The sequence below is a fragment of the Hemitrygon akajei genome, chromosome 7 (genome assembly GCF_048418815.1).
Source record: "Hemitrygon akajei chromosome 7, sHemAka1.3, whole genome shotgun sequence".
Taxonomy (NCBI): domain Eukaryota; kingdom Metazoa; phylum Chordata; class Chondrichthyes; order Myliobatiformes; family Dasyatidae; genus Hemitrygon; species Hemitrygon akajei.
Window position 1 is genome coordinate 48,594,397 of NC_133130.1, and position 144,179 is coordinate 48,738,575.

General features: G+C 39.0%; 2 protein-coding genes across 2 annotated transcripts; both read right to left on the reverse strand.

Annotated features, from left to right (window-relative positions):
- Positions 1–694: 694 nt before the first annotated feature.
- Positions 695–64,976, reverse strand: tgfb2 (transforming growth factor, beta 2). The gene is made up of 7 exons (XM_073050806.1): positions 63,959–64,976; positions 49,356–49,519; positions 16,177–16,309; positions 15,943–16,053; positions 11,320–11,494; positions 3,621–3,774; positions 695–2,282 (listed from the first exon to the last, which is right to left on the reverse strand). Exons 1-7 carry the CDS (start codon positions 64,302–64,304, stop codon positions 2,124–2,126), a joined length of 1,242 nt encoding a protein of 413 aa, XP_072906907.1. The 5' UTR covers positions 64,305–64,976; the 3' UTR covers positions 695–2,123.
- Positions 64,977–66,874: 1,898 nt separating this feature from the next.
- On the reverse strand, positions 66,875–102,770 carry rrp15 (ribosomal RNA processing 15 homolog). The gene is made up of 5 exons (XM_073050807.1): positions 102,702–102,770; positions 97,980–98,224; positions 95,243–95,340; positions 91,386–91,587; positions 66,875–67,126 (listed from the first exon to the last, which is right to left on the reverse strand). The coding sequence occupies exons 1-5, from the start codon at positions 102,754–102,756 to the stop codon at positions 66,998–67,000; spliced, it is 729 nt and encodes a 242-aa protein (XP_072906908.1). The 5' UTR covers positions 102,757–102,770; the 3' UTR covers positions 66,875–66,997.
- Between the last annotated feature and the right edge of the window lie 41,409 nt (positions 102,771–144,179).

Genomic DNA, 144,179 nt, shown 5'->3' on the forward strand with positions numbered 1-144,179 from the left:
TTATTGATGAAGATTAAAATAGCATTTGCCCAAGGAAGGCATTATCCAGCAGCCAGGGATACTGGGTTAACAAAGGTAGAAAGTTCAGAAATCCTAATTAAGAATGTAGCACTTTGTAAAGGAAGATTAAAACATGGATCTTCTATTCAAGAAGAAATGCTTTAATGTGATGGGCAGAGGAAATCTGAGATTTGCCACCTTTAAGCCTAAACAGGCATGCCTCATGGATCATTCACCAGCAAAGTAATATCAAAGGATTTAGCACTATTATTTTGCCTTCTGTGGTTATACAATGAAAGAAAGAAATGAAGCTCTCCTGGAAGGCAGACCCATCCCAGTGTTCAAAAGGCACATGAAAGAACTCTGTTAATGACAAAAAAAAGCATGGGGTTTAATGGATCAATGAACCCTAATGATTTTTATTCTGTTGAAAAAATACTTGGTCTCCACTTAAAATGAGAGCAACACCAATTGAAGAACTGCAGACACAGAACCATACTCTCTTATTCCATGTGGCACCATCTTTTAGCATCCCTAATATAACTTACATTGACACAGTCCTAGAATTTTGCTATCGACCTGATTCAAGCCCAAAACAGAATGGGTATTTGGTTAGAAAAGTGTTATAACTGCTCAGCTACTCTTGCAGATGAAGTGTTATAACCTTGGTGTAAACAGAAGCATCAATTTCACGTTGTAGTTCTAATTTCTTTATTTTTTTTAAACAATACTGTACACATTTCAGTTTTGTGTTTGCTAATTGTTCACTCATATGTAACTGGCAACAATAAAGCATCACACTAACAAATTTAAAAACAGAAATTATAGCAGAGTTAGAGTTGAAATTTTGTATACAAATTGATGATCAGTTTGGAGAAAGGAGAAAGCTAATGTTATTTAGCACTTTCTGTTTGATATGTGGGAGCAAGGGACATTTATTTAACTGCTTTAAAAGATGAAATCTAAGTATAGAGCCCAAAACCTGAGAGCGCAATGAAAATAAGCCCCCAATACTTTATTTTCTGCAAATACATTTGCCCTGGATTTGGAGGGATCTGCTCCTGCTGTGCTGACTTGCTCAACAGGAGGGCAGATTGAAGAGATGGTAGAAAGATCACTGCACCTGAGTTAATGCTTAGCCAGTTTTTTTCAGATATTAAAAATAGAGGCCATAATATTACAAGTCCCACTGATTGCGAATGCTGACCTCTGCATTTCTGACCTGCCCCCCCTGCACTGGAACAGGACCATCACAATTGCGCATGAAAATCTTTAAACCCAAGCCAAGTAGTAGATAGAACTTGCAATTATCGTATTCCATATCTGCTACCCGCTGATCACTGCAGCTAATTACCCAATCAGCACACAGACTATGTACCACTACATTTCTGAGGTTAACATGTTTACAGATGTTAAAACTAATGCAGAGGGGGAAAGGAAAGGTGCTATCTGACTTTTATTTTGAAAAGTTAACCCCCTTCTCACCAAATTATTCTAATCTTTATTTTGCCTGATATTCTTTACTATGAAGGCACTTCTCCGATAAAATATCCTAACATTTAGATTCTATGTGTTTCACTTAACATTTCCTTCTTTCTCCTGTCACTCTGATTTTTAGGCCCAAGTGCTTACTGTTAGCATTTCAAGCCAATATAATATTTGACCATTCACAATGATTTCAAATTTTCTTGCCATATTCTGCCATATTGACCCAATAACACATCCCTCGATGAACAGATCAGCAATATATTTTATTATACTTGTGCCCTTAGAAAGGATTTTATAGGATGCCAACTGCATAACAATACACAAGAGATCAAGTAAGGCACGGGACCTGTACAGCATTTCCACTAAGTGGGACTCCTTTTATTTCACATATTAACACTTACAATTCTTCCAGTGTTTTATTTTTTTAAAAAAATTAAAGGTTCTGTGTCTCATCTATCACACTAAAATAGTAAGTGAAGGATAGAATTAAAGCCTTCAATGTACATTTTTTGCTTCTTTTGTTTCTGTTGGTAGTTAAACAAGAAAATAGTTTCCGAATAGTTCAAACTAGTACCGTGTATTGTTCTTTTGTTTAACACTGATGAACCTGGGATTTTCAAGGGATGTATTCATTCTTAGCTGCATTTGCAAGACTTAACTATCATATTTGAAAGGTGTTCAATTTTGGGATTTTTGCCAATGAAATAGAGGATGGTGAGTGGCTCCAGGTCTTGAGAAACACAGCAAGGAGAGGCGGAAGCTTCAGGGTTTAGGTTGTTGTACAGGCCAAGTATCTGAAATAAAGAAAACATCCTTTAGTCTGCCAAGTAATCTTTTAGAAAAAAAACAGTCATATGGCCTGTGGTCATTCTAGTAGGAAGTTTATATATGACTGAAAGAATAAATAGTCACTTGAGAAATATCTTAAACAAACACAGCCTAACTGGGAGAAAGAAAGGTACAGTTGTTGAACACTGCTCCATTGAATAGGCAAAAGAGAATTGTTTTTGTGCTTTGTAACTTAATAAAGCATCATTGCAGTAACATTTCTTCCAAGAAAAATGTGGCATTTGATTTTTAATTGATATCCAGCCCAAACCAGATGGCCATGGTGTATTTAATATAACTCCATGGCAATGTGTAAAATGCTGCCGTTACACCAGTTTGCTCCCTTTAGGCATCTGTAAATATTTTGGATGTCTCCCAGAGATTAAACAAAACCCTGATATATCTCTCTTGATAGATTCTTCTCACAAGTAGATTTTCATCAAAAAAATTGCATAATGGGCTGACTGCACTTAAATGCTCAATCATTCGGGACTTCAACATGCTCAGATTGTTTCGCGAAACCTTGGTGACACGAAAGATTTAACTTTTACCATTCTACCCAGCAATGAGCTATCATGGGATATTGCTCAATTGCCCAGAATTTATATTTATTAGCATTAAAATGGTTTTATAAAAACTGGTCAGGTGGACTACCAGGGATGATATTGTGAACATCGAGTCCTTTCATCAAAAGAATTTGGAAACCCAGAGTAACTGGTGGAAGCAGCAACCCATTTCCAAAACTGCCCACAATCTAGCCCTGCCAGGGACACAGATTGCAGCTCCCACATCCTTCCTCCTCAGCCTTTTTGTGTTTTCTCACTCAGTTAATTAGCCATATCACGGTGTAGCTTGTCAGATAAATATGTAGTCCTATTTATTATAATTTACCAAAAGACATTTTGATTCAATAGTAATTTATGGAACAATGCATTAATAGATAATGATAAAATTCATAGCTATCAAATGGTTCCCAATTATGGAAACCTCATTAGAATCAGGCCAAGATGGCGCAGATCACAACCTTTTTATTAATCACATTTTTCACTAGTGAATGTGTAGACATTAGCGGATAAAAGAGCATTTACATTACATAATCTTTACTTGTATACTTCTGTTGACTAACTTTCCAATGGTTCGTATTTTCTTTGAAAACATATTTTTAAAAATGAATAACATACTGCTATTTTCCAGCATAATAAATAGATCAAACATGCAATTAACAATATTGTAAAAGATCTAAACATCAAAACTGTTTAATATAATGGTGTTAAAATGGTCATGTTGTCAAAGGTGGTATTTACCTGACTGTGTTGAGTGTCTGAACTCCAGAGGTAAGGACAGGCCCCAGCACAGAAGTTGGCATTGTAGCCCTTGGGTTCATGAATCCATTTCCACCCTAGATCTCTTCGGAAGTCAATGTACAGTGGGCGTAAACAGCAATTATCCTGTAAGTTTCTGTCCAAAGAATAAAAATTCTCAATTAAATGTCAGAAATCTGTAAAATTTTGCTCTCTTCTTTTCAATTTCTACTCTATTTTCCTGATAACAGCCAGAATTTTAAGCATGCAAGAGTATGGCTACAGCAGGATTCATTTTTCACTTGGGACGTGGGTGTGATCGAAGGTTGGCATTTGTTGCCCATCACAATCTGCCAGGAACTGATAATACTGAGTTGCTTGTAAAGCAACTTCAGAGGTGCTCTCAATTATTCAGCAGTAAATGTAAAATAAAATCAGTTTAAATACATATTTTACCTATATCTATTTAGACAAAATGGATAATTATCTACAGCTGTGGAAATTATGATATAACTATCAACCCAGTGCTTAGCTACAATTAAAAAGGGTCAAAGAAATTTGTGTTTTGCATTAACATAGAGTACAAACGAAAGGAGATGGTATCATTCCAATACAAGGTGTTGGCCGGAATCATCTTGATTACTTTAGTGTGACCTTGCTGGGTGCGTCTTGGCTCCCTTGTTTGTAACAGCTACCACATTCAGGCAGCTGATTTTCATCAATTCATTCAAGAGTGCAATTGAAGTTCAGGGGTTTACCACATCTCATATTAAATGTAGCACTTTATTAACTTAGGACATTCATATTCTAAGAATCCAGGCAGATCATACACAAACTCAACTGTTCGCATAGCTACTGGAAATTGAACCACATAACATCAAGTTTTAATGTACTGTATTATGTAATCTGTTTGAAAAATAAAAAGTAATTCACATTCATGGTAAGATGCACGCATGATGAAGTCTGTGACTTTTGTTCTGAATCTTTGAATCCTTATGTACTCCCAACTCTATCTGCAGACTGGGAGTGCAGAAACATGAATTCACAGCACCTATTATGGCCTACTCTGGAGTTAGGACATACAGCAAATATTTTCAACAGCAGCCATTTTTTCAGATTTGAATTGCAGCTTGAATTTAAAATTCAGCTCAGGACTGAAGGGTCTTGGCCCAGAACATTGACTGTTTACTATTTTTTCATAGATGCTGCCTGGCCTGCTGAGCTCCTCCAACATTTTGTGAGTGTTTCTGACTCTCCACGTAGACCTCAGATGCCTGCATATTCATGAATATGGCCTATGGTCAGTGAGAATTAACACTCCTTATGGATTCTGGGGTGTGGGTACAAAGAAGGTACTGTTTGAAAACTATATGTAATTCAAAGGAAGCATAAGATACTTAAGAACATAAGAAATAGGAGGAGTAAGCCATTTGGCCCATTGAGCCTGCTCTGCCATTCAATAAGATCATGGATGATCCAACCACGGACTCATCTCCACCTACCTTCCTTTCCCCATAACCCATAATTCCCCTACTATGCAAAAATCTATCCAAACTTGTCTTAAATATATTTACTGAGGTGGCCTCCATGGCTTCTTTGGGCAGAGAATTCCACAGATTCACCACTCACTGGGAAAAGCAGTTCCTCCTCATCTCCATCCTAAATCTACTTCTCTGAATCTTGAGGCTATGTCCCGATTATAATTATAGAATTGTCCTGCCGTTACCTTTGATCTTTAGCATATAAAAATGTCATGTAATATTGGGTTGAGCAGACCTCTTCTTCCAAGAGTGTCTCAATATTCCTGATTGGTCAAGGCACGGAAAATTATATTAACCATGATGAAATGGCAGAGCAGATTTGATGGGCCAAATGACCTAATGCTGCTCCTATATCTTACAGTCTAACTTGATGCCTGCTGCTCGTTTTTAGCTGAACAAAACGCTTCTATATACACTAGACTGGGTGGTGGCGCAGTGACATCAGCGCCGGACTCCGGAGCGAAGGTCTCAAGTTCGAATCCAGTCAGACTGCTCCCGGACATGCTTTCCATCTGTGCCGGGTTGAGTGTCAAGTGTCGCAACGCGGCCTCATAAAAAAAAATGCCGCACTGTGAGAAGGATGTGGGGGACCACTCACAGAATCTTTCCTCCAAGACAACCACTTGAATAAAAAAGTGGTTGCCGAGGCTCTGCCAGAGCATACACAAAAAAATAAATAAACATACACTAGCTTCAGTATTTCTCCAGTGACATTGTCACTGTGAACAACAAACTTCAAGGTGACCCAAGTGGTATCTCCCTGAGCAGGTGCCTTGTTGGAGTAGGGAACCTACCTGAACAAACCTTCTCTCAGTGATTCACTTAGCCGACACTCCCTCCAGGCCACAACATACAGATCATAACCTCTCTGAGCTCATACATTTTACCCGATTCACACACCCATCTGCCTACTTGTCTTCTAATCAAACACAGCTTACCCTCTACGTCCAACACTCTTCTGCCTGACCACTGACCCAACTACCTGAACATTGACGCCATCACTAACCATAAATGCCACATTCCTGACTTCCAATCATACCTTCTGACCACCTATCCTAACTAGAACAGAACCCTAGCCAATAGCCTGACCTCGTCCATTATCCCATTCCTGGAGCCATTTCTGGGCCATCCAACCCTGCCCTCTGGGTTACAGATGCCATCTCCAGGCAATGAAGCCATTCCCAGTCAACCAAACCCACCACAAAACCGCTACAAACACTACTGTTGCTGAACAAGTGGAATGAGAGTAGGTGAAATTGAAAGTGAAGATACAAGTTATAAAAAATGGGCTAAAATGGAATTTGCCTTTTGTAGGGAGAATTCATTCTGCACAAAAAGTTATTTGCTAATAAATTGAAAATTCCATGTGGAATTGTAGTCTTAGTATATAATATAGACACTATATTTACTGGGGAAGTCTAGGGTAGCAAGAAAAACATCAAACATTGGGACAAAGGGGTCCTACAAAATTTAATAACAGACCCTAGTTTGTCCTTTCACACCCAACGTAATACTATCTAAATTTATTAACTGAAAGAATAATGGGAGGTGGCCAATTTTATTTTATCTATTGTATTTTATTTGGAGATACAGCATGGTAACAGGACCTGCCAACCCAATTGAGCCTGCCCTGCACAATTACACCAACTAAGCGGTATATCGTTGGAATGTGGAAGGAAAGCAGACCATGCGGAGGAAATGCATGCAGTCGTAGGGAGATTGTAAATACTCTTTGCAGACAGCAGTGGAATTTAATGGATTTTTATTGTTTTATTTAGGGATATAGCAAAGTAACAGGCCCTCTAGCCCACGAGACTGTGTCGTTCAGTTACACCTATGTCACCAATTAACTTTCTAACCTGTACGTCTTTGGAATGTGGGAGAAATCTGGAACACCCTGAGCCAACCCCCGCAGTCATGGGGAGAATGTACTAATTTGCAATAGATAACAGCAGAAACTGAATCCGGTTGCTGCACTGTGATAGTGTTACACTAACCGCTATGTCACCATGTCACGCAAATAAAAATAAGTATAAAAAAATGAATGGATTTCCCCAGCATTGCCAAGACAGTATAGTAACACAGCTCAAAATCTCCCTCCTTATAAACTAACACCAGCACAATCTTCCTTTTTCAGGGCTTGATCGTCTGACGGGAGGATTAAGATTGAAGGCATTATATCAGCAGAGCTTTCGCCAGATACCATGCACTGAGTAAACAATATAAATTACTGAGGAGATCTAGAACAAATATCTGAAAGTGTGCATTCTCCAAAATGGAGAAGACTGAAAATATATTTGATATAGAGTTTCACAAAGGAAAATAAAATGAAAAGCAGAATAAACTACAGCTGGAACCATGGGCAATTGAGTTTTAGGTGAAACTTTTTTTTCCAGAGAATAGTGAGTACCTGGATCCACCTACCAGAGTAAGTGGTTGAGGCAGGCACAACTGCAAAAATTAAGGCATCTGGATAGGTACATGAAGGGATGGCTTGGATAGTTATAGACCAAATATGGGCAAGTGGAACCAGTAGGGAAGATGCTATGGCTGGCATCGACCAGTTGGGCTGAAGAGCCTGTTTCTGTGCTATATTCTCTCCATGACACTATCACTCTAAGGCCTGGCAGAGTCCTATGAAAATTAGACAATATGATTTTGTAAGGGGGTTCCTTCTTTCTTTATGTCACAGCATGTTAATCAAAATGGCTTCTTTGTTTGGTAAAGTAAAAATGCTTCTTTGTTATGCTAACTGGTGAGAGAGTGCTTTCTTTTGCAGCTTGTTTGGGTTATAATTACTGATAACGAGAATTGTATTCGTTTGTTAATCAGTTGGGATAGAGGTTATTCTTTCTTGTGGATCTGCAAGCTAGTGTTGGGCGGAATTTGAGAGAGATGGTGCGAGGGAGTTAGAGGGAGAAGACGCGATGTTGTAAGCTGGGCGACGGAACAGACCCTGAGCGGGGGTCCCAGGCCCAGGGCTTTTGGCGATGAGAGATTTGTGTGGAGCTTCTGGTCGACCACTGTTGGCGGCGGGTCGAGGGGGTCAGAGGGGATCGAATGGTGGCAAGAAGACTTCGTTAACTGAGCTCCAACAGTAGTGCACGAAGTGGTTGGACTTTGATAAGTTTGGTGCCTTTTACTTTTCCTTTTATATTGTATCTCTATTAAGTACATAGTTCCAGTAAGATCTATAAAGTGTAATAATTTAATCGCATACAGTGTACTGTCTGTTATCGGGCTTGGTGGGGACATCGCACAGTGGCTACACAAGCTGATTACCCAGTCTGGCGGGACCGAAGGCTGCTCTCCCTAGACGGAGGTGAGCTGAGCGAGCCTGAGGCTTACCAGGGAGCTACAATTTATAAAACCAGAGCACTCAATGTGCTGTAGATCCTCAAGGTTCTCTGTCGCAAATGGCAAATGATGTGGGGTCAATTCCTAATTTGAAATCTCATGTTCTAAACTATTAAAGTATACACGTCACACATCAACAGGAGATATGTGAACGGAAGAATAGACTCAAAGGATCAGCATCCAATATGTGCTTGATAACTGTCTCCACGATTTGATGTTGTACCAGATTTCATGTATCTGTGATCTCCTGCAACCCGCTAAAATGGGTGCCCCATTATCCTGAAACTATGGCCAATCATTAAACTCCAAGACTTCAGCATCAATGCCTCCCTGTGCAATTGGATCCTCAATTTCCTCACTTGCAGACCCCAGTCAGTTTGGATTGGCAACAACATCTCCTCCACGATCACCATCAGCACAGGTGCACCAGAAGGCTGTGTGCTTGACCCTCTGCTCTACTCATTTTATACTCATGATTGTGAGGCTAAGCACAGCTCCAAGGCCATATTTCAGTTTGCTGATGGCACTACTGTTGTTGGCCAAATCAAAGGTGGTGACAAATCAGCATATAGGAGGGAGATTGATAATCTGGCTGAGTGGTGCTACAACAACGACCTCTCACTCAATGTCAGCAAGACCAAGGAACTGGCCATTGACTTTAGGAGAAGGAAAGATCCATGAGCCAGTCCCCATTGGGGGATTAGAGGTGGAGAGGGTCAGCAACTTTAACTTTCTTGGTGTTAACATTTCAGAGAATCTGTCCCGGGCCCAACATGTAAGTGCGATTATGGAGAAAGCATTTCAGTGCCTCTAATTCCTTTTAAGTTTGTGTAGATTTGTCATGACATTGAAAACTTTGACAAACTTTTATAGATGAGTGGTGGAGAGTATACAGACTGGTTGCATCATGGCCTGGTATGGAAACACAAATGCCCTTGAATGGAAAATCCTACAAATAGTAGTAGATACAGCTCAGTCCACCATGGATAAAGCCCTTCCCACCAATGAGCACATCTACATGGAGTGCTGTACAGGAATGCAACATCCTTCATCAAGAGCCCCCACTACCCAGACCATGCTCTCTTCTCCCTGTAGATGCTGCCTGGCCTGCTGATTTCCACCAGCATTTTGTGTGTGTTGTTGTTGGAATTTCCAGCATCTGCAGATTTCCTCGTGCATGCTCTCTTCTTGTTGCTGTCATTAGGAAGAAGGTACAGAAGCCTCAGCACCCATATCACAAGGTTCAGGAACAGCCATTACCCTTCAACCATCAGGCTCTTGAATAACTACCCCATCACTGAACTGTAAACACAACTGTCCTCGATATGTATTTTTAAATTTTTTTCTTTTTAATTTTTGTTGTCTTTTGCTCATTGGTTGTTTGTCAATCCTGTTGGGTGTGATCTTTCATTGATTCTATTATGTTTTTTTGAAGTTACTGAGTATGCCCGCAAGAAAACTGATCTCAGTTTTGCATATAGTAACATATATGTGCTTTGATAATAAATTTTCCTTGAACTTAGAAAATCCACCCCACATCTCACCCAAAGGGAAACAAGAGAACAGATGGTGTTATAATGGTGTCAGAGTTGTGCTAAAGAGAATATGGATCTGTGATCAAGCAGATCACCAGAATTGGTCTGAAAAACGGCAGATGGAATTTGATGCAGACAAGTGTGAGGTGTTGCACTTTGGTTGGACCAGCTGTGTAGGTCTTACACAGTGAATGGTGGGGCACCGAGGGGTCTGGGAATACAGGTACATAATTCGTTGAAGGTAGTGTTACAGGTTGACAGGGTCATAAAGGAAACTTTTGGCACATTGGCCTTCACAAATCAATGTGTTGAGTAGAGGAGATGAGATGTTATATTGAAGTTGAAGAAGATGCCAGTAAGGCCTAATTTGGAATATTGTGTGCAGTTTTGGTCACCTACCTACAAGAAGCATGTAAATAAGGTTGAAAGAATACAGAGAAAGCTTACAAGGATGTTGCTGACTCTGGAGAACCTGAGTTTTACAGAAACTTTGAATAGGTTAAGACTTTATTCCTTAGAATATAGAAGATTGGGAGGAGATGTGTGAGGTACACAAAATTATGAGGGGCATAGATAGGGTAAACGCAAGCAGGCTTCTTCTGCTGAGGTTGGGTGGGACTACAACCAGAGGTCATGGCTTAAGGGTGAAAGGTGAAAAATTTAAGGGGAACACGAGGAGAAACTTCTTCACTCAGAGGGCAGTGAGAGTGTGAAATGATCTGCCAGCACAAGTGGTGCATGGGAGCTCGATTTCGAAGTGAAGTTTGGATAGGTACATGGATAGCAGGGGTCTGGGAAGGGCTGTGGCTCCTGTGCAGGTCGATGGGAGTGGGCAGTTTAAATGGTTTTGGGAAGGACTAGATGGGCTGAAGCGCCTGTTTCTATGCTGTACTTCTCTACGACTCATAAAAGAGTTGGGGACAAAGTGTGGTTCAGTGGTTGAGATGGAGAAAGGTGAGCTGTGGGTGCTTTGAGGTGTGGGTGATAGAGGGCACAGTATCAGTGACTAGAGAACAGAGTTTGTATTTTGTATCTAAGATGATAACTTTAATTTACCCGATGTCTGGATCATATTCATGAATGCAAAATATATCCTTATATCTTTGGAAAATAAACTTGCATGAAGGCTTAAAAGACTTAGCAACCTATCAGATCAGATTGAGAGGACAGTGTTATCTGTCTTTTAGATGTTATAAATGGTTTAAACCTTAAAGCATTTTTGTGCTTGCAAAGACACATGGAGCAAAGTACAATACATGTGCATATTACCTAAAGCAAAATGTGGCATCCAGTGCACGCTTCTTCCGTCCGCTAGATTGCTGTGACTCAAGCCTGTAGGTTGGTAATAGCATGAGGAGGAGATGTGCTGTCTTCCCAATATGGTCCTTACCCTTTTTTCCCTTATCCACGCCAGGATAATCTCCTGGGTAGTTGTCAGAAATTCCTTTAAAACAACAGCTCAAGTTAGAGAAGATATCAATGCAAGTTGGTAACTTCAGCACATTTCTAAAAGGCTTTCAAAAATATCTTCCATACACTGTATCCTAATTACTTGAAATAAATTTCACCTGTCTCTTGGATATAAATTAGACGTTACAGAATTCTGCACTCTCCAAACATTGAGCTTGATTTTAACACTGAGTGCATTCTGACTGGTTTCAGTACAGCTGAGGGAGAGAAATGAATGACTCTAGAGGTAGATGGGGATTGTCCATTTGTACAATTCAGCTTTCCTCAAGCAACACTCACAAAGTGCTGGAGGAACTCATCAGGCCAGGCAGCATCTATGGAAAAGTGTACAGTGGACGTTTTGGGCTGAGACCCTTCAGCAGGACTGGAGACAAAAAGATGAGGAGTCAGGGTTAGAAAGGAGGGGAAGAAGAAACACAAGAAATATGGTTGAAGGCAGTGCTGATGGTGGAGGAAGAGAAGCCCCTTTCTTTAAAGGAGGACACCTCCTTCATCCTGAAATGAAAAGCCTCTTCCTGAGAGCACTTCTGCCATCTTCAGTGGGATCGCACTACCAAGCACGTTTCCCTCGACCCCACTTTCTGCTTTCCGCAAGGATCTTTCCCTACACAACTCATTGGTCCTGTCGTCCCTCTCCACTGATCTCCCTCCTGGCACACATATCTTGCAAGCAGAACAAGTGCTACACCTGCCCCTACGCTTCCTCCCTCACTACCATTCAGAGCCCCAAACAGTCCTTCCAAATGAGGCAGCACTTCACCTGCCAGTCTGTTGTATTGTATCCGATGCTCCCAGTGTGGCTGCCTATATATCGGTGAGACCTGATATAGATTGGGAGACTGCTTCAATGAGCACCTACACTCTGCCAGCAAAATGAGATCTCCCAGTAGCCACCCATTTTAATTCCACTTCTCATTCCCATTCTGACATGTCCATCCATGGCCTCCTCTATGGTCGCAATGACGCCACATTCAGGTTGGAGGAGCAACATCTTATATCCATCTGGGTAGCCTCTATGGCATGAATGTTGATTTCTTGAACGTCCGGTAATGCCCCCCCACCCTTCTCTATTCCCCATCCCTTTTCTCCTTCCTCACCGCATCGCCTTGCCTGCCCATTGCCTCCCCCTTTTCCTTTCTTCCAAAGTCCTTTGTTCTTCCCTATTAGATTCCCGCTTCTCTTTCACCAATCAAATTCCCAGCTCTCTACTTCACTCACTGCCTCCTAACTTCACCTATCATCTTGCGTTTCCTCCTACCTCCCTTCTAACTCTGAACCCTCATCTTTTTTACTCCAGTCCTGCTGAAGGGTCTTAGCCGGAGACGTTGACTGTTTACTCTTTTGAATAGATACTGCCTGACCTGCTGAGTCCCTCCAGCATTTTGTGTGTATTCCTCGGATTTCCGGCATCAGCAGATTTTCTCTTGGTTGATCAAATTCAGTCTGTTAGCACTGTCATGTCCAGTCCAGAGGGTTTCTTGGTTGCACTGACTACCATCTTCTTGCTGACTTTAAAAGTTGAGCGATTGAGATAAATGTTTTGCTGTAAGTAGGAGGGAAAGTGGGATCTCATAATCTCTCTAGGCAAGTCAATATAGAAGTGTAAACACGAGGAAATCTACAGATGTTGGAAATTCAAGCAACGCACACAAAATGCTGGTGGAACACAGCAGGCCAGGCAACATCTATAGGAAGACGTACAGTTGACTTTTCGGGCCGAGACCTTTCATTCCTGACGAAGGGTCTGGACCCGAAATGTCGACTGTATTTCTTCCTCTAGATGTTGCCTGGTCTGCTGCGTTCCACCAGCATTTTGTGTGTGTTGCTTCAATATAGAAGTGAACTATATTTTAATTCATGGAAAATCTTTCATCAATGACGACAATATAAGACTGGCTATCATGGCTATGAATGAGATAATAGTTGTTCTAAAATTTAGTCCCCTATCAACCCATCCACCACTAGGCTTACAAACTAAACTTACAGAAATCAATGTGGATATGCCCGCGGTTGTATCAACCAGCTTCTCAGACTAAATGGTTCATGCTACTCTGTGTTTTCAGTTTCAGTATTTTCAGATCAGCATTATCCCAGGCCATGTCTACAACAGCCCTTTGGGAGCTGTAGATTTTCCACTGGTGATAACATTCTATTATTTGCATTGTTTTCATTGTAAATAAAAAAACATGGTTCAAAGGATATATCTGTTATTCTACTCCGACAGTGGTACATAGAACCACTCTTGAAAGGATTGAAATGGGAAGTTTTGTTAGGGAGCTGTTGAGCCCTTTGCTATGTATGTTCCATGCTTTTATTTAGCACCTGATTTCCAAAACAGTGGGCATTGACACCAGTGATAGCTGCAGGCTCAGCATGTACACAATAATGAGTTAGAAAAGTAGCTTAAGCCATTTGGTGACCTGTGCTTGCATTCCCAAGGCTCCATTTCTACTGGCACCCCAGGACATTGACAATAACTCTGAGGTACTAGACAACAAAAGATCAATAAAAGATAAGTGCCTACCTTTCACTGAATCGCCAATTTGGTTTTCAAGCCTAAATATCCTCTTAGCAGCTAGTTGCTAAAAAAGGGCCCCAAAGCCAGTCCAGCATTGGCATCATCGTCCTGTTTCTATCACCAGTTCCTACTGTACAGTGCTTTTGAAGTGATGCAAGCCACACACCAGGTACTCCACAGATTGCCATGTTCTGGAGTAGAGGCCAGCCATGAAAATTGGCCCCATTTTCGCTAAGTATAAGTGTTTCTTTTAAGAAAACCCATCATCTCAAACTTAGGAAGGCTTTAAATGGGTAAAATGCACCATTTATGAGGTAACACAAGCTGTAAAAGTTCTCAAAGGGATTGCCATAACAACTCCTGAAATAAAAGTAAATCAGAGCCTCTTCACCCCTAGGTTCTCAGCTCTCCTTTGGTGTCAAGGTTCTCACTACTTCAATTCTCATTTCACAAACTGATAATGCTAATGAAAGGCAGTGTAATGCCACAGATCACAGTGCTTAGATCTTTAGCTGGATTTTGGTGTCACAATAGTAACTAAAATACTTTGCTTTATTGTTAGAACTTAAAGATCTAATATAACATTACTGTGAAATTCCATAAATATGACCTAACCAGGGTCTGATAACTTAAGGAATCTCTGGAATGCTTACTGTTTCCAGTAGCAAGATCAATTTTTTCCAGCAACTGTAATGCACTTTACTGCGGTGGTGTACTAAGTGCAGTTACAGCTGCTCAAAGTCCTGAATTCCAGTGGTGGTCCTAACAATGATAGGGAGAGGTTAGGTCAATAAAATTAAGATTTAGGAAAGAACTAAGCTTCTAAACATTGTTTTAGTTGCAATTTGGGAATCAAACAAAGTGTTTTTTATTTTTTTAAATATGGCACTGGGTCCTCTTAAATGTAAGAATATTAAAGCTTTCATACACAGATATTATTTTGGCATTGAGCCACTTTTATTACCACTTGCTCATTATTATTAAGTGGCATAGTTGATTCATTAGTTTTGCTTAATTGAAATTGTTATGGTATGAAGTGTTAAATGAATACAATTTATCAAAGGAACAAAGAATAGTAATAAATTAACCAAACAGAAAAATATTTCCATTAGCATTCACCTTTGATCTTACAGTCCCAAAACCAAAAGCATTTTTAAACTAATTATCCATTTCTTTTTTAAGACGTTATAGTTGATGATATTGGAGAATGCATGTCCTTGCCCCAAAACAGTTACAAAATCAATATTTGGGGAATTTTATAAAAATTCTAAGCTGTGCAAATGATCTGTTTTTAAAATGTATGTAAAAGTCAAGACTATTTTGGTATCAAGAGAATTTCCTCTGTGGACTCAATCTGCCTGATCACTGTGATAAGGAACATTTTGAAGTCATTATTCATACATGTTGCTTTTTCTATAAGAAATTTGAAGTATTTTAATGAATGCCTACAAAGGGCAAGGTTTATGAGCATCTCACAGCATGGAGTTAGCTCATTTCACTTAAAAGTGACACCCAAGAAAGAAGTTTCATGATCTAGATTTTCTGTCATTACCCCTGATCCTCCATCACAAGTTAGATAGGAAATTTTAAAACACACATTTGTTTTCCACTCTCATTCCCAGCCCTATTGAGAAATACATTATGCCATTGTCTCCCAGTATATGCCATTGATATTTTTCACCTATTGTATATTGATTCAAAATACAGATTTTGCAATCTTGGCTTCAATAATACAACATCGTGATAAATGAAATAAATGAGGCAAAAGATGTGGATCAATTAACACATAGCTTATTTACAGACACTGAAACCATAGTTATCCAGCGTATTATCAAGAGGTGTGGACCGTGATAGGCCAAAATGTTATAAAAACTTCTTTTATAACATTATAAAATGTCATTTACCTGCAAATCGAACTTCCAGCTCTTCGCTCTTATTTGGTATAATATAATTACTTGAAGGCACAAATGTGCAACATGGGCAATGTAGACTTATTTTAAAGCCATTGTTTCTCTCTACAAAAGATAAAATATTAAACTAATATTACCACACACATATTACAGAATCAAAATTTTATTTAAAGAATAATTTTAGGCAACTTTATTATCTAAATGGAGATAAAAACCACAGGGCTTTACCTCGATGGAGTAACCATTCATTTACTGTCTCTGTAACATCAAAGGAAAGCCATTCGCCTTCAGTTCTCGTTCGTACAACTTTACTATCAATATACCGATGGCTGGGAGATGATATGTCTTTGTGCTTTAGAATCTGAGAATAAAAATGCAATGAAAATTAATCTGATCACTTTCTATGAATAAGAGTCAGCCAACCTCATGGATAGCAAGAGAGAGCAACAAGGGAACAAAATTCTCAGCCAGTGATTAAAATATTGTGCAAAATATAGCTATAATAAAATGTGCAATAGAATTCTGGAACTACCACTATCATACATTTTGTTGATGGGTTTGTGTGTTTTTTCTTTATGCACAGTATGGTAAAGGGTATGGGGAAAAGATAATGAATGGATTTGAAGTGCATAAACACAAGAAAATCTGCATTTGCTGGAAATCTGGCCTGCTGAGTTCCTTCAGCATTTTGTACGTGTTGCTTTGAGGTACAGGTTCATCAGTCTCGCTGAATACTCTTGATCCTCTGTCCTTCCTTTATGCCTACATTTTGCCTTTATAATTTGTAGGACAATAATTAGTGTGAGTGGATCTGAACTATTATTTTTCCTATTAAAGTGGCTCACATTCTGCAGGATGATTCATGCTTTTATATTCCAAAGCGTGGACTGATATGAATCACTTCATCCCTTTTGCCAGCTAGGAATGAGGAGATTCAAAAGGACTTCTGTCCTCAGCAATAGGTCAAATGTATCCTACATCTTTGGCTTTATATGCTCCCTCCTGTTTTTTATAAATGCTGAAGGCAAACTGATGGCAAGTCATATATAAAGAATATTCAGTGCTCTAGACATTATTCTACTATTCATCCCCCAGAGTTACTGTAACATGGCCTGGAAAACAAATAAATCTGAAGATGTTGCAACCTGAAACAAAAACAGAAATGCTGGAAGAAATCCAAATGTCTGGTTTTTATGGATAATACCTATATCTCTGCAGTCTTTACTATACCAAATAATGAATCCACTTGGTAGATCCATCAAGATGTTGTAACATCATAGGAGTTAGGAGTAGGACATCTGTAAATATTTCCCTGTTAGAGTTGTATTGCAGAATAGTATTTTAGATGAAGATGTTTTAACACATTCTGTTAAGTTTCTACTGTTTACCATTTGAACTTGATCATAAAACTATAAAAGATAGGAGCAGAATTACATCATCTGGCCCATTGAGTCTGCTTTGCTATTTCATCATGGCTGAAACAGTTCCCTCTCAAGCCCATTCCCCTACAAGACCATGAGAGATAGAAACCAGAGACGTTGGATAAATAAACATTCAAGGAAGGAATACATTTATTAAAGAGTAAATTCTGTCATTCTCTCTACATTAAGTAGATCATACATGATTTGAAGGACTCTCCACGAAGGAGGAAAAACCAGTGTTGCCTACAGCATTTGCTCTAAGATTATTTCAAGGTATCTTTTAACAGCGGTCTTTCCTTTCCTGGAGAACATTTGAGAAATTAGGTGGAGTTGCCAAATTAGTAAATTTCAACCATTCATCCTAACTGGATTGTATATATCAATTTTGTGCTGGGCTAAGAGTGATTCTGCTCTCTTCAGACACTGCTAATCTGAGACCCCAAACTGTGTGATAAATTCTTCATTGTGGTTTATATTTGCAGACAATATTTTAAAATATAGAACTTATTCTTCATCTAATTATGTAAAATTTATTATTACCTGCTATAGTTATTTATACAAAATGATATACTATTTTTCCTTAAGCAAATTAACTTCTACATTATGGATTTCAAGATTTCAAAAGAAAATAAAATAATCCTGGAAAGAAGAGCAATGTTAATTGTTCCATGATCAAGGACACATAAGTACGTTGAATGGTAGGATTCTTACTCTGCATATTCTGGAGAAGATTATAATTTCAGTGCAAGATTATTATTAGGTTTCTCTTTTGACATTGTGGGGATTGCCCAATGGTACAACCTGTATTAGTGGATAGTGAATTATAGTCACTTGCTTCAAAGCTAACTGTCAATTGTGTGTGTTGAGGTCCTGAGACCAACGACATGTGTCAATGGTAGAATTGTATTTCTTCATGAGTTTGAGCCAGTAAATTCTATATAGTGGATTCTGGTTAATTGGGACACATTGGGACCAGAAGTTTTTGGCCCAATAAAGCGGCTGCCCCAATTAGCTGAATTTTCATGGAAATAGTTAAAAAGATATAAAAAAGCAAACTACTGTTCAACAAATTATGTATTTAAATGAAATACAGAATTAATTAGAACACTTTCAATACAACTACAGTACGATAAAACTGTGGCAACACACACAAAATGCTGAAGGAACTTGGCAGTCAGGCATAATCCATGAAAAGAGCAAACAGTTGATGTTTCAGGCTGAGGCCCTTCATCAAGATTGATGAAGGGCCTTGACCTAAAATGTCAACTGTTTGCTCTTTTCCTTGGATGCTGCTTGGCCTGCTGAGTTCATCCAGCATTTTGTGTATGTTGCTTTGGATTTCCAGCAACAACAGACTTTCATGTGTTTGTGACTGTAAAACTGTATATTAGTTCCTAATAGTTATTGATGGAGGAATTCATCCATTGTATGCTACAGCATTCTTTTGATTGACTGTAAACAAAATCAGTGCAGATGCCTGGTGTAGATAATGGACTACCTTCATACAATGCCATCAATGATTGCAAACTTCAAATCTTCATTTTCATTGTAACATTCAAGATGATTGCTGATACCTTCAAATTCTTCATAGTTCTTGAAATCATTTCATTTTCACTCTCGGTCATTTGTGACATCTCTAAGCCTGAATGCTTCAAACAGCAGTGAGCAAAACAATTCTGAATTGTCTTACTGCTGATTTCTCGCCAACTATCAGTGACAAAATTCACTGTTTTCTGAACAGAAGCAGACATAACTGACACTATTTAAAAACTGTTCCTTCTAAGCATGGTGTAGTGTTCAATGGCCTCATACGTGCCCATGCCTGTTCCTAGATAGAAACCATCCAGCAACAGTTTCCTGCCCCAATTAAGTAGCACAATGTCCCAAATATACAAAAGGAATCCCATACATTTCATTGATTAGTTTTTGTTTAAGTGTTTTCCCAAATAAGTGGCAGCCCTGATTAACTGATAGCCCAATTAGACAGAATCCACTGCATTTCTATAATCCTAAAATTCTATCAGACAGTCGAGGTGGTATTGTCTTCATACCACTTCAAAGGGATATGAGCATAATCCAATGGAGAAGTGGCTGCATTTTGTCTCTGCTACTTCAGGGAATTTCTGGCAAAGCTTGCACCAAGTGGAAATTCCATCCGCATGTTACAAGGTAAAAGGTGTAGGGTTGTGGATAAACATAAAGTGACCCCTGAAACACATGTTTCAACTTTGCCAGTTCATTCAGTTTCTGGCTGTTTGCCTATAATGCTTCAGTTAGTGTGAATCTTCAGTCCATCACACTTCAGCTGTTGTGCCTTCTGGTACCTCCCAGCGTTAAGATTTTGAGAAAACATTGACAAGACTTTGGAGAAGGTAATGTTGTGAATAAACAGTTTTCAGGCTTGGCAAGCTTAGAGAGTGGGAAGTAATTGGACACAGGCAGGAAAGCAGCTGTAAGTATGAAGTAAAGCTGTAAGTATGAAGAAGGCGGCATTGAAGGACGATGTGAGATTGTCAATAAAATTGACACAGACTGTAGCACCATGATGGTTGTGAGAATAAAAAATAAAATCTGTCTCCTTAAATTCATTCAATGGTGATAAAACATAGTTAATTGTGCATCATGAGGATAAGTGCTGGCATCCTTAAAGTCTGTGATATACATTAACCACATAGATATTGATGTAGGGGAATGATAAGCAAGTTGTAAATGATGTGAAAATTTATGGTGTTGCAGGTAGTGAGGAGGATTGTGTTAGGCTATAACATGATGAGGATCAGTAGGAAATTTGGGCAGAGCCATGGCCAATGGAATTTAATCTTGACAAACGCATGGCAATGCATTTTGGAATGTCAAATAAGGGTTAGATGCACATAGTATATGGCAAGGCCATAGGAAGTGTTGATGTACAAAGGGACCTTGGGGTACAAAGCCTGTGATCCTGAAAGTAGCAGCACTGTTAGCTTGGGTGGTGAGAAAGGCATATAGGATGTTAGGTTCCATTAGCTGAGGAATAGAACATAATGGTTGGGATATCATGTTTCTTCTTTATAAAACATTGGCTAGATCACACCTGGAGTACTGTATGAATTTCTGAGCACAAGACTGCAGAGGGTTGTAATTTTGTTGGAGAACTTGCAGAGGAGATTTGCCAGTATGTTGCCTGGATTAGAATATTTCATTTATTTGGATAGATTGGGTTTGTTCTCTCTGGGGCAGAGGAGCCTGAGGGGAGATGTGATAGAAATTATGAAATCATGAGGGTGTTAGATAGGGTGGATAGTAAGAGGATTTCCCCCTTGGTGGGGAAAGGTTTGCGTTAAGCAAGAGGCCATAGGTATATAGTGAGGGATAGGAGGTTTAGAGGTGATCTGAGGTGGATTTTATTTCACTCAGAGGGTGACTAGAATTTGGAATGTGGTGTTTGAGGAATTGCCAGTAACAGGTACTCTCACAAAATTGAGGAATGATCTAAGCAAACACTTCATATAGCAAAGCAGAGAGAACCATGGATCAAATGTGGGATAATGGGGCTAGCACAGATAAACACAGTGATTAGTATGAACATGACAGACCAAAGGATCCGTTGCACAATTCTGTTTGAAGGCTGATGTGCATGATGGACCTCAGAGTTGAATTCAATAATGATCAAATGTCATTAAAGAAATGCTACATAATTATGATTGTGGTCTTCTGCAATTAGCAAGTCAAATAAAGTCATCTCAGAGTCCCACAAATGGGCATAGGACCAACACAATGAGCTGAAATTTGACTGGAAACAATGGCAGCTCCATAGATGCTACTTATTCCTATGGAATCATTGACATTCCAAACTTATTTGTTCTTTGGAGAATCTTCCCACAGAACCACCACCAGGATTCAGACAGAATGGAGACAGACTAGTTAGAAGCATCTTGGAATGTATAATTCAATTTACTGAGAATAACACATGGAGTATTATAGGTAAGGGTGATGAACATAGCATGAATCAATCCATGGAACTCTGATGTTGTGGCCATAACAGAGACTTGGCTGACAGAGGAACGGGAATGGAAGTTAAATATTCCTTGGTTTTGATGCTATAGAAAAAAATAGAGATGGAGGTAAAAGTCAAGGGGGAGGGGAGTTGAGCTGTTGATCAGAGACAATACTACAGCTGTACTTTGAGTGGATATAAGGGAGGGTTCATTCACTGGTATCTATGGGTGGAACTTAAAAATAAAAAAGGTGCAATCATTCTGATGGAATTATACCACCGAACTGGCCTTCTATACCCTAATAGCCCACAGGATATTGAGGAACACATCTGCAGGCATATTAAAGAAAAGTGTACAATCAACAGGATTTTGTAGTTGATGACTTCAGCTTCACTAATTTTGACTGGTTCATCCTTGGTGAAAGAGGTTTAGGTGGGGCAGAATTTGTTAGGTACACCTAAGAGGATTTCTTAAATCAATATGTAGCGAGTATAACAAGAGGCGAGGCTATATTGGACCTGGTGTTGGATAATAAGCCTGGCTAGGTAACTGACCTTACAGCGGAGGACAGTTAGGGAACAAAGATCACGATTCCACGATTAGGATGGCTAAACATAAGAATAAGTATCAACCTTGTGGGAGATAATTAAATTGGAGCAAGTGAATTACCAGAGTATTAGGCAGAGTATAAGGAGGGTTAATTGGGAACAGTTAGTTTTCGGAAACTCCACAGGTCAGATGTGAACTTGTCCAAAAACAACTGTTTAAAAATCAACTGCATGGACTACATGATGTTCCAGTAGGAAAGAAGGAGAAGGACGTCAAGGAAAGGCAACCCTGGATGTTGAGAGAACTGATGAATTTAGTTAAGAAGAAAAACTGCTATGCTACCGTAGTGGTGGCGTGGTAGTGTAGTGGTAAATGCAACAATATTATAGCGCCTTGGGTTCAATTCTGCCACTGTCTGTAAAGAGTATGCATATTCTCCCTGTGACCGTTTCCTCTGGGTGCTCCAGTTTCCTCCCACATTCCAAAGATAAATGAGTTAATAGATTAATAGCTGTGATTTGCCAGCTTGACCTCATTGGACCTGAAGGACTCATTGCCATATAATGTAGTATCTCTCACCAAAATGAAAAAAAGAAGCGTTTGTAAGGTTTAGGAAGCTAACATCAAACAGAGCCCCTGAGAATTATAAAGAAGCCAGAAAAGAACTGAGAAAAGGAATTAGGAAAGCCAGAAAATCTCATAAAGTGTCCTTGCCAAGTAGAATTAAAGAGAATCCCAAGGCATTTTAGACATACAGTACATTATAACCAAGAGGTTAACCAGAGAGCAACTAGGACTATTGAAGGATACTGGAGGAACAAATGCTTGGAGGTGAAGGATGTGGGTGAGGCCCTAAATGAGTACTTTGCATCAATATTTACCAAGGAGAAAGATCTGAAGGATAGGGACATCAGAGGGAGCAGCTTAATAAAATGCTAAGGCATTTTGAGATAAAGAATGAGGTAGTGTTGGGTCACTCAAAGAACATTAAGGTGGATAAGGTTCTAGCACTTGATGGGATATATCCCGGATTATAGAGAGATGCAAGAAAGAAGATTGTTGAGACCTTGACCAAAATTATAATGTCCTCTCTTGTCACTGGCAAGATTCCAGAGGACTGGAGAGTAGTTAACATTTGTTCCACTACTCAAGAAGAGAAATAGGGATAAATTTGGAAACTATAGACTGGTGAGTCTCATTTCAGTGGTAGTGAAGTTATCGGAGAAGAATCTTTGGGATAGGATTTGGTTTCAGAATTGGCTTGCCCATAGAACAAAAAGATTAGTTTATTTGTCACATGTATATCAAAGCATACAGTGAAATACATCATTTGTGTTAATGAGCAACACAGTCTGAGGGTGTACCCATCTAAAACACTATACATAAACACCATTGCACTGCAGTTGCTCAAAATCTGAACAAAAAAAGAGAAAATGCTGGAAACACTCAGCAAGTTAGGCAGCATCTGTGGAAAGAGCAACAAAGCTAGTAATTCAGGTCAAAATTCCTTTGTTAGAACTTGAAATAACCTGGGCTTTCTTAAATGTGTAAATATTTATTTAAACTCAGAAAGACTGCATAAGGCCCTTAAGTGGCCAGACAAAAACAAATATCACCAATGAAAGAGTTAATTCAGTGTACAGGATCTCTCAAGAGAACAAAAATGTGACTTCAATGTAAGCCTGGTTTCTATTTCAACAAGCATGGCATTTGCTATATATCGGTAAACACTGTAAGTGCTGGTGTAGCAAGATTTATGTTACCAGTACCTCCCAACGCCTGCCTCGCTTATCCCTGTTCTAAATGTTTCACCACCCAGAGCTATCTTCAGTTGACCAGGAGGAAAAAAAAACTTTCTATTTTAAGCTTTTTCATTTTTATCTCTCTCACTCACACACATACAGTCACTCTCACACACACAGATACACACTCTCTCTCTGAGCTAATGCCGTGCTCTACCTTTCTTTACACAAGACAAGAGAATCAGACTGAAGCACACTTAAAGTACGACTCAAATAACGAAATATCCAACCAACGACTGATTCGGCATTTCTTTTTGGAAATTAGGGAAAACATCTGGTAGGCAGACAGTGTCTGCAGCAGCAGCAGTCCAAGAAACGAAGGTTCATTTTCTTATTCAAGAATGGCAAATAGAATTTGTACATGCAGCTGACAACTAAAGCAAAAATTTTAAGGGAAGTGCAGAATTCTTTTCTGGTTCCAGCTTTTCCTCCAGTCATTTTTCTATTTTCCATTTCCTCTCCCACAGTCTGTTCCAGTTAAACAAAATGGGTAAGTCTACACATATGTACATGGTTAAATGTATTTTTTAAATGTCCCTCCCTATTTTTAAAATAGCATTGTTCAGAAGCTTATGAAGAGAGGAAAACAAACAGAAGAAATAAATACCTTAAAACTTTACAAACTCTGGAAGTTTTTGGAAAGAATAAAATAATGATGCTGGCACTGTGATTGGCTGGATTTTTTCAATCTATTTTTCCTATAAATATTGTACTTCCTATTGCTGAAATTGTTCTCTGATCTAGAAAATATTCAGCCTTTAGGAGACAAGGGAACAATGGACTGGCATCAATATTTTGAGAATGTACTTGTAAAAACAACCTTTGGTTTATCTTTGAGACACAGGTGTTTGGATTTCAAATTTGGCTTTAGCCCATATCCTGCTCACCTCTAGCCAATGGTTTCACTGAAAGCATTAGGTTGTCTCCTCCTTGTAGATTGAAATGTAGAAGTCAGAAATCAGCTACCAGCATATCATACTTCCTGTTTCACCAGTGAAACAGAAGGGCACTGGGTTTCTTTACCTCATCTTTACTCTGAGGTGGAGTACTCTATATGGAGATTCCTTTCATTTTCCTGGCACTGTTATACTTCAATGTAGAAAATGGTTTATTTATTTTTCATTATTTATGTCTTAAATTAAATTGTAAAGTTCAGAGTAAATTTATTATTGAAGTACATATAGTATATGCCACCATATACAACACTGAGATTCATTTTCTTGTGGGCATACTCAATAACTTCTTAATAGAATAATAACTATAATAGAATCAATTGCACTAACTTGGGCATCGAACAAGTATGCAAAAGACAGAACACTGGAAATAAAGAAAGAAATAATTTTAAAAACATAAACAAACAATAAATATCAAGAACATGAGATGAAAGTGACTACAGATTGTGGGATCGTTTCAATGATGAGACAAGTGAAGTTGAGTGAAGTTAATCCCTTTGGTTTAAGGGCCCAATAGAGGAGGGATAATAACTGTTACAGAAACATGATGGTGTGAGTCCTGAGGCTCCTCTCCTGATGGCAGCAGCAAAAAGAGAGCATGTCCTGGTGGTGGGGTCCCTGATGATGGATGCTGCTTTCCTGCAACAACACTTCATGTAGATGTGCTCAAAGGTGGGGAGGGCTTTACCGGTGATAAATTGGGCCATATCCACTACTCTTTGCAGGATTTTCCGTTCAAGGGCATTGGTGTTTCCATCCCAGGCCATGATGCAACCAATGAACATACTTTTCACTACCCATCTATAGAAGTTTTAGATGTCATGCTGAATCTTTGCAAACTCCTAACGAAGTAGAGGCACTGCTGTGCTTTCTTTATAATTGCACTTATGTACTGAGTCCAGGACAGATCCTCTGAAATGATAACACTGAGGAATTTAAAGTTGTTGACCCTCTCCAGCTCTGTTCCTCCGATGAGGATTGGCTCATGGAACTCCAGTTTCCTTCTCCTGAATTCCATAATCAGCTCCTTGGTCTTTCTAACGTTGAGTAAGAGTTTGTTGTTATGGCACCACTCACCTAGATTTTCAATCTCCCTCCTGCATGCTGATTCATCACCACCTTACTTTAAGGTCATGGAGTAATACACATAAACAAACCCTTCGATCCAACTGGTCTATGCTGACCAACTTGCCATTCAAAGCCACTCCCATTTGTCAGTGTTAGGCCCGTATGTTTCTAAAACCTTTCCTGTCCATGTACCTACCTAACTGTTGTTATTGTACCTGCCTAACAACATTTAAAAGACAGTTGGACAGGTGCATTGATGGATATTTTAATTACATATGCATTTTTTTCACTGTTTTCCCATTTGAACTATTTTTAAATATCCATAATTATCAAACATTCAAATTGGCAAAGACCTTTAATACGTTGTCAAAAGCACACTAAGGCTTAATGGTAGGACAACATGGGATCTCAATAGTTGCTGTTCATAGCCTTCAATGTTTTGTAGGATAACTTTCATATGTGGAAAGAGAACTAAGTCCACATTCACTTCAGTTTGGTGCACATGGATATTGAGGGTGGCAAGTTCAGTTACTAGGTTAGATCCATTATCATCCTGCCCTCTATGAGAAAACCTTGAAAACTTTGAGAATTCTCCCCTCAGCAAGGATAATGTAGCATAACAATTGGCTAAAAGAAATCAGTGAGTCAAGCAGCATCTTGTGGGGGTGGGGGTGATGGTAGGGGGAGGGGAATGAAAAGTAGAGGGAGGAACTGATGTCAATTTGGGTTGAAACAATGCCAAAACAAATCTTCAATTGGACTTTATAAAAGAGTAAAAGTATGTATAATATTATTGGGACTCATTACAACTGCCCAAAGACTTTGCATCACAGAAAAACCAGAGCAGTCTCCTTGAATGTGGAGAAAATAATCACCAGAAATGCTTTTCAGCTTTACACATACTAACTTTATCTCTCAGATTATGATAAAGTGCAGCAAAAAACAACAAATGGAAAACTGAAAATGGGAGCAAAGGAAGGGTAGAAATATTTTTAAAATTCTAAAACATGGGGGATGCTCCAATTAGACAAAATATAGTGGATTACTTATTAGTGATAAAGGGATAAAAAGGAGTTTAAGATGGAGCTTTAAACAAATACAAAAGAAAAATACTGTCTTGAATCTGTTTATAGAACAGAAATGTAGGTATTTAGAGATGAAGAAAGACAACACAAGTTATTACCTTAATTCATTACCACTGTATTTAATATTTTTCCTTTTAGTATTCATTTTTGCATTTAAAGGTCACATGTTTTTACATTTACTAACTGCAAAAATGTTATTATTGGCTTTCATAACTATTACTTTTGGCAATGATATAATATGGGAACAGGAAAGTGCTATTACAGTATTAGAAAGGCTCGATGGTTGGTATTAACATACAGCCTGTGCTGTGCTTTCCATTAAAGTCAATAGATCTCAGGAACTGCTCCAATAAAAAGACCAGCGCTCTAATTAAAAGACAAAACGGATCGAAAGTACTGGGATACACATCTGAAGTGGTACGACCTGCAGGGCAGCAACCTGATACTTGAAGGTGGGATTACTCTGGGAAGCTCTATTTTGACTCACACAAACACAGTAGGCTAAATGGCCTTCTTTGCATCATTATGATTCTTTGCAATCATGAAATGGCAATCACCATGTATAGAAAATATCTCAGAAGGTACTCTTGATGGCTAATCAAATCATGCAAGGACTTAAACTACCATATTGCTCCCTCACCTTACAAAATGACCCAGTGCAAATATGCTTCAGGCCTTCATCAACCAGTGATTTTTTAGTTAAACTCATAGTGTTACTGGACTTAGTGTGAAGAAGAGAAGAATCAGAGCAAACCCTGAACCGTCTAGAGATAGCTTCGATGGATATGCTCTTTTCAAATATGACTGCATGAACTTTCCTATGAAAGTACAACTCATTTAGGTTTACTTGTAGAAGTGGAATTTGGAGTATGGGAGGATTCCAGCTGTGATGCTAATTGATGTTTGTAGCAAAAAAGGGAGAGGAGACAAGGATGTGGAGCCAAGCTCCCGATGCTTACAAGAATGGCTCCAAGTCATCCAGCAGCCACACACTAGAAAACTGAAGACCACACACATAATCTAAACAGAACGTTATCTGTGCCTGAGTATGTCATTTGTTATAAGATAATAGATACCTATGGGTGAATTATTAGGCACTCCTTTTCTTCTTAAGTTGCATATAAAGCATCCAACACAATCTTTGTATTTTCTGTGCCTTGTGGTGTTGAAATCAACTCACCACATTTTCGCCCTGTCTGACTCATGTTTTTCAAGGCATCCACCTTGTCAAATGCCTTTCATCTCCCAATCCTTCATCCCTCTTTTACCTACAAGTATTTTTTTAAAATTTAACCTCTAAGACAATCTCCCACTTGAATTACTTCATGTCCTTAGCTACACAGCTCAATATTTGTGGCATCTTGTTCCTCAGGATTTTTAAATCTAGGAATTTGATTGGAATTATAAATTGCCTGAAAACACATTGGAATGTAGCTCTGTACCTCAGGATTTAACATCTGCCTTAAGTAATATTGGTTACTTTGACATACAACAGACAAGGGTTGTTCTGCTGGCTTTCTCTTCATGTCTCTCTAGTATTGATTCAATGGTATTAACAAGCATTCTTCATATCTGCATCAGGCAAGTGACTGTTGATAGGACTGACCAACTATTACATTTTTGACCATCTCACAGCTGAGTTCTGTCATATTCATACACATACACGTCCAGCAGGAATCTCTGAGAAACAGTGAATTTATTTTTCCCTTTCTTGGTCAAAGTTGCCGAAGTGTGCCTTATCTGTCCTTATTTGGTTAGTGTCTGCTAACTCAACACATCTGAGGATCTTAGGCCTATGGACAACCTAATCAGTTTGATTTGGTGTCATTACAAGCAATAAACTGAACTACTCAGCAATCAGAAAGTTACAATACTATCATTCAGTATTATAAGATATCCGTATTATAATTATTTCAAAAATCACTGTCCATCTAGATAAATGTCATTGTCTCACCTTGTGGCTTAATAGCCAATGTTTGCAGATCTGTATGTTATTAAATGAATGGTTCTGAAACACTCACCAACACCACTGTGGGAATATTTTCACTAGATAGGCTATGGAGATTTGAGAAGACAGCTTGACATCACCATCTTAAGGGCAATTAAGGCCAATAAATGCTGGCTTACTAAAGAAGTTTGACACTTCCCATTTAAGTAAAAAATAATTCCATTTCAACATAGGAATATATGAGGCAAATTATCATTCCGTGCTTTGGCACACAAGGATAATCACATATGGCTATAGTGTTTGACCTGTGCTAATAATATTTATCTATTTGTAAACAATGTTTTCATTGCAGGGTCGTAAGATATACATAGATTTCCTGATATATAATATCCAGAAAGAAAATAAATTCCATTTATTTCTAAGTGAGTGATTCCACTGAAGGCTAGGTCTAGGGAGCTGGAGAGGATTAATTATCTGTCTTCTCAAACAGTAATGATATAAGTCAAGAGATTCAGGCTTTGACAGTTTGCTCTCCCTTTTGTTGTGGCTGGGTATTTTCCTTTGCTAAGCTACACACTTGGAAATACGAATCAATTTCATTCACTGTCATTACAGCAACAATAAGTACATTTACTCGGAATTATCCCTGCAACCTTCTTGTGGAACACGCAAGATTTTCTGAGATTTGGATATTATTCTGGTGCCAAGATATAAAGAATGTCTCTATTTGTTTGATCAATGCTGTGAGCTAAGAATTTTCCAAAACTCTAAACGGTTTTTAAATTCTGCCATATCTAGCAATAGAAACTAATGATGTATATCCTTCCCTGTTTTCACACATTCACATATTATTACTGAATGTTACATAATTTAGTTCCACAATGGTTAAATCTTTTTGGCAAGTTCACTTAGACACTATAGCCACGTATGAATATTTGTGGCCGCCTGTGAATACAAAAGTTTTCCTTCCGAGAGCACAACAGAGCCGATTTCCAACCACCACCCACCGCCCCCCCCCCCCCCCCACCGATATGAATGGCGTTCCTGGCATTTCATTCTTACAACGCATAAGGACATGGTCTCACAAGAATTGGAATGCAGTTCAGAAAACAAACGTGGAGCTGTTGAGTTGAAACACACATTAAGAATGAATTTGTTTTTCCTTCATGAAAGCCTTCGTCTAATATTAGCACAGAATGAAATGTACAAGGTGTGTACATAGTTAAAAAGAATCCTTCTGCCTGATCTTCCATCTATTCTGTTCCAATAAAAGTGTCTCTCAATTGGAAATATGTAAGCCATCAAAACGTTTTAAACCTTGCACTTGAGTCTCTTCATGACAACACTTCCTTGGGAAGAGTTTCAAATTACTCCGTCCTTTTTAAGAGAGAATATTTTATGATTCTGGTGAAAATTGATGTTTATATTTTGATTATCAGTGTTTGGAATAGCAGTCAACTATCAGTTAAGTATGAACAGGATTAGTACTTAAATATATAACACTACCAGGGGGAAAAAAACAGCAGCTGCTGAATATCTTTGGCTCACATAATTGTAGTTCTCTTACTATATCTGATCGGTGTATAGGAGTGTCTTGTGTGCGCATGTATGTGTGTGTCTGTTTGTGTCTGTGTCTGTGTCTGGATGTACTTCAGCAAAAATCCAAGTTGATAGTTACTAAATAAAACTTGGAATCACTTACATTCTGATTATCACTGACCAATGTTACACATCCTGGTCTTAGTCCAGTGGATTGAAATTAAATCTGATTGCCTCATCAGGGAATCAGGTTAGTAGGGTACAAAAAAGAGAAATAGAGGTATAGACAAACAGATAGAACCAAATGAATACACATGGTGGAGCAGAGATGATACGAATATACAAAGTAGAACACAGAAACTGTAATTCTCACAATATATTTTACTTTACTTCTTGAATAGAAAAAGCATTCCAATAAGTGCTAAATATCTCCCCCCCCCCCCCCCTCCACCGGCACAATTTAGTGATCTAAATTTAAAAACTGCACGAGTCTGACTTCAATTTCATAGCAGCTCTTCTAACAGAGACATTACTAACCTGACACTTGCAAAAATTTGCACCTTAGTCTGACTGTACAAAAGCAAATATAATTTTTAATTGATTCATTTCGATGCTGCTTTCAATGAGCTCTCCAGTTATCTTCTGAAAGACTCCCTCTTTTCCTGAAACTCTCACACATTGGATTGAGGCTGCCTATTTTCCTACCATATTTCAAGAATGTAGCCCGTGGTCTGTATCTGGCAATTTATCTACATAGATGTTAGGCTAGTGTCACTGCAAAAGGAGGAGGAACTTGAATCCTTTCAGGCTAGGAAACTAACGAGGTATACACGGTGTATGTTAAGATCATAGAACATGATGACACAGAAAAAAGCAATTTTGTCCATCAAATTCATATCAGCCACATTTCAAAGGTTGATCCATAAACCTGCAGGTTAGGGCTTTTCAAGTTCCCATCCAAGTCGTTACTAAATAACCATATAACCATATAGCAATTACAGCACGGAAACAGGCCATCTCGGCCCCTCTAGTCCGTGCCGAACACTTACTCTCACCGTGTGTGATGTGTGATGATTTTGGCTGCTCCCTCCCTTCCCCCCACCTAACCCTATTTTCAAGCTCCAGATCCATACCGCACTCTTACAGTGATCTTTTCCAGTCTCTGTTTTTGTTTTAGGATCTTTGATAAGGGATTACATGTTCTTCCTAGGCATAGATGTAGAACTTCTAATACTTTAATTCATAATAATTAAATCACTCCTATGTCTCTCATCTCAAAGAAAATAACCTGTTTTCTTTCTCGTAATTTCACCTCTCCAATTCCAGCAACATGCCCCTGAATCTCCACTTCTCCCTCTCCTGAATTCACATGCTTACTGCATTTGTGGCCTAGATGATTTTTTTGTAGTTTCAGCATTATTTTCCTGTGCTTGTAATTATGCCTCAGCCAGTTGTAGCAAGTAACCCTTTTGTCTTCTTAAACATCTTATCTCCCTTTCCACCTGCTTTCAAGGAATTGTGAATGAGTATTCCAAGATTCCTTTTATTAAATCAAATAAATAAAATTGCCTTGTTCACTTCATAATATTGTGCCCTTCATTAAATATTCATGAACCTACCTAGAACAGTACAACATAGGAACAAGCCCATGGTGTCTTTGTCAATCATGATGACAATTTAAACAGCACACTGCTTGCACACAGTGTAAATCCCTCCATTCCTCGTCTGTTCATGTGTCTGGCTAAATGCATCTTAAACACTGACATTGCATCTGCTTCCACTAATTTCCCTGGCAGTACGTTCCAGGCACTGACTGCTCTATGTGTAAATAACATAAATAACCTTTAAACTTTTCTCCTCTCACCTTAAGGCTACGCTTTTAGTATTTGACACTTCCATCCTGGCAAAAATATTTTTCCTCTTATAATTTTTATTATTTATTTAGTATACAGCATGGAATAGGAAAATCAGGGCCTTCAAGCAACCCCTGGCAACCCCAATTTAAGCCTAACCCAATCACAAGACAATTTACAGTGACCAATTAACTTACCAGTATGTATTTGGACTGTGGGAGGAAACCAGATGATCCAGCGAAAACCCACATATTCCATGGTGACGTCATACATATTCCTTACAGAGAATGTCAGGGTTGAACTGCAAACTTGGACGCCCTAAGCTGAACTGGCATTACACTAACTGTTACGCTACCACGGCGCTTCCCCGTAAGTACTATATACTTATACGTATCAGGTTACCCACACTTTCCTCCTCCAGTCTCCAATAAACCAGACAAGTTTGTCAAACGTCTTCTTATTGCTCATATTCACTGAACCAGCCAATATTGCGGTGAAACTTTTTTGTACCCTCTCCAACGCCTCCACATCCTTTCCTTACTGCCGTGACCAGACATGCAATTTCTTTATCTCTTTGTGCTTCTCCAAACTAATTTCTCACACTTCACTGGAATTAATTCCATTTGCAAATCTCGTGCCATTTAATCAATTTATTTACAAACGTATATTTTTCTGTACACTAGAACTTTCTTCCTCAGCAGCAGACATACTGGCAGTTTTGATATCCCTGTCAAATTGCTCAACAATGCTGAGTTCAATTTGATATACTACACAAAGCAAGGGCCCAGACAAGTGATAAGTGATGAAATGAAATGCCAACTTCCATATATCCATATTTTCTAAATAAGAGGAGACCAGTCGTCAATACATGAGTCCATGCCAGCTCACGACACATTCCCATCAATCTACCTATTTTGCTTCTCCTCTCACACATGCCGATTCCCATCTGCTACTCAAAGGGTAATTTACAGTAGCCAATTAACATTACACACGTTTTAGGAATATCAAGGGAAGCTGGAGCACCACGGGGAATGCACGTGGTCACACACAGAATTGGAGATTAAAAGTGTTACCAGGAGCACTGGCAGTAACACTGTGCCACCCAATTTTATGCTTTGCTAAACCGCATCCTCTAAAATGAAGCACTCCTGTGTGTTAAATAGATTCAGTAGGGCAGTTGTTGTACTGTAACACAATGATACTCAGCAGCTGCTGGCCAAGTATGATATACGACGTGTAGAGTGAAGTTAAAGCAGTAAAGAATTGTGGCCCCAGGTCCAGATATGCAAAGATAATAATGGTTGGAAATAGAGAGTTTAGCACTTCAGTGCTATCTCCTAAGCTACACTATATTTATTTAGTATTTTAATGATATTTGCTTCCTTCCTAATAAGAAACTAATGGTCCAAAGAAGCAGACTTTCATTTTGCATTTTAGACAAATGAAACAGATTAGGACATCTCTTGCCAAGACCAAAACCAGACAGGGGGTGGAATTGGGGCAGGAGGGAGCGTGGGATCATAGCTTGAAAACTTAGACACAACGTGTTGCTGATGAAAACAGTCTTAATAAACTGAACAATTAATGGACCCACATTATAAGATGCAGAATGTATGGAAAGAATTGGTGCATACTTTAAAAAATCAGACTTTAGATGTCTGGTTTATGTCTTAGAACTTTCCGGACAGTCCTCTCAAAAACAGGATCGTCTAATCTAAAACTGCATGGGTGGCAACCCCAGCTTTAGAAACTGGAAAGCTCCACAAAAGGACAGCTGAGGGTGTTTGAGAAAAGAATGTTTTAATACTATTGTACATTCCACAGAGAAGACAGCTGGGACTATGAAAAAAGATCCTGACAAAAAGAGGAGTACACAGAATACAAACAATTAAATAGTCTGCAAAGAAGATGGTAATGGGCTTGCCGTGTAATATACATACTCCTGGTTCCTCTTCAGTTCAGGGACAACTGGCAGTCTGAAGAGTCAGGAGTCTGTTCTTGCAATCATTCAGCCAAGTGTCAGTGTGGCGAGACAGGACGCACATGCCTCCGTTATATTTCTCCTGAGCTGGAGTCAGTTCATGCCAATGTGGCGCACACATGTAATACCTTTTCCACTATGGGTTGGGTGTGTGAGCCAGAATGGACTGTCTGAGCCTTTCTTAATCTTGATAAATGGTTGGCAAATGACTGGAAAGGCCGAGAAAATTGAATGCAAGCAGATCTGTGTATATTCAGTGACAGAAATTGCCACATTCACTGCAAACATCTTCCTGCCTACATCCCAACATGAGTTTAAAAAGCTATTTAAAATTTGGAAGAACAATAAGCCAGTATAAACACCTCTAAAATATCTATGTCAGTGTGGCTGGAGCAGTAGCAACAAACATAAAAGGGAGGCAGTTTAATTTTATTAATTTCTCAGGATGTGGGTATTTCTGGCAAGCCCAGCATATATAGCCCATCTTTAATTTCCCTGGAGAAAGAGGTGGTGAGCTACATTCCTGAACTGCTGCACAGCAGTACTGTTGAGAGGGAGTTCCAAGATTTGTACCCACCATCGATGGGCTGCTGATGTATTTCCAAGAGAAAAGGATGTTTGACTTGGAAGGGAACCTGCAGGTTGTGGTGTTCTCATACACCTGAAATCCTTGGGACAGAGGTCATTGGATTGGGAGATTATCTAGACGAGTAACATTTTGTATAAGGTAAACCCTGCAGCTACTGTGTGCTAGTGGTGAAGGAGATGAATATTTAGGGTGGTGTCTGAGGAGGCTGCTTTGTTCTGGAAGTTGTTGATTTTCTTGAGTATTGTTGGAGCTACACTCATCCAGGGTCTTTTTGGCTCTTGTTGCAACTAGTCTCTGAGGATCACCACCTTGTTTTGGTGGAGAGGCTATGAGTTCCTGACTCCCAAGAGCGATGCTGACTGGAGTTTAGCCACCTGGCATTTAGTTCCTGTGGAGTTTCCAGATGAAGATCAATCCAACTAAGGACTCAACAATGGAGCTGGTGGAGATGATGACTGAAGGCTGAAGAATGCTGCAGCAGTGAAGGGTCCCCAGTCACCTGGCATTCAATGTCACTGGACCCTGACACTGATCTGGCAAGGTCTGTGTAGTTTATGCATCAGACTCCCCATGTTAAATGAAAGGAGAATGCACAGCATTCCCCGTTAATGGAATCCACCCTAACATTCCAGTTATCAGGATCCCAAATGGCCTCTACATCCACCTGAGGACACACTCAAAGACAACACTGTTGGGGAGCATCATACTCGACTCAAGTGATCGCACTACTACTGCTGCATGCAGCAACGTACCACTTCATCTGCTCTGGTATTGCAAATGGACATGAACATGGTGTAATCAACATCAAACATTCACACTTCTGATCTGATGACAGAAGGAAGAAACAGGTTAAAATGGCTAGGGCAAGGACACTGCTTGAATAATCTCCTACAGTGAAGCTTCGTGATTGTGAATGCTGACTCCTAACAATGATAAACTTTCTGTAAGGTTCACATGCTAGAGAGTTCTCCCCTTGAACCCCATTGGCAACAGTTTGACTTGAACTCCTTAATGTCACACCTGGGCAAATACTGCCAGGATTTCGAAATCAGTTACTCCAATCTCATCTCTGGAATTCAGTTCTTTAGTTCGTTTTTGGACCTAGGCTGTGATAAAATATGAACTGAGTATTTTATGCAGATCATTGGTAGGTAACCACCACAAGATGTCAATGTCAATGGATACTGTCCTTTGTTAATGATTAGGGATGCAGATATTCTTCAATTTATGACATAGATGTATTTGTGGAAACATGGGCAAATCAAAGACATGATAGCAGAAATTCCCAAGTAGAACAAATGTAAATGGAGGAACATCTTTAGACTGAATGTGGAGTAATCACCAGATTTGGTTTACCCTATTTATATTTTAAACTGCATTTGTGCTGCTTCATGTACCCATGCTGAGGTCATCAATTTCATCAACTTTGCCTCTAACTTCCACCCATAAGTATGATTTAGATTGCTAATTTAATTGTTTTGTTGCAACATTTTGGACAGAAGGGCCTGTTCCTATGCTGTACTATTCTATGTTCTATGATATGGAAATATGAGATCATGAAAAGGTTTTAGAATTTTTATATCAGGGCTTGATTTAATCAGGATGCATGGTGATGACAGGTGAACGAGGCTCCTTCTAACTTAAGATACTTGAATGGAGCTTTGGATGACCATATTTATGGCGGTTTGAATCAGAAAGGATGGTAATTCATTGGAATAATCAAGTCTAAAAGCTCAAGGCCATGAATGAGGGCTTTGCTCTAATCACTTTATATGTTTTCTTTTGTTACATTCATCAACACTAGAGTTACATAATGATTAGCTAGAGTCAAACACCCAGCCATAAGACTGTGGAATTGTTAGCATTATGCAGTCCATTAAATAATGTAGAACGCTTGCTATGAAATGAGGCTGCTTTAAAATACAACCCATATAAAGTCTCGTATATTTGGGATTTCGGCATGACTGCCGAAGAACACAACTGCTCTAATGATACTAAAGGTAATGGAAGGTCATTTGTATCAAAGTTCAGAGACAGAGGAAACAAGTATTGACAGAAAATGGGTAAAAAGGTTAATGAATCACATCATCTCTGGTGAATCCATTCACTCAAGTATACTGGAAACATAATGCACAAATTCTTCTTAATTTTCAACGAACAGATAATCTACCTTTAGTCAGTCTCTCAAACTGAAAAAAAAAACTTTTGTAATTTCTGTGAATAGAAACCAAATAAAGACCTTCATAAACAAATGGATTCCAAGACCCAACATGCCCTGTTTAAGCTGCAAAGGTGCATACCAGAGTTTGGAATCCAGAGGAAATCAGCTCAGCAGCTTTACCATTTAATTTTAGCTCTTCTGTGTTATAGGATTATGTCCAGAGCCTGTGTTGAAAGAGCCCATCTGGAACAGATGGGAATATTAGCAAGGCTTTCAATGAGACTGGTTAAGTCATGTCGTTTTGCCTGTAGATGTTCTAGGCAATATATCCTGAAGCCCTGTCAGGAGTTATATTTTCTCCTTCTCCTCTCAAACCCAACAATTATGGCAGTCAGTCATAATGTTCATCCTTAGTTTTGTAAGCTTTAGTGCAATCTCCCAATATCAATTATTAGTTGCAAACGGAATGTACACAGGGTTTGTTTCTGTGTTGTAGCTTACCACTAATCATGTGGGAAATTATATTAATCACATCCCTATCATACTGCTCTTGCAACTAGTCTGCTCAATTCTTTCAGTATTTTATACATTTGGAAGAAGTCTTGTCTCATTCATTAAAACATGAATGATAAGCCCAGTCATTCCAATCTCTCTTGATATGCCAGTGCTTCCATCCATTAGGAATCAGTCTGGTCAACCTTGCTATTCTCCCTACAATGTAGGAAGATCCTTCTTCAGATAAAACCAGAACTACACGCACAATACAAAGTGTGATCTCACCAAGGCTAGACATATTTGCAGTTATTAATTCCTATTCCTTCACTTGAATCCTGTTACTAGGGAGGCCCATAAGACAGTTGCCTTCATAACCACCTGCTCACGTGCATCCTTACTTTAATAAGGAGATCTAGTTCTTGTTGCAATTCTCCCTTTCCTAATCTAATATTACTCAGATAATAAGTTGCACTCCTGTTCTTGCCGCCAATGTGGACGTGTTTTACTGCAACTGCCATACATTTGGCCACTCATTCAAACCTACCCAAATGAGACTGGACCTATATGTATCTTCCTCATAGCTTACCTTCCCATCCGGATTTGTTTTATCTGCAAACTTTGGAGTATTACATGTAATTCTTTTGTTTAAATCATTTACTTATTGATTGTTCAGGGCATCAAAGGGTATGGTGAGAAAGCAGGTGTATGGGGTTGAGTGGGATCCGGGATCAGCCATGATGGAAAGGTAGGACAGACTCGGTGGGCTGAATGGCCTAATTCTGCTCCTACGTCTTACGGTATACTGTGAATACCTGTGCTGGAAGCAGTTAATTGTGCAGTACCCAATCTGTCACTGCCTGCCACTCCGAAATGCGGTGGAGGCATGTGTGTCCTGTCTTGCCACACTGACAATTGGCTGAATAACTTATTCCTGCTCTCCAGATCCCATCTATGAATAGACTGTCCATCCATGTCAGCACATTACCAGCAACCAAGTGCTTTAAATTTGTACACCAATCTCTTAAATAGGACATTGTCAAAAGCCTTCTGAGAGCCCTAATACACCATATCCATGCTACAGTTACATACTCAAAAACCTTCAGTAAGTCTGTCAAACGAGGTTCCCCTTTTGTAAACTATACTGATTCTGACCAATCCTGTCATAGTTCACCAAAAGCTCTGCTATTACATCTTTAATTATGGGCTCTAGTATTATCCCAGAACTGATGTTAGGTTACTTGAGTGGCAGTGTGTCTTAAATTAATTCAGTTAATGCCACTAAGCTGATCTGATTTTATTCCATAGATAACAAATGAACCTGTATTCCAGAATTTTATGACATAGTCATGAGAGGAAAGATACTGGCATGGATAGAGGAGTGGCTGACAGGCAGGAGGCAGCGACTGGGAACAAAGAGGACCTTTTCTGGTTGGCTGCCGGTGACTAGTGGTGTTCCTCAGGGGTCAGTATTGGGACAGCTACTTTTCACATTGTTTGCCAATGATTTAGATAATGGCATTGATGGCTTTGTGGCAACATTTGTGGATGACACAAAGATAGGTGGAGGGGTAGGTAGTGTTGAGGAAGCAATGTGTTTGCAGAAGTACTTAGACAAATTGGAAAATGGGCAAGAAAGTGGCATATGGAATACATTTTTGGGAAATGTATGATAATGCATTTTGGTAAAAGGAACAGTAGTGCGGACTATTATATAAATGGGGAGAAAATTCAAACATCAGAGGTGCAAGGCTCCCAGAAGTTAATTTACAGGCTGAATCTGTGGTAAAGAATGTAATGTTGGCATTCTTTTCAAGGGGAATAGAATATAAAAGCAAGAAGGTAATGCTGAGGTTTTATAAGACATTAGGCAGGTTGCACTTGGAGTACTGTCAGCAGTTTTGATCCCTAATATCTCAGAAAGGATGTGTTTTCATTGGCGAGAGTCCAGAGGAGGTTCATGATGATTATTCTGGGAATGAAGGGGTTAACATATGAGAAGCATTTGGCAGCTTTGTCGTGGACTCGCTGGAATATAGAAGAATGGGGATCTCATTAAAACCTACCGAATGTTGAAAGGCCTAGATGAGGTAGATGTGGAGAGGATGTCTCCTATGGTGGAAGTGTCCAGAACTAGAGAGCACAGCCTCAGAATTAAGGGGCCACATTTTAGAACAGAGGTAAGGAGGATTTTTAAGGTTTTTTTTTAGTAGTGAATCTGTGGCTTGTTCTGCCACAGACAGTTGTGGAGGCCAACAGCATGGGTATATTTAAATTGAAAGTTGATAATTTCCTGATTGGTCAGGTCATCAAAGGTCATGGCAAGAGGTCAGGTATATGGAGCTGAGTGGGATCTGGGATCGGCCATGATGGAATGGCAGAGCAGACTCAATGGGCTGAATGGCCTCGTTATGTCATTGAAAATAAATGTGATTCTGGTTCTGTTTCAAAAATTGAGGAATGTGAAGAGAAAGGCATGCGCTCTAACTATGGTGACACTACATATTGGAGATTGTTTGCACACATTTAGTAAATTCATCAGAGAGGCAAATGTTGCTTTTGAATTCTTTCACTCTTCTCTATGTTACATTTTCCTATCAGTTTATATATGTATTCTTATTCAATTCTAAAAACCTGTCATCTCTTTCATTAGCTCCACTGGGTTTCATAGACTTGGGGCAAATATGTGTTCATTTTAAGATTCGCTGTGATCTCCACTAGTGAGCAAGAACTGACCAGCAGTCTGTGAGATCACTCAGACAGCACTACAGCAGGATCACTGCTACAGTACACCAAAAGGCAGGAAGCACCACTGAATTATGTAAAAGGTCATGCAGCCCAGAATAACCCATATGAGATGCAAGGGTTTGAACAGGCAGATAGGAAACAAAACCTCTGTAGGCCTTGTCTGTCCTTTCAAGTTATTTAAGGCCCTCTCCAAAGCTAGCTCAGGTCTACTGATACCTTCCCATAACCACTTCACTGCCCTGTCTCCACATCCATTTACACATGGCGAGTGGGGAAGTTATTCAAGCTGGGTGTTGGAGTTAATAAAATCAATGGTGTGGCAGTATTATTGTCAAACTTACCACTCCACTTAGGTAGAAACCATGGATCACAGACCCTTTCCTGACAGTAAGGGCATACTAGTTCGTATTGCATGTCTTACTTAAGGGACCTTTCATTACCAGCAGAAGCAAAAAAAATGATTTACAAATGTGGATAATTTGGACATGCATCATAAAAGATAAATATTAATTTATTGTTTAATCCACTTTCAATATTTTCTCCTTCACCCCACAATCACACCCTCCTCACCCTATCTCCCCAAATCCCACAGTGAACATTCTCATTCACATTCTCCACTTCCACATTCTGTGATAGAACAGGGCTGGAATGATTTAGGCTGCAGACACTTCTTAACTGCTTTCAACAAAACGAACTGTCTAAGTATTTTCTACTTGGCTCTCATCACAATTGAACAGACTCACTTTTGTGTGGTACTTTTATCTAGCAATCCCACTGACAATGAACAATACTCTTCCAAAGAAATCAATCAGCTAAAAGGACTCAAAATATTTCAGCCTTTTGGTTGGGAGTCAAGAGCTTAGTTTCCTGTGATACTGGCTAGCTTCAGACATTCCATATTTCAAGAAACAGCAAGACTATCAGCTTTACTGCTTCAGCTTTGGGAAATTATTATTTATGGCAGAAATGCAAAGCATAGCCAGGCTAATCAAAAGCTATTGCTAGCAGCTCAGGTTAACTACGGAATATAGCAAGCTAATAACAATTTAAACTGTCCAACAAGTGCTATTCTGAATTATATTCCAGTTTTGTCTATATGATTAGTGACTCAAAATATTCCCACAGTTAAATGCTGCTCTCTCAGAAATTGCCCTCCTGGTATTAGTGGGCCATAAGATCAGATTTATGGTCTGATCTTATAAGGTCAAGGTCTGCCAGGGTCTTGTCTACTCTCTCAGGTAGATGTAAAAGATTCCACAACACTATTCCATAGCATTGTATCTGTTATTTTATTTTGAGATACAGCACAGAAAAGGCCTTTCCAACCCAATGAGCCCTGCTCCCAGCAATCCACTTACTTAACACTAGCTTGATCACAGGAAAATTTGCAATGACCAACTAACCTGCTAACCAGTACATCAGTACCACTTTGGACTGTGGGAGGAAACCCATGTAATCACAGGAAGAACATACAAGCTCCTTACAAACAGCACCAGAACTGAACTCCAAACTCCGACACACCGAGCTGTAATAGCGATGCGCTAACCTCTCACTCTACTGTGGCGCCGCATGCTTTGATTTATACTTCTGTAACAGATTACTGGGTTATTCTCACGATGAACGTTAGCAGTGACTACACCTCAAAAATACTTCATTGGCTGTAAAGCATTTAGGGATGGAAAGATGTCACAGAAACACAGTCCTTTCTTTCTTTATACAAAGCTGGATTCTTGTGACAATATTCTATTCTTGATCGAACTTCGGATCTAAAATTACCACCACCATTAACTCTAAAATATTATTTTCATTCCTTTGGTTTTATGAAATCACTTTGGAAAAACGGGAAAGGACTGCAGGTTCCGCAAGACAGTCCTCACACTTTTCGTATTATCAGATATAAATCGCTACTCTAAATGTTTCTTCAAGCCATAAAAATAATTATTTAAAAATCTTAGCATATTCAGGTTTAGTTGCCAGTAGGATTATTAACATAATTCAGCTTTGGTGCTCCTTCTAGTTGCCATGAATCCATCCTTCCTCCCAACGAAAAGGAAAAGGACACTGTCTAACTTTTATCTTGAACACTTAATAAGCTTCTTGAAATATATGTTAACAAAATCAACATACCATCATTTTTACACATTTATAATGAAGCAAGCCAGACGCCTGTGGTTGGTGGCTAACAGTGTAGATGAATTCAACCTTTTAGTACAACAGTTCTCACATAAAATCATGCCGATAAAAAGATAGTAATGAATGGCACTGTGTAAATAAGATTATACTATTTTTACTACTTGTTGCATTTACATGTGACAGTTTAAAATGATGTATTTACTGCTGAAGAAGCCCAAGTACCAAACAGAAATCATCTGCCTGATCAGGATCCATGGTGAGTTATGTTGCCCAAAAACTAAACAAGTCCAAACGTGATGCTAAACATGAGACCCGCCCCAGTCTGTCCCAATGCCATATGTACCCGATTTCACTACACACATTTCTTACAAAGAAGTATTTTCCCATTGACAGCAAGAAATTTCATGAGTGCCAAAATTCTACAAGAACCACTGACTGACACTGTGTCTTTATGTCTTAAAAAAAGATCAGTGCTCAATCCAAGCACTGCAAGAGGTCATTGGCCAGCTTAGGAAACATTGAAAAGAATGATGCCAGAACAGGCAAAGTATCGGAACCCCTGATCCATTAGTGCAGGTCTAAAAACGTTGATGGAAGCGACAGACACATAGAGAGGTTCTGTCTGTAACAGAAGGCTGAAAAGCAAAAGAGTCCTGCAGCTTGCATAGCTGCCATTGCAATTACATGCTTCTGCACGACTAGGTCTGTGGTGAGGAGCCAAGAGAGAAAGGGATACCCTTTGACCCACAAGAGTCATCCAATCCCGCTGGCCAGTTTTTATTACTGGAGTTTTCATGTCATCTGTGCATTCAGTGAGTGATAAACTCTGCAGTTCATGATGAGGGGCCAGCTCATCCAAAGAGCCTAAAATACCATACGCGTACAGTTAGAGTCATAGAGTAATACAGCATGGAAAGAGGCCTTTCAGCCCAACGCATTCAGGCAAACCAAGATGCTCTAAGTCCCATTTGCCCACATTCGGCCATAGCTCTCTAAACCAAAGGTCCCCAACCTAGGGTCCACGCAACCCTTGCTCAATATTACCAGTCCATGGCATAAAAAAGGTTGGCAACCCATGCTCTAATCCTTTAACTATTTACAAACCTGTCCAAATGTGTTTTAAATACAGTTATACCATCTGCCTCAACCACTCCTCTGGCAGCTTGCTCCATATACATTCCACCCACTACAATGAAGATGATGCTCCTCAGGTCCCTTTTAATTCTTTCCCCTCTCACTTTAAAACTTCTCCCTGTGTTCTTTTTTTTAAAACTCCTTTTCACTGGGAAAAAGATTGCGTGCATTCACCCCAAATCCCCGAACATTCAAGAAGCTTGGATCTGGGAAAATCGATGTGCCTGTAACATCTGCTACTCTTTAATCAAGAAAAACAATATTAATTCCTCTCTCCTTGAATAGGGAACATTTATCATATTGTATACTTTAGAGCCAAGAAATGTGAAATACATTAGCTACTGGTCCTGTAGTAGTAACTTCCCCTCTGATGAAATGGATGCTTGATGGGAGCACTGCCTAAAAAAATGTCAGATCTTCGTCACTGATACCTTAGCATGCTTCTCAGGAAACTCTTAAGGGATAGGAATTTCTAATCAAAGCCTTTTGTCCCTCATTCTTCAGCTTCAGGCAAGACATTCTTCCCATTGCTCTCTCCTCTCTTCTTCCTGATAATGCTGCAGAGCCAACAAAATCACCTCCGGAACACCCCTAACAAACAGTAAAACAAACTCAGACTCTGCACACAACTCCTGGTCTGCCGAAGACGCTATTACTAACTCCGCCACTGACTTGCAAGTGACTGATAATCTCTTTCTGTAGTGCAGGTGCGTTGCCTGCACCTGCAGCTTAGACTGCATCCCCTACACTGCGCATTAATCCTGTGGTGATATAGTTTCACAGGCGAGTGCCATTAGAGTATTGAATGTGCTCCATTCCCAGGTTTCTGAAAGAAGCTTGCATTTTATGCTATCAACATTATTGATTTGAAAATGTTTTTCACAATTGATCATACGCTCAACATTAATCATAGATCAATTTTAAAAACACGCACCACACAACAGAATTTCTCACTTCTAAATATGTAACTTTTTGCGGGTTGCTGATAGGGAGAGAGAATTGGTGGGAAAGCAAGTATAATTTCTTTAATAATGTGACAGGCAGAAAGAAACTATGAATGGGGAAGTATCAGATGAATATTTTCAGGTCAATATTCTACCTACAGAATTTTGCCAAAAGATCATTGACCCGAAACACAAATTCTCTTTCACTTCCCACAAATGCTGAGAGATTGGCTGAGTATTTCCAGCCATCTCTGCTCATATTTCAGCTCTCTACATTCAGCAAGGTATTGATTTTCATCTCCTATTTTGATTATTGGTAAGAATCTCCAACTGTTCATTTGGGGAGAGAAGAGCAGGAAACCTGCTCCAAGCAATCTGAAAAGGATTTGAGTTCAAATTCAAAATTACAAAACCGTTCACTCTGAGTGTCCAGTGGATTTTCCTGTTGTGAAATGTATGTGTGATGTCCTCTCTTTGATGTGTTCTGGAACTTGCTAAATGAGAATCTGAAGCAAATGATCTAATTCAATCCCAGAACAAGCCGGAGGGGCCTAATGGTCTGGTCCTGCCCTGTGCTTAAGTCATATCTTTCATTTTCTGATGTTGTATCCTGGGGCTTAAATGCACTGTAAAGTATCACCACTCTTCCACTGTGCCATTTTTGATTTTTTAAAGTATAAAGAGATGGATGGCATTGTGCCATCTGGCACTCAAACAATGATTAGATTATATTCTCAGCACCACATCAGGAGATTTTCCAATCTCCAAAATAAACATGGCGCTGATGTGCTTGGTTCTGGCATTATAGAAAGAGAGGATTTAATGCAGACTATTAAGCAGTAGCCTTAAGGAAATAAACAAATCCCATCCTATCCACAGTCAATTTGCTTTCTACTAAAACAAGATGTACACCCACAACAGAATTTTGGATAATCAAAACAAACCTTTGATGGTTTCACAAAAGCTTTCTATTGCAGATAAATTACTTGTAATAAAAATTGCTAAAACAGCACAGTCCAACAAATAGAAGTTCCTACAGAATAACGAGTGCGTATATGTAAAGCACTGCAAGATGCTATGCCGATTATTCCTTTAAATTGGGTGTATGATTTTTTTATGGTCGGTGCCAATCAGAATTTCTTCCATTAAGATGGTGTCCACCAAGCGAGAACAAATAGAGTGAAGGGCTAAAAATGTGCAAAAAAAAATTGGGAACAAAATCTTCATTAGTTTCCAGAAAGAAGGAAGTGAACTTTTTCCTATGGTATCAGCATGTTCCTAGAAAGTAGCTTCAACCTCCAAGACTCCCCAGGAACCAGGAAAAGTTGGGTAGGCAGGATCAATATCATAAGGAGCCCAGGTTCTCCCTTCTAGCCTTTCAGTTACATATAATGGGCACTGAAGAAACAAAACGCAGTGAAATGTTGATTGGAGCAATAAGAGGAGATTTTGTGTCAATTTGTTATTTTGGGTGGCAATCACAAGGGAGAAATTCCTTTCCCTGCCCCTAAGCTTTAGAATGTGCTGCAGAAATACGTTGTGGAATTGTAGAGTTGAGTCTATGGTGAATATTATTGGACACACCTCAGAGATAAACATTTACTAACTTTATACAGGGACATGCGAATGGCAGAGGTCTTTCACTCCCTTAAGTTCATTTTCTTGACCTTACCTGGCATCCTCAATGACAAAAAACTATTGAACTCATTCTCAACAGTTTCAATTAAAACCCAACCTATGGAATATCTTCCCTGGAAGAAAAGTACCTCAAGTCATGTTTGAATAACTTCTAATTTTAAGATCACATTTCCTTGCTCTAAACTCTCTAAGAAGAGGAAATAGATATATTTTAAAATAATTTCAATTAAATCTCACCTTATTCTTCAGTACTCAAGGAAATAGAAATTTATATATATATAAGCTACCAGCAAAATTTAAACCATTAAACAACAACAATTTCTGTTGAATTTGTATTGCATCAAGTTTAATATCTGCTTGTTGCTATGCAGAACACCCAGGACAGAAACAATACCCCAAATGAGGTCTGATCACAGGTCTGCAGAACAGAAGCACAAATACCTTCTTCTTGTATGAGGCTACTCAAAGTAAAAACAAGAGTTTCATAGTGTAATTATCAAGCATTAAAGCAGAAGCTGGGTAACTATGCGACAAAGTAGGGAATAGTGGGTTACACTTTAGGATTTATCCAAGGAAGGATGGAAGAAGCTCAACTGAAGCATTAAATGAGACAGTGGCATATCTGTGGAATTAGTTACCACAAATGGCTGTAGAGGCCAAGTCATTGGGTATATTTAAGGAAGCAGTTGATAGATTCTTGATTAGTCATGGCAGGAAAGGATATAGGAAGAAGGCCAGAGATTAGGGTTGAGAGGAAAAATGGATCACCATGATGAAATGGCACAGCAGACTTGATGGGCCAAATGGCCAAATCCTTCTCCTATATCTTATGGTCTTATTATCTAAATATCAGGATGGGCTGGTTGAATAATATGACCTGTTTCAGCTAATTATATTTCAGCTAATCCTAAATAATTATGTCTTTTTTTTTCCATTTTTGCAACTTGTGCTAACAATCAAATATTTTTGCTTCCCTTTGCAGTTTCAAGTTTCCCATATGCTTCCTGGCATTAAATCACCTCAGTCTCTAAGTAACTTCATTTCTCCCATCTGTGCTACTCAGAACCTTAATGCCAATTGACTAGGATATTTAACCCTGTCTATTCCCTCATCTGAATCACAGATGGATAAATGTGGCAAAATCAATATCCCAGTTTGGTCCATGGCTACATGTCTAGATCCAACCTACTAATCAGTCCCTATCCTTATCCATTGCCGATACCTGCGATCATCTTTCCCTTTTTGCTAATAAAAGAATCAAATGCCTAATTTTCCAATCAAATCAGCCTTCAAAGGTACAGATGGTTATTTCTGCAGTTCATCTTCCGATTCAACTATACTACTTGAATAACAATCCCCACTGAGAACAATTGCATTCAGATGTTGTGCTTTAGCTAGAAACCACGCAGGTAGGTTGGTATTTTCTGTGCATCTCTTGAAATTAAATATAACAACTGCATATTATCACACTGAAGATCCAAAATCAGAATACATATTCATATACTGCAGAATCATACAGTTTCAGGGCCAAAGAGAAAGACCCTTAGGCTGACATTGTTTACACCACTGTCAGATACCTCTCTGTATGAATCTGCTTCCCAGCACTCAGCCTGTAGCCTTCCAAGCGATGGCATTTCAAGTTCTCACCCTTATCATTTCCCAGTAAGAATAACCGCTCACACCTGCCCCTCAGTTTCAGGATTTCAACTGCACTCAAAAATTTTTTTTTCAAATTCCCTCTAAACCTGCTGTCCTTACTTTAAATCTGTGCCATCTGGTAAATGTCTCTGTCAGGGGGAAAAAAATAAAGTTTTGTACTATGTTCTTAATTAATTTTGTACAGTATGTTCCAATCAGATCCTTCACCAACCTGTCCAGTCTCCCCTCACAGCTGAAGCACTCCATCCTAGGCAACATCCTAGTGAACTTCCTTTGCACTTTCTCCAATGCGTTCACATCCTTCCTACAGTACGGTGACCAGAACTGTGTACAATACTCCAGCTTTGGCCTCACTAACTAATGTCTCATTTTTGTTTGTTGCCTTCTACCTTCTATTCTTGCAGAGAAAAATTCTGCCCCCATGCTCCTGTAAGAAACTGGTATTATTTCAAACCCAAAAGCAGCAGCCCACAACAAAATCCCTCAGTCTCATACACTTATAATTTAAGTAACATTCAATAACTCAAAAGGAAGCCTTGAAAACTGGTTTTGTATGAGAGCTACTGCTTTATGGTGATTACATTGTATGGGAAACCTTATTCCACTGAATATGATTCCAAGATTTTCAAGAATGTTTTGCAATCACATCAAAAAAATTCAGTTCCTTTTCCATCAGAAGCAAAATATGTTTTCCTATTGCATTAAAATTGATTATGCTAGAAGTACAGTGGGAGAGATTCTTGTTGTAACTACACTACTGATTTACGAAAAGCAGCCATGACTTTTCTTGTTGTGACAATCACAAAACAGAATTTTTTTTTTCATTGATGGAACTAAACATTTCTGTGCACTGAAAGTATAATGTTTTTAACTACAGAATCTGGGTACATAGCCTCTGTCTCACCCAAGATACGTGAGTTTTTGACCTATTATTGGTAACCTTTTTAACATTTTGAAGTGTGCCATTGTCAGTTTTTTAAAGTTTTTGAATATTAAATTTAACTACAGTTGTAAGTTACGACTGACTCTTCATTTCTGTGTACAATACAGAATGCAGAATGAGTTTACTAGCCAAATTTGCTCCAAAAAACCAGAAGCTTGAGATATGCCTGAAATGGTGAAGCTCTAGTCTCACCTCACAAGACTCGCCAGGTGAAATAATGTCAAGTGAACACTAATTCCACTCACTCATCACTGAACCATTTTGAGATCCATGCATTCTTTTAACCTCTGTATGTCCACATAGTCTTCTCACGTCTTTTGGGTATTCTAAACTGATTTATCAAAAAGTCCATTAACCAAAAAGAATGACTTTGCTACTCACTGTCAGAGTTTATCTCTAATGAAGAATCTGTAAAGGTAATAAACACACACCAGATTTGCTAATGCACCACAGGAAAGAAAAACTGCTCTCATTATTCATCTGGTCTATATGTAACATCAAACATGAAATAATACAGTTGACTTTTCAATATACTTTGACATGGCTTAGCAAGTCAAGCAGTTAAGAGGCGATCTGGAATGGGCAATAAATGCTAACCTCACAACGATGCCTACAGTAAACAAATGAATAATTAATTAGGATAAACTTTACCCATTTGTAGCCTTACTTGGCTCCTGGAGATGAAGAAACAGCGCATTCATTGGACTAAAGTAGCACAATTACTGAACATTTATATTAACATCTATTGAAATAAATGTTAAATGCAATAATATTTTATATCAAATGCTACCTGATACAGTTCTATTCGTTGTTCCTCTACTTTTGCCTTTGGATTCTGTAAACGAAACACTCTGAACTCTGCCTTCACCAGGTTGGAAACGTTTTTCTCCATTGAGCTGACGTCAAAAGGCACACGTCTAAAGTATCGGTTGTATTGTGGGGAGGAGATGACATCTACAAGGAAGTGTATGGAACAATTATCAACAAAGATCAGCAAACATTACTGTGGCTTCAAATGATGCAAATATACAAAGTATTAATTTCAATCAGTAATGTTAGATGTCCCTGTATAAAGAGTTCATAGTAAGTGTCCCCTAATCAAAAAATCTATTTGATTCTAAATTATTAATTTGTTCCAAGGCTGGTACAGTATTATTTAATAACAACCTGCTTCAAAAGCTTCTTAAAACTCTGGAGTGCTGGCACACTGGGCTTCAAATTGCATGTAATTTTGTCTTAGAATTTCAAGCCAACACCCATCATACTTTAGCCTTCTATGCTCTACAGAACATTGCAGTTTTGAAGATAATACATTATATAAGCTGTATGGGATATTTGTAAACTCTCTGAATTAATGTAGCTATAACATTAGTAGTTCAGCTTAGCCGAATCACTGCTACAGATATGCAGCAAATTTATTCACCTTATCCAAGATATCAGGCTTTAATATGGGTGATTTCAATAAAGTATTGAATAACAAATAACATTATTGTTGTGAATTTACAGGTTTTAATTTGATCACCAAAATTCCCTGGAGAATGTGAGTTGTCATCATGCTACTAATGATAGTGTCTGCATTTTACAGTTAACAACTTGTTGGTTTGTTCTTGCAACTTTGTTATTTGAGTTCCTTTAGGAAAAGTGAACACAGCTAGTAAGGAATGAGGTTAACATGAAAACAAGGGAATAGTAATTTTCCCACTGCAAGATTACATGACTTTAGGTGAGAAAGACTGTTTGGCCTATTTCAATTCACCCACTTCCAGCAACCTTAACCTCTCCTGATACCTGCATCTAGATCTTTCTGAAGAGATTCCAAACTTTTGCCCCTCTACTCTAACCAGAAACCAATTTCCAAAGCATTAGCTTTTATTAGATTGATTCTGTGTGTGTGTGTGTACATTAATCCCATGGTCTGATTTTCAACAGAACTGCAGAATAATCTTGGCATTGCTGGATGTTCACTTCTATACTTCCAAATTAAAATCTCTGAGACTTTGGTCTTCACAAACTATAAAGCCCTGTCTCGTTCAGCCTTTTCTTAAAATTTAAGTACCCATGTTGGGGATTGGCCTATGGTCTTTCCTTTCATAATTCTGGGAATTAAATATTTCCTTTATTTCTTAATGAGCAGAACTGGACATACTACTCAAGATGTGAGCTGTCCAAACAGTTACTTCCTCTAATGCCTATCAGCTTGATAATTGAACTCAAAGGTCTATTTCTATTCAGAAACAAACCCTTAGGTGCTGGAAATCAGAAAACAGAAAATAGTCTGCAGATCAAGCAGCATCTATGGAGTGGGAAACAGAGTTAACTTTTCAGTCAATGACATGTTCAATAAAACTAGATATCAAAACGTTCCAAGCTGCAGTGAAGGAATATATATGGAAAGAAGAAAGGGAATGTTTATGGTGGGGTAAAGACAAGAGAGATCACAAACATTCCCTCATTCCCTTTGTAGTCTCAACCCTTCCTCCTTCCTTGAAACTGAAAACATCATTAATTTCTAACTTTATCCATCCGTGATGAAAGGCCATCAGCCTCAAATACTAACATTGTTTCTCTTACCACTGATGCTGCTTGTTGTGCTAAATACCTTCAGTAATGTTAAATTTTACTTGTTTGGTTTTTTTTAATTTGCCCTACTTTGTTTTAGCTTAGTTTGAATGTTGCATCCATTTGGAATAAATTTCATCCAGTCACTCACATAATTTGACAATTCACATTCTGTACATCAATGATTTAATTGCATTTTTCAATATTGTATTTTATTAAAATTGAGCATTTTGTAGTCACTTCTAAAGCAGATGGATAGAAATTTGTCCTCTGTCATTAATATAGAGTAGCAACTGTGCACTCAAATCCATTTCAGAAATTCAGGTTCTACTGAAGTCAACAAGAATCATCTGCTATGATATGAGGTTAGTGCTGAACATGACATTTTACACTCAGGAGTTAGATCAGGCTGGATAAAGCTGTGTTCACTGTTGATTAACAGGTTAAAATTTGGAAGGTAATCCTCTAAATTACTCTGACATTCAGTTCTATTTATGCACAGAAGTCGCAGTGACTAATATGTGATCATTATTTGCACTTCATTCTTTTTGAACAGCAATGTTTTAAATTGCAGTTACCTTGAACTATCCAAAAATCTCTCATCAGTACCTCAGAGATCTCTTTATGATACTTCTACAAAATACTTTGGATTGGGCATGCTTTATCTATTTATTTCATTTATTTGTGCAGGTACTGAATTCTGGATCTGTGTTTTTTTAACTCTTTATCACAAATACATGATGGAAGTAGTCATACTTGGAATTTTCACTTCACATTTGCACCATTCAATATAAGTTTAATTTAGATTTCTTAGTACAGTTGCAGTTACAAGATGTTTTAGGTACTTTGGAGAGAATTTCTTGAGTAGATGGACAGATATTAGAACAGCGGTGCTATATCCAATGTAACGGCTAGAGATGAAGAAGTAACCCAGAAACCAGGCATGCTGGGAGATCACCCTTTGCACTCAGTGGAACAAACATAACCAGATCTCTGTGCATCACTTTGTACATCAGAATCCTTTACCATCTCCCATTTATGCATATGCAGTGATGTGCTACTCTCTAGAGGAAAACAGGGAACAGCAGACCAGCTTAATGCATCGCATATCCAAATTTAAAAAGATGAACAACATTGTATCTGAGTAGAAGGTGAAACATTACCAGGGAAGAGCAGAAAAATGTTTCCTTCTCCAACACTGATGTCACAAAATCCATCCTTCCAATGTGTGGAAGAGCTGATCTGTACATTTCAAACCTCGAATATTTTAGTTAGACTTAAAGGAAAATATGAAACCACAGTAATACTGTTTACTGAAGCCTCTGAGCGAAGCCCCATACAAGTTGGCACAGTCCAGCAGCGCACCGTCCAAGTAAACCCAGGGGATAATACAGAGCAACACAAAATAATAAATTACTGCTGTTTTCTATGAGGCTACACTCCTGGTAGGGGAACTGAAAACAAAAGAGGCACAACCTTAAAATTACAGCTAAGCTATTTAGGGACAAAGTCAAGAAGCATACCTTCACATAAGGATGGAACTCTGGCCAATTGAGAATGATAATACATACTAGGCAGGACTATTAAAGGATCTCAGATTGAGTGAGTAATGAAGCTCAAATACACTGTAGTCATGATCTAATTGAAAAGCAGAAAAGGCTTGAAGGGCCGAACGCCCTGGTCGTCTTCCAACATACTAGTTGTAGTCTGCACAGGGAAACCAAGGCTGTCATGAGTCATCATTTGGACTGATAGAATAAAGCTCCTTGACATTGCTGTCTACGCTATTTAGTAACCCAACAATGTGGTCACCGTCAACAGCAGTCCTCCAAATACGGGCTTTGAAATGTTTCCACAGAAATCTTGGCAATGACATTCTGGATTGTTTTCGACAATCTACAGGGTCCAGGTGCCCTCAAATAAGCTGGTCGGTATAAAGAGCTGTAAGTGGCCATGTTTATCCGACCCATATGAAATATGTTTTTGGATATAGAGGTCACCATGACAACAACATTAACTAACATATTTTAGTTTCTTTGCACAAAATTGCATATAAAATGATTTTTTCTTTCCACTTCATTGGGGCTCATGTTTAACTGTTTCATAACTGAACTTCAATTTTTCCTAGAAAATTTGTTTTATTTTACTTGAACTTACAATATAACGACCCAGGTGATGTCACTAAGGAAGCAATTACACTTCATACTAACCTCAAAGAAACATTTTACAGAGCAAGAAATACAGTCTTTCTAAAATTCAGGGGGCATAGTTTTAAGGAGCTTGGAAATAGATACAAGGGGGGTATCAGAGGCAAGTTTTTCAGAGAATGGTGGGTGTGTGGAATGCACTGCCGGCGGTGATGGTAGAGGCGGATACAATAGGGTCTTTTAAGAGACTCTTAGATAGTTACATGGAGCTTAGAAAGATAGAGGGCTATGTGGTAGGGAAATTCCAGGCATTTTGCAGTGTAGGGTGCATGGTAGGTGTGTGGGCTGAAGGGCCTGTAATGTGCTGAAGACTTCTGTTTCTACGTTTTTAAAAATTAAGACACAAGTTAAAATACCTTATATAAATTATAAAGAATTAATGTAATTATTAGAGAATATTCAAAATTTCATCTGCAGCATTTAAATTATATATAAGATTAGGATCAGAGAATTTTCTACACAGTAATTGTAGTTTAATAAAGCATTCAAAACTCACAGCTCTGATGCAATGTTTACAAAATCCATCTTTCTCATCAACCCATATATTTCATTTGATGATGCTGTGGAAGTCTCTAAAATAGTGAGGCCTATGGGGGAGTGTTGAATAACAGCCTACAATATTCATATCTCTACTTCAAATAAATTCAAGATGCACAGAAATCTTAAAGTTGCTGTCAGTTTCACAGAGCAATTATGGTAAACACTGAAAGATTCTTTCAACAAAACCATAGAAAGGTAATAATTTCACTTAAAGTATCGTGTTCAAGTATTAGGTTCAAAAGTAACAGTTATTTTCTTAATACAAAGGCGCAAAACTGACACGTCTCTCCACAACAGGTGTTCACAACCTGGGGTCCACAGACCCCTCAGTTAATGGTAGGAGTCTATGGCACAGAAAGGTTGGGAACCTCTGCTTTAGAGTTTTAAACATGGGTCCTGGAAAGTAGATGCTGATGTTTATAAACTCTGCAGTTGTATGCCTCTATGATACTTTTGCCCAGTGGGTAGGAGTGATTCAGCTCCTCCCCCATACAGGGAGTTCACTGACAATGTATGGAATCAGCACTTCAAGAACTGCAGTCAATAGGGTCAACTACAGCATTTGAAAAAAAAAATGCATGTGATAACCTGTCATAACTGATGGATTAAAAACCTATTAATTACTTCAGCAAATTCTCCATCTTGCAAATATGAAATTCAAAAATACTAAGGGCTTCCAGCCACATGTACAGTGACCAACTAAACCACAACATCAATAATATCGCCAAAGTCAAATTTAATCCTTTGCTATGCACCTTAAACTAATTACTATAGATATAGGGAGAATGTTAATCTTTCAGTACATCTGAATAACTAATTTGAGATTTATGTTTTCAGTTAAATTGGACATATTTTATCTAATTATATATTGGGGTAAAATAACACAACCACTGCTTGCAATTACCCTTCTCCCAAGCTGAAGTAATCCAAAAGAGGGACTATCTCACTGGTCCAAAGCAGTACAGAGTACAGAGACAGGGCCCACAAACCTATTGAAAAAGTCTAACCCTGAAAATTCTTTTTACAAAGTCAACAGCCAGAAAAGCGCCCCCACCCCACATAACTTAACCTGCTCTCAAACCTATCAAACTTTTAAATATTTCATCAATTTCAAGAAAACTATAAAATAAAGAAAGTCACAGATTTTTAACAAGTCAATTAAAATGATTTTTAAAGTAGAATAATAAAAAGAGAGTAAAACTGCTTTTTACTGAAACTAAAATGTTGAAAGAATACAGCCAGTCAAGCAGCATCTATGGAAAGAAAATTGGCCAACATTTTGAATCCGTGGCCCTTCTTCAGAATTGAGGAAAGATTTAGCTTCCATAACAGAGCTGAGAAGAGGACTGAGATACAAACAAAAGACCTTAAAAAAACTGAACAAGCTACAAATAATTTTCTTGAATACCTTAACTTCTCACCTTTCTTCTTTTCAGCCCCACAATCTCCATTGAACTCAATGAATTTGTGGACCATTCATCAGTTCTAATGCTAAAGAATTCAGTAAGATCCAGCTCCACCACTGGACTCCATGAGGGCACCAATGTTGAAGCATATTGAAAGCTAAGATGACAATTGTGTGAGAATAAGTTTAAAATTTATGCCATCAATTACACATGTGTGCAAGTTCCAGTCTTAAATCGATACACACAGACAATTTGGTAGTTAACAGAGCATACTTGGAAGGGCCAGTGGATTTTTGATCTATGGCTCCCAAAATTTTCCACCACTAAGGATTTTCCCCAATTCATGTCTGACTAAATGGCAGACATTGATAGAGATTAATTGTTACGTTTAGTTAACATCTGCGTCATTGTTATAACATGCGCTCAACTGGGTGATAGAATGAAAACATATTACTTAGCTGTTCTCCTCATAATCTGATTCAAATATCCACAAACATTACAGTTTTCTTTTCTATATGATCAGCAAGCATCTGGATCAAACATCCATTTCACTTGCAGGTGATTTTGTTAATGGAGAAATCTGACAGCCAAGGTTTTGAATTGCAGAAATTTAACAACCAGACTAATATTTTAGGCCAAGCTGTCTAGTTTCAAATTGTAGTGCAAAACCTGGCACTTTGTTTTGACTATTGTAGACATGAAAAAAACTGAAGCTGCAATTTGATGTTTCTAATGGATGTGGTTCAGAAAATATTACTTTATCCCTTTGAAAGTTGAGGTCTTGGTGGTGCAATGCTGTACAACATGTCCTGGTCCACTGACACTGTACCATGGCCCTAGATGCTAAATTCCAAATAAAGCCTGCCCTTAACAAAATGAACATTAAAGGCAAAGATATGTAAGAACATCAAGATCCCATTTTATGACTGCATCAGAAGGAAAGCAGAATAAATGAAGGAAAGAACACCAGATGCCAATGCAGACATCGTTAAACATATCTCAAGTGTCAGTATCTCTCTTGTGGCATTATCCTTTAAAATTAATCTCAACTACAATGGACATATAAATCAAATTATCAAATGTCAAGGTCATGGAACTTGTCAAGAATTTCTAGATCATTTCAATCAACAATTAAACTGGACAATGGAAAGTAAACTTGCAGCAGACAAGTGAAGACAACTGTTGCCTTTTTGACTGACTGGAAAATATTTCAGATGCCATTATTTGAGAACTGATGGGGCATGTGAAAGTTATGCTGCCTGCATTTATTTTGGAAACTTCACTTGATGATTTCAGTTTCTATACACTTTTTTCCATAAAACTGTATGAACTCTAAATATTCTTCAAGAGTCTATTAAAAAGATTGGGTTTATTTTATACTCACAACTGTTCAGAGAGTGAACGTTTTGGATTAACATTGGAATAAATTATTTGTGGTGCTGCTTAGGAACTATTGACCTGTTCTTAGCTACAGGAATGATTACCCTTAAATGTTAGAATCTGCACTCAAAGTTGGATGTTCTGGCTGAAATAAAATGGATTTTTGTTTTTATTTTTGGATAGCAAATAAGAAATGGTAGAGTGGACATCCGTTTCATGTTCCATTCAAACCTCTCTTTAGGCAATATGCAAAAGGGGAAAAAGTCTGTTTCACTTATTGCTCAAAGCTCAAATCTACTCCAATGCAACTTCCTTGAAAAATATTACTTATTAATGCTACTATAAAGCTCTGATTCATAATGTAGCTTTACAAAGAATAGGAGAGTTTTCCAACACAACACTCAGGTTTACTAACTCCTTATCAGAAAAATATCATTGGCAAAGCAAGCGCTAAGAAACTTCCTAGTCTATGAAATCATCTGTATGCCATTGCCTGTTATACATGTTCATATACTGTCAAAATCATTGGTTGAATCTAGTTCCTAATGCAAGGATAAATTGAAGATCTTGTCTCCAGTGCCTCCATGGCAATCATGGATAGCAAAGGCACAGTGTGCCTGCTGTGGGTGATTAGAAAGATGGCATACTGGTTCAATTCACATTGCTTAGGGTTGGTCTTAAGTGCATCATTAGGCATAGAAGGGAGAACGTTGTTCTTTGTCTGACCATGCTGCAACAGGCTTCACATCATTTGGTATTGATACAGAATGATTCCCAAGTAAAATGAACTGCTCTTTAATATTGACTTTCACTTCCTTGATAGGAACTACACTCATTCCAAAAGCAATCAGGCAAATGCATTATTGTGAGCCAATTAAACAGACCATTAATTATACAATTGTTACACATTAAATACTGTTTTGGTTAGAAAATTATACTATTCTGTGCTGGTGCTTAGAGTGTTGCAGACTATGCCTAAACACACTGCAAATCTCATTGCTACTTTTGGTTTTAATCAACAGCCACCTTTCCTCTTTTGGAATGGAAAATGAAAATTAAATCTCTTTTGAGGAAAAGATCATTAACAAGAACTATTGTATACTTACAAGTTGCTCATAGAATATAGAACAGTACAGCACAAGAGCAGGCGATTTGACCCACAATGTTGTGCCCAACCAGCTAAAAAGCAAAGCAAAAATCACCCAAACACTAATCCCTTCTGCCAACACAATGTCCATATCCATCTATCTTCCTTACATCCATGTGCTTACTGAACTTGCTGAGATAAAAGAGAAAAAAATAAGTAATGAAAAGAACTAAAAAGCCCAGCTGGTATATACTCTGAGGATCTTGATGGAAGGAAGGGAATACGATTCAAAGACAGTGCTCCTTTGATTTCATTTACGTTACCTCCATCTATCTTTTCAGTGGTTTGGAGCTAGTTAGAAGTTATGAATTGGAGGATGTATAACAACTTTTAGGAATACATCTACTACTAATGCCAAGATGTTTAGGCAATCAGAATTCCAAGCAATGCATGCAGGTAGCTCCAAAATCTTCTAAAAATGAGGTGTTTGGTCTCTGTCAGTCACCTGGTCAATACTGTCTATGTTCTTAATACAATACCCTTAATACACTGGGACTGTGTACAACTAGAAAGTTGTATAAATGTATTCCTGTTGACTCTCAGCCTGAATACAATGACCTTGTTCCACAGATAGATCTGTTAGTTCCTGTGAGACTAATAGATATTATTAGTGGTGCACTGAATTAAGGAAGTACTTGGCAGGGTATTAGATTTGGATGAGGGTAAGTTTGCCCAAAATTGCTTCCTCATTGCAAGAACTTGAAAATACCAGGAGGTCATTACACAGACTACAGTCACAATCCATTTCATCATCTGATAATCATTGAACAGTGCAGCCATTTGTCTTCCCAAAAGAACTTAGCTAAATATGTGCATTTGAAAAGATCTTAATAAAACCTCACACAGAAAGGCACAGACATAAACTAGCCGCTACTGTTCTTCTCAGTGAATCTTCAGTTGGGCTGTATTACTATCCACGGCCTGTAATTGTGGAGTGTGAAGTCCTGCCAGTTATGCTCAAAGTGTACATTACACACGACGGAAACTGTATTCTGCCTAACAGGAAAGAGTTAAGTGCATGTGTGCTTTTTGCACAGTCATGGTGCAGGGCAAGTGGACTGCTTCAAGCATTAGAATTGCTCACTCCTAAATTTACAAAGTGCACTGCTGTTCCAATGGACCACCTAAGCATTTTAATTTAACCCCCCCCCCAAAAAAATCTGCATCTTCTCAGAATATTTACTTTCCCGAACAAAAATTATTAGAGCTGTATCAATATTCCACTCATACGAAAAATTTAATTTGATAATCATTGGGGAAATATTCTGAAGAATTAGATTAACAATTAACTTAGTAGGATAATTAGAAAAACGTTTGCACATTTCCTACATTTAATCTAATTTTTTATATTCCACCGTGTTCAGTTTTTGGATTTCCTATTGTTTTAGATGATTTGTAAAATATAAAATGCTGATACAGTTTGTATACATTTTGATTAGCAACATCAGTTATCAGAAACATTATTTGTTGTCATACTCTCTGCACCAGAACAAAACAATGATTTGATAACGCTGCACTTGGAGATCAGGTTCAATAAGCTAGCCATGGTTTTCATTTCCCCCATAATTATGTCATACTGTTAACAAGACTCCATACCATAGTTAGATCTGCAACTTTGTGAATGGCATTTTAGCCCTTCTTTAATTTCTTTTTTTCTAATTTTGATTTGCTAATGTATTTATTTACAATGTCTTAATTAGCTCAAACTATTTGCTTCCATGGAATACACACAAAATGCTGGTGGAATGCAACAGGCCAGGCAGCATCTATAGGACAAAGTACAGTCGACATTTTCGGCCGAGACCCTTCGTCAGGACAGACTGAAAGAAGAGCCCCTCTCCCTCCCACTTTTATATCTCTTACTATCTTTTCTTTCAGTTAGTCCTGACGAAGGGTCTCAGCGCGAAACGTCGACTGTACTTCTTCCTATAGATGCTGCCTGGCCTGCTGCGGTCCACCAGCATTTTGTGTGTGCTGCCTGAATTTCCAGCATCTGCAGATTTCCTCGTGGAATGTTGTGATATTTTAGTTTTGAATTTGTGACCCAGATTTACATTCTCTATTTAGGATGAATGGTTTCCAAAGGCTGGAGACAAACTGTGTTTACATTAAAAGAGTTTCTGGGAACATCTATCAGAATTTCACAATTTTTTTTCTGAAAACCACAATGCAGTTAGTTAAAAATTTACATTAATATTACCTAAATGATCTCTTAATTAGGGAGCTCAATGGATGATCATTACGCTGTGGGAATTATTTTCCACGTTTTTGTTTAGAAAGTACGTTGTATGGCAGATCGTCGACTTTTAAAGCAATGTCCATTCTTCATCCCGTGCAAAATATACCACTAAACAGAAGCTGCCAGGTCCGACTACGGATTTAAAAAGTTTAAAAACTCCCTCCTGGGCCAAAAAAAGAGAGAAAATACTGCAGTGAAACAGGTTGGAAGTAGGCTCAGTCCTGATGAAGGGTCTAGGCCCGAAACGTCGACTGTTTACTCTTTTCCACAGATGCTGCCTGGCCTGCTGAGTTCCTCCAGCATTTTGTGTGTTTTGTTTGATTTCCAGCATTTGTAGACTTTCTCTCTCTTCAGATCTGTAGATTTGTAAAATGGCAAATAATTCCCACAACTTAATGATGAATGCGGGTCTGGAATTTCCTGACGATCCTCTGGAACTTTGGTATAGGAGTGAGATGCACCAGACTTTTCCGAAGATTTGCGCACCTGCATCACGTGTCATATCGCTATGTGCAAATAGCCTCAGCCTTTCACTCATCTTCAGATATATCTGTCCAGCCTCACTGCCGCTCACCTACACTGCTGTATCCACGCCTGATTTGTGATCATACAGCACAGGAAAAATTAGAATGCTTCGGGGCTAGATTTAGGTACAGCACTGCCATGTTGTAGCTTGGTGTTAACGAAACTGAGATTTCTGGAAGTTGATAATGGACTTTCTTCAATACAAATTTACTAAAGGCTGCACTTGTACGTCAGCAAGACTCAATGTAAGAACTAATGACCTCCGCATCAACAAAACCATGCTCTGATTCAAGAGATCAGGGGGATAACGAGCCAAATCCTGTGAGAATGGAGCGTCGCTGGCATTACTTATTGGTAACTCTGTATCTGCCCTTCCTTTATTCCAGTTATGCTCCGTAACTTTGCTCTAAATTCCAATGAAGTTCGGTAACTTCACTGAAATGCTGATTCAGGAGATTCCAATATTTCAGACATATGGCATTTCTCCCCGGTGGAACAAGTGCTTCTAAAACAACCCCGCCGGTTCCAGCCGCAATCCCGAGCTGGGTTGACGTGGATGCAAAATAAGATGCGGCCTTTAAGCATCGTTTTACTATGAATGGCGGAATCATCTCGTCTTGTTTTATTTTGGTTCTGCAATTTTTTTCCCCCAGAAACTTATCTCTTCCGAGTGCCTTCCTGAAATTACAACGGATTCGAGCAAGTCGGGCAGCGCTAACCTCACGCAGCCAAACGCATTGCAAGAACGTGGCCAATGGTTAGTCAGAACAAACTTGTGAGAATCTGTGATTCGCCGAGGTCCAACTCCACACGCCCCAATCTAGCATGTGCTTTCAGTTCGAGAGAAGTAAGCACAAAGTTCGCTGCTCTTAACGTTGGGAGGTCATTGCATTTCCTGTGGGCTTTATTACAGCACTGCCTATTGTGAGCGATCGGGTACTTTGCATACTTCTTCGTTCGCTTTATCTCCCAGAATTCTTTAAAGCGCCACTATCAATCCGTGAGCAGTATGTAGGATCCTCTGTGGAGAGTACTAGCTCCCATTCCTTGCTAATATAGATGCACTCCGGCTGTGCGGAAACTGCCCCGATAGCCGAGTTGTCTTTGTTTTCTTCCTGGCTTCCGATTGGTCGAATCTTGTTCTTAGATACACATGCAACTGCTTGGAAAACAAGCCTTTAGGGACGGAGCCTGGAGTTCAGTAAGGTCCAGTATACATGCACACAAGCAACAGCACGAAGTTGGAAGTTCAGGGGCACCGTATGCAAAGGGTTCAGACTCTTGACTGGAGACTCTAGGACCAGGAGTTCCGCACAGAACACGCATTTCAAAGCCAGATGTAATTAATATGGACACTGTATCAGGAAAACGGTGCATGCAGTTTGGAGCCAGGTTGCCCATTGTGCCAAATTAGGCAAATCGAAACAGGATACGTGTTTTAAAGTGGTCGAACGCGCCGGAGCCCGGAGGAATATCGTCCCTCCTCTCTCTTGGGTTATTTTACTTTCAATTATCCAGCAAAATTCTTGTTCACACATTTCATAACACGGTGCTTTCTTTTCCAGCAATCCTATTTCCTTGTCCTATATTCCGGGGTTGAAAACTCTCAAAATGAGAAAGACATGCCCACAACCGTAAAATTGCAATCTTTAACTTGGAAACTTGACACTAAGTGATTCAAAGTAAACGTTTTAGGGTTTGCATTACATAAGTCTGCAAAAAATCATGTGGAGGGTTTGGCAGTGCTTCCCGTTAAACAATACAGTACTCTCTCTCGACCCATCCTCCACTCACACTTGTGCCGGGTAAAAATTAAGAAAAACTCTTACTTTTTTCCAAGGCAGGTAAAGGCCACTGCAAGCTGAGTTGCCTTTTCCTGTTTCGTTATTTAAAAACTACACTTTAAAATAACTTTGATACTGGATTCGTGGTTTCTACATATTGGACAATACAATTGCCCCAAATCCGAATAACAAGATTTAAGTCAATTGAAGCAACCGACTAGACTGTTGAAACATATATTTTGTATGTATATACGGTTGATATCTCACAACTACCCTTTTGACCCGTTTATTGTGTAATGATTTTGGCACTCCGCCCAGGGGTAGGTCTGCATGTGAAAGTGCCCTCTGAGGGCTGCGGGGCCTGCCATTTTCCTCCGTTAACCTGGTACGAAGCAACCTAATAAGAACGAATCTCCTCCCTCCACTTGCGGTGAAAGGGATTGCAAAGAGCTATTAAAAACATTTTAACTAAAAGGCACTCACTTTGCACTCATTCGCATTTGTAGGCTATTATTAATAACTTGGGGTTTCGACTGACAGTTTTTTAGAATGGCATGTTATATTTTCGGCCTGTTGATAAATAACTGCTTGCTTAACACTTTATAAATCATTTCAACAAACATCTTAAACCTGCCTCTAAGCTGTGAGATATTGGGACAATCTTCTAAATCACTTTCTACGGCCTATTCCTCCCAGAAACAACTTGTTTGTTTACAACACTTACTAGATTTTTTTAGATATATTTTCTTTAACTGCCGCTTTCATCCAAAATCAAGATCGAGTTGTTAACTCTTTGAGCACCGGACCAGAGAAAATCATTTTAACTTTAAAAAAAAGCATTTGTTGAGCTTATCCCATTGAACCCATTTTACCTTCTGCACCATTGGGCGTTTAACTATACGCGCACGTGTCAGTTTTATTTACCCTGTCACATCGCCTAAAAGGCGTATTTGGAAACCGACAAAATATGGTTCAGCACCCAATGAGTTAAATGGTAGTCGACGATCGAATATTCAGCCCCATGCCTGACTGTCGTGTTTGTTTACAAAGCACCTGTCTTGGAATTTCTGCATTTCCACTGAAGATAGCAGGTTTTAGATTCTGCGCTGAACAGTTTAGATATGATTTTCACGAGTATTATCCCAAATCAGTTGGTGGGCGTGCGGCTGTGCACGCCGCTCAAAACTCAACTTTACCGCTACAAAAATAAACAGGACCAAAATATGTCATTATTATTTGTTCCAGTCACGTCAGTATGCTCTGTCCAAATAGGCGAATACCTCTCATGCTTTATATATCACAATATCTACATCATACAAAAAAAAACTGGCGAGGAACCAGGGTGTTTCTTTGGTCGCGTTGATTACCCGTGCAAAAAACGTTTAAGTAATTCTTAAGGAGGAATGACATCCCTTTTTGCTGGCACAGGGTGGGTATTACAACTATTAAATCCTCGCTTTAGACGAAGCATTGCCAATCATACATCTGGAGCCAAACTAATGGGCATTTGAAGTAAGCAGATTTATGTCGTCTTAATGCTTGGTAAAATACATACATAGGCTGACAAAAAGGGATGTGGTCTCTTTAAGCTACTTTTAAGGCTTACTTTCACGGGAGCTATATGGATTCGTATCAATCCTGTAAACTTCTTTTGCGTAATATTCCTCTTCACTCCTTTCTCGCTCACAAGTGGCAGCCCTCTCGTTTGCCTTCTCCTGAAGCAAATCCCTGGTGCTGTTGTAAATCGCGATTACCTCTGCCGGCACCTCTTCTGGCTCCGGGTAATGTTCCGGGGGCTTTGTAAGTTTCAGTTTGCTGAGGATTTGACCTCGGATGGCTTTGATCCTCTTATCCTTGAACTGGTTGATGTCGAGGGTGTTGCAGGTCGATAAGCAAGCGCCGATCATCGCCAAATCCAGCGTGAGAAACACAGTGAAAATGGAGTGGTGCATTTTCAAAGTTGGTAAGTTGGAAGTTGAAGGGAGGAGGGAGAGGAGAGGGGGAAGAAAAGCAGCTGCAGATCGTAATCTTCACGCGAAAAAAAGCAGATTAGATATTTACAATAAAAAAAGGCATAAAGGCACGTTCTAGTTGCTTATTCTTGATTCTCAAGCCTTGTGCAGTTCACAGACTTGTCAAGAGCTGCCTCCTCGCTGCAGCGCTAGTCCCGGCACCAACACTGCTACTGCCGAAGATAAACACACCTTCACTTCATTGCAATCCGCACCAAGTCTTTAAACTTCGCCCAACTTCTCTCTCTCTCTCTCTCTTTCTCTCTGACCCCTCTGCTTTTCTCCAGTGAAATGCCAATAAAATACCAGCTTTATTCCACCACGATGAGATTTTAGATCCACGGAGATTTAAAAAAAAACTACAATTTTGCCAAAAAAACTATTAATTTGTCAAATGCTACGTTAGGATTTTTGTAGAGGCAGAAAGATTATATTTTTTTCTTATTTGAAATTAACTTATTATACTTAAAAAAAATCTGAAGCAGTGAACCGTTATTTTCGCTGCCCCATGCTAGTAAAGGATCCCAGGCTGGAAGTGAGTGAGTGGGGGAAGAGAGAGAGAGAGAGAGTGAGAGTGTGTGTGTGCGTGTGAGGGAGAGAGTTGCCAGCAGATAACATCAGGCTCGCACACGGGAGGCATTTATAATGTCCTCTTAACCACGTGTTGCCTCCATCGAGTGACGTGGGGTCCGAGGTTTCCTCGCCGCTCGTTACCAGGCTGTCCACACACAGGCGTCTCTGGTATTCCGCGCTGTCTTAGCGCCTGCCGTCTACCTCCCGCCTCCCTTTTTCCGCAACTTACTTTCGCTTTTCGTCCAAATTTTAAGAAACAGGCCGATAACGACAGGGCGCGGGGCAAGAGATCTGCCATTTCAAAACGGGTCAGGGTTTTTCAGATTATGGACCGTCGTTCATTTATATACAATTTTAGGAGAATGTTTGCATTTCCATCCCGCCATCTTGCATGTTAACGAGTGCTGAGAATTAAAATACGAGAAAAAGCAATCCGACCTTTGTAACATATACAGGTTATATATGACAGTAACTAAGAAGAGCTGCTGCAACCACTTATGCTGTAAAGTGAGTTCCGTTGTACCGCCCACGTCCCCAAAACCAATATACATCGTAATTAAGTGTTCTGTCCTTTGAAAAGAATAGACCAGGGATACCTTGAGGCTTGTGAAAAAATTACAATCGTTGAGGCCACCTGGATCATAGTGATCTGAACTAAACGTACGCAAAGCCGAACGTGCAAACAGGCAGCCTTGCAAGATTACAAGGCACGGAGCGTGGGATCAAAGCACTTTGGAGAGAGCCTAAAAGTGGTGAACTTCAGTGCGTGAAACGTCATCAAGATCAAGCGCTTCCTCATCATCGGAAACCTTCCCACTTGGAGTCAGCGAGCACTCCGATACCGCTTACAGCTCAGGTGTAAATATTTCCGGGCATAATATCTGGCAAAACGGGAAGTTGGAGGTGGAGTGTTTGAGAGGGGAAACGGTCGTTTTTGGTTCTTTCTAAGCAAACACCATAGTTTAAATTGGATTGAATTACAAACAGTAAAACGATTGAGGAAATAAAGCGTTCTATAAACGAACTCTTAAACGAACAATATAAAGGAGCACTAGGAACTCGAATTCTGAGGCAGGAGGCATCCCCTCTATTGGGAGGGTCATTGTGTGCCCGATTACTTCACTATTCTCAGCATCCGAGTCTCCCTACGTGACTCCAAAAAAAAATCAGAGTAGGCAGTTAGACAAGGAACTTGGTTTTTAAACTAAAAGACAGACAGGCAAATCGTTCCACATCGCAGAGGAAAATTATGTGATTCAGACCGGCAGCACAATTGGAATTCTCCCGTCAAAAATGAGCAGTAAAGAACATAGGTCACACAGAGTTAATGCCTGTTGCTCTAGCAACTCCCCACCTCCCCCACCAGCATTATCTGGGCCGGAGTTTCTCCGTTCGCTAGTAACTTAGAAGATCTATGTTATCCGTCATGCACATATGCAGAAACATTCGAAACAGATACTGTTATTGGAGGTATAAAATAAAGCAAGCCCTACCAACACAAGGTAGATTTAAACCGTACACTGTCCGGTCTGAAAGTAACGTGGCTATATTTCACACAAGTACCAAGTGCGAAAAGCAGCTTTTTTTTAAAAAAAAAGGTGCGATGGCTGCTTCTCCCCACTGACAAGATTCCTCGCCAACTTGTCTCATTGCTATGCGAACGGAACCTTCGGAAAATGCATCCATTGGATCATAGAACTTCAGAAGGAATTAAGCGCTGCCTGAGGATCTGCGCTTTACCTGCGCGGCTGCGACACAGATCAACCTCGAAAGACCAGATTATGTTAAAGAATAAACTTGCTCCAGCACTATTTCCAGTCAGCCCAACTTGGTGCAGGCATCAACATTTCTCCCGCGTTCCAGTTAATCACATACAGTTCAGAAGAGAGCATGAGGTACCATGAAGTGTTTGGATTTGGGAAACGATTAAAAAGACATTGGAAAGAAATAGTTTGCTTTATTTTTGAAAAAAAAACATATATTATACAATTCCTTGCATTCACAGAATGAGCATCGCTGTAGTTTACATTTCAAACCGAGGAGTGCTTCTGCTGAGAGGATCAGCGGTCCGAAGCACTTTCCTCGCCAGCAACATCACTCTCCTTATCCCAGTCTTTCATGGTAGCTCCCATCATGAAGTCATCGCGTAATATGTTCCATGCTGCAACTTCTTCTGATTTAACCACAACCTGAAAATAAACCAGCTGATTACCAAACAGAATCAAAAACACAAAATTAACACATGATCCCATTTATATACCCATCTGATGTAATTTTAACCCACCCCACCCCCGGTGCTGACTCATTAGAATAGTTCTTGGCACACAAATTTAATACAAATATGGCCTTAATAAATGTTTTGAAACGTGATATTTCTTTTGATCTTTGAACCAACTCCCCATTATGCACTACATCAACTCGTATGGCACAAAGCTGACTTTTAGGAAATTTGATGACTGCAGAATACATGTGTCTTTGGAACCCGTCAAACATTGTTATCGTGGCATTAATTCATTTTCTTGCGGTCGGTTGGTTAAAACGGAAACAATCTTGTACAACATTTCCTATATTTGTGTTTAAAACTCGAGGCATCTGGCTCAGTAGCTGGAATCAGCCGTAAGCTCCCTCTCAACTCGCTTTCAAGAGTTCCTATTTAAACAAGGCTGTGCATCACGGGCATGTAGAATTTCACAACTCACTCACTGAACAGGCTGTCCATTCCAGTGGAGCTAGAGCGCCACCCTGAGGCGCTTTGCAGTCGTGTACCACCGAACATCAACAGCATTTCTCATGCACCGTTGGAATACAAAGTGGCACGACATTGAAACAATATTGGATAACCTTGTTAGATGCTTAATATATTCGTGGCTAAATAAAAATAAAAGTCTCTTTTCATGGGAAGAAATGTTCTTTTTTGGGATTCAACTGCCCTCACTGGCCTTCCATTCATCTTGCTGTGGAAAGAATCCTTTTTCACTGAAGATAAAATATGTTTTGCATATTCTTACATACCGGTAGCTGCCAGGTTAATTCTGCTATCATTCACCTTCAATAACAAAGTGCCTTCACTTTAAAATATGAATGTGAAAAATGGATTTTGGTATTCAGCAAGAACTGTTAGTACTTGACCATGAACAGTTGAAAAATTATCCCCAAATATCCTTATAACATCCTACACTCCTGCAAAACTTGGTATTTGCATGTAGTTTAGGAAAAAACCATAGAGCTCACAGAAGTTTCTGAGAATTCAGCATATTTCAAAATAACATCTCACAACATTGCACCATTTTTTCCAATATTCAGGATTGGGAATTAATATCAATATTAATACTCCATAACATAGCCCATGTAATAAAGATGAGCTCTGAATTAGGATTCTATAGGAACTGTGAAGTTACTGGGTCTAGGGTTGGTATAATTTAAAAACTTTATGTAACTATAGCTATTTTGGAGTTAACATCTACTTTAGCTGTTACAGTGTTAAAGAGGAAGAACACAATTAGAAGATGACAATTTTGCTTTTTGAACCTGTTCCACCATGCATCAAGAATGTGGCCAATGACATACCAGTGCTATTTTCCTGAACCATCTTCCTATCCCTCAACATCCATAAAGTTTCAATGGAATCTCCTTTCATTCTGCCCAACCCTAGAGAATAAAGAAAATCTGGAGAAGGCCCAGTCTAATGCCTGTCCTCATGCAGCAAACCTGCAAACCCCAAGAGCCAATCATTGTCAGGATCCTTCGATTTATAGTAAAAATATATTTTCATAGGTAAGAGGACTAAAACTCCAAGTGTCATTTCATTAAGGTCTTTTTAAGTGTAACCAGACATCTACATTTATGTGTGTAGTGTAGACCTCCATTAGTCTCGATAGACCATGGATTTGCACCTTGGGAAGTTTCCAGGGCGCAAGCCTGGGCAAGGTTTTTTTTAAATGGAAGACTGGCAGTTGCCCAAGCTGTAAGTCTCTCCTCTTCATGCCACCAATGTTGTCCAAGGGAAGGGCATTTGGACCCATACAGCTTGGCACCGGTGTCGTCGCAGAGCAATGTGTGGTTAAGTGTCTTGCTCAAGGACACACATGCAACCTCAACCAAGGCTCAAACTTGCAACCTTCAGATCACTAGACTGAATGCCTTAACCACCTGGCCACACGCCAACACACATTTATGTATCCAAATCCTCTTTAATCAAGTATAATATACCATCTGCCAACCTAATTAATTACACACTAGAGTATTCAGTAATTTGGATACACTTTCAGAATTTTCCCAAAAAACATTATTTAAAAATTACCCTAAGCAGCTCATCACCTAAGTTGCCACATTATATCACTGACTCACTCACCCATGTTCTTACCCACTCATTTTGATTGTCCACAGGCCCTTTACATCCTCCACCCTATTCATAATGACACACCGTTCTGTAGTAATATTAGGATTCCAGGCCAAATCATTTTATGTTGATTATGAGTACATGGGGATCTAAGCTCTGATCCTTGCCCGCCAGCCTGTGAGGAAAAAAACCCTGTATATTCTCATTCTTTGTCTTCTATTCAATATCCAGTTCTGAGGCCATGGCATTGTATTACCCCAAAGCCATATTTCCAAACCTTGTTGATCGATTTCTTATGGGGGTCCTTACTAAAAACCTACAGTAAATTAAACAACTCACAATCATTGGTTCACCCATATTATTCTACTAGTCACATCTTTGAGAATGAGAATCATAATTATCACAGAATTATTACTATGATGTGAAGCTTGTTGTCTGGCAGCAGTATAGTTCAAAGACACAAGATTGCTATAAATTACAAAATGCAGCTGACTGAATCTACAACCCAGTGTACCAGCCACATATAATTTCCAATTCATAATCCATGTTGATTCAGTTCTATTATGTCATTCTTCACCAGTTATAAACTGAAAAATCAGCATTTTATGACTGTGTATAGCAAATAGAAAAAATACATTTTTGCAATCAAGGCAACTGCAAAATATTAAAAATCAAAATTGGAGCAGTTATAAATGAAAAAAAAAGACAAATTGTGAACATTTTTCCCCTCAGAGGGACAGTAAAGTTGTAACCATTAATTCTCCAGTCGTGGCCAGAGCTGTAATAGGGATAAGGACACAATTAAATATGAGGAAGCTGACTAGCACCAGAAGGACAGTCTGTACCAGAGGCTACAAATTGTCTCTTTGCTGCACACAGTCACAGACAGTGGTACCCCAGTCAATATCTAGCACCAGCAGCTTTCTTCATGAGCTATACAATAATCATCATAGGGCTCTTCAACTACAAGCTCCACTGGAAAAAATAAAAGTCTGTATTAATAGCAACACTTTCTTTTTAAGATCATAATGATCAAGAGCAAGGTCCTAATGGTTTTCCAATTCCACTATGACTCTAGCATTCTATATATTACCCCAGCTAACATAAGCCAATTCAGCCTAGACTAAAATTTATCTGCAACCTTCTCGTCTACATGTTACTATTGTAACAGAGGGTACCTTTACCTTATGGGACAGAGATACTCAACATTTTCATCTTTGTAGTTATATTACCATATTCACTGGATAAATTCTAATTAGACACACTTCCTTAGTCTTGTGGGCCAATCTCACTGCCTGCAACATTTTCAAGCAGATCAGTTGAAAGCTAAAGTCCAAGATTTTAACAGATTCCCAGTACTAAATCTGCCAGGCACTCATCTGTTTGACTCCAGAGTTCAGCAGGATGAATTCAGTTTTCCTCAGGCCTGGTAAGGGATTTGGTATTTCACCAACCTTAAATTTTTGGTAAATCAATGATTAGATGCCAAAGAGGAAGGTGGATTAACATACATATGAAATTAAAAATCTGTAGATGCTGCAAATCTAACTGCAAATCCTGGAAAATCAAAGTGTTTCTCTTCCTGTGGATGTTGCCTAACCTGCTGAGTGCTGAGTGCTGAAAGCTGCTGCATTTTGTTTTTGTTTTACATTTATAAGAAATAATTTAGTGGATCTTTGTATAAATGCTAAGATTCTTTTGAATTAATTTCCCTTGAAATAATTGTCTCTGAAGGAGGGACAAAAATATTAAAAACAAGCATTTTTTGGAAAAAAAATCATTTTTCCAGGTGTATGCTTGGGATAACAAGATAGCAAGTCCAGATAATACAGAGCTTACAGATAGACAAGGCAGTACTGCAGAAGGTGAGTGCAGACCAAGCTGCCATTGATGGGCTGGAGTGAGGAGATGAAATGGAGAGGAGGGAATAAGTGAGTGATTGTGGAAAATAAAAGCTCATGGTGAAGGAGATCACATATTGATGTGGACATTAGGCTGGCAGGCAAATTGTCTGACAACTCAAAGAAAGGCAGGAAAGCTGTGAAGAGAACACAAGATGAAAAAAAGGATAGAAATGGGTTAAGTGAGTGAGTAATGATTTGACAATTAAGAGAATAATATGGAGACATTTGAAATCATCTACTTTGGTAGAAAATAAATTCATACAATTTAAATGGTGAGAGACAGCAGAACACAGATGAAGCAGCATCTGAGCAACACACACAAAATGCCGGAGGAACACAGCAGGCCAGGCAGCACCTAGGAAAAGAGTATGGTTGACGATTCGGGCTGAAATGTTGATTGTACTCTTTTCCTAGAAGCCGCCTGGCCTGCTGAGTTCCTCCAACATTTTGTGTGCATTGCTCGGATTTCTAGCATCTGCAGATTTTCTCTTTGTTTGTGAAGCAGCCTCTGAGTGTCTCACTGCATGATTCACAAAACGCAAATACAGTAAGTAACTAGGAAAGGTAATGTCGATATATTGCTGGATGACTAGAATACAAAATTAGGGAGGTTTTATGCTTTAATTATACATTAGGTTCAGCTGCACAGGACACTGGTGAGATCAGATCTGGAGTACTGCATTCAACTGGCATCCTTATTCAAGGAAGGATATTGATGCATTGTGAGCAGTTCAGAGGTTTAGTACCCCGACACTTGGAATGCAGTGGTTTTATGCGAAAATCTGACAGACTAGGCCTGCATCTACTAAAGAGAGGGGACTTTATTAAAACATATGAATCTGAGAGTGGATATGCAGAGGAAATTTTCTCCCAAGGGAGAGTTTAAAAATTAATTGTCACTGTTCAAAATTAAATGGTCACCCATTTGAGACAGATGAGGTGAAAAGATCATCATTCAGTGGGTTACAAAAATTTAGATGCTTCTTCAAGGAATAGTGGAAGCACAGTCTTTGAATATTTTTAAGGTAGGGGTTGGCAAAAGGTTACAGGATGTGTACAGGATTGCACAACTGGGCTCACAATCCAATCAGCCATAATCTTACTGAATGGTATGTTTTTATGTTTGGTGGATGGTGGGGGGGAATATCAAGATCAGCAAGATATGACAAACATAACCTGAGATTAAATTTTAAATAATCAATGAGAAATAAACAAGATTAGCAATTCCTCAAACTTTAGGACCTTTAATATCTGCATCTCCTTTTCCCTTCTCCATACTATTCTCTGACCCTTCACCATACTCAGAGTAAAGTTTCAAACTTAGACTTTTGAAACTACTTGCAGGGAATTTCCAATTTTAAGTGTATTTACCACACTTCTCTCCAGCATCTTGCATTATGCTAGAAATGGTAATTTTATACACTGATATGACCACAGGAAAGTCATGTCTAAATATAAAGAAGGAACTAGGAAAGGTTTGATCTGTTGCAGTTGGCAATTCCAGATTATTTGATTTGAGGGGAAAAAAGGAACAACTTAATTGTGTGGCTCTGAAGTACATGCCTATTGGTAACTGAAAAATTCCTAAATGTCAAGTTAATTTGCTTTTTGAATGTCACAAACATATTAAATGCAAAGAAATCAGTTTTCTTGGTGGTTACTTAAGCCAATTATTATTCTTGGGCTCCATTAGATATTTCAATGACAAGGATACCAACTTAATTTCATTTCCTTTCTTTACTGATCTTCTACAACTATTTTTCCAATAGCTGAGTTTCGTTCATGGGTTTATACGTTCTTTCCTTTATATCAGGATCCATGCCAAAACTTCATGAACAGATCAAATGAAAAGCACAACAGTTATAGTTGCTCTAATCAGAAGCCAGTAACAAGACCTTACTTTTCTTGCAGATTGAAGGGGCTGACCTCTAGTACATTAAAACAATTTGTAAAGCCCACAAGCTGCAAAGAATCTCTATATGGCAAAGTTTATTTCCAACTAATTTCTAAATCACAACTTCAATTAAATGCAATGTTGTGCCAAACTTAAACTTATTGTAATACATTTATAATGTTGATACCTAATGTGATTAGATTGATTGCTGAATGTTTGTTCCACAGCACTGCAGATTTGTAAATTTGGGTATTTTCAGTTTCATGAGATGACAGATAAAAAGTCGACACTATCATGAAAATCAGCTTTACTGTCTTTGGGTCCAATGCAATTTGGAATAACTATGAACTTCCACTGTGCCCTCAAATTCACCTGGATCATTTCCTTTTCAGAATATCTGTGTCCCCATCTCCAGAGAGATGGAGTTTACAGTATCCACTCATAATATACCCACCAACTCTCACATCCAATGTAGACGACACCTTTTCCCATCGTGTCTCTTGTAAAGGAAAGAGACGCTATTCTCCTTCTCCAAGTTTCTGTCACTACTTCACCTGCTCTCAGATGGGGCCTTCTATTCCAGATCTGTAATGCCCTTATTGTTTAGGAAATTCTCATGCACTTGGTCTGCTTTCCAGGTTTCTTCTCTCAGAGCCCAATTCCTTACACTCCCCCAACACCACCGCTGCCCCCAAACAGATAGGGAGAATTTCCCCAAGTCCTCAGCTTTCACCCTGCTGGCTTCCACTACCAGTACATCATCCTTTAACACTTGGCCTTCCACAGCCACATCTTACCCTCCCCCATCCTTTTTGACCTTCCACAGAATTCAGTTTCACTGTGGTCGCCTTTCAACCACAACACTTGTCCCTGCACCTCATCCACTATCACCATCCAGAGACCTAATCAGCCTTTCCATCTGGGCCAAGATACACATGCACCTCTTCCAACCTTGGTTATGCACTCACTGCTCCTGATGTGCCTTCCTCTGTGTTTGCGACACCAAGTGCTGATCAGGTGACCAATTTGTAGGACACCTACACTCTGTCCTCAATGGCGATCCTGACATCCCAGATGCATGCCACTTAAACTCCCCTTCCTCCAGTCGAGATGAGGGAGGAGGAGTTTCAAAGGCAGAGGCTGGTGGGTGATGGACAAAAACAGAACTCAAAAATCTTAACTCCATCCAACACTTTTTTCACTGCTAGAGTGAGGCACTACACATACTAGAACATCAGCACCTCATTCCATCTGGGTAGTCTGCAACTCAATGGTATGAACATCGAGTTTTCCAATTTCCATCATTGTCCTTCCTAGCCCTCATCATCTGTTTTCATCCCTCTCCTCCTGGTTCCATTCACCATCTAACTACACACTTCACTTACCATTTCCCCTCCTTCATTTGGTTCTACCTGCCCTTCACCACCCTTAATGGTTCCCACTATAATCTTCCCATTATCTGATTCCAGCACCTATAGTCCTTGTGCGCCTACTTATCCACCAACTTGTTCCCATCTTCACCTTCCACACACCTTCCCCACCCCAAAATGGCTCCACTTGTTCATTTAAACCTCAGTTTCTACCTATCGCAATTGTCAAAAAATTCCCTCAACTCTATTGTCTTCCACTGCTCTTGTTCCACCTATCACCCACCAGCCATCCTCACCCTTCACACTGGCTATCATCCCTCTACAGTCTGTCTTAATGCAGATTCTCACTCTGAACTGTCAATCATCCCTTTGCCTCCACGAGTGCCCGAGTGACCCCAGCAGTTCATTTCATTTTAATTAAGTGCAGAGGCATGACTCTCAAGTTAAACTTAGGTCTACCTAAAACAGATAAATAGATTTATTAAATATTTACTATTAATGGTGATTGGAAGCATAAACAACTTTGCCTGCAGATTTAAAAATAAATTTGGAATACTTTTCATTGAAATACTTGCATCTCAAAATACCCATGAATAATACAGAAATTCTTCAAACAAATCAAGCAAGGTCATTTGATTCCAAACAACTGGTTTCTTGATCATTACAAAATGTCTCTCTGGTGCTTCCCACCTCCTCCTCACTCCTTTCCCCTTTTCCCAACCATAACCTGCCTCTCCCTGCCCCCTTCCCACTCGCAGTCCACAACAGAGCCCCATATCAGATTCAGGTTTAGCATAACTCACACGTCATGAAATTTGTTTACTTTTGCGGTAGTAGTACAATGCAATATACAGAATTACTCCAGTGCTGTGTATGCTGCTAACCAAATCACAGACATTAAAACATAGAACAGTACAGCACAGAAAAAGATCCCTCGGCCCACAATGTTGTACCAAACCAATTAAATGAGTAATAACTAAACTAGTCTATATCCTTCTAACCTCCTCATATTGATGAGCCTATCTAAACATCTCTTAAAAAGTCTCTAATATATCTGCCTCTACCACCACCCCAGGCAGTGTGTTCTGTGTATAAAAAAAACACTTGCCACTCACACTCCTTTGAAATTAGCCCCCTCACCTTAATTGCATACCCTCTGATTTAAGAAATTTCAACCTTGAGAAAAAATATACTGTCTTCTGTTGGGTGTCACAGTATCGTAGCGGTTAGTGCAATGCGATTACAGATCGGGACATTCCGGTGTTCCAGTGGCAGACCGTGAGGAGTCTCTGTACATCCTCCCAATGGAATGCATGCATTTTCCCCAGGTCCTCTGGATTCCTCACACAGTACAGAGACGTAGGTTAATTGGTCATTGTAAATTGCCCTGTGATTAGGTTATGGTTGAAAATAAGGGAAAATCTGCAGATGCTGGAAATCTGAGCACCACACATGAAAATGCTGGAGGAACTCAGCAGGCCAGGCAGCATTTAATGAAAAAAGTACAGACGACAATTCGAGCTGAAATCCTTCAGCAGGACTGGAGAAAAAAAGCTGAGGAGTAGAATTAAAAGGTAGTGAAGGGAGAGAGAAACAGAAGGTGATAGGTGAAACAAAGTGGGGGAGGGATGAAGTAAAGAGCTGGGAAGTTGATTGGTGAAAGAGACAGAAGGCCATGGAAGAAAGAAAAAGGGGGTGGAAGGAGCACTACAGGGAGATGACGGGCAGGCAAGGAGATGAGGTGAAGGGGAAAAGAGGATGCAAAATGGTGAAGGGGGGTGAGGGGGGTTACTGGAAGTTTGAGAAAGCCATGTTCATGCCATCAGTTGGAGGCTACCCAAACGGAATATAAGGTATTGTTCCTTCAACCTAAGAGGGGCCTTATCACAACAGTGGAGGAGGCCATGGATCGACATATCTGAATGGGAATGGGAAGTGGAATTAAAATGGGTGGCCACTAGGAGATCCCGCTTTTTCTGGCGGAAAGAACGTAGATGCTTGGCGAAGCAGTCTCCCAATTTATGTTCGGTCTCGCCGACGCACAGGAGGCCACAGGGAGTACCGAACATAGTATATGACCCCAACAGACTCACAGGTGAAGTGTTCACCTCACCTGGAAGGACTGTTTAAGGCCCTGAATGGTAGTGAGGGAGGAGGTGTAGGGGTAGATGTAGCACTTGTTCTGCTTGCAAGGATATGTGCCAGGAGGGAGATCAGTGGGGAGGGATGAATGGACAAGGGAGCGATCTCTTGGGTGGGTGGGAGAGGGGGATGAAGCAAGGACTTTGGAGGTGGTAAGTGGGAAATGTAAAGGGCTAAAGGAGGAGGAAGGAGGAATCTGACAGGAGAGGAGAATGGATCGTAGGAGAAAGGGAAGGAGGAAGAGAACTGGGGGAGGAGGTAGGCAGGCGAGAAGAAGTGGCAAGAAGCCAGAGTGGGGAATTGAAGAGGGAACGGGAAAAATTACCGGAAGTTGGAACAATCAATGTTCGTGCCATCAGGTTGGAGGTCACTGACAGAATTTACAATGTTGCTCCTTCAATATGTGAGTGGCCTCATCATGCAGAAGAGGAGGCCATGGACCGACATGCCAGAACAGGAATGGGGATAGGAATTAAAATGGTTGGCCACTGGGAACCCCACTTTTAGCAGATGGAGCGGAGGTGCAAAAATCACAATGACAAGTATACGTTTCTCACATATATAGATATGAGACCTTTAGTGTTCTGATCAGGCCTTCTCAAGGCCAATTAAGAATGACCATTAAGAATGAATAAATTTAAAAAAGAATCACTTTTCCAAATGAAAATGCAGTACTGCACATTTGTTCCATGCTGTTAGTTGTACTAAAAAATATGGGAGATTGAAGCAAAAACAAAGGAGAGATTCTATTAGCAAGCTTATTAATAAAATTGATATATTAACCAGAAAGATCAATGGAAAAGCCATAGTGATTGAAAATAAATACTGGCAAATTCTACCTGAACATTAGAAATAATTTTTGAATCAATTGTTGAGCACGTTAAGAATTAGTCAGCTATTGGCAGAGGCTAGATGCCTTGGATGGGAAGAAAAATGGAGGGTAAGAAAATGAAAAGCCAAACTTGTCAGCTGTTGAATTCTTTTTAAATAGAGTGATAATTTAACAAAATGACTCACTTTATTCAAATAACAGTCAGTTTTATTCTGTGTGTTGACACAATTACATGGGTACCAGCCCAGGAAAGTGCTGCATATACATTTACTCAATTGTTTAGATTCCATTCAACTAAAGGCCAGCAAAACAAGCACAATTATGCAATTTGAGTCTTTGGTTTGGTGACTGGCTAACTATGAATTAGTTGAAAAAACACTTAGAGCCAGCTGGATTTCATTATTTACGAATAATATTATGTAAAACTGTGATTGTTTAACCCAAAAGAATGGCTTCATATATAATGGAATATTTGACATTTATGACTTTAGCTTCTCACCAAAATACAAAGAAATGCAAATCTGCCATTTACCCCCGCCATATTCATTAATAATTCCTATGAATTCCTCAATAATTGCACATCTTCATTAGTAGGCCAAAGAAAGGTGACAGGATTAAGCTGAAAAGAATAGACTTTCCGTTTAATATTTTAAACTTGCAATCTTCAAAGTTCTTCCATTTGGAAACTATGGAACATGGACAGATTTTCAAAACCATCCACAAACAAAAACAAACAACTAGCAACCAATCGTCTGCTGGGAAAATGATGCAGAGGGGCAGACCTATTTTAATCAGGCCTATAGTACCTACTCAAATGTCTTACACAAAACAGCAGCGAAAATGTTCATTAAGCAAAGTCTGTTAGTGATAGGTGGCAGTTGCACCCTATTCATTAGTGCTTGTTCAAATTCTAATATTTTACTGTATCTTAAAAATAAACAGATAGCTTTTATTTTGATTGTATGATCTGAGTGTTCGTCCAATTCTTTGGATGATATATCAAGCCCAACCGCACAATTCCTCTGTGTCATATCTGTGTCAGATACCAAACTGTATTCCCCCCCCCCCCCCCAATCTTTCTGGTATTAGCTGTGCCATTTGTCAATGTGAGAAATCAGTGGGTTTGGCGCACTGATGTGCACAACTCCACAACAAAATGTTATTGAAACTGCAAATGCCTTTGATTTCCAAGTTAACCTGGTTCATCATCATTCAAGTACAGATCTAACCTGCACTTTGGCGAAGTCTCACACATTATGAAGATGTCCAGAACACTTGTTTTAAAATGCCACCTTAAAGCATTTTTATCTTTTTGTTATGGTAAGAAAGAAGTGCATGCATTTGACAGACTTGTGTAAACTTTCCTTCTAATGGTGTTGAAATGCTGCCAAAAATCCATCAAAATGAACTTTATCTCTTTAACAAACTTCAAATTATGTGTTGCTTCAATATTTTATACAAGTTAAAATCAATGATTTTTCATCCATAAAATGGATTTGTTCACTTCACCGTGAATATATACAAATATAAATAATCTAGCTGGTTTGCTTATTGTTTGTGTTGTCCGCTGTTCAAAAAGTATTCTTCTGTATTGGCTTATAGCTAAACACCGCCACACAGAAATGAGCTCAGCTAAGACTCAGTTCTCTTATGTTGCTAAGTAACACATCAAATCTTTCCAAATATTTCAGTATTAGTACACAATTTAAGCTTTATAAGTGTGAAGCATTTAATTACAACACCCAATCTTTATTGGGGGGAAATCCTTCCATAATCCTCTAAGATCTCCATATTGATTTTGTTTTAAAATAGAGAATAAAAATTGTAAATGAACATGTAACCAATTAAGTGTTGCTTTAAAACTGCAAAATTATGGACAAAATAAAATAGATCTCCAAATGCCAAGTTTAAGTCATTTATGGAGAAAAAGACACCTTAAGTTAGTTTTTAAAAACTATTCTGGCTTGCATTCAGAGGTAATCATTTCCATCTGGGCATACAAATTCTGCAAAAAGACTACAGTTTCAAGCCATGAAAGCAAATATTTGACTTCAGCCCACAGCTCTTTCAATCACAACTGCTTGCAAAATAAACAGTCAAACCTCAAATTATTGAAGAGCATTTCTACCCATAAAATCTAGAAGAAACATGTATATAACCAAGGTATGTATTCTCCCAGCTTTTCCAAAATTTTGGATGCCATATTTTAAACCAGAAAACAAGTTATGTATTTGCATTGATTTGAATAAACAATTTAATCAAATGCAAGGACCATCAGTGAAAGAAATTAAGGACTGAAACATAATTACCCACTCAACTTGCCAAGTACTTTTTAAACAAATATGATTTCCCATATATCCAATTTCCCATGCATTGTGACGCATCATGTCTAACCAGAATAGTATTCAAAATTTCTGCTGAGTAGCAATTGAAAATACCCATGAAGAGTTATGAATCAATAATAATCCAGGACCTCATCAGTTCAAACGGATCAGGATATCCTTTTTCACAAATCACTAAAAGTTAACATGCAGATTCAGCAAGCAATCAGGAAGACAAATAATATATAGGCCGTTATTGCAGAAGGATTTGAGTGGAGGCATCCTGCTTCACTTTTTAGACCCTGTTGAAAAGGCATATGGAATATTGCTGACAGGTCAGACCTATCAAAGGAAATATATTCTTGCAATAGAGGGAGTGCAATAAAAGTCCAACAGATTGATTGCTTGGATGGCAAGCTTCTGTGTGAAGAGAGATTAAGCTGACTAGCCCAGTATTCAAAAATTCAAAATAATCAGAGGTGATCTCCTTGAGATATACAAGTTTCTAAAGGGGCTTAGTGGAGTAGAAACTGAATTGATATTCCCCTGGTTGAGTCAGCCATTCAGGGATCAGAAGAAACTTCTTAACCCAGAGAGTAATGAATCTATAGATTTCTCTACCCAACAAGACTTCAGAAGTTTATTCACCAAGTACACTTGGTGGCCATTTTACTAGGAACGAGAATGGAACCCTTCTGTTGTTGTAGCCCATCCACTTCTAGCTTCAATGTTTTGTGTGTTCAGAGATGCTCTTCTGCACACCACTGTTGTAACACATGCATATTTGAGTTACTCTCGCCTTCCCGTCAGCTTGAACCATTCAGGCCATACTCCTCTGATCTCCTTCATTAGCAAACCATTTTGACCACGGACTACTGCTCACTGGATGTTTTTATTTTGTTTTTCTCACCATTCTCTGACTGTTGTGCACTAAAATCTCAGAAGATCAGCAGTTCTGAGATACTCAAACCACCCCATCTAACACCAATAATCATTCCACAGTCAAAATCACTTAGATCACATTTCTCCATGCTTTTATGCAGTGAGTTGCTGCCAGACAATTGGCTGATTAGATATTTGCATTAATGAGCAGGGTACAGGAGCACCTAACCAATCGGCCATTGAATGCATATTGAAGGCAGAGATCAATACATTTCAAATATTAAGGATATGTGACAAGAGCAGAAATGTAGCATGGTGGGTAAATAATTAACCATGACCTCATTAAATAGTGGCTTACTCTTGCTTCTATGTTCCATGCAAATATATAGAGATTTAGTTTATTTTTCTTAACCAGTCATAAAAAGATGACAAAAACACTAAATTATAAAAATTGCTGCAATACCAGAAAAGTGGTCCAAATTAGGCCAGTTCATCATTTAAACTTTCTAAATTAAAATAAACAGAAATAGAATCCATATTACAGTGCATTGTTATGAGACATCCCAAGACACAATCAAGCAACGCACCCGAGTATTTTTGAAGTTCTATCACTATTGTAGTTGTCCCTTTATGCCTGTTAGTTTTGGTGAATCAGTGCAGGCATTTTGCTTAAGATGTAACAATTACTTGAGTTGTCCTACTGCTTATTGAGAGAGACATAGAAAAACAATGTCTGAAACCTGAAAAAAAAGTGCTGTTAGAGCAATTTTCTGCTCTTGGTATAAAAATGAGTATCTGGTGCAATCATCAGTAACCAAGGCAACTTTGTATAAAATTGTACAAAAATAACTTACCGGTCTTTAAAATGGAAAAGACTTTACTGTAAAATTTATGATCTAAAAGTAATTGACTGCATCACTTTGTTTATAAAGCCACATTATTTCATTAACTGTAATTTATGAAGGCAACTGAAGTTTCTGACAAACATAAATTAGAGCACTCTTAATTTACACTGCTTCTAAACTTCAGTCCAAGGGTCTTTGGCTCAAAATGTTAACTGTTTCACTTACCACAAGTGTTGCCTAAACTGCTGAGTTATTTCCAGCTTTTTTAAGACTGTTTCTGTTTTAGATTTCTAGCATTTGCAGATTTTTTTTTCATTTTTAAACTTCAAATCACTGTCAGATTATTTTCTATGTGAAGAAGTGCGTGCTTAACATAGTTAATATGTTAAAATACTGATTTTGTCAAATCTGGCTTTGAATTATGCTTGATTCTAAACAAAAATTTTAAAGTTATGCCCACACCAAATTAAGAGTTCTTTAGATCATTCTGGGGTCTGGGCGAACAGCCTTTATGGTTGATATCAAGTGCCGTCAATTTGGCTTGAAGGGGTCCTGAAAAGTATCGTCATTTCTTTAGCATTTAGATTTCACTTAACATCTTTAACAACTGAAGAAAAGTGCAGATGGATGTAGGTGCAACCATGCAACCTTGAAAGGGAATCATCAAGGATTATAGAATCAACACAAGATGATGGTGCCATGACACAGATCTAAACCAACCTAACCGAGTGTACAAATTAGGAATGAAGTAGACTACTTGGCCCCTCAAGCTAACTCTACCATACTGCAACCAAGGCTTCAATACCACATTCCTGTCCATCTGCATTAGTCCAATACTTATCAAGAAAACATTTACCTCTGCCTTACAATAATTTATATATTCAGTGCTCTTCAAGAAAATTCCCTTATCAGTTTTAAATAGGAGACCGCTACTTATTTCTTTAAATACACTTAGTAACTCCTAATTCTAGACTTTTCTCACATGAAGAAACATTGTTTCACATCCACTCTCAGGATCCTATGCATTTCAATCAAGACCCTCCTAATCTTTTGAACTCTAACTTTTGAGCTCAGCCTATTCAACTTCTCCCCCCAAAAAAAATCCTCTCATCTAGTCTGAATGGAAAACAAGATCCACTCCTTGATCTATTCTTGGTCCTCCTCTTTAATAATCCTTGTGGCTTTAGTTAGGCACATCAGACTACTAGTCACATTGCTAACAATGAACCATCAAGTTCTGATCTTTACTAAAACAAATGCAGAATCAATGGTACTTCAATCCAAACTTTTTATCCCAAATGGGCCTACAGTGTGACTTGAAGCAGAGTAATACAAGATGTTTTTCTTAATTTCTGCTCCCGTCCAAGTGTAAATGCTGAGAGGGTTACTTTCAATTCTGCATACTGTTTGTAAGGATGTATCAAACATCACATAAAACAGTAGTAGGATTTCACCTGGATAAGATTAAGCAAATTTCCATCTCTGCAATTAGCCAAGTAAAGCTTTACTAATAAGGAACAAAACATCTATGAGAGACTGCACACAGAGCTGGAATGACACAACTAGTGAGGTATTCCAGGAATCAGTTCTTAGCCCTCAATTATTTCACGATTTATATTAATGACCTGGAGGAAAGGGAAGAAAGCAGGGTGACCAAGTTTGTCTGTTGACACAAAATAGATGGAAGGACAAACTGAAATAAAGAATTTGTTGAATCTGCAACATGATAGATTCAGTTTAGGAAAACTTGGCAAATGGTGTTTAATGCAGCAAAGCGAGAGGTTATGCAACTCAGTAATAGGAAAAGGCAAATTTATAATGCAAGTGGAAAGAGACTGCAAATGAGTGAAGTACAGAGGAATCTAAGTGTTCTTATACATAGAACAATACAGCACAATGTAGGTCTTTTGACCCTTAATGTTGAGTAAATCTATATAAACTTTCTCCATAATCAAGCAAACACTTCCCTCCAACACATCCCATAATCCTCCATTTTTCTTACATCCATGGCTTAAGAATATTTTAAATGTCTTATAGTTCCAGGTACCTACCACTCTGTGCAAAAACAAAACAGAAAAGCACCTCTGACATCTCCCCTAAACCTCCCTCCATTTACTTCAAGCAGATGATCTCTGATATTGGCAATTATCACCCTGGGGAAAAGGTGCTGGCTGTCCATTCTATGCTTCTAAGATAATGATCTTATATACAGTTGCAAGAAAAAGTTTGTGAATCCTTTGCAGTTACCCGATTTTCTAAATTAATTACTCAGAAAATGTGGTCTGATCTTCATCTAAGTCATAACAGTAAAGAAACAATCTGCCTAAACTAATAACATTCAAACTTCTCGTCAATACTGAGTACACCATTTAAACAATCACAGTCTAGGTTCAAAAAAGTATGTCAACTCCTGGGGTAATGTCTTCTACAACTGACCTTACTCTTGGGCTGCATTGTTCTATGTTCTAAAGATCCTAAGAAAGCTTGACTGGGTAGATAATGAGAAGCCTTCACTAATTGGAGAGTTTCAAATGAGGAGCACAGTTTCAAGGAACTAGTCATGCAAAACCAGTCTTGCAAAAGACAGGAAATCATTTCAATTGTCTTCTTCAGAAAGTTATGGAAGCTAGCACATCAGGTGTTTAAAATTAGAGGTAGATAAATTTTGAAAAAAAATCAAGGGCCAAGAACAATGGAGATTGGTGCAGGAAAGGAGCTAAAACCTGGGACAGTTCAGCCATGGCAAAGCGAGCTTGAAGGGTTAGGTGGCTTAGCCTTGTTCCTATTTTCCTGTATTACTGTAATATTTTCAAAAGCTTCAGAGGTTATGGTATGGGAGATGGGAAGGCTGGGGAAGAAAAAAAACCAAAAGGAAAAAAAAGGGCAACGGGAGAAAAAGTATCCACATTAGTACTGAAGAGATTCTAACTGAATTTCCTGAAAACTGTATATCAAGAGTGAAGTTCAATGCATTTCATCTACATCAGTTAAACATTTCTTTCATCTTCTTACAGCTGTGGTAGAAAGATAAAAAGTTAGTCATTTTAATTTTTAAAGAAAATATGTAATACTGTTTTCTCATGCTCAAAGCCATCATTTCACAGGTAAGACTGCTATCATCATTCTCCATTGAGTCTACTAACACCAGATTTCACATTTTACCGCGTTTAATGGATGTCAATTTGCATCTCCAGCAAGTTCTTAAATAGAGGAAGTTATAGCGAAATGCAAGCTTGAAAGAAAAGAGAAGCATATGTCAATGAATGATTTCTATAAAACTGCAGCTCAAGTCTCTCCATCTCCCTCAAACAGTCAATCCTGATAAAATGGAACGCTTGGGCTTGGACACCACCTTTTGCCCAAATACAGTGCTGCTTTTGAGTAACAACACTAATTACTGAGAACGAGATTAGCACATGCTGGAATATTTAGGCACTTTGTATCCATTTATTGTCCATTAAACAAGCCATGAAAAGTGGAGACTGGTAATGAAGAACACAAGCACCTTTGTAACAAAGTGCTAATTGTTCCTACAAAGTCAACAGACCTTGGAACCACTATGGGAACACATTGATGTTTTCAATCCATTCACTGAGATCTGGAATTTAACAGTTAAAATGATGAATAGATTGTTCTCACCTACCACTAACGTTTCCCCCATTGCATCCAGCTGTGTAATAATATTGAAAAGCATCAAGAGATTTAAAATGACATTTAAATGTTTTCTTCTAAATTTGCTTTTGTATTATTTTGTTAGACACTTAGCCAGATCCCGGTGAAAAAAAACAGCATTCTTAATATGACACACACATCATTAATTAGAACAATCAGCCAGCGAGAATGGAAAATTGATAAATGTGCCTCAAGTTGTAAATCTCCACATTCTGCTGATTGATACATGTTATTTTGCAAATCGCTTGAAGGGTAGCAACATCTTATCCTTCTTCTCTGTTATTTTTTAGAATTTATTCATTTCACTTTAATTGTCTATTAAATAAACCACAAAGAGTAAAGGCTACTAATGAACAAAACAAGCACTCTCATAACAATGTGTTAATTGTTAATGCAATGTCAATAAACTTCTAATCCACCAAGGGAGTATGTTGAATAATTCTGTCTCATTTCTTTGGAACCGGAGTATACAGTCGGTTATAGGAGCTTATTTAGTAAAAAAATAGAAGATGCTGATAATGGTAGAATGAATTGTAACAAAGACAAGGAAAGGGGATTAAATGGAGAGGTATTTCAAGAAACAAGCACACGCACAATTGGTCAAATATGCTCAATTCTTTTGTCCTATGATTTTACAATATAGTCAATTGCTAGGTACCTTAAAATATAAAATCCAAATACAGTGGATTCTAGTTAATTATGCCATCGATTAATCAGGCAGCCATTTATTTGGGACAACTTTTAAAGAGCACAAATTAATCGAGAAAATAGCCGGGTTTCCCTTTATGTATTTAGGACATGATGCTGCTTAATTGGGACAGGAGACTGTTGGCAAACAGTTTATAACTAGGGTCAGATATGTGCACTTGTGTAGCTGTTAGACACTATGTGCTCAGAGTGAAGTTTTTAAAATAGCGTCAGTTGCGTGTGCTTGTATTCAAAAAGCAGTAACTTTTGTCAAGAAATAAGCTGCAAGACAATTCAGAACTGTTTGTTCACTGTGGTTTGGGCTTGGGGATGCCAGAAACAACTAAGAGTGAAAGGAAACAATTTTACTACTTCAACAAGTTGGGAACTATGAAGAATCTGATGGTACTGACAATCATCCAATCACCTTAAATATTACAATGAAAATAAAGATTTTGGAGCATTGTATGAAGACAGTCCATTATCTACACTAAGTGTCTGCTCTGATTTTGTTTAGATACAATCAAAATATTGATAATGTTCTAGTTTCTTCTATATTTCATTTAAATACACAATTTGTTACTCAGTTAAACAGTAGTCTGTTTTTAAATACCTTTTTAATGATCTCCATGAAACTTTGGCTAATTGGCACAATGTACTGGTCCTGGTGTGTCCAAATTAACAGGAAACCACTGTATTTTCAGATTTTCAATTTTCTGATCATCTGCTTTTGTCTTTTTCCTCTTCGCCTCCAGTTCCACCATCCCCCAAAAATGCCATTTCAAAGATCCCATTCCACTTTCACTTCAACATACTTGGCTCTATTTCAAGGTCAAAGTCGAGCTTGTCATACATACAAGTACATGTATGCATAGACGTAATGAAAAATATGCTTGCAGCAGCACCACAGTCACTTAATATCACATAAAAGTATTCACAAGAGAAACAAATTATAAAAGAACAAAATTGGAACAAAACAACAGTCCAGTACAGAGTGTCATAGTGCTGTAGTGAATAAGGCTAAGTGCAGTTAGTTTAAGAACTGAATGGTTGAAGGGAAGTCACTTCTTGAGCCTACTGATGTAGGACTTAAAGCTTTTGTAGATATACACATTCTCAGTTACTTCTGTTTCATTCTCAGTGATTACTTGTCAGTCCCAATTTCACCAAGGTCCCAGATTTCCTATTACCCAAGTTAGACTGCTAGTAGCTCATACCTCTAAAAGTTACCGTAAAAACTGAAGATCACAAAAAGGCACCATTGTGAATGACCCATTTCTGCCACATCTGACTCAATTATTTCTAATACTCAGTTTAGCAACAAAACAAATTGGCAGCCAAAATAATTGTAATTATTGCTCCCCTCTTGCTAATTGCTTCCAAATTAGAAATATAGTCACCAAGTTCCCACATGGCAGAAGATCCCCACAGCAGTGGACTGTCCCACTGGAATAACGTGGACAAGAATTGTAAAACCTCATTTTGCCATTAACAAATTTAGTCTGTCTCAGGCTAATAATGATATTATTTTAAAAGATTTTATTGCATATGAGAATTTCAATGTTATTGATGGATTTAAAAGGGATGATGTGCTTCAAGATAGGATTTGCACAATGGGCATCAATATGTTAAACTCAGAGGTATTCTTTGGAAAAATTCCAGCTAACATCAAGAACAGTCACCTACACCCCTGCAGCAGTTGGAAAATCAATTCTGTTGGTCTTCGAAACACTTGTTTGTATGTACACGCTGTACATAAATGGACATTCATATTCTGGACAGGACCTATATTGCTTTTCCATTATTTTTTGTCCGCAGTATGTAGATGAGTTATAGAATCTTAACGAGTAGACGGAAATATAGGAGAATAAAGTAGGATATGAATGTTATCCCTGACGATGGGCCCATTTTCATAGTGTACTACTCCGAGCTAACATTGTCCTGGCTGGTGCATATTTTTGCAATCACTGGCAATAATTAGACCATTTTTCTCGTTCTCAATCGTCTCCTATGGAGACAAAGAGTCCAAATGCTGCATTTTCACCCTTAGCTTTATGAGGCACCATATAGCGTTATACCAAATAAAAATGTATCTCAGCTCAAATTTGAATTTTAGGTTTCTAAAAGATATTCTATTCCTGTTAGAAACATTGACTGCAAGCTTCAGCAATTCACATCACACTACAGCTCAAACACACACAGACTACCAGGCTTGACAAATTATAACTAAGTGCTCCTGGAACCTGCACAACTCAATGTTTGAGCAAACATGTTGCCCGAGGGAACAGGCAAGTTAACACAATAAGCTGCTTGAAAGCCTGAATCTAACTGGGTTAGAGTTGGAGGAAATAATAGAATGAAGTATAAATTTTAAGCAACACCTGCTCAAACTTCTGTCTGACGCATTAACAAAGAGAGATTATGCTGCAAGATCAGTGAGATGTATACAAGAACCACGTGTTAAAATAATTTTGACCTTTGTTTTTATACAACTATGAATCCTTTATTTTCTGCTGAGTACCATTAGAAAATTATTTCCTTGTGTTGTCCTGGCCACATTGTAGATCTAAGCTGATCACATATACCCAGAATCTGATTTTACAACAGAGATCCACAATCAAAATTACCTCAGCAAGTCAGGACACACCTGTGGTAAGAGGAACAGAGCTAGCACTTCAGGTCAAAGATCCTTTGTTAGATCCATTCTGAAATGTTTGCTCATTTCACAGCTGTAGCCTGACCTGCTGAGCATTTCCATCATTTTAGATTCCCGATATCTGCAGTTTTTTTGATCGTGAAAATGATCTTCGCTTGGTAAATGCAGGAGAAGCACCTCACATACATCACCAAGGCATTCAACGTGTCAGATTATAGCAATAAAACAGACTGCCATTAATGCTGCTCATTGTGGTCTTGATCTATACCTCTAAGACAACATGTAGGAAAGAACATACTAATAGAGAAACAAAATTCTTCAAGGTTTACAGCAGGGTCAAACAGGATAGTGGATTTACAATTCCTTCTAATGATGTCATATGCCTAGAGCTCATCCATAGACAGCATGCATCAGAACCACTGAAAGACTGTTTTTGCCTGCCTGTGAACCAAGATAAGAGTCTGCCAGGCTGTCATCATGGATCGGCTCCCTAGCAACAATCCCAAACTGAGTAGTAACTCCAACAGCACATGGAGAGACACTTCAACACGTGAAAAATTTAGATTTAATCAGCAATATGAAAATGAATGACGAGCCTCAGTATGCTGCCACTCTCAACTAGTGTTGACAATGTGTTATTGCAGCCTCACACACTACAGCCCTGCAATCAATGGCATATGCCATTCAATGCACAAATCACACACTGCAACAGCTGCACTATTTCTGTCCAGCTTGAGCCAGAGAGCATGGTACACAGCAACTTGAAGGAGAACACAAAAAAAATTTAAACTCAATGAAGCCTTTGCGACATCCCCTACAGCAGAAAGGACTGGGCAACAAATACAAGATACGACAAAAGGCTTAACAGCCACAAGTGCAGCTTCAGTTGCATTTCACACACCTTTATTTCTCAGCCAAGAATATCTGCAGTGGATTGATCACGTTCACCAGATAGATGAAGGCAGTGTTCATGAGTCAGCCTAAAAGGTGATCTCGCTACTGCGTTGCAGCCTGCTATCTGTCTACACCTCTTCAAGTGCAAACAAATGCAAGTTATGAATTGGAAAATAGCCACATAATATTGCATAGTCACAGAGTTGTACAGCCCTGTAAGTCTAATCTAAACAGAGAACACCAATCAACATTAATCCTAGCTTCCAACACCTGGCCCATAACCTTTCAAGTCTAGACAATTTAAGTACTTGGCTCAATACTTCTTAAAGGCTGTCAACAACTCTGCTACTGCCACTCTATCAGGCAGTGTATTCTGGGAACTTGCCACTCTCTGGGTCCCCCATTAGATGTCCCCCCTCTTCAGAACCCCATTGCTAATTTTACCACAGTAATTGATAAAGGGGGTTAGGATTTAGTGGATTTAAGAGAGAAGACAACAGAGAAGATATCACTGTCAATCTATCTGATACTACACAGCATTTGACTACCGTTTGTTTTATGTCCCAAAGGTACGAATTTTCTTCTCCCCACAGCACCTTGACTTTGCCTAAGGACTGGTTACACCAACAACATGATATTCTCCCCCTATTACAAAATGCTTAAATTTCAGCAGTATACATGCCAGTTATTGTAAAACATCAAATACCACTGTTATGCATCACAATGGAAATAAATCCCACAGCTATCATTTTTGGATTAATTAATTCAGATACATTACCAGCATGATCATAAAGGCAGCTTTCCAAAGAATCTGCATAAAAGTGGCACTATCATTCAGAAGCCAGATACCACTATCTAATTGTATTGAAGCAAAGAGATGGGCTCACAATTACAGAGCAGGTGTAACGTAGCCCCAAGCAGCTATCAAACTGCAATGCACAGATTGTCTATTAGCACACAAGACCATAAAACATAGGAGCACAATTTGCCCATTCAGCCCATTGAGCCTGCTTTGCTATTTGGTCATTGCCGATTTATTTTCCCTTTTAGCCCCAATCTCCTGCCTTCTGTCCAAAACCTTTCACATCCTTACTATTCAAGGGTCTATCAACATCCACGTTAAATATACAGTACTTAATGACTTGACATCCACAGCCATTTGTGGCAATGAGTTCCATAAATTCGCCATCCTGCGGCTAAAGAAATTCCACATTTGTGTTCGAAAGGGTCGCCCTTCTATTCTGAGCCAGTGTCCACTGATCCTAGACTCACACACAATTAGAAACAGCCTCTCCATATCTATCTAAGCCTTTCACAGTAGGTTTCAATGAAATCGCTCCCAAATTCTTCTAAACTCCAGTGAGTAGAGTCCAGAGCCATCAAATGCTTCTCATACTTTTAATTCTTTCATTCTCACGATCATTCTCATGAACCTCCTCTGGACCAGCACACCCTTTCATAAATGTGGGGAACTGCTCACAAAACTCCAAATGCCTTATAAATCCACAGCATGACATCCTTGCTTTTATATTTTAATGCTTTCAAAATGAATGCTAACAATGCATTTGCATTCCTTACTCAACTACACACTTAGATAGTTTTGAAAACATCTCTTATAATTGCTACAAGTTTATAATAGTGCTCGGAGAGAAGTAAAGCTTACATAGCTCATTTCCATAGTTACATCTTTTACTAAAGGTGTTTAATGGGCCTATTTCTACTTAAAACTGCAGTAAAACTAACATTAACTTTACCCATACTCCTCCTAGCTGTTAGATGAACCAGCACGAGAGTACAGTTTCAACAAGGCAAATATTTCTCCAATAACCACAGGAAACTTGTTACTTACCAATTAAAGATCACAGTACTCTAATTAGTTTAAAGTTACTTGAGTCCCCATATTACAATGATTAGGTCATGAAAGAATTGATTATTTTTATAAAAAATGTTGCTTATTTCCACAAGAGTAATTTAATTTGCTAATACTCAATATCATAAGAAAATTCACACCTGTTTCTCACTATTAGGTGCCTTGTCTGCTGAGCCTTGCTGCGCAGTCTGTGATGATCCACGAAGCACATTGATAAAGTCTTTCTTTGAGACAGTTGACATCAATTTGGCACGTTTTCGTTCAGACCCACCCACTTCTTTAACCTTTTCATCCACAACAGTTTGATGCTTTCGCACAGCATTAAACAGCTGCACAACACCCCTGTAATTTAAACAAACAGGTCAGTCATCTTCATCCATACAGATGGCAAATATTTGCCTAGTTTCCAGCCAATTGCTTTATCCTCAGTTGTACTGAAAAATTGAAGTACTGTACCGGTTCGAGTGCGCTGGGAAGTGGGTCGCCACAGTACCGTATTTACTTCTCTGCCTGTTCTAAACTGTAATTTGCAATAATTTCGTCATTGATTTGCCAACTTGATAAGCTATAAACTTAACTGTGTTTTCCATTTCTTTTAGCTGTCTTGGATAACAATACAATAAAGTAGAAAAATATTTTCATGAAATTATTTTTAAAAATCAGTCGAAATAGCAAAATTTACAATGTAAAAGAAATTCCAGATTGCTTTGCATAATATAACCATTTTCAAGCTAAATGTAAAATCCATACCAATTTCAGAAGGCTTTATATATGCCTTAAAAATCTACATTTGTCTCAACTTCACAGCAATGTACTTGAACCTCAAACACAATGTAGATCCTTGTTCAAACTACTGAAGGAAATGCAAGATTTCAATGTCTATTAATGTAATTGTTTAATGCAACTGTTAAATGAGCTTCTACCATGTTAAATGAATTTCCACCACAAACAGATTAAAATAAATAGACTGTAGTGAAAAATTCAAAAGTGTTGCATTGGTATGCTGACCAAGTTGTCTACTTGTGTTAGTGCTAATTGCCTGGGTTAAATTTGTAACCTTCGAAGTATTTCCTATCCATATACCTGACTTTTAAATGTTTGAATTGTACCCCTAATAGCTTATTCCATATATTCACCACCCCGTGTGGAAAAAGTTGCCCCTCAGGCTTCCTTTAAATCTTTCTCTATCATCTTAAACCTATACCTCTGGTTTTAGACTTCTCTACTCTGAGAGAAACATTAACTATTCACCTTTGGCTTTCTCAGAAAAAAGGGAATCTAGAGTACTCCGAGTCCAGTATTTATTTTTTCCCCTATTCTTGAGACAGTGAAATATCATCCAGAGCAGGTTATTCGTTTGTACTCCCTAGGAAAATCATGTAAGGGCTGAGACCCAAGAACATCAAAACCTAGACTTTCAGACTGAGCACAGAGCAGCAAAGTGAGATATTTGTTGGCCACGGATTAAGGCACTTCCTGATTAATCTGCTCATTAACACAATGGAGATTTATTTCTCTCCTTTGAAATAAAAATTTGCTGAGGAAGGCATCAAAGTCTACCAAAAGACTGAAGGTTTTTTCTGTATAACTGAATGTGCAAAACCTTCTCCACTGATCCTCAAAAATTATATCCTTAGACTTGTTTAAAGATCTGTTATTTCAACACAGAAACATAAACAGCAGGTGAAGGGAAGAACTTAATTCAGAACACTACCTCAAGTCCCTTCTAGTCATTGTGTGTGTGTGTGTGTCATGACAAGCTTTTTGCACCAATCTTTTTTTTGGGGTGATTGCGGCGTGTCTTGGGCAACTGAAACCTGGCAGAACCCATTCCTCTCCAGGTTTTTTTTTACGAGGTCGAGTTGCTAGCTTGGCACTCAACCCAGGCACAGATGGAGAGTGTGCAAGGGAGCCGGCCGGATTTGAACTCGAGTCCTCTCGCCCCGAAGTCCAGCGCTGATGCCACTATGCCACCAGCCGGCATTCCTCTTCATAGCAACTGTTTAAGTCAGAATCAGTCAATTCCTAGTTTTGATATATTTGATCCAAGCAAAGCACTCTTGCTAAGACAGTTGTAACATTACCCAACTTAGCCCCTCTTTGTTCATCTGTTGCCAAAATGTGACATGACTTTCCATCCCTCCAACTGATGTCCCTCTTATCCTTCATGAACTGGAGATCATCCAAAATTTGTCAACCACGTTGAATGAGTCTTGTCAATCATCTCCCCACTGCTTGATGAAATGCATAAGCTTTCAATTAAGCAATATTTCAATTTTCAAATTTGCATTTGTCTTCAAAACTCATAAGAACATAAGAAATAGGAGCAGGAGCAGGAGTAGGCCATCTGGCCCGTTGAGCCTACTCCGCCATTCAATAAGATGATGGCCTACCTGCCTTTTCCCATAACCCTTAATTCCCCTACTATGCAAACATCTATCCAACCTTGTCTTGAATATATTTACTGAGGAAGCCTCCATTGTTTCATTGCGCAGCGAATTCCACAGATTTGCCACTCTCTGGGAAAAGCAGTTCCTCCTCATTTCCCCTGAATCTTGAGGTTATATCCCCTAGTTCTAGTAAATCTTATTTCTCATCTACCTTATTGAGTAAAACTCAATTTTATTTCCTCCTTTCACCCGTCCTCCTGTTTCTGTGTTCCTTCAAATATGCTCTTGCAAATTTCCGACTCTGTGTTCTACCTTTGTTAGCTCATGCTTTCACCTGCTGAAGCTTTAGCCTCCTAAATCCCCTCTCTGCATATTCTCCCTCTCGCTCGCCATTTAAAATGCTCCTTAAAACTTTTTTGCCAAGGTCTTGAATGTTTTACCTTATACTTCTATGTTTGATTGTGCTCATGTGAAATGCCTTAAAATATTTTAATTATGTTAAAGTAACATATAAATAATTGTCCTTTGAAATAAAGGGAGCTGGAATGAGAAAAATGAAGGCTTAAGTATCTGCCTTCAGACTGTGTAGCCAAAGAAAAAAAATTGTTGATGGATGGACAAAGTTTAGTTCACAGAACTGACCCCTTGCTTTAATGAGAAAAAGTTGTATTACATAATATAAACCAATAAAAAGATATTTCAAACAGGTCTTCTAAATACATCACAATTTCAAAGTTCAAAGTACATTATCAAAGTATGTACACTTTATATGACATCGTAATTCGGCTCCTTACAGACTGTCACAAAACAATGAAACCCAATAGAACCCATTCCCAGTGCCGCAACCCAATGTGCAAAAAAAACAGTACGAACAATAAAAGTTAGCAAATTACATTTCAGAACTGAAATTCACAAAAGTGAATCCATAGCCAAGAAGCCAGTCATTACTGCAGCTAATCCACAAGCCCATTAAATGCAGGCCACAGCCTCAGTTCAGCACAGAGATGAGTAAACTCCATGGAGCAGCAAGCTGAACAGTGGCCTGTTCCTTGCCTCCAGCTGTTTCACCCTGACGTTTTCAATCAGGCCCACACTTAAATGGGCTAAATCTCAGGTCCTCCTCGCTGTTGGACACAGGCCCTGCCATTTTAATATGTTCTTGGGCCTGGGTACTGACCTTTCCGATTCATCCCGTCGCTTACATCAGTCAAACCTTGACTTGTTCCTCCCACTCAGGCCCGGGCCCTGCTTCCTCACCATAACCACCCTGCACATTCAACACTTCAGTTCACACCACCAAAATTCCAGGTCATACAGGTGGTTCAACAGCTCGACTCTGAGAGGGAAGTTATAGAAAGTGATCCTTTTCAAGTATGATGAATAAAGTAATTAATACTTGTTTCTACTGCCAACAAGTCATTGCTGTGAATCATCAGTGCCATCTTAAATAAGAACATATTAAGCATCCTGTTTCTCCTGTCATAAGACACCAACTTATGTACGCATCTTCAAGTCCTTAGACAAAACAGTGATTTTGCAATATATATCAGAAATTAAAATTTCTTACCACTAGAGAATTACTTCAAGCCGAACAAAGGAATACTTACTTAGTGGCTATCCTCTGCAAGTTTCTCTCAATCTCCCGGTCTCGAACTAGATCAGGTTTCACTCTGCACATCTGCTCCCATTCTTTCCTTTCATCCAGCTGCCAAAAAAACTCATTTAAGAACATGCTGCATAATCTTAACTTCAAAGATTTTTAATGAATGAAATACTATATTGAATATTCCAGTTGTTTATTGGACACTAATGACACTATCCGGCAAAACTAAACTTTCAGCCAAACAGTTACTAGTTATTTGTAAATATGGAAATTTGTTGAACACCTGGCTGTTATTGGTATATTTCTGGACTAAATGAATGTTATTATCAGTTAGACGTTTCCCCTCATTTGATGTCTGCTTCATTTAACTCTACATCAAGTCAAGCTCAGGATGGAAGTAGAACAAATTCTAACAATATGCTTTTCTGCTAAATGTAAGGTTTCCTTATCCGACACCTGTCTTTTCAAGATCCATTTAATGAAATTGGAAATGCATGTGGTAGGCCCACTTCCATCAGGAAATGCAGCACAGACAGGCAAATGCATTTCAGATGGAGCCTGTGTAATCAAGGAAACAAAAACTTGACTCCTGTCAGATTCAATTCCAGAGGCTTGAAGTGATATGTCAACTCATGCTCCTCAGAACCAGGACTTTCAAAAAACATCCTGTCAAATTCAAATTTCAGAGTTATTAAAGTGTTTGTAAATTTAATATAATTTATTAATAAGCACAATTAACACTTGAGGGCTGGTCCAGAATTACTGGCAGCAATCCAATATTGGGAGTTTGGTGACAAACTCTTTGAAATGCACTCCCTGAATTTAATGACATTGTGCCTCCAGATGTATTGCAAGCTTTACTAACATGACCCTCCTAGCTGAAACAGTGGCCAAAACAAATGCTTGCAATTCCACATTAGTCTACAGGAAACACTTTTTTCCGTTTACTGTTTTAAGCATGGCTCACTCATGTACACCAACAGTTCATATAGTATCCTCTAAGATTTTATCATAACATTTACAGGATGGTCCATTACCAAAAGGTCTCCTTCAATTTCTTAATCGTGATACCAGCGCTGTTTCATTTCACTTCACGTGGAGTTAAGAGTTTGACAAAATTCCCAGTGTCTACCACACTTTGACTGTAAACACATTCTCTTTTACCCATTAGGAACAATGAAAAGTTAGCAGATTCAACAATATAACCCTGATGATTTAGGGACCTAGAACAGCACACAAAACACTTAAAGAAATAAGCAGATCAGGCGGCACCTATGGAGGGAAATGGACAGTTGACATTTAGGGTCAAGACCCTTCACTGGGACTGGAAAGAAAGGGGGGAGGGAATAGATAGTAAATGAAGGTTGGGGAAGGGAATGAGCAAGATCTGGCAGGTGATAGGTGGATCTGGGGAGAGGGTTTGTGGAAATAAACTAAGAAGCTGGAAGGTGATTGGTGGAAGTGACAACGTGCTGAAGAAGATGGAATCTGACAGGAGAGGACAATGGGCAGATTGAGACGGAAGAAAGAGGAAGGGAAAGGGCGATAGAGCCTCTGGGACAAATGAAAAAAGTGGAAGTGGGGAAACAGATGGGGGGTAGTTATCAAAGTCAGAAAAATCAATGTACAATCCATCGTGTTTGAGAATACTAAGGTAAAATACAAGGTGACATTCCTCTTATCTGCATCTAATCTCATTTTAGCCATACAGGAGGCTGCAGTAAGTCCTATTGGTGTGGGAATTGGGAATTAAAATGGCTAGCCACTGTGAGATCCAACTCAGCAAAGGTTCACAACAAAGTAATTCCACAATCTATTCAGGTTTCAGCAACGTGGTGGGGTAAAAGTTGATAACAAGGCTGATGAAATTGATGAGCTATGCATAGGTGCAGGAAACAGCATTAATGCAGTTGTCAGTGTAGCAGAGAGAGATGTAGGTTTGGAACATGGATTGCTCTACATAGCGGGTATAACTGGGCCCCATGCACCTGCCCATGGTCTGGAGAAAAAGGGTGGAGCCAAAAGTTGTTGCTGAGGACAAGCACCAGTTCTGCCAAACTTAAGAGGGTGGTGGTGAATGGGAACTGATTACAATGAAGACCTTCCCAATGAAGTCTACAGGAACTAGATGTAAATTTCATGGTGAAAACAAAGTGGCTGGGACCAGGGATTGAAAGTTGTATGCAGCCCTTAAAGTTGTCTGAAGGAATCTATGAAGCTCTTACTTGTTTGGAAAGTATCTTAAAACACACTATGCATTATAAGCATCTAATACTAATGATGCAGTGTTATTTGTTCAGAAAAGCCAACCAAATTTGCTAGTTATGAAAAGTCAATTCTTCTCAATTGAAATGAGCTTGCAGAAAACATTAGGCCTAATAAATCTTGTTTTTATAAACACTGGTCAATTCAACCACCTTCCCTTCTTCATTTCTCCTGACTATAGAACACAAATGAATTGTAAACCCTACTTCAGCTTCAATGGGATCACGGACTAATACATTTATTACTTGCACCATATCTCATACTATACAGTACATGCATTTGCATCTATAAATGAGAAGCCCATTATTTTTAATTCTTTGGATGCCACTCTAATTTGACTCCTCGATTCAACATTGCAAGAGTGATGTAATGAATAGGAGCCAAGTGAAGAACAGAGTTGTGTATTCAGTTTCCATTCAATTTCTTTGGACCTATGAAAAAAATAATTGCTTCAACTCAAGAGCTCAGTGCAATACCTTTTTCATCCTTTCTGACAGCTCTTGTTTCCGTTTCTCCCTTTCTTTCTTTTTCTCCTTATTTTTGGCAAGTATTATTGGTTTGTCACCAGGTAAGTTCTTATTTAGAATCCTGCTCATTGCATCTGCCCAGCCAGCATTGGGATTCGAAGCTGTTGATTCCTCTCCAGGTTCAGCCAGTGGGTCACAATTTCTCTCATCTTCCTCTGAAGAGAAGTGGTCGCTTGAAAGATCTCCATCGGAATCTAAAAGAAACAGGTAGGTTTCACTGAAAATAAAGGGTGCGTTCTCATTCCAGTTTTCATTTGATCCTGTGCTGACATCTAGTGTTAAAGTGAGATTCAGCATCTACTTGCAACAGCCAACAACCACAAATAAAATTCAGGCTCATATGTATTAAAGAATTGTCGAAGATACTAGTTCATCACGAAGGATGCTTGTATTTTTAAAGGTAATTTTTTTCCTGACATTAGGACAAAACAGAAACACAGCATGTGAAGGTAAAACCTACCCCTATGTATACCTCCTATGTTTGTCACCTACTTTTAAACCTGATCGTGTTAAACAATTTCAAAGTTGAAACTTTTTAACAAATGATCTACAGTGGCAATAATTAAAGGACACAGAAGTATGTCCAATGTTTTCCCCACTATTTGAAAATAAAAGTGGACCCATAATTTCCAGCTCTTCCTCTTGGACAATGCTTCCTTGCATAAACCATCTCTTTAGCAAAACACTCCTCTCCATCCATCTATCAGTTAAGTCTTGATAGTTTGAAAACTTTGATCAACTATTAGATACACAAATTAAATGACATACAATACCAGTGTGTGTAATCAAACTCTCAGAATTTAGTGTGTAATTTTGAAAGTGCAAAGAGTAAAACAGTAACACTGAACACAACTTTTGCAAACCCGAGACATTTTTCGTTAGATTTTCAGAGACAATTCAAAGGTTCTGCTCAATTGATTACTCATCATAATAAACATACTGGGAAAATTTAGCAAAGACAAAGGTACGGATAAAAGAACAGTCCAGAGGCACATGGCATTAGATTTGCATTCCTCCGCAAAGCAGACTTTGACAAGATCCTGCATGACAGGGCAGGGTAGTCAGGGTAGCATAGGAGCACTCTAGGGAGTGCTCTCTAGTAGATACACAATTAGCTTGATGGTAAAAAGGTTGCTTTTGGACTGAATACCTTTGACTAGTCGAGTGCCATAGGAATTGGTGTTGTTCCTCATTTACATAGATGACGCTAAAATAGCTGGTATTGTCGACCGTGAAGGAGGCTAACAAAATTATAATAAGGAGAGTCTGGATAGTAAGGCAAAAGCCATTCAGTCCAGCACTTTGGAAAGTCAAACTAAGGCAGATTTTTCATACTGAACAGAAAAGTCCTGAGGAATATTGCCAAACACAGGAACCCAGGACTACAAGTATTTCATTCTCTGAAAGTGACATCACAGGCAGAGAGTGTGATGCAAAAATCATTTGGCACACTGGCCTTGTCAGTCAGGGTGAGTGAAAGAGTTGGCAGATTATGTTGCAATTGTGTTAGAGGTTGGTGAGGCATTTCCTAAAGTATTGTGTACAGTTTTGGTTACCGTTTTAGGAAGGGCACCATGAAGCTGGAATGAGTGCAAAGACTTACGAGAACATAACCAGGACTCGATGGCCTGAGCTTGGATCAGATAGGACTTCACTCATTGGAACGTAAGAGAGAAGGGGGTGGCCTTATTAGAGGTGTATAAAATGATAGGAAAAGCAGAGGTTGGTAGGTTCTTGACTAGCATGGGTGAGAAGACAAGGGAATGGGGTTGAGAGGTATAATAAAACAACCATGATGGAATGGTGGAGCAGACTCGATAGACTGAATGGCCTAATTCTGGCCGTGTCTTATGGACTAGAAAATACAAAGACTCCACCTAGTCTTTTCTCAGGAAAAGGGAATTTTAAAAAAATCTAGATGGTATGGATTTAAGATGAGAGGGGAACGATTTGAAACAGACCTGAGGGACACTTCTTCATGTAAAAGACAGTATGAATATGGAACAAGCCACCAGCGGAAATGGCCGAGGCCGGTCAATAACAACAATTAAAGACACTTGGACAGTAAATGGATAGGAAAGGTTTAGAGGAACATGGGCCAAATGTAGAAAAATGCAGTCCAATAAAATAGGACTTGATCTCCATGGAGGACTTGAGCCAAAGAGCCCTTGCTACCCTATTCACTGACTAACTGAATCTTTTACATACAAACCCCAGAAACAGGCTATCAGTTTGTTTTAACAATCAAAGTTAATTACTTACTCATTGTTTATTGTCAATAGGCAATAAACCTTTACCTACACACTGTAAACTCCTGCATCAACAAGATCACAGAAGACAGGTAGCCACAGTAATCAACCCACAGTCATGTTTTTTTTAAAGGAAACAGAACTTCTGATGCTAGCTCCCTCTGCATTTCTTGGTTAAGTCTCTTGCAAGGTTTTCTTTTGGACCTGCTCAACAATACAAAGGACACCAGAGAAAGCCATCAGAGCATAAAATCAAAGCTTCTTTCAATCCCAAACAACTTTCTGCAGCCTTTTTATTGTGGGACAATGTGCCTTCATGAATGTTTTGTCACTATAACATGGGGGTTTTTCTTTTAGGCAAAATGACAGATCTGAAGCTATCACAATGATTATGACTACTTTCACTTATAAAGTATCCCATGGACATATGCCAAGAGATTCACAATCGGTTGAATTAAAACTAATATCAAACAAGAAATTTTCTGACAGGAGTTTTATAGCTGCAATAACAGATGGCAATTAGATATGCCACCACCACCATTGTATATGCAAGACAGAGAACTCCAGCGTGTAACAGAGATAACTGATAAATGGTGGATGGTAATAAAGCATAGAAGGTTTGTCTTAGGGAATTGAATATTCTACAGGACACAAAAAACAATAGATAACATATATATGATGTGGAAAGGCATAAAAGTTTTCAGTTAAAGTCAAAAATTTTCTAAATGAATGTTTCTGGTTGAGCAGGTCAGTGTAAGGGAGGACTTAAAAGACTGTATTGTTGGACACGTGAAAAGCTTGCATAAAGGTGTCAGCTACTGTATTACGATTCTTCTTCTTGTTACACTTAAAAGGCAAGTTCAAGAACATGCGTGATAAACAGGAATAAATATAATCTACCTATATCAACCTAGGTAATTAGTGGCAAAGGAGCAGAAATTGTAGTCAAATTAGAGAAAATAGCTTTCACGTTCCCATTACTCAGCTAGCAGCACACAAGAGGGTGAGTGCTGGACAGGCAGTTATATAGGAACAGCCGGTTCCAGCCAATTTTACTTTTGACTTTGTTTCACTTGCCCTCCTTCTTCTTCTTTGATTTACAAGTCACCTTTTTAAAAGCTTTCTGACATCCAGCTGTATTTTTCAACTACAGAAGTACAGAACTGAGGGAAAATTTATGTGTGTCAAATAAGGATCACATGGGCTATCAAAGACAAATTAAAAGATATTAAACTCTTGTCTTATACTTGTATAACAAGGATGGATGCATGCAACCATACATTACACTTCCATTGACCATATTTTTCCACATATTGCCCAAAATATCAATGCAATCATGAAGAAGGCACACCAACAGTTATAGCTCATTAGAAGTTTTGAAGAGCTTTGGTATACAGGTATTACCAAAGACTCTAGTAAACTTCTGCAGATATACCCTAGAGAGCATCACGTCCCATTGTTGAGGTTCCAATGCAAAAGATCCCCACCACCACAGATATTTTCAAAAGTAAGTACTTCAAGGTTGGCATCAATCATTAAGGACCCTCACCACCCAGGACATGCCCACTTCTCATTACTATCATGAGGGAGGAGGCACATGAGCTTGAAGATGCATACTCAATGTTTTAGGAACAGCTTCTTCCCCTCCACCATCACATTTCTCAGTGATCCATGAACTCATGAACACTGCTTCAACTATTCCTCTCTTGCAGTATTTATTTCATTTTTTTACTGTAGCTTACAGTAATGTTTAATGTCTTGCTGCACGGCTGCTTCAAAACAACTAAATTTCACAATGCCTGTTAGTAGTAATAAACTGAATCTGATTCTTAATTTAAGAATGTAGTCGGGAGACTGAAGAACTTGTGAGAAAGCGTTGGTAAAAACGGAAAAAGTTATTCTCAATTTGAGCATTAAGTTGGATTTTGAATCACATGACTGGTTGGCAGCAATGTTTAAAGGAATGAAAATGGAATTTAGTAGCACGTGTAGAAACTGACTAACACCAACAAGGCGTATCACACAAAATGTAGGGGACAGCGGAGATTCCATGCAGGCAAATCGGCAAAGCAAAAAAGAGATCAGAAGTACCATCGCTTCGAATCCGGGAAACTCGGGAGTATATCAATGTCTATTATAGACATCAAAAGAGGGGGAAACTGTCAACGTTACGAAAAGTATTAATGTAGAGAAAAGCCGGAATGCGACTACAACAGGGGGTTGCTAACCCTAAGTACAGAAATAAAGCATGGTGAAAGGTTTTAAGTAAATGATCGGAGACATCTGAGTTGAGGAAACGAGGTTTCAAAGATCAAATTAACTCCTAGACCCCGAGCTGTTCCCTCCCTGGCTCGTTTTCCTTCTCTCCGTCCTCCCACCGAGATCCACGGTTACTCTCCCCACCAATGCCCCGTCCATTTACCACTGAATTCATCTCCGACTTTCCCACGCGAAGCTACCACCACCTGCGCCGCCATCTTGACAGGAAACGGAGGGCGGCCTTAAAAGTTCCCCCAGTTAAAAGCTGGAATCGATGGTTCCGGGAACATTAAGCAGCAGTCATTGACACTGTACTTTTACATTAGCAGAACTGCGTGCATTCACAATTTGCCAAAAAACCGAACGTTTTAGCCCAGTTTTTGTGTCTGCAGCAAACTTCATATTTGCGAGCAGGATTGCTAATGAACATTGAAACGAATCTTTTTGTGATTGGCCCAATTGTTAATTTTAACTGTTCTTCCTCAGAACAACAGTTTAGCATACGTAACTTGGTGGCTTTAGAAAAATTCAGGTGCAGGTGGCCGTCTTGTGTTTATCAGATTGCTTTAGTTCTCAAGTGTTGTCGGCTTATATTTGTGAGTGGAGCGGGATAGGGGCAATAAGGCCACAAAGCGAAGCCATTCTCCTGCGGTTCCGTGCAGGGGGGAAAGGAAGTCACTGCACTCACGTCCGCGCTTCTCCCCCTATACTCCATGCAGCGTTCGCCCACGTGTGTCCAGCAATACCACTTCGATTCTTTCCTTCACATTAACCTACACCAAAGGGTACTTAAGTGGGCACAAGGTTGATCTTCAAAAGAAAGGATTTATTAAAACCTGCTAAGAATTTAACCCAGTTTTATTTCAAGCCACAAATTTAACGTGATGTCACGATTTCTGTTTCCATGTACGCTTTATTGAGCATTTGTTAATTTTTAAAAATCATTTACTATTTTAATAAAAATAAATAAAAATTCTTAATTCTCCTCTTTGGGAATGATGCGTCAGGTGAAAATAAATCCTGCTTGAAAGGATAAATGTGGCACATTGTGCCACAGAGCTGGGGAATCGATCAGACATTGTACAGGATAGGCCAATCCCAGGATCCATAGCGCGTCTGAAAGCCCTCTATTTGCAGACAGAGCTGCGGTTTCAATATAGGACGTTTATCGCCACAATGAATGCTGGGTTGGGAAGCTCTCCATTGCAACTTTAGTTTTCTCTGTGTCAACAATCGGCTTGGAAGAACAATCCTGAATTACGACAGAAACAAAATGTGGCGGTCGTTTGAAATTGTTATAGTTTTGTGCATTTCAGAACAATTTAAATTCAGTTCATTGAAAACTAGCAAACGAGGAGTTGATGCAGACATTGGAAATATGAAGGAAAATCAAAAAATGCTGGAAGCATTCAGCAGGGCAGGCAACAGCAGAGAGAAGAGGAATGGGATTCAGATGGAAAGCCTGCTACGTAGGAGACTACTAAGATTGATCTGGGTGCTGAGAGAAAACATAACAGCCTAAGTAAAAACCTAACTTCTTTTTTTTTAAAAATGGTGTCTTAATATGGTGTCTTAAAAGTCTTAATCGAATTATGCCATTGTGGGTTAGTTTTTATTTCGTGCTGCAACACGTGGCTTTCTCCTTAACTGCTATGGTTGCAGTTTTGGAGTGTGAAGCATGTTTTTTTTCTGACACATGATATGATGTGCATCCTTGTGTCTACCTATGGAATGCTATTTCAATAAGTTACCTCCCCAGCTTTGTTTTCGTATACAGGTATAAGCTGCCAACATTGTGAAACTTAAATATTAGAAAATAAGGGTCATTGGCATATTATGTAAAATATTAATATTATTGCCCAAAAATATATTGATATTTAACTTCAGTAGTGGTATTGACTGGTGTACAAAAATGTAAGGAGACAACACAAAATTTGCTCTCATGCATCATCAATACACCACTGATTCTAGGGTGTTATACTAAGTCTGCAAGAAATGTGGAGATCAGGAGAAGAGCATAGTCTAATATTGCTCTGTGCATTTTTGGCTGGAATATCCTGGCCCTAATGCAGAACTCAGGATCCAGACAGGTGACAAAAGAAACCATAGCATAAGCAGCAAGCAGTTAAAATAGTATTGCACAATGGGGCCTGACAATGGGAGGACCAAGCAAATAGAGAGTAACTCTCCCAACTACAATCTGTTTGCTTGAGACATAAACAAACTATTCTGATTTCTAAAGGCACTTACTTTCTCCCTAGCCACACTATTAATATAGTTCTAGAACCTCTTGGGATTTTCCTTAACCTTACCCATCATATGCATCTCATACCCTCTCTTTGCCCTTCTGATTCCCCTCTTAAGACTATTGTTAATCCATACTTTTAAGGTAAGAGGGAGGAAGTTTTTGATGCAAAGAGTGGCATGTGTCTGGAACAGGTTACCAAGGCTAATAATGGAGTCAGGCAATCTGGTGCAATTTCAGAGGCTTTTAGATAGACAGATGAATATGAAAAGAATCAAGGGATATGGATGTGACATATGGAGGAGGTTATTAATAAAAATTGGCATCAATATTGGCACAACATTGTGGGCTGGATGGCCTATCCAGTGCTGTACTGCTTTATATTCTATGCTCTGTGTTCTATCATTTGCAAACATCTGTCATAGACAGCTGGAGTGTGACTAAATGTGTGTCTTTTCACACTTGTGAAATGTGCAGAAAAGATAGTGATAGAATGGATACTGAATTATGTTTCATCAATCATTTATAATGTTAGGACAAAGTTCAAAATACATTTCTGAAATTTTCTTAATGTTATTACGATTTCAAGCTGAGTATTAACAGGCTGCATAACTTATATTATGCCTCCAAAGCCTATCATAAATTCAGTGGAACAGCAAAAGAGTTCTATTATGTTCTCATTGTCTTGTCCTTTCATCATTATCTTGTAAAAATCTCCCTTGCAATATGTGTCCAGATTCATACAAGGTACAGCCATCAGAATAAATCTGTGCCCTGTTTTTTCAGCTCTCTTGAATTTGGAAAATGTTTCTACTTTTCTGTGTCTCAAACCTTCGGTTTAGAAATCAGCCTAATTTCTCTGGTCTTTGCACATTACTGAAGTTGCACTTCAAGCTAGTTTCATGCAGTTGTACATACTGTCCTCCAGAGTTTTTGTTAGCATCTGTCCTATGTAATGTTTTGGGACTGTGATAATTATCCTGTGATAAACATCGACAACTTCATGTTTATCATGTTTGATTCACACTAATAATATTTTTAATGTACTAAGGAGTTTAACATATTAAGGAAGCCATTTTGAGGTTCATTTGTTGTTCCAGGTGACAGAATCCTCACATCATTAGTGCATTCAAATAAATCTCACATGTACACCCTCTTGTCTAAACCCTTGCCATTCTAAAGCTTCATGCCCAGAATTAGTCTCAACTGCTCTTTGAACTACACTTTAAAGTAAAACCAATAGATTTTGTTTGAGCCTAAAGTTAACAAAGCAACTGTAAAAAACAAAGGAAACAGAATCTGTCTTTTGCATAATTCATTCAGGGGATTCAAATCAAGTGACAAATTTGGAAGAAGTGCAGGATTTAGTTCCTGATAATGCTATTGAAATATCACCAACCAATTCCTGTAGTGCTCCAGCATTCAATGTTTATAAAAGACAGATCAATGGCATCAAATTCATTACCTGGGCAGAATGATCTTTCCTAGAAAACTACTGGATTTGAATTATCTCTTTCTCTACTAGCAGGGAGGGCTACTGTTTTCCTTAAATATACTCTTTCAATATACAGAAACTATGAATAAACTCTTCAAGGACTTTCAGATGGGTACAAGCATCTATCATAACCGATGTTTCGATGACAAACTCTGCCAACGTTCATCAGGAATGAAGCCCATGAGAGTTTATTCATCATATATGCTGGGAAATCACCAGATCCTTTTTCATACAGGAACTATGGCAATAACATAAAGTCATAGTATTTCATTCTTATCAAAAAATATTCAAAATTTATATTGCTTTGAAGTCAATGGGGTCTTTCAAAGTTGTGTAGAAGCAAATGTAGCTCATTATCTTAGAATTTATTGGGGTGAAGTATTTAGTGAGAAACTTTGAAATGGTACTAACATGATCTGAAATGGCCAATGGTTAATCAAAGTTCAGATAATCTTAACAAAGTAATGCTTTTGAATTGAATTGAATTTCGGTTTATTGTCATTTAAAAACCACAACTGCAATGCAGTTAAAAAATGAAACAACGTTCCTCCAGAATGATATCACAAAAGCACACGACAAAACAGACTACACCAGAAAATCCACATAACGTTTAGTAATCCCCTAATCCAGAGTCCGGAGAGGCTTCTGCGTACTAATATCGCACTACCATCTTAGCGCGTTCACTGGAAAGGAGCTCCAAATCCACCAGACAAACAAGACTACCAAGACACACCAAGTCAGGAGACCAACTCTAACACCCAACAAACCAAAAACTAAAGCTACAAGACCTACACAAAACCACATAGTTACAACATATAGTGACAACAGTGCAAACAATACCATAATTGATTAAAAAAAACAGACCATGGGCACAGTAAAAATAGTCCAAAGGTGTTAAAAGACTATAGATTCGGAAGAAACCACCACACAGTTTCCACAAGTCCTCAGGGTCCTGATAGATTAGTCATCCCACGCCGGCGGCAGAAGGGAATACCCCTGTTATGGACTTCCACAGCACCGCCAGACAATGAAAGCTCCGCCGGAACCAGCCTCGCAGACACAGCACACAGTGAAAGCGCTCCGACCGCAGCGGACTCCAAGTCCGTCGAACCTCCGAGCCTCCGACCATCCCCTCCGGCACAGCTTCTCCGAGCACCATCTTCTGCCGAGTGTATTAAGACGGCCCCACCAACGGCCACCGGCAACGCGACCCTGAGGACTGGGGGCCTGTTCTTCCCAGCAGAGACCCGGACCTCACAACAGCAGCAGCAACGAAGAGGGCCTTCCCGGAGATTTCCAGATGTTCCTCCGTGCTCCCACGTCCGTTTTTCATCAGATTAGGATTGTGCACGCAACCCTGCTTGACAAATAACAGATATCCACTCCGGAGAGGCTGCTGCAAACTGTGTCGCGCCGCCAGCTTGAAGCTTTTATCACTTTATGGGAGCTAAAGCTGAGATTGAGAGCTTGGGAAATGTTCTATTAGAAATAAAAACAAAAAAAACATTTGGAATGTAATTTGATATACAGTACTACAGTCTGAACCCCTTAAGCTATAAATTAAAGCAATATATTTGTAGATGTACAATTTTGTGCTTGGATGATACGCAACATAAAGGTTTGATCAAACTTTACCTTTCCATTTTCCATAATCAGTACTTTATAGGGTCCATTTCAGCTGTTAAGAAAAGATCAGAATATTAGCATGCAAATTCTCCTGGGAACATTAAAATATAAATTTAAATTTCTATTTTATAGGCACTTAGCTGGGAGCTAAGAATGTGTTACTTAATAAGCACCATCTAGCTTCATTTTTCTGCAGTTGGTATTCTGATATAAACCATTAATCTGATAGAACAGTGAAATGGTTTGCTGTTCAAGATTGTGAATGCCTTGTTCAGGGTTAGCCCAGCAATTGATCCACACAGCTATAGTGTGAGGCACATATAGAAGCCCATATAGAGTGAGATGCTGCTACAGTGATGTTTACATTCTTATTCATGAAAAGAAAATGTTTCTTATGAGTCATGAGATAAGAAATTTGCAAATGGACCATGGAAACATTTAAGAGTTCTTTCAACTGATTTCATGCTGCCAAAAATGATGTTATTTCAATGGATAACATGAACCAATCATATTTAGTTTATTCTATATTCAAAATAACTCCTTCAACAACTGCTAGGTTATTTTATGTTTACTTAAGTAGCAGAAGCAGTCTTCACTTGAGAGAAAAAGTAACAAGTCAAGAAGTTTAAAACAAGTCTCTTTACTTTCCAGATTAAGAGCATTAACATATAACTTGAAAAGTAGTGACACAATACTTACACCTGTGGAACACCACTAGTCACCTGCAACCAACCAGAAAATGCCCCATTAGCTCACTTCTTGTCTTCTCCTGTGATGATGCTAGTCAATATATTCTGCACCACACAAACATAAAAGTTGGTCAAAGTTATAGATGTCATGTCAAATCTTTGCAAACTCCTAAAGAAGTAGAAGCGCTGCCATGCTTTCTTCGTCATTATAATTACATTTTGGGCCCAGGACAGGTCCTCTGAAATGCTAACACCAAGGAAGTTAAAGTTGCTGCCCCTCTCCACCTCAGATCCTATGATGAAGGTTTGGCTCATGGACCTCTGATTTCCTTCTCCTGAAGTCAATGATCACCTCCTTGGTCTTGCTGACATTGCATAAGATGTTGTTGTTCTGACACCATTCAGCCATATTTTCAAGTTCCCCCCCTAAATACTGATGTGTCACTGCCTTTGATTTGGCTTACAACAGTGGTGTCACAAGCAAACTTAAATATAGTATTGGAGACATGCTTTGCCACACTGTTGTAAGTGTACAGTGAGTCGAGCCAGGAGCTAAGCACACAGCCTTGTGGTGCACTTGTGCTGGTGGAGATTGTGGAGGAGACGTTGTTGCTAATGTGAAATGACTGGGGTCTGCAAGTGAGGAAATTGAAGATCAGATTGCAAAAGGAGGTATTGAGGCGAAGTTCTTGAAGCTTATTGATTAGCTTTGAGTGGATAATAGTATTGTCTGCTGAGTGAGCTGTAGTTGATAAAGAGCATTCTGATGTATGCATCTTTGCTGTCCAGATGTTCCAGGGTTGAGTAAAGAGCCAATAAAATGGCACCTGTTGTGGACCTGTTATTCTGGCAAATTGGAATGGATCCAAGTCACTTCTCAGGCTGGACTTGATATGTTTCATCACCAACTTCTCAAAACACTTCATCACAAGGGTTGTAAGTGCTACTAGATGATGGTCATTGAGGCAGGTTAGTTACCACATTCTTCATAGGCACTGGTATAATTGAAGCCTGCTTGAAGCAATTCGGTACCTCAACAAGAGGTTATAGATCTCTGTGAGTGCTCCAGCCAGTTTTTAGTACTCAGCTGGGTACACCATCTTGGCTGGATGCTTCCTGTTGTCTCACCCGCCTGAAAGATTCTCACATGTTGACCTCAGAGACTGAAATCATGGCATCATAGGGAGCTCTGCATATACACACTATGAACACTAGGGAACATATCAAACAGTTATGTGTACAGTATATAGGTAATTATATAAAATACAAGCAGCCATAAATTGTTAAACTGCATAGAAAATAACAATTATACAGCCCAATCCAACATTCCCCCTTTGATCCTAAACCACACATTTAGAATCATTACATCTGAAAATGTAGAGGCAGAAAAACTGGCAGTATCTTAGTTAAGTATGAAATAATCAAAAAACTACCTAAGTTATGGAAATATTGATAGGTGTGCCTATAGGATTATGTGACTGTTAGATAGATTAGTAGGCACACTTACATGAGTTTAAACTACTCTGTTAATAATCACCCTAATACAAGTAAAAAAGATGTAAATTATGATAAAACATATTAGGACAAATATTAGTACTCAATGTTTGTAGGGATAATTGACAAAAATATAATAACAAATAATATTGGAATAAACTTCATAATGTTCAGTAGCTGTTGACTCTGCTGGAAGTCTTCTTGCTGGTTAATGATTGGCTCACTGTAGCACAGCAACATAGGCATTAGACGCTAGAATACTACAGCACAGTACAGGTCCTTCGACCCTTGATGTTGTGCCGACCCATATATTCTTTAAAAAAAGTACTAAACCCACACTACCCCGTAACCCTCTATTTTTCTTTCATCCGTGTGCCTGTCCAAAAGGCTCTTAAATACTCCTAATGTTTTAGCCTCCACCACCATCCCTGGCAAGTCATTCCAGGCACCCACAACCCTCTGTATAAAAAAGCTTACCCCTGATGTTTTCCCTAAACTTCCCTCCCTTAACTTTGTGCATATGCCCTCTGGTGTTTGCTATTTGTGCCCCGGGAAACAGGTGCTGGCTATCCACCCTATCTACACCTCTCATAATCTTGTAGACCTCTATCAAGTCCCCTCTCATCCTTCTACACTCCAAAGAGAAAAGTCCCAGCTCTGCTAACCTTGCCTCATAAGACTTGTTTTCCAATCCAGGCAACATCCTGGTAAATCTCCTCTGCACCCTCTCCATAGCTTCCACATCCTTCCTATAATGAGGTGACCAGAACTGAACACAATCCTCAAAGTGTGGTCTCACCAGAGATTTGCAGAGTTGCAACATGACCTCTCTACTCTTGAACTCAATCCCCCTATTAATGAAGGCTAGTATCCCATAGGCTTTCTTAACTATCCTATCAACCTGTGCAGCGAACTTGAGGGATGTATGGATTTGAACCCCAAGGTCCCTCTGTTCATCCACACTCTTAAGTAACCAACCATTAACCCTGTACTCAGCATTTTGGTTTGTCCTTCCAAAATGCATCACCTCACACTGATCTGGATTGAACTCCATCTGCCACTTTTCTGCCCAACTCTGCATCCTGTCTATATCCTCTTGTAACCTTCAACAACCTACAGCTCCATTTACAACTCCTCCAATCTTCGTGTCATCCGCAAACTTACTCATCCATCCTTCTGCCTCTTCATCCAGGTCATTTATAAAAATCACAAATAGCAGGGGTCCCAGGACAGATCCCTGCAGCACGCCACTAGTTACCGACCTCCAGGCAGAATACTTTCCTTCCACAACCACCCTCTGCTGTCTTCCTGTAAGCCAATTTTTTATCAAATGTCTTGCTAAAATCCATGTAGACCACATCTACCCCCCTACCTTCATCAATTTCTTTTGTTACCTCTTCAAAAAACTCAATTAGGTTCGTGAGGCACGACCTTCCCTTCACAAAGCCATGTTGACTATCCTTGAGTAGACTGTACTTCTCCAAATGCTCATAGATCCTATCCTTAAGAATCCTTTCCAATAGTTTGCAGACCACTGACGTAAGACTCACCGGTCTATAGTTCCCAGGATTCTCCCCATTACCTTTTTTAAACAAGGGAACTACATTTGCCATTCTCCAATCCTCCGGCACCTCCCCTGTGGCCAAAGAGGATTCAAAGATCATAGCTACTGCTCCAGCGATCTCTTCTCTCACTTCCCACAGCAACCTGGGGTATATCACATCTGGCCCTGGGGACTTATCAATCTTGATGTTTTTAAGAAGATCCAACACTTCTTCTTCCTTAATTTCCATGTTGTCCAGCACACAGGCCTGTTCTATTTCGACCTTATCCTGATCAAATTCCTTTTCACTTGTGAATACTGAAGCAAAGTATTAATTTAGGACCTTCCCAACCTCCTCTGCTTCCAGGCACATGTTGCCTTCTTTATCCTTTAGTGGCCCCACCTTCATTCTTGTCGTCCTTCTGTTCTTCACATATGCATAGAGCGCCTTGGGGTTCTCCTTAATCCTACATGCCAAGGCCTTCTCATGCCCCCTTCGAGCTCTCCTAAGTCCTTTCTTTAGTTCCTTCCTGGCTACCCTATATTTCTCATAAGCGCCTCCTACTTCCTACTTCTTACATCTAACATATGCTTCCTTCTTCCTCTTGATGAGTTGCCTCATGTGTTTCATCAGCCACAGTTCCACTTTCCTACTGTTTTTGCTTGTCTCAGTGGGACAAACCTATCCTGAACTCAGCACAAGTGGTCCCTGAACTTCTTCCACACTATTCTGTGCTTTCACCCTTAAACATCTGTTTCCAATTTACTCTCGCTAGTTCCTGCCTCATCCCTTCATAGTTAGCCCTTCCCCAGTTAAGCATTTTCCCATTATGTCTGTTTTTATCCTTTTCCATAGCTATGCTGAAGCTTAGGGAGTTGTGGTCACTCTCACCAAAATGCTCTCCCACCAAGAGGTCTGCCACCTGACCAGGCTCATTACCCAGTACTAGAGCCAGTATGACCTCTCCTCTCGTTGGCCAGTCCACATACTGTGTGTTAGGAATCCTTCTTGAACACACCTGACAAATTCAGCCCCCATCTATCCCCCTTGCAGTCAGGAGGTGCCAGTCGAAGTTTACTAGCACATTCATCACAGTATTTGTCATCCTTGTTGGATACCAGGTTACCTTGCTTGTAGTGGCTGTTGTGTAACCTCTCACTTTTACCTTCTACTCTCACTGCTGAGTTGGTAATTAACTCGATAAGGACCTACCTATCAAGCTCTTAATGACTCTCATGCAGTTTCTTAATCAGGGACTCACTCACCAGGAATCAGGGTGTGTCCTGCTTTTGTTGGATCACTCCCAGTGGCAGAAACCTATAGAGAAACAGACTCGACAGCTTGGGTTAATTTCACACAATTGTAATCTAAACTGTTGGTTACACTGTGTTTATCAGCCACCCTGAGATTAAGAACGCCTGTCAGTGACATCCTGTTCCTATCTCAAATGGACTTAAATTTAGTTTTCTCATTTGGGATCGCTCTAATGCTATGGGACACCATCGGAAAAGCATAAGCGTGGTATCCCTTCCTCATGACACATAGTCAGTTGTTGTTTGATGGTTCCAGTCATTCACTTGGCTTGTCCTGATGACCCTGGGTGAGGTGGACAATGGAAAAAGAATTCAATGTTCATCAGTCAACATAATTCTTGACAAACATTCACAGTGAAATGTGCTCCTTGGTCAGAGTTGATATGACATGGCAATCCCCATCTGGCAATATAGTCCTTGATAAGAGTTTTTGCTATGTATTGTCAGTGGCTTTCTTTGCTGGAATAGCTTCCACCCATCTTGAAAATGTGTCCACTATTATTAGTTAATCTGAGTATCCTTAACACTTTGGCAAAGTAATGTAGTCCACTTGTAAGTGTAAGGTGGGACAGGAGCATTTAATTATGGTAGCCTTTTTGCTGCTTTAGGATTCATTTCTTGGCATGTCGTGCATCTTTCAAGTATTTGTTGAGCTAATGTATTGAACTTTGGATTCCGCCAACATTGGGAGAATCTGTTGATCATCTTTTCCAGTCCAAAGTTTCCTAGTGAATATATCTGCTGTGCTAGATAAGGGAGCAATGTAGTTGGAGCTGCTAGTCTATGACTAGTGCCATATCTCCATGCTCCATCACTGCTTAACTTCCCACCATTCTCCATCCAGAACCACTTTTCCTGAAGCACTGAGCTTGCATCTCTCAAATATCTCGTATGTTCTTCTCTGAAACAGAGTCGATCTCCATTTCTGTGATTTCAGTTATTGGATTAATTGCGTACGTTTTCCCAACTTCTTCCAACTCTTTGACCTTCTTAACTTCTTACTTTCCACACTTCCATTTTCACAGTTTCATCCTCAAATGCATTTCCACAGCTTTCCATTGTATCCGTTTTGGAATAGCTTTTACATGTTAGAACAGCCACTTCTGATGGCAATTGTAAGACATTCATGAGTTCTTGTATTAGACAGACAGACAGACAGACATACTTTATTGATCCCGAGGGAAATTGGGTTTCATTACAGCCGCACCAACCAAAAATAGTGAAGAAATATAGCAATATAAAACCATAAATAATTAAGCAATAAGTTAATCATGCCAAGTGGAAATAAGTCCAGGACCAGCCTATTGGCACAGGGTGTCTGACAGTTGGCTATTCTTGATTAGGGTTCTTACGGTCATAAGACATCCCTTTGGTCTCCATAAGTTTCCAAAATATTGAACAACACCAAAAGCATATCAAAAATTGGTGTAAATTTTAGCTACTATTCAATCTGTTTCAATCAGAGCTTTCTGTTCTGCTTTTTGTGCAGAGGTACCAGCAACCATAATGCCAGCACTTCAGTTTCAAAATCATCAGCCCATCCAGCCGTTCGAATTCTTATCTCAATCATTGATGAGCCATCGATGTGCAAACTTTTGGTAGAGTAACAATGAACAGGACACTGTCAGACTCCATGTTCTTGAGTTAAGACTTCCATCCTGTGTCTCTCATTGACATACATAGTCATTGGTTTACCAGTATCAGGGATTCGTAATGCAGGTACAGGAGACAATGTTGCCTTTAAAATTTTAGCAGATTGTTCAGTGGCTGAGTAATCTCAGCATTTGAATTGAACCATGCTCTGTTACACAAGCCTAAAGGTGATCAGATTTGCTGGACTCTTGTAGGTGACTTTGCTGACTTAATGGTTTTTGCATGATCCTCAGTTATTTCCCAATTACCTTGGGAAATTTTCTGTCCCAAGTAAATTACTTCTTGTTGCAATTGTGCCTTGTCTAGATTTGCTTTGTGACCTTTGGAGGATAGACAATTGAGCAAATAAAGCAAATTCATACTGGTCTGCAGCTTCGGGTGCAATTGAGCATCATCCACATATTGTATAATAGTTGAATCAATGGCTACTAAGCACCTCAGATGTGGGCTCAAAGCCATGTGATCGACCATGCCTTCTTAATAACATTAATAGTATTCTTCATCCAGACTTTTTCATTAATCTTATCAAACTCAAATGTTTTATTCAGATGAGAGCTTAGTTTCATGACTTTGGCCATTGTTTTCATACAATCTTGTGTGACACTTAATTTAAGCATACTTTTTATTACTTTGACCACAATCTCAAAATATTATTAGATAGCAACAGAAATATTGTAGGATTGCATCGAAATCTTTATAGAACTGCAGTAGAAATCATATTCTTTTTCTTGGTTTGCAAACTTCTCTCACTCGATTACAATCTAGATTTTTTAAAGCACTAGATTACAAACAGAATTTTTCTTCGCACTATATTGGCTTGTATGAATTTAATCCGAGCCCTATATTAATTTCAGTGTTCATCTAATTTTTATGGATCTGGTTTTTTTTTTTCAAAATAGCAGTGTATAGTAGTTTCCTTAATCCTTCACTTCCAGCGGATGGTGTATTAAAGCCAGAACTAGTCCATTTACCTCTCAAACAATTTGGAATTTAAAGAAGCTCTTACCTCCTTTGCTTGGGTGCTAAAAACTCCACTTCATCTGGGATTTTTCCAAGACATTGAATTTTCATAACCATCCTGCCAACTATGCCAAAAATTGTTCGACTATGATTATTATAATCCAATGTCCTTTCAGAAGTCAAGAAAGTGGCACAAAACCTAGTTCACAATTGTTTTATTAAGCATTAATAGAACAAGGAGAATCAGAAATGTAAAGTTGTAAAAGTCCAGTAGCTAAGAACAAAGTTCAGAAAAAAACTAAAGATGGCGGGGCAACACATTCTAATCTTCTTACACTCCATAGACATGAAACATTCCATTCAGATTTGTAGATAAGAGTTAACCAATCAGACAACTCCTACGCAAATAATGTGATAGCAAGATGCGTCTACATTAATGCAAATAACTGCAACCACTAGGGAGCACACTGAACTATTTTGTATATATACTGTAACTACTAGGAAACCCACTAAATAGTTACATGTGTATAGGTAATTATATGAAATAGAAGTAGGCATATATCGTTAAACTGTATAAAAATGAGTTATACAGTCTAATCCAACATGATTGAAGACATTTAAAGTGGAGGTTGATAGGTTCTTTGTTAGTAATCATGTCAAAGGTTACTGGGAGAAAGAAGGAGAATTGGGTTGAGAGGGAAAATACATCAGCTATAATCGAATGGCAAAGCAGACTTGATGAGCCAAATGGCCTAATTCTGCTCCTATTTTTATGGTCTATGAATTCCAACAAATCTGTCAGTCGAGGTTTTTCCTTAAAGAAACCATGCTGACTTTGGCCTATTTAATCATCTGTCTCCAAGTACCCTGAAACCTCATCCTTAATAATAGACTAACAACCACTGACTTCAGGCAAACCGGCCTATAATTTCCTGCCTTTTGCCTCTCTCACTTTTTAAAGAGTGGAGTGACATTTATGATTTTCTGTTCCTATGTAACCATTCCAAAATCTAGTGATTTTTTGAGTGATCACTACTGATGCCTTCACAATCTTTTCAGCTACTTTTTTCGGAACTCTGGAAGGTAGTCCATCTGGTCCAGTTGACTTACCGACCCTCAGACCCTTCAGCTTCCCAAGCATCTTCTCCTTAGTAAGAGTGACTACACTTACTTCTCCTCTCTCTAACTTTTGAATTTCTGGCATGTTATTGGTATATTTCACAGAGAAGAATGATGCAAAATACTAATGCCCTCTCTTTTGCTGTTTTGCTGAATTTGATTTCCCTTGTCAGCCACGATTGTTGACAATGCTTCTTCTTCTTTGGGATGAACCAAACCTGTGACTTCTGAATTACTCCCAGAAACCCCAGCCATTGCTGCTCAACTATGGTATCAATACATTTGATTTTAGCTTCTCTCTCTCTAGCTGCAGGATAGATTTTATCATTATGATATGATATGCAAGGTAAAGGAGATTAGAAACTAAAGTCTGCTATATGCATTGCAGTATTCATTTGTGGCTAATAAAGATTCCAGGTTGTAAAGTGCCACTGGGTTGAGCACGAAATTGTAACTCTGGAATTCATAAGTGTCTTCAGTTTGCTTATATTTCCGCAATGTGTATTTGTAGAATACCCATATTTTAAGATAAGAAATGTGAACGTTAATTGATTTGTTATGATTTACACTAAATGACATAAATTAGGTAATCTTTAAAACAAAGCTTCTTTGATATTTTGTGATCAATTATCTGATCTTGTCAATGAAATAATAAATCACAAAGAACTAACAATGGGAAAGAAATATTTGCAGTTATGTATCTCATTGCAATTCAATTTCAATGGACTTTATAGTCAATGGAGAAATATAGAAAGGTACATAATGAAGCCAATTTTTGTATATTTACAACGATGATGTGATAATGATCAAAATATCAGCTTTTAAAAAGTTGCTGTGTGAATTACATATTAAATAGTACACTGAAACAATTCACCTTCTCTTCAAAATATAGTTTTGCTGTTTCACAATCTACCTGTATCTCTTTAGTTTCCACAGGTGTTTCAGGTTCCTCTCACACTCAAAGATATGCTGATTGTTAGTCTGAATAGCTATTGTAGATTATCCAGCTTTGACTATCCATTTCCCTCCCGTCTGGCCGAACTGGAAAGGCCGTGTATGGGCTGAATTGTGGCAGCAGGTTTCAGGCCCCAGAGTGGTCTGAGAGTGAGGAATGACCCCCTGCTTGGACAATTTAAGCTTCGGGCCAGATTGAAACGGTCAAGTTGTCTGGACCAGAGGTGAGGTGAGGGCTGGTTTTCTCCTGGTTCTGCTCACTGCTCCACAATGTTTACTCAGCTCCGCAGTGAACTGAGGCTGCGCTCTGCCCCAACTGCAGAGACGGCTGGCTTTGTGTCAGTTGTAAAACTTCAGCTTTGAAGCTATTTCCTTACCTTTATTATTTGCATGATTTGTTTTTTTCATTCTGTCTGCACATTGGGTGTTTGATGGACATCTTTTTTAAAGAGTTCTTTTGATGTTTCTTTGTTTTGTGGCTGCCTGTAAGGAGATGCATCTCAAGGTTGTATAACGTATATATGCTTTGACAATTAATGCACTTTGAATTTTGAACTTTGCCTGACCAACTGAGTTCCTCCAGCATTTTGTCTGTTGCTCCAGATTCCAGCATCTGGAGTTGCTTCTGTGTCTATTGTAAGTTATTGTTTGTGTAAATGGATGATACGAGAATTGGGAGGAAATTAACTGGCACATGAGAGAGAATTATTAAGAGGAAAATAAGGGAGGGGGCAAATAGGATTGGTGGGATTGCTCTATAAACTGGCATAAACTTGATGGACTAAACATCCTTCTTCTGTGTCCTAACATGAAATTGTAAACACAGTGACAGGACCATTTACAGTATGTCAATAAAAAAGTGAATATGGTAGCTTATGTAAAAGTTAGCATTTCTGACTGTGTGACTCTCTCTCACCATTACCCTGTTGAGTCAGCTGAGACATTGAAGTAACAATTGAAGTTAGAATCTTCCAACTTAAAGGCTACAACTGAGCACAGTTGATATTTGCTTATAAATAAACTGCATGTCTATGAGAGGAAGCTTATAAACTTAATTAATTTTTTTCATTGAAAGATGAAATGCTGTTTTGAGTATTTATTAGTTTAGGGAATGTCAAGGGTTTACATCCTGACAGGCTAAATTAACTGCTGCTAAATCACCAATGAGTTTTGTAATATTGTCTGTACATTGCCACAGTGACAGACTTTACCAGTAAACCTCCCACTTAACTAAATGTGCATTTTAACTCATCCTTATACTTTAATGGCAAACAATTGATATGATACTTGTTTAAAATATAGATATTGTGTATTTAATATTTCAGTGATATTTGAGTAATCTTGTACACAGTATGTACATATACCTATATATATATATATATACACACACCAATAATATATATACCAATCCTCAAAGAGGGATCAGAAGTGGAGAGAGTGAGCAGCTTCAAGTTCCTGGGTGTCAAGATCTCGGAGAATCTAACCTGGTCCCAACATATCAATGTAGCTATAAAGAAGGCAAGACAGCGACTATATTTTATTAGGAGTTTGAAGAGATTTGGCATGTCAAGAAGTACACTCAAAATCTTTTATAGATGTACCGTGGAGAGCATTCTGACAGGCTGCATCATTGTCTGGTATGGAGGGGCTACTGCACAGGACCAAAAGAAGCTGCAGAAGGTTGTAAATCTAGTCAGCTCCATCTTGGGTACTAGCCGACAAAGTACCCAGGACATGTTTAGGGAGCGGTGTTTCAGAAAGGCAGCATCCATTATGAAGGTCCTCCAGCACCCAGGACATGCCCTTTTCTCACTGTTACCATCAAGTAGGAGGTAAAGAAGCCTGAAGGCACACACTCAGCGAATCAGAAACAGCTTCTTCCCCTCTGTCATCCGATTCCTAAATGGACAACGAACCTTTGGACACTACTTCACTTTTTTAAAATATGCAGTATTTCTCTTTCTTCACGTTTTTAAAAAAGTGATTTACTTTTTTATTTATTATTATCTTATTTATTTTTTTCTCTGCTAGATAATGCTGCTGCTAAGTTAACAAATTTCACGTCACATGCTGGTGATAATAAGTTTGATTCTGATATATATATCTATGTATACGTTAGCTGAATAAGTGTTCTTTACAAGTTACGTGTATAAATACGAGAATTGCATATGTCATCACGCTGCCACGTGACACAAGCACACCTCACTTAAAGGAAATATGAAGTTAGACCCGCATTCCCGGACTCCTGTGTCTGCCTTTGGATTAGTTTAATGCTTTGAAGTTACAAAACATTACAGTAGACATATGACAAGACATCAATTTACATACTTTATATTCCTCTCTATTTCTGGCCGTTAAATACAATTGAAAACACACACATGGCTGAGTTACAAGAGTGCTTAACAAGGAAACATTAAAAACAGAAAGTGCTGATAAAATTTATCAGGCAGCAGCTGTGGAGAAACAGAGTTAACATTTCAAATCAGTGACCTTTCTTTAAAACTGGGAAAAAGTGGAGATAAACAAACATTAAAATGCTGAATAAGGAGAGTAGCTTGAGAGGACAAAAGAGAAAAAAACACAAAAGTGTAGCTTGTAAAATAAGTTACACAAACAGCAATGGCGATGACAGAGGGTAGTAATAGGTTGGGATGAGTAAATGGAAGAAATAAAACCATCATCTGAAATTTGCAAACACTTTGACCCCCAAACTACTGCGCTGCGCTAATGGCTTTTGGGATCACCTGGTTGTAGCATTAATGTGACTCGGACACCGCAGTATTAAACACACACGTTTATTCACCAGACTTCCATTTTACAAAACCCCCGCATTCTGACGTCATACGCACTCTGACCTATGAATACTCACATAATACATTACATCCCCCTTCTCAAGTTTTTTTTTTACAATACTGTGAATTACCAAAACAATGCCTCTAGGTATGACTTTCTAACATTACAACAGCCATGACATAAACTAATAGAAATCTTAACTTCTTATACTGTATTCTACATTGTATCTTACAATACTAACAGCAGTATATTTTCTCTTACTAACATAGACTAATAAACCTTTTATTTCACATCTTGGAACTTATAACATGTGATTTTGTCTCAAACTGTGCAAGACTGTAGGTAGATCTAGTCTCTGTATCTAGCTGGAAGTTTGACTTGTCTCCCAGACCTTGTGTGATAGAACTGTGACTGTGCTTGTCCTTCAGAGTCAGTCTCTCAAGTAACCTCTGTGTCTGCATTTCCACCTCGGTCTGTCTGCGCCGAACTTTCACCGTCATTGCGTCGTGGGGTTTCGTCACGCCCCTCACTCTTGTTGTCGGTTGTTTCCATGTCTGTATCCGTGGAAATGTCCTGTGTATCTGTACATGGAAACGCCCGCTCACCTGTCTTCAGCAGATGCTTCCTGTTCCTCCTGTAGACTCTTCCATCCGGCGTGTGAACTATGAAGGATCTTGGTTGCTGATGCCTGTTCACAACCACAGCTGGCTGCCAAGTGTCTCCTCTCTGTATTCTGACATTTTCACCTATATGCAGATCTGGTAACTGTCTTGTATGTCTGTCATAGTAGCTCTTTTGCTTTATTTGCTTGTCATGTACTTGAGCATTACTTTCAGGAGTCAGTAGAGTTGTGGATGTTGGCAGCTTGGACTTCAGACGACGTCCCATCAACAGCTGTGCAGGAGAGAACCCCACACCCTCAATCGGTGTGTTGCGGTATTCAAGCAGAGCAATGTACGAGTCACTGTTGCTGCTGTGTGCCTTCTTGAGCATGTTCTTGACAGTGTGTACAGTTCTCTCTGCTTGTCCATTAGACTGAGCATGCCCAGGACTGGGCATGTTGAACATGTTGAAATTCCCAGCTTTCTGAAAACTCTCTAAACTCACCACTGGCATATTGTGGACCATTGTCACTGACGACAATATCTGGAATACCATGTCTTGCAAATGTCGACTTCATTGCGGTAATGACACCTTGACTGGACGTGTCACTTAACTTGGTGATTTCCGGATATTTTGAATAGTAGTCCACACAAAGCAGATATTCTGCAACATTGTAGTGAAAAAGATCTGTGCCGATCTTCTCCCATGGTCTTCCTGGTAGTGGATGGGGAAGCAAAGGCTCTCTTGGATTGCTGTTTTTATTTTCATTACAGACAGCACACTGAGACACAATGTCCTCTATCTGAGTTGACATGCCTGGCCAATAGAGAATGTCCCTTGCTCTTTCTTTACATTTCACTATCCCCAGGTTTGACTCATGAATTCTGTTGAGCATTTCCTGTCTCATTTGATTTGGTACTATGAGTTTTGCCGCTTTGAACATTAGTCCTGATGCATAGCTAATTTCCTCTTTAAATGTCCAGTATTTCTGTATTTCTTTTGGAACATCTTTTCTTTCTGTTGGCCATCTATTCATTGTAATGTCTCTTAGCATTTACATTTCAGGATCTTCTGCAGTCGCTTTCTTGAACATGTTCAACTACTCCTCAGAAATAGGTAGCTGAGGTGTAACCCAGCTGACCTCCAGCTCTCTTCCTAGCAACTCTTCCTTTTGCTCTTTGAGGTAAGCACGGCTCAAAGCATCAGCGATGTGCAGTTCTTTTCCTGGCTTATAGGTAACTGTGAGAGTGTACCTCTGTAGCCTGAGAAGCATCCTTTGCAGCCTCATAGGAGCTTGATGAAGTGGCTTTTTGAAGATGCCCTCAAGTGGTTTGTGATCACTCTCAACCTGGATTTCTTTGACGTTTACATACTGGTGGAACTTCTCACACCCATAAACTATGGTAAGTAATTCCTTCTCGGTTTGAGCATATCGGCGTTGACAGTCTGTAAGTACTCATGATCCATATGCCACAGGCCTCCCATCCTGCAGTATAACAGCTCCTATTCCTTCCGAACTGGCATCCACAGCCATTGTCACCGGTTTATTGACATTATAGAACTTGAGTGCTGGTGCTTTGGTAACCAACTGCTTCAATGTGTCAAAACTTTTCTTTTGTTCATCTTCCCAATGCCATTCAGTGTTGCTCTCTAGTAGCTTTCGAAGTGGAGCACTGACCTCCGATGAGTTGGGAATGAACTTGGCAAGATACTGTATCATGCCCATGAACCTCAAAAGTCCTTGCTTGTCTTCAGGTGGTGGTAGCTGTCCCACAGCCCTGACCTTTTCATTATCTGGTTTTAGCCCATCAGCGCTGAGTACGTGATCTATGTATTTGATCTCTGTAGTTCTGATCCTACATTTACTTTTGTTCAGTTTTAGGTTGTACTCACGTGCTCTCTCCAGAAGCTTCCTCAATCTCTGATCATGCTCCTCAATGGTGTCACCCCATATCAGCAAATCATCAATGATACGGAACACTCCATCCAGGCCTTCAATCATTTGTGCCACAGACCTCTGAAATACCTCTGATGCAGAAGAAATCCCAAAGGGTAGACGCAGGAAACGATATCTCCCTATAGGCGTGTTGAAAGTGCATAATTTCTGACACCATGTAGCGTTAATGTGACTCGGACACCGTAGTATTAAACACACACGTTTATTCACCAGACTTCCATTTTACAAAACCCCTGCGTTCTGACGTCATACGCACTCTGACCTACGAATACTCACATAATACATTACACTGGTGAAGGGAGCCTTTGAAATAAAGCTAGTGGAAAAGAATTTTACCAAAGTTGAAGGTCTCAGAAGGTCTAAGAACTGGAATTCGATTGTAAACAAGGTGGGACAGTGAAAACCTAATTGAAAGAGGACTAACCAACGAGGAGAGATGGATGACGGGGTTATATGTGCCATCAGACAAGACATGCCCAGGCATCATCCCTGATGAAGATGGCAGAGTTTGTCATCAAAACATGGGCTAAAATCAATATCCTTACCCAGTGGAAGCCTGAAAATAGTTCATTCATTTTGATCCCCAGCTCTACCTTGAAGTCATTAGCATATGACAAGAACATCTATGTGCAGAATCCCGCAAAATCCCAGTATCCAGTATCTAAATCTATTACAAACAAACTTAAATAAATTGTATAAAGCGGGAATTTTGAATGATGAAAGCAATAAATACTATAGAGCAAAAGGATAGTAAGGGATAAAATTGGTCCTCTTGAAGATCAGAGTGGTCAGCTATGTATGGAACCAAAAGAAATGGAGGAGATCTTAAATTGGTTTTTTGCGTCTGTATTTACTAAGGAAACTGGCAGGAGTCAATGGAAATAAGGCAAAAAAGTAGTAAGGTCATGAAACCTATACAGATTGAGGAGGAGGAGGTGCTTGCTATCTTGAGGCAAATCAGAGTAGATAAATCCCCAGGACCTGACAAGGTGTTCTCTTGGACCTTGAAGGAGACTAGTGTTGAAATTGCGGGGGCCCTGACAGATATATTTAAAATGTCAGTATCTACGGGTGAGGTGCCGGAGGATTGGAGGATAGCTCATGTTGTTCCGTTGTTCAAAAAAGGCTCTAAAAGTAATCCGGGAAATTATAGGCCGGTAAGTTTGACATCGGTAGTAGGTAAGTTATTAGAAAGAGTACTAAGAGATAGGATCTACAAGTATTTAGATAGGCAGGGACTTATTAGGGAGAGTCAACACAGTTTTGTGTGTGGTAGGTCATGTTTAACAAATCTATTAGAGTTTTTCGAGGAGGTTACAAGGAAAGTGGATGAAGGGAAGGCTGAGGATGTTGTCTACATGGACTTCAGTAAGGCCTTTGTCAAGGTCCCGCATGGGAGGTTAGTTAGGAAGATTCAGTCGCTAGGTATACATGGTAAGGTAGTAAATTGGATTAGACATTGGCTCAATGGGAGAAGTCAAAGAGTAGTAGCGGAGGATTGCTTCTCTGAGTGGAGGCCTGAGACTAGTTGAATGCCACAGTGATCAGTGCTGGGTCCATTGTTATTTGTCATCTATATCAATGATCTGGATGATAATGTGCTAAATTGGATCAGCAAATTTGCTGATGATACAAAGATTAGAGGTGTAGTGAACAGTGAGGAAGGTTTTCAAAGCTTGCAGAAGGATTTGGACCAGCTGGAAAAATGGGTTGAAAAATGGCAGATGGAGTTTAATACAGACAAGTGTGAGGTATTGCACTTTGGAAGGAAAAACCAAGGTAGAACATACAAGGTAAATGGTAGAGCACTGAGGAGTGCAGTAGAACAGAGGGATCTGGGAATACAGATACAAAATTCCCTAAGAGTGGTGTCACAGGTAGACAGGATAGTAAAGAGAGCTTTTGGTACATTGGCCTTTATAAATCAAAGTATTGAGTATAAGAGTTGGAATGTTATGGTGAGGTTGTATAAGAAATTGGTGAGGCCAAATATGGAGTATTGTGTGCAGTTTTGGTCACCAAATTACAGGAAGCATCTTAACAAGGTTGGAAGAGTGCAGAGAAGGTTTACAAATATGTTGCCGGGACTTGAGAAACTGAGTTATAGAGAAAGATTGAATAGGTTAGGACTTTATTCCCTGGAGCGTAGAAGAATGAGGGGAGATTTGAGAGAGGTATATAAAATTATGATGGGTATAGATAGAGTGAATGCAAGCAGGCTGTTTCCACTGAGGCTAGGGGAGGAAAAAAAAAACCAAAGAACATGGGTTAAGGGTGAAGGGGGAAAAGTTTAAAGGGAACATTAGGGGGGGCTTCTTCACACAGAGAGTGGTGGGAGTGTGGAATGAGTTGCCAGATGAAGTGGTAAATGCGGGCTCACTTTTAACATTTAAGAAATACTTGAGCAAGTACATGGATGGGAGGTGTATGGAGGGATATGGTCCAGGTGCAGGTCAGTGGGACCAGGCAGAAAAATGGTTCAGCACAGCCAAGAAGGGCTGAAAGGCCTGTTTCTGTGCTGTAATATTCTATGGTTCTATAAAAATTGAAGTTTCTCTAGGCTTGGGAGGCATTCAGCAGAAATTACAGTTTATTGCACTATTATAAGTTACAACTCATTCAAACAAATTAATGTTTTCAAAGAATAAAGTGTTGACATCCTTGACAATTTATAAATTGCAAGAACTTCAGTACTGCGGGGGATGAACATTAACGTGCACCTGCATACTCCACATGTTATTGTCAATTTTCCAATACAACAGCAGTGAACAGTAACAGTGTTCCTATTATTACAAAGGCTAAAACCATGTTCCAGTTCCTTGCATTCTTGAGGACTCACAAAAAAGCATTGGATTTTTGCGTATGATACCTAGTGTGAACTTGATTCATAACACCTTGGGTATTCACTGGGGAGTTTTTAAATTCTCGAGCTGGGATGCCTGGAGTGTCCTTCAGAGACTCTTGGAGCATTACGTTAAAAAGGTCTAGAAATCTAGTCACTGAAAATGATGGAATATATATCATGTAGTGTTAACTGTGAATGTCTGTGATATTTTTTAGAAAAGGCTTCAATGACACTTGTGGGGTTAAATTGCTCTGTGCATTTTTATTAAAGAGACAGATTTGTATATTCATGTACTGTATGTGTATTTCAATTGCCTTCTCTTTTAATTGAGCATTTGAATTATTTATTTCAATTGAGGTAGTTCTTTTATAAAATAATTGAAAGAAAATTTTCACATACTATATCATGGAGTATAATATCCCTGAGTTTCACCTGAGACCTGGAGATGAGGTACAGCACATAGTTTAATACTGTGGTGATAAAACACAGACAACAACAGAAGGTACAAGCATTTCTGCAGATGTCGGGAATCTGAAGCAGCACACACAAAATAATGAAGGAACTCAGCAAATCGGGCAGCATCTATGGAGGGGAGTAAACAGAAGATGTTTCAAACCGAGACTCCTCACCAGGATTGAAATAACAGAAAATACTCAGAAGTTCAAACAACATCTGAGGGTAGAGACTGAAAGGCGTTCCGTGTGCAGAATGGCTTCCCGAACAGAGTCAAGAAGATAATGCAAGCAGCAAATAAATATAATAAAATTACATAAATATAAGTAGATGACTACTGCACTGGAATTTGGCATTCAAGATAGTGGAGAGGGAGAAGGTAAATACCAAATGTGCTATTTCCTGGATATGCATACTGGGGAAGAAGGAATGGGTGCTGGTGCCTGTTGGAAGACTTAATTTTACCTCTTTCGATTTTATTTGCAGTGTTTGCAATGCACAGTCATTTTCACATTGTGGAAGCCAGATGAAGATTTTTTTTCAATTCTGTCCACATTGACATGTTAGAAGGTTATTTGGTTGTAAATTTAATCATATCAGCTTCATTTTTATTTTTAAAGTACTCAATATTTGAAATGTAGTCTGGGGCCTTCAAGCCCATGATTCATATTGCAGCTTCTGTTTATTTATTGCCATGTATGTGACATTCCTATGTACACGTGTGGGATGCCAGGTGTAGGGTAATGATGTTAGATTTCAGTTATGTGATTAAAAAACAATGTGACCACAAACAAACTATTGGTGTTAACAGAAAGAAGCAGGCCTACTGATGCACAAATTAAATGAAGAGACGTTATTTTCATCTTTGATGGGCTGTTCATTGCAGCCACTGATGGATTCTGCTTTGATTAAAAAACAGATCAGATTTTTACTAGTAAGTAGATCAGACTTTTTACATTGTTATTTGACTAGTCCTATATTCCTCTCTCTTGATGCCCATCTCGGTAGCTATAACCTCCAATCTAGTGTTTTAAAAAATGGGGCATTATTGCTGCATTCATTCTGAGACTTCCTAGGATAATTCATCACTTCCAGCAGCAGTTCCAGTTAAAAACCACTTTAAGAACTTAAACCCTGAGGTTAGTGGCTTCTGAAAACTGCATATAGTAAATATGCTGAACTGTGTAAATATTTTGGTGGTTAGAAATATTTGTGCATGTAATATTTCTCTTAACTGTCAGTCCAACAGACACACTATTGGTTCCTTTACAGCGTAAATTCTAAGCCTTGAACTAATAGGTTGTTCAAGTACAGATTAGCAGGTTAAAACTATTTCTAGACTTCATTAAGATTATATGTCATACAATATCATGTGATAGGAGAAGGATTGTGCAAGGGTGCATCACAACAATTAAATTTAGTATCCTTCAAATCGTGAACATAAATATTTTGCATTGATGAAAATATGCAGCCTCCGATTTTCTGAGGTACTTTGTTAGATTTTGATGAAATAATGCTTCATATAAGATGCTCATTGATCTTGACATTTGTCTTGTGGCTACTTTGATTTGCCACTCACTCAATGGCACGACGAATACGGGTAGGCAAATAACTTCTGTCGAAAATTTGCCTGACCGAATTTTTACCTGGGTATTGTAATGGCTGTCCTAAACTCCATTTTAAACAACTCACTGAAAGGTCTGAATTGGCATCCTGCATTCACCATAGGACTCCAAATACAATTTATTATATCAATGAATCTCTTAATGCAACTATTGGAAGCCATTTCCTAATACCGGTACTTCAAAACAACCAGAAGGCTGACCTGACCCTTACTATTCATTGCTGGCTGCTGAGTGCCTTCTTTCGCAGATGCCTGCTCTTGCACTTTTAAAAGTTTATTTCAGCAGTGGCTCTGTGGCAGACTTACCAGTTGAATTCTCCCCCTTCCCATGCCCAGTAACTGACCTGGCCATACATGAACTCGAGGAAGTTTCACTTACTGCACTAACTTACCCTGTTGAGGACAAAGTTCACCTAGTATAGAGAAATATTGTACACTTTCACATTTACCTTCAGTTTAATTATTGGAAATTAATTTTTAGGTAGAGCATAATGGACAGCCTTAGAAGCTGCAAAGGAAACAATTTACAGGAGATGGATATGGTAAGATATTGAGACACAAATTATGGGAAAGGCTCGGATGATTTTGTGAACATAGAAATGAATAATGTTGTAATGTAATTTTCTAATGACGCTTAGAGACATTTCTTCCATGCTGAGTGGCTCTTTATAATTTCTCCCTCTGCTATATGCAGGTATTAAAGGATAGTGTTGATAGGTTAGATGCAAACTTAATTGTCTATATTATTTTTTATAGAATTTTAAATGTTGAGAAACTGCTATAATTTAGCTTTTGCGCCTATTATTCATCAGAAAAACTTACAATTTAATTCCATATAGTACCTGCAGCACAAATTGAATTAAACTAGCATGTGGAAATGAAAAATGGATTATTTGTATTTCTAAATCTGCTCCCTAAACTTTGGAGCAAATAATGGTTTGTTGTTGTAATATGCCATTTGTCTAACACATTTTCTAAGTACTTGTCTGGTGGCTGAGAGATTGATTTGAAATGAATAATTTTAAGGTGCCTCCTGTTTAGTCAAGACATTCATGTTCATGCCACATATGACATTACTTAATTATTACTGTTCTGAAACTAACAGCTACGTTGACATTTCAAGAGACAAATCCCACTGTATAAATGTTTTAGATAAAGTAGCATCTTGTAATTACATTCCACAGTAGCTGAATCATATTGTGTATCTTCAAACATCAAGTTTTGGAAAAGAACATCTATTCTTCTAAAGAATTCAGGGTGTGTCTATTCCAAAGTAACGTTAATACATGAATTGAATGAATGTTTTAAATTTTAATTGGTTCTAGTGGTCTTTTGATCAGCAGTGTGGATAGGAAATGGAAATGCTAAGAATGAAATGTTTGATAGCTTTTTAATGAATATAAACATTTTCCATGTGTTAGCTGAAAGTCATGAAGTCACCTGGCAGTTACACGGAGGGATGGGCTTAGAGGAATATGGGGCAAAAGACCAGCTGGGTGGGCATTGTGGTTCGCATGGTAAAAGGAGCTGGTGGTACTGTGCAGCATACTTCTGGAAGGAAGCTAGAAGCATTTTAAAATATTTCAAAAATCTTAAAAATCAAATAATTAAAGTAAGTATATTTTTAAGAAAGGAGCAACAGCAAAAACCACACACTAAAACAGAAATGCTGGAAGAACTCAATCAGTCAATCATTTATGGAAAGAGAAACCAATTGATATTTCAGGTCGTGACCTTTCCTCAGAAATCAGAACACCACTTCAAAAGAATTAAGATCATTCAATTAAAAAGCTGAGTTAAAATTTGTAAATTGCCCAACCCTGTACAACTTTGCAATTGTGTGCAAATATTACTACACTCCAGAAGAAGCCCAATTTTGGTGCAATAGCAAAGTCACTGGTTAAATGTGTTCTCCAAGTTCTGGGCTTTCCAATAGGAAAATAAGATTTGTTTTGCAGATTTAAGAAATGTCTTAAATGTTGTAATCCAATTACCAATTCTTGTAAAGGTCTCTTTACATCAGAACTCCTGTCATTTTCCTGTAAAGTCCAGTTAAGTACATACTTAAAATGCACACAATTGCAGAAAAGGAGGACTGTAAAGATACAAAGCTTTTTCTTAATTTATCAATTCAAGATTAATACTCATGAAGCTGGGTCCAAATACGCATTATCTATAAAATGTATTTACCAGCAACAACATAGTTAGTACTCTCAATAGGACTAAGATACCAAGGTTTCACCTTTTTACTGTTGTAAGCAATGAAAGTTTCACAATTGTGTCCTTTTGTAGCTTGAGTGACTAGATGCTTCTATCTGGAATATGACTGAGCTCCAGGTAAATAACATTGTGTATAGGTTGTGAAAGAAATAATCTTGACGGTCAATATAATTTTGCTTATTCGTATATCTTGCAATCATAACAAGAAACAGAAAATGTCCTCCCCTGCTATTTGCTCCATATTAAAATGTCTTTTTTTAAGTAGTTTATGATATTGCGATGGATTGTCTCCTCCTTATTTTATGGTGTTTCCCTCAAGAATGGAAAATGCACTTAGTTCACTGTATATGGGCCTAGAAGATGCTCTCTGGATCTTCTTTATTGTAATAGTTATTTTTTAATGTTTTCTTTTAATGTTATGGCAGTGTTATGGGTTTACTCAAACCATTATCCATCGAAAGTTAATTTGAGATTTGCAGTTGTAAGATTCACGGTACAGCTTTGATGTGTTTTCTTGTGCGATATTCCACTGAACATGACATTCCCTGCGATGTGTATCAAATTCTTGCAGTTCTCAGCATGTTCTCGGTATGTCATACACCAGGCAGAGTCTTTGGGGGTGCTCTTAAAGAGATATACTGCAGATTATCAATTCCAGCTTCAGGGGTGTGTTGCTACTGAATGAATAGATACTTCAGTATTGGGAGGTGGATGGAAAGTTCTCCCATGTAGTCCTCCTGTGAGCTGAAGGAGCTTGGAAGCTAGGAGTGACCATGTGCAAAACAATCAAAGTACTTGCATGAGATCATATTTGAGGCTGTAGAAGTTCAGAGCTCTCAGCAAAGCCAGAGAATCCCATTGGTGTTTTGGCCCTCTAAAAAGCATAACATCAAGGGATACAGAGTTAGTAAAATCAGGTTGTACTGTGAATAAATAAGAATTGTCGGATTTCACATTTATGCTGTTGAAAAGATTACCGTGGACAAGAGTTGCATTGCTGATGATGTTGTTCTTAAAGAATGAAAATCTCACTGAAAAATCAGGGGTTAAATTTCCCCAAATGTGTACAAAGTTGCTCCATTCTGTGTTAAGCTGATTTGTATTTGGAGCTCTGTGAGTAATTATGAGAACTGCTTGCATTGAATATAATTTTCAATATAAAATATATGCTTGATTTTAAAGTCTTATCTTTAGGTTGAGCAATGTTAAGAAACAGCATAGCAGTGATTGGATTAATTATACAGGGAGAAAAATTTAGCCCATGTTGTTAGTTACGATTGTTATTCACAGCAGAACATGAACTCTCGTATGGCAGGATGCACTCTAACATATTATCTAGTTCCATTCTGAACTAAGACAGACCAAATCATTCCCCTACGTAGTTTAATCTTGATCAGACTTTAATTCAGTTTGTATGCAAATTGCAAGGCTCTTTTCATATTGGCCTTTTTACCATGATGTAAAATGACCCTGACAAGGGTTTGTAATTGGATTACAGCATCAAAGACACTCCTTAACTCTGCAGAACATGCACTATTTGCCCATTTGCAGACCCCAGCAAATGTGGTCTTTAGGAAAATCATGACCCATAGATTGAGCAATTACTTTTGTAAACTCTATCTGTGAGGTATGAGTAATTGTAGAATGTTTAGCATGATTCAGACTTGTGATAAGAAGAGAGTTAAATAATTGCCCTGTGTGACTTGTGATTGTTAACCTCCGAGGTCAACTAGTTTGAACATAGATTTAATGAAATCCTGGAGCTAGGATTTATGATACTGCCAGTGAATGTTAAATTGGACAATTTACATAAGGAGGACATTAACCTTCTGAGATCTAAATAGCATTTCAGAACCTAGCCGCTAGGGACAAAATAACACATACCATTATTTCTGATTAGCCTAGCTACCCTGCCTCAAGCCCTTATGATGACCAATTGGTGCACTAAGTTTAGTGGCATAATTAAATAAATGTACTTGTAGCAAGTAAATTACTATCAGTGTATGTACTATATCATTAAATTCCTGAGGACTCAAAGATATGAATAATTTAAAAACACATGACTAATTTACCAAGATTAAGCAACTCTGTGATGCCTCTATGCAGATCTGACCTATAAAATACCATTTTATGAACTTGCAAGTCCTGTATGTGTGTGAAAAGTATTGATTTATAGGAGAATGAATTTCTTTTGTTCCTCTGTGAAAATAGCAGGACAGTAAAATAGGATGTCCCATAACACGCGTGGATACTGGTTTGGATTCCTCAATTGAAACGTTATGTTTTCCTCATTAATTGTATAGAAGGAAACACACCGAAGATTAGTCAAGGCCAGCTATGAAATATTATAACTCTTATTTTCACAGGTCAGCCACATAAATGGAAATATAAATCACATCACCTGTCGTTCTCTTTCTCCATTCACTCGCATTCTGACCTCACATTCTTTATCCTCCTACATCATTCCAAGGATGCTCTACACGAGCACAAGGAACAGATTCTCACCTTTCCATTTGGAATTTTACAGCCTTATGGATTCCGTACTGTTCAAAAATCTCAAATTTTTGGGCTTGCTACCACTGATAAGAAATCTGTTGAACTCTCTGAAACAGTCCTTTGTTTCTTTGCTTGCCTCCGAAATGTCTCCTTCTGCTTTTGTCATTAAATCCATCTTGATTTCATCTTATTAAAGGCCTTCACTTTAGTTGGTTTTCCTAATCAGGCAGTCAGGATGTATGACCGCTCCTTCCATTCCGTCATCTTCAACACGAGTGCCCCCCAGGGCTCTGCTCACACACGGGGTCTGCAAATGGGCAAACGTGGAAGTACAGTAATCGCATTGTCAAGTTTTCCGATGACATGACATTGGCGGGGGCTCATTTCTCACAATGACGAGATGGCCTACAAAGAGAAGTTGGGAAGAACTCGAGGCCTCAATATCAACAAAACAAAGATGTTTCAGGAGAATTCGTACCACTCACACCCCTCTTTACTTCAGCTGCACAGCAGTGGAAACTGCGAGCAGTTTCAATCTCTTGGGAGTGTACATCACACACAACCGCTCACAGTATCAAAACATGTTCTACACAATGAGGAAAGCTCACCAATGCCTCTAGTTTGTGAGGAGGCTGAAGCAAACTGGACTGTGCACATCTATGCTCATATCATTCTATGTATGGGCAGTAGAGAGTATTCTAACACACTGCATCACTGCAAGATATGGAAGCTGCTCTGCAGTTGACGGGAATAGTCTACACCAGGTTGGCAAAACTATCATCAAGGGCTTTAATACAGAAAGGTGCTGAAAAGGGCCAGCAATGTCATGAAGAAATCCACCCACCCTGGCCATGGACTGTTTGTCCTACTCCCATCAGTGGATGCTTTGTAGGAGTTTACATGGCTTCCGCGCCTGGACCATCAGACTCAAAACCAGTTACTTTCCCCAAGCAGTAAAGTTGAACAACACTAACTGTGCTGCATTGGATACAATTATTTTATTCTCCTTTACACTTGTGGCTGGAAATGACATTAGACAGTCTTGAATCTTGTTTCTTCCCGTCATTCGGCTTTCGTGTTTACTTGCTGTGCTGCTTGAATAAGAAATTACCAGAAAAAGAATCAGTAAACAATTTTGAAAGTAAGCAATCTCAACTAAACAGCAGTACCTTGCACAAAAATATCAAGGTCATAACACGTGCGGCACTCAGTCATTAAAAGTACCCTCAAAGTCATATACACTACACCCTTATCTCCATTTTCCTGGGTATATATATTTGTTTTATCTGTAACCTTTTCCTATTCTGTTAGAAGGTCTTTAACTTGAAACATTAACCATACCTCGCTCCACTGATATTGTCTGGCTTGTTGGATATTTCTTATATTTTCTATTTGTTATCAGGCTTCTGCGGTACTTTGGTTTCAGATTATGTAACCAGCCTCCAAGTGTTTTAGTTACAACAAAAGTTCATGCATGACTATTATTTTCCATGTCGGCTGTAATACTCATCAATGCAAATCCTATTTGCCCACATTAGGCCTGTATCCAAATACCTGCCAAATGTACTTTAAAAGTTGTAATTTTATCTGCTCAACTGATAGCAGATCAGTTGAATATTCACCAATGAATTTTGCTTCAGATCTCCACTTCTCTCCTTAAACTGGTGCCCTCAACTTACAGACTCCCCTGCCCTAAGTAAAAGACTGATTGTCTATTTCAATAAATGTACTTCATAACTTTGTAAATATCTATAATGTCACCCTACAGTCTTCTATATTCCTATAAATATAAACTCAGGTAATTTAATCTTATAGCTACAGCCCTCCATTCCTTGTGAATGTGTTCTAGTATTCCAATGCAGCGAACTATCCGTGATCTTATAGAAAGCCTTGCTAAAGTCATGTAGAAAATGTATACCATATTTCCCTCATCAATTCTCCTGATCACCTTTTCAACAAAACTCTTTCAGTTTTGCAAGACATGATTTCCCATGCCCAAAGCTATGCTGACCAGTCCTTGCCTTTCCAAGTGCAAATGAATCCTGCTTGTCAGAAACACTTCCAATAATTTCCCACCACAGAGTTAAGACTCACCAGTCTGCAGTACCTCCACTCCCTTTCTTAAATAAAAACACAACATTAGGCACCCTCCAGTCTTCTGCTATTTCACCTGTGGCTAATGAAGTTACAATAATTTCTGCCAGGGCCTCAGTAACCTCCTCCCTGGTTCCCATAACATCCTAGGATACACTTGGTCAGGGGAATTTATCCAAATCTATGCATTGCAAGACCTCTGATGCCTCTTCTTTTGTAATGTTGATACTTTCAGCATTACCACTGTTCCTTCCCCTGAATTCACTACCAGCACCTCCACAATGAGGATGAGAATCGTTCATTTATACCTCTCTCATTTCCATGGCTCCACACATAGATTACCACACAAACTCTTAAGGATACCTACTCACTTCCTTGGCTACTATTTTACTCTTAATATACTAACGGAATCTTTTTAGGTTTTTGATCCAATTCACCATTTGCCTCAGATAACTTCCACCTTAGCCTTGTGGACCAGATAGACATGCAGAATCTTGTCTAAAGCATAAAGAATCTTATATAATGCATATATAGACATTTACTGCTCTGCCTTTTTTTTAACAGATTTGGTTACCTCCTCAAAAAATCCAGTCACACTTGTGAGACATGATCTTCCCTGTATAAATCCACCTTCAGAATCTTCTCCAACAACTTCTGATTCTTATCAGCCTTTAGCTCCAGATTTACTTCTACTGCACTTCTTGGACAAGGCAACAAGATTAGATATCCTCCAGTCTTCTGGTACTTCACCTGTAGTAATTGAAGTTGCAATGTATTTACCATAGCTCCATTGATCTTCTCCCTTGCATTTCTTGACAGACTCTTCACAAACTCTTCCCCTGGGAAAGTCTAGAATAAGAACTTGTAAAACTTCCACTATTTGTGAAAACCATCTTTCAGTTTCAACACACTGGGCTCATAGATACGGCTAATGCACTTACCTGCTCTCCAGTACACTTCACAATGTGTGCTCTACATTGACTGTTAGACTCAAAGGGGAACAATAAGAGCCTCAGTAACAATGGCACCTTGCTCCTCAGAAACCTTTAGCTGTATGTGAGAGAGGGGATCATCAGAGATTATTCATAGTCTTATGTCACAAGTTGGCAGGCCATTACTAACCAAAAAGAACACTGATAGTCTGTTGAAGCCGATAGTCTACCTGTGGATATGAAAGTGGTCACTACACTGTACTCCGAGTCTCAGTAATACATCAGGTGGTGGATGGACATCTTGCTTTGAGGAGCTGGTAACTGCTTCATCTTCGCCACTGAGTCAACTAGTCAGAGTGAGTTACGAAGTAGTACAGCTGAGAAACAGGTCCTTTGGTCCATCTAGTCCATGCTGACCTGGTCTTCTGCCCAGCCATGTCTTCCTGTACCTGGACCCTAGCCCTCCATATCCTCCTCATCCACACCGCTGTCCAAACTTCTCTTAAATGCTACAGTTGAACCACATCCGCCAGCAGCTTGTTCCAAGTTCCACTACCCTCTGAGTGAAGAAGATCCCCTTCAGATTCCCCTTAAATATTTACCTTTCACCCTAATCCTATAACCTCAATTTCTAGTCTCACATCTACTCCCTAGTCTGCAGTGAGTGCCCAGGGTTGTGGTTCTCAAGACAATCACCCAAGAATACTCGTTAATCATAGGGACTTGTGCTCCAGGTGTGCTACATAACCATAAGAAGACTGTTGCCCATATGCCCATGAGGTTCTTTGTCAGCTACCTTGTGTCATCTGCAAAATGGCAACCCTTCACTACCAACACCCCCCCCCCCCCACCACCACCGCCACCTCAGTGACCTATTTATGTCTCTCAGCAGTCTTAAGGTCTAGCTATTTGATGACCAAGGCAACCCAAAGGAAAGGTTATCAATGGTTCTGGTGAGACCCAGCGTTGTTTAAGAAAAGTCATCTACTTAAGGAAATGGCTCAGCACAAGCATTCATAAATTTTGCTTTTGGTGTTTGGACCCATCCAAACATTACTTTTCAGTATATAGCTGGCACCACAACAGTAATAGCCATGGCCTTTTGCGCTCTACTGCCTTGTCTCTAGCAGGAGTTAGAGGCATGAGACAAGGCATGACAGCCTCTTTGGGCAAGGACCAGAAGGAAGACGATAGTGAATGAAGAATGTGAAGATGAAGATAGTGCAAACAGAAGAGCCAGAATACACTGTTGTCTCAGAGGGTCTGATGTCCTCATCAAAGCATGTTGAGTTAGCCTTCAGGAATTTACATGACTGACTCCACAACTTCCTTCCTCCACCAACCCTAATTAGTCATACAAAATGTCCCCCTTGACCAAACCGTCCACACATTTCTCAGAGTTGGTTCTTGTACCATTCAGAGTAGTAAAAGATCGTTTACAAAGTTCAAAGTAAATTTATTATCAAAGTACGTATACCACATAGAACTCTGAGATTCAATTTCTTGCAGACACCCACAGGAAAATATAAAAAAATACAATAGACTCCATGAAAATCCTTTTATGACAAAGGCTGAAAGTGAGTGTATAGGCTGTGTTATCAGTTCAGCTCTGAGGTTGGCGAAGCCACCCATGCCAGTCCAGGAAATCGGTGGCTGCAGGGCGACAAGCACTCATGAACCTGGCAGTGTGGGACCCGAGACTGCCGGTGGCAATGGGTCCCACGCAAGCAGACAGGGAAATGTCAGGCTGGGGGTCCTGGCTGGCATGCAGAAGCAGGGCTCAACACTAGTGGGACACCGATGGCCAAGGATGGACTACCTAGAACCATTAAAGGTGTGCAAGAAATAGTACTCACACTTAATGTGCAGCAGGTCGCATCCAAACATAGGATTGTAAAAACAGTTGGAGCATCACAAATTATACATAAGCTGGAGTGAGTGATGAAGACTGGGTGAGCAGTGGAAAGTTTGTCTCAGACTATGAGAGGGAGGAAAGAGGACAGTTAATATTCAAATTGGCAGGTGGCAAGTCTTATTACTATGATAGAGTACTCTTCAAATGAGCCTCTATTTAACAGACTTTTCACCATGCCGTTTATCCATCATGTCTCTCAAACTCCATTCTAGTTATGACATTATGTGGGTGGCTGTTGTGAAAAGATGGAGACCTCACTAGAATCCATAAATTATTTCCTTGTTCCATACTCTTAGTTCTTGCCACCTCGTTCTGATCTGCCACTTTGTCAGTTGACTCTCCTCAATAATTTGATTACTGGCCAAGGCCACTGTGTGGTCAACAGAAATGTGAGCTACACTTTGACCTGCAGAATGCCTTAGCTTGGCTTAAAATACATGCAAACACTACATAATAAGTGAAGACACCAAGCAAAATATCCCAGCAACCTTTGGGCAGCCTTGCCACAAAGGCTGCCCATTGTCTCCTCTTTCTCAATTATGCAGTCTAATCCAGAATACATAAATTTTATTCCAAAATTGGACTTCTAAATTATGGATCTGAAATTCACTCCTGCATTTCATCATGAAATCAGCCAAGCCTAATTGACTGGGAAACCCAGAACTGAAATGTTAATACTGTGGTTGTGTTAAACACACTTTCAGAATGAACTGAGGAATACTTTGGACCTGTCACCTGCTTCATCCTCTGCTCCAGCACATCAAAGAGTTGGAATTAAGTTCAGAACTGGAATCAGGTTTAATATCACTGGCATATGTCACGAAATTCATTGTCATGTGGCAACAGTATATTGCAACAAACATCAATAAGAAGAACAGTGAATTACAGTAAGTATACATACATAGTAGTTAAAATAAATAAGTTGAGAAAAAATAGTAATGAGGTAGTGTTCATCAGAAATCTGATGGCAAAGGGGAACAAGCTATTCCTGAATTGTTGAGTGTGTGCCTCCAGGCTCCTGTATCTCCTCCTTGATGGTAACAAGAAGAAGTGGGCACGTCCTATGTGACGGGTGTCCTTAATGACAGATGCTGCTTGAAGATGTCCTGGATGCCATGGAGGCTAGTGCCATGATGGAGCTGACTGAGTTCACAACTTTCTGCAGCTTCTTTTGATCCACACACTCATTCTCCAAAATTACCTTCTTTTACATTTGTAACACCTTTTATGATTTCGTTTCTGTTCACCTTCAGGAGAAAAATGAGTGCTACGGAGTCTAATGTTAGCGTCACGGGTTTATTGATTACATTATTCCAAGGAAAGTTAAGCATAATTTACTTTGCTCAGTAAAGTGACTTAATATCAAACTAAGAGCAACCCTATTATTCCATCCTCTCATTTTTGACACATGGATGTGAGTTTTTCATGTCAACGTTAGTCATCTTTAGTAATTCTGTTTGCCAATACAAACACCATTTGTGCTTTGCTGTAAGTAATTTAGTGATAAAGGCCTACATCCACTCAGGAACCAGATGAAGAAAGACGAGATATTTCTGGTAGGACACCTATAATTAATAGAGCAGATGCATATGCATTTACTCCCCCTGTTTGAATTGTCAATCTAAAGCTCCAATTTATAATGATATTGCAGGCAGAAATTTCCTGATTTTCCTACTTACACTGGTGCTCAGGTTGATAAACTGACCCCTCACACTTCAATGCACTGGACCACTCAGTCCTCTATGAACATTTTCTTAATTTAGGCAAATTCGTCACAAGCAAGGACAGAATGATATTGCTGAAAGGATGGAGAGTTGAAGTTTTTCTTTGAGGAATAAGCATAGATCTCTGCCCATCTGTTACTATGGACTGTTGGGACTTATGGTCACTTGATTCATAGTATTTGACATGCCAGGAGGCTCCATCCTTAAAAGTCTACATCACCAAAATGCCAAAATTACTTTGAAGGATTTTCAACAATGACAATCAGAAGAAATAGTATGTTCTCTCAATTAGAAACAATTAATTAAAATCCCTAACTGCTAAATTAAGTTTGAAAATACATTACTTTTCTCCTTTATCTTTCTCCAAAGCTGTAAGATCAAAAACGCTCAGTTTCAGACACCTTCTATGGTTATGGTAACTGCAGTATGGCTTTCACAAGCCATTAGCTTACATAGTCTCACATTTTATTTTCCTCTTTACCTTTGTTTTATTACATATTATGAACCAGACATGGGTACGCCATGGTCTTCAGATTTTTCCTCAGACAATACGGTTCTGTTGTTACAATGTTGCAGGAATTCCACTTCCATATATTACAGGATATGAATTATGAAGCATAGTAATTGTTGTTTAGTTGATTGAGAGATGTAACTCGAAGCAACTGTTTTCACAGGTTCCTATTACTTTTCAAACACGTCTTCAGTGTCAAAGCTAGCAATGTGAGTTTTTGGTGAGGCAGTGATCAATCTTCATGTCAAAAGAACAACGTTAAAGACAGAGAGCCACTGTTAGCTGTAATTTTGCTCACTACACACCATCTGGCACCACATGTCAGAAGATAAATAAAGCTGCAAGGCCGAGTCTTATATTACACTTTGATCAAACGCGTTAGTCTCAGGCTGCGTAAACAGATGTAAAAACACAGTTTCACTCAGTTGCTGTAACATCAAACAATTAATGGCATAACAATGGTTGGATTGCACTGGCTGCTGGTGAATCTAATTGGAATGGCTGGTGTTCAATTGTTGGAACTATTTGTTCAGACTTCAGTAATCGAGATGCGAAACAAGGAAGTGCTAGACCCATTGTCAGATTTACAAGGTCAAAGGTGCCAACTTGCTGTGTTGCTGGCCTTCATGGAAGCTGTCGGTGGAACCTCATCTTGCCCTTCAGGTTCACAGCCATATTAGATGGCAAAGAATTTGAAGGCAATTGGAAGATTAGTTACTTTTTAAAAATTGTTTTGCCTTACCTTAATGTTTTCCTTTATTTATCCATGTTTTAATGTTTTTACTTATTAATTCTTATTCACTCTTCACTATATCCCTCACATCTACCCCAGTGAGGCATTGGGAGGACTATTGTCAGCATTTCCTAGCAGAGATGCCAGGGCAGCAGGGTCGAGCTAAAATGCAAAAGAAACACTATCTTGAAAAAGCTTCATCTTTACTGTTAAACAGGCTGTTATCTCAGTAGGAAGCAACTTAGAAAATTCTAAACCACCTGCCTTTATTTAGAGTGTCTTCTTTGACAGCGCACAACATTTTAGTGATTGCCTTGGGCAAATTAGTTTCAGTGATAGCAGCACTTGTGGATTGTCAAATGTTAATATGAGTTGCCCCTAGACCCTGATGCTTATTCGTCTTCACCTGATTAAATAATGCTTTCTGATGTGTTGCTGCATGTTGCTGAATTAAAGAGGCTTTCAGACAGTTCTGTCAAGAGTTTACTGAAATGTATCCCTCATTAGCTAGGTGAACTGTCAACATGCATGATTTAAGCCTATTGAGATATCACTCGATACATCTAAATGGAAAATGAGGGAGTGTATTTCAAATACTCAGCAAGAACATGCTCAATGTGCTGGAGCCAGAGAGGACTGCATTCTGCTTGAAGGAAAGCAAGAAGATCTTGCTTGAACTTAATGGTAGGCTCAGAGTAATAACTTTAAATGCATGCCTCATCTCTTCTGATGGATCTTAATCCTACCACAATAGAAAAATCTCTACAATTTTTAGTCAGTAGTCTATTACTCACCAAATTGTATCTCCCAAGTCTCACCTTAGGAGCTTCATTAAGGTCTATAACGAGTATGTGCCATCTGGCCTGTGGTTGTGTTAACATCTTGATATGTCAATTAATTTTTTTGTCACATTACAAAATTAAACTGACTTTGAAATAAAGCTATTTGAATCAAAAGTGCTAAGCAATTTTTCAAAAAAGATTTAGACAAAATGATCTAAGTTACCGTAACAGAAAACTAGCTTTTAATTGGATAGGTCAAAGCTTGGGTTTGCTTCAGGGTTCTTCATAAATCTAACCGAGGACAGCAGGAAATGCAATTCAGAGCTCAGTTTCTGTCACCACTGATATTGTTTTACATTTTCTCTGTTTGGTTAGCTACAAACTAATGGATATTCATTTTCTCCAATTCCCTTTTACTTTCTTACTGTTTAATTCTCTTTATCTTCCATTATTTTAGTTATTTCTCTGCCTGTTAATTCCTAAGTCTTTGCTTATTTTTTTCTTTTCTAATTTGCTTTCCTGTTTTGTATATTCCATAACATACAATGTAAAACATCTGAAAACTCAGTGAGGCCTTAAACAGTGAAACTTCAGTATGGGTTCTACATTGGCGAACCCATGGAACTGCAAACTTAGCATTTGCGGAACTGGGCCAATGTCATTGGATATTCTGAGGTCAGCTTCATTGGCTATTCATAGCAAGTATCTGGCCTAGATTGGGTCTGCCTGCAGCAGTTTGCTATCAGTGAAGGGCAGGAAACAGCAATTAAAGGCTGCCACTTTTAGTTAAAGGGGAGCTTCATCATTGCTGTGCAGAAGAGCAATGGCGTCTACAAAAAGAGGCTAAGTACCTCAATTTTCTTAGGATTATAAATTGGCCATAGGAGACATTTGACTATGGTCTAGTCAATCATTTTGATAATCTTTGCCATTGTCTACAAAAGCAATTCAATGGAAATTGTTTCTGGCTCCACATCTCCACACTAGTTTTGCTCTTATTTATGACTTAATATCTTTCCCTCTCCCTGCTCCACGCTTATTAGAGTAGGCAATCATCTTGAAGACAATAATATGCCTGTACTTCAAGATGTCTCCTGATCTGTCCAACACATCTTAAACATCATTTTAAGATGCACAAAGAAAGCAAATAATCTGCATGTTAAATCTACAAAATAACAAGGTGTTAGGAGGGATAGCTGAAGAAAGTAGCTTCAGTTTGAAAAACTTATCTTGCAATGCTTTTTGTTTGCAATTCTAACATTAATCTCCACATTGGTATTATGTTGTATGCTTCAGTTTTGTAAGATACAAACAACATTAATATTAATAAAAATAAAGTCTTTAGTGTTTATGAAGAACTTGTCTTTGCTCTGTGGATGGAAAGATCCTCAGGAATGATGAAACAAGTCTGTAGCGGTGGGTAGACACAGAGCATGAAAATGGGAAATAATGTTCCCCGTAAATATCAGTTGTTTGCAAAGCAGAATGTATTTATACAAACAGTCTCCATATTGTCCGATGATCTTTAGACAGGGGATACTCAAATACTGTCAAAATCATACAGAAATTTTTGTGGCCTAATTTTTTCATTGTGAAGCTCATTGAAGAGAAGAGTCCTTAAGGGGAAATGTTACCTGACAAATTCATTGATATTCTTTAAGGAAATAGCAGACAGGATAGACAAAGGAGAGTCAGTGGATGGTTTTACTTGAAATGTCAGAGGCCTTTGATAAGGTGCCTCTCATGAGGCTGCTAAACAAGATAACAGCCATGGTATTGCAGGAAAGATACTAACATGGATAGAAGACTGGCTGGCTGGCAGGAGGCAAAGAGTGGGAATAAAGGGGACCTTTTCTTGTTGGCTACCAGTGATTAGTGGTATTTCACAAGGGTCAGTGTTGGGACAACTTCTTTTTGCATTATATGTTAATGATTTGGATTGATGGAATTGATGGTTTTGTGGCTAAGTTTGTGGATGATATGATAGGGGAAAGGGCAGCAAATGTTGAGGAAGCAGGGAGTTTGCAGAAGAACTTAGACAGATTCGGAGAATGGGCAATGAAGTGGCAGATGGAATACAGTGTCGGGAAGTATATGGTCATGCACGATATAGAAGAAATAAAATGGTAGGCTATTTTCTAAATGGAGAGAAAATTCAAAAATCTGAATTGCAGAGGGATTTGGGAGTCCTCGTGCCAGATTTCCTAAAGATTAACTGGCAGATTGAGTCAGTGGTAAGGAAGGCAAACGCAATGTTAGCATTCATTTTAAAAGGACTAGAAGGCAGTGACCAGTTGGAGTACAGTGAGCAATTTTTGGCCCCTTATCTAAGAAAAGTTGTGCTGGCATTGGAGAGAGTCCAGAAAAGGTTCATGAGAGTGATTTCAGGAATGAAAGGGTTTTTGTAGGGTAAACGTTTAATGGCGCAGGGCCAGTACTCACTGGAATTTAGAAGAATTGGGGGGAGGGGGGAGATCATTGAAACCTATCAAATATTGAATGGCCCAGATAGAGCGGATTGCATAGGATGTTTCCTATCGTGAGGGAGTCTTGGACTACAGGGCACAGCCTCAGAATAGAGGGATGTCCATTTAGAACAATGATGAGGAGGAATTTCTTTAGCCAGTGCGTAGTGAATCTGTGGAATTCATTGCAACAGACAGTTGTGGAGGTCGAGTCACAGGGTATATTTAAAGCGGAGATTGATAGGTTCTTGAATAGTTGGGACATCAAAGGTTATGGGAAAAAGGCAGAAGAATGGATTTGACAGTGATAATATATTAGCCATGATCAAATGGCGGAGCAGACTCAATGAGCTGAATGTTCTAATTCTGCTCCCATGTCCTATGGTCTTATGGTCTTACATC

What these genes read in the sequence shown, in the direction of transcription:
- tgfb2 (XM_073050806.1), bottom strand. Translation starts at nt 64,304, where the DNA reads ATGCACCACTCCATTTTCACTGTGTTTCTCACGCTGGATTTGGCGATG. An exon ending in TGAATGGTTACTCCATCGAG is followed by an intron (nt 16,054 to 16,176) that starts GTAAAGCCCTGT and finishes TATCTTTTGTAG; the next exon opens with AGAGAAACAATGGCTTTAAA. An exon ending in CAGACACTCAACACAGTCAG is followed by an intron (nt 2,283 to 3,620) that starts GTAAATACCACC and finishes TCTTTATTTCAG; the next exon opens with ATACTTGGCCTGTACAACAA.
- rrp15 (XM_073050807.1), bottom strand. Translation starts at nt 102,756, where the DNA reads ATGGCGGCGCAGGTGGTGGTAGCTTCGCGTGGGAAAGTCGGAGATGAA. An exon ending in AGTCGGAGATGAATTCAGTG is followed by an intron (nt 98,225 to 102,701) that starts GTAAATGGACGG and finishes TGTTTCTTTTAG; the next exon opens with ATTCCGATGGAGATCTTTCA. An exon ending in TGTCAGAAAGGATGAAAAAG is followed by an intron (nt 95,341 to 97,979) that starts GTATTGCACTGA and finishes TTTTTTTGGCAG; the next exon opens with CTGGATGAAAGGAAAGAATG.